The following is a 144,179-nucleotide window of genomic DNA, read 5'->3' as shown; positions in this document are numbered from 1 at the left end:
TCGGTAGCCTCCCCCCCTAAGGTCGTTGCGGTTGGGGGGTCGCTTCCTGAGCCACTCGCGAGTGGTGGAGAATTAATGCTGGGGCTGATGAGAGGGGATCTGCCCAGCGTGTTACCACCACAGCCCGTTACAACTCCCGAAGGGTCGCCCAATGCCTCCTGCACGCTGGCACCTCTGTTGGCCACTGGCCAGCGGCTTGGGGTGTTAATCCCAAGCGAGGTGCCTTTCGGTGGGCAGAGGCTTGGGCGGAGTGATCCTTTCGATGAGGCAGGATGCAGTGGGAACACGGTCCAGCCCAGTCGTCGGGGGAACAAACGGGTGCGAGCTTCTGGGAGTTGCTAGCCCCAGTAGCCACTCGATTTCTTGTCATGTCCTGAAGTGCAAGGGACCGGCAAGGGTCAGTGCGCCCGAAAAATTGTAATGTCGAAATGTCATTTCTACCCCACCTATATACACAAAACTGCATTTGTAGCGCTGTTTCGTTATAACTAAGATATGTCAGAAAAAATAATTTTTTCATCGACAAATTAAGTCAATACTTACATTTGTGACAGCGGCTGGTGATTTGGTCCGCAACTCGGCAAACCCCGAAATGCGCTAGAGGGCATTTTTGTTTTTTTGTGTATTACCAAAGTTGAAGTTGTGAAGAACCTACTTACTATAACAGACAACAGTTTTAGGTTCACGAAATACGTTTAATTAGTCTGCAAACTAAGCTCGATTTTAGCTGATTTCGAGCCGGGCTTGGGGGCGGGCAGATCGATTAGCATGATTTGGTTTCATTGGCTATTGCTTCCGGGTTCTCCGCCCACCACGCCGGCTTTGTTTACATTCAGTTCCAAGTTAACCATGGATGCTACAGCTTTTGCTAAAGAGAAGACGGGGATGGCATCCAGGACATGGAAAGAGTTTTAAGAGCAGCTAAAACTCCAGCAGAGCAGGACTCGTTCATACACGGAGTTTTATTCTTGATGACCTGTGATACAGAGATGACTGTATCAACTTGTTGCTACCAAGCGAACGCGAACGACGTACCAGATTCACACCACCGCCAAGCATTCTGCTTTGCTTTGGGGTAAGCTGATCTTTATACTATCTGTGCTGTTTATATTACATTAACGTTAGTCGTTTAGCAGAAGCTCCTTTCTAAACAAGTGACTAAGTCTAGCTAGCATAACAGGCACTAGCACTAACTAACAAAGGCTAGCTAGCTAACGTTAGCTAACATGCTAGTTAGCTGAGCTAGCCCTTTGTTCCTAAACTAGCCAGCGAGGCAGCTAATATCGAGCTAGGTAGCTATATTATAGAGAGAAACAGAATGAGAGAGCATGAGAGCTATGGTAGTCTGACACCTTTGTTTTTTGTTTTGGTTACAGGATGAGCAAAAAAGTGAGGATTTGCAGCTCTCCCTTCATACCAGCCAGCAAGAAGATCACTATACACTACAGCTTTGATTTTGCACAACAGGTGAGAATACGTTCATCCTATCATGATTTGGCTAGTCTATTTAATCAACACATTCTGGTACTATTTTATCTATATGGAGTGCCAGTACTGTGGGCAATAGTTTAATGTACTTTCTTCCTTCTATTCTATTGCAGTTTTGATGCTGAGAGACCTGGCATGGTTGTGGCCAGAGAACACCGTGATGCACCGGCAGTCGAGTTTCAGCTGCTGCGCAAGCCTGATGTCCTGCCCCCCAGAGAAGGTCTTCTTGTGCAAGCCTGGACTGGACATGGCCAGACAGACGTATCTCTTTGACAAGATCAGAGAGTTCTGTTCTGATGAGGGACGAGACGTCACATGTCCCCCGCCAAACTCCACAGCAGCTCAGAACAAGACTGTCCGCTTGTAGATTCACTGCAGATCATCAGGACGGACAGCAATGCAGGAGAAAGGCCACAGCCTTTCCTGTTTGTATACTGAAGCGTTGCTTGTTCTCTTGCACAGACTTGCCCACACTTGCACAGACTGCATTGTTAGAATATTGAATACTGAGCTGAGTACTGTTGTTATTACCTTGAGTATTGAGCTGGGGACTGTTATTACTTTGTTGTACACTTGATCACAATGAACACTATGCACCTTGTCTATAAAACAGACAACTGACTGTACACTTAGACTGTTGCCTTTTTTTGTACACTTAACTACTTATGCTTGTACTTTATATCATGTATGTGACAATAAAGAACGTTAAATTTGAACTTCATCTTATATTGTTCTTAACTGCATTCACAACACAAGATTAATACTGACTCAAAGAGTGTGGGGTCATCAGTGAGAGAGCACCTCACTTGGCTGCCACTCTCAGGTAATACCCCAAGTTGACAGCCACTCTGACAGATAATGACAGATCCTCCAGTGGGGGAGTGGCTGGGGGTGCGGTTACCAGGCTATTGTTCACGCCCATTACCTGGCAGTCAGAGGTGTGAAAATGTTGGAGAACTTTGGAGGGAGATTTCTCAGCTAAGTTGATTTGGCAGTACTAGCATTCAAATAAGCATATCTTCTTCAAATATGTTCAGATTTCAATGTATGAGACCTCATTTGAAAGCTTACAATCTGCACTTTCATAATCTGTAAAAAACTGAAAAATGAAAATGCCTAGTTGAGGACCAAATTACCAGCGGCGGTCACATTTGAAAACTCCCGCTGCGGTCCCGGTGACCTCTACGTTCGCCATCTTTTTTTATTTCTCTCACTGCCCAGTGACGTATCACGTCTCGACTTCCGGAACAGTATGCTCTGGACTATGCTACATTTTCGGCCATTTTTTCGCCTGCTATATAGTACCTACTATATAGTAGGCGAAATACAGTATGCACAGTTTTGATGCAGCATGCTGCATCTCGCCTACTATATAGCAAGTAGTATGCATTTCGGACACGGCCCAGGATTCATGTTGTCTTGCTTTACGCACAGGAGGACTGTCATTTATATGCCTAGCGAACAGCAAACAGCTGCACATGATCACATATTAATGACAATCTAATTGGTCAATTATTGCCGTTTGATGGAGTGCCTGCATTAGGTGTGTGACATATAGCGCGGAAAGGTTTGGGACAGCGCATAGGTTCAGTTTGGGGAACAAATCCATATCGGACCATTAATGAGCCGGTTAGAGGATCTTGCATTGCGATATATGTTGGTGCTGAATTGGGCTATTAGCCTACATGATTGTGCGTTCATGAACTGTCACTCTTATTCTCTCCATCAAACATTGTAATTCACCGACGCACCACCTGCGTCGCCAGTTCCCCCTGTGTTAAAAAAGGGTGTAGAAAACCGTGTAAATCGGTACGGCTACTTGAGAGATGTCCTACAACAGCGCGTAGAAAGGCGACTAAATTTTCGCCCTTTCGGCTTGGTAGATCGCGCTGTGGGGGGGGGGGGGGAAATGGCGTACGCCTGAAATTGCGGAAAAGACCGTGTAAAAGAAGGCGTACCTCAATGATAAATGAGGCCCCAGACATTGTGTGTGCTTTTTTGTCTGGATAGCCATAGTGTGAAATTGTACTTTTTTAATATAATAAATTGTTCTTAACTGTTAATGGCGTTGTGTCATAACTTTTGTACCATAATTTTGCTTGCTGCATTGACTATGGCATTACTAGGCTCTTTGCACAAGCTCCACTACTTCCTGACACTCTACAGGCATATTTCTTTTATGTAAACATTTAGTTGTGTTTAAAGGGGGTAACATCAGAAACTCATGAACCATAAGTTTCAAATTCGGTAAATGAGAAGCAGTGCAGCGTGTTGGACTGCTTTAGCGACACGGCTAATGCTAATGCTGGTGGCTTTGATAGGGTAACCAACGGCTATTCCGAAGGTCCGTTATTCCGAATATTGATTTCCATACATCGGGATAGCGGCCCTGGGTCCGCTTCTCCGCAAATAAAAAGGGGAAAACTAGACCGCTGACGACCGGTTCAAACTGCCGGTTGCAATGTTAAAGGAGTAGTAAAGGGAAAATGCATGTTTAGCCCTGTTTTAAGGTTTAACATGTTTTTGAAAGATTTTTCAAGATGCCCACCCACATCCATTATATGACCAAAATGGTGGTAGAGCAATTATCACACTTTCTCAAAAGTGCTAGGCTGTGTCCGAAATGCCTGCTACCTGCTACATAGCAGGCGAGAAGAAGCATGCTATATAGTACCTACTACTCCAAGAAAAGATATAGCAGGTGAGAAATGTAGCATGCTACACTCGAGTCAGGTGACGGGAATGCGTGGGTTACGTCGTTACGCTGAGGCGAAAAGGCGTTCAGTTACCCAGACCTCGAACCTGTGGTTAGTTTATATTCTGTCAAATATATCGTCTATTTGACAGAATGGTGATTTGATGGCAGGTACTCGGCCATGACAAACTCCGCTATTAGCCGTGTTCCGGTACCGCAACAGGAGCATTCTGTTCCGGCCGCGCCTCTGCTATGGCTACGGTTTGTGGAGCTCTGTAGCCTGGCTGTACGATCGCGAAGTTGTGAACAGAATAAATATCACATACGAGGAAATGTAACCTACTCCGCTATAATGAAACTGTTAAAACTAAGATGCCTGGATAAAGAAATCATTTTTCGAAAGGACATATTTCACAGAATCGTAATTTGATGGCAGGTACTTAACAATGCTAATGCACTGCTTACTGGCGTCGGCCATGACAGCTGTCCTGAAAATTTCACTGAACAGTGACGTACCATCCGGAATAGCATGCTCTGGACTTTGCTACGTTTTTCGCCGTTTTTTTTCCGACAATATAGCAGGCACATTTTTGAAGTAGCATGCTACCTCTCGCCTGCTATATAGCAAGTAGCAGGCATTTCGGACACGGCCCTAGTTTTATCAACGTTTTGATCTGAACCATTATATATGATCATAAGTAACCTTAAAACAGCGCTAAACATGCATTTTCCCTTAACTACTCCTTTAAATTCAGGGCTTAAAGCACGAAAAAATCATGTTTTTTTAGAGAGCGTGGGGGGGATGATCAATCGCATACCTTAGTATGGATATTCGGACACGGCCGTGGACAAGGCAAACAATAAGCACAACCAGGTTCTGTCCACCACATTTCACACAAGAGGAGCAATATTATAGAAATATGAACTATTGGCGTACCACAGGCAGGAAGGAAAAGCTGGAAAAATACTGCCTATCATTATCCTCCACATGAACACGAGTAGGCTAGATCATTGGGCTATTCTTATGGCGTGTAAAGCAATTGTAGCCTATATCAATATATCTTATTATTTCAGCTGCCACCCCTAGACTGGCAGTGGACACTTAAATAAAGCAAATGTAGGCTATAGTTTTTAAGTTTCAGGTTGGAGTAACCTAGACAATGTGATATAGTTTTTAAGTTTCAGGTTGGAGTAACCTAGACAATGTGATATCTCTATACAAGAGGAACTAAAAGATGCTATTAAGATGGAAAAAGTGGCATTGGTGCCATCACAATTCAATTAAAATGTAGTCTACTTCTCTTTGTTCCTAGGAACAGGAGGCTAGTCTAATAAATCATCATAAAAGACTTTTTTTTAAATGAGTGTTTTTACTTGGTTCTCCGCATCACCCACAGCCTTCACGAAACTGCATTTCATATGATATCGGGGAAAGCCAAAAAGGGTTTGTTGGTTGTAAAAAGTGTTCTTAAGAAGCTCTCACTGTTCGCGCCCTGCAGATTATTTTTTAATTCGCACACTGAAGTTCGATATAGAATCTTAACGTCCATATGCCTTTTTCCAAGTGAATTGATCGGTCAGCGGGCAGTGCTTCATACGTTTTGATCCTTAATCTGGAATATAACCTGCCCCGGTGCAGGTTAGCTCGGCAGCATAAATTACCGTGTCGATATAGCACGGTGAAAAGTGAACCACCTTCGTGTTACGGATAAACCAGCCTTGAACCTGAAGTTATCGCACTAACCCCGTAATCCTGTTTCATAGTACAGGGCCCTGGCATCCATCCTCCTGAGCTAGCTGCTAGCCAACGTCAGAGATTTTATATAGAGAATATTTGCTAATGTCAACTCGGAGCTTCCTCGAGTGTCGCGCGTTGTCTACCCTGACTGAATGAGCGACTACGAAAACATGTTTAACCCTGTAAAGCCTGAACTATGAAATAATTGACAGAAAATTCTGTTTTTTTTTAAATTGAGCTCTTTATTTGGCCTCTTAAAAAAATATTCAATAAAATCTGAAAAAAAATATTTGCATATGTGATATTTTTTGGGTATCACATTTGATACACTCGGGTATAACATGCATTTTGGCGATCACAACAAGTTTTTTTCTTTTACAAAAACAAACATTTTTCTTTTTGTTTGGAATATTTGTCTGCATTTCAACTGGTTTGATTATTTTTTTCCAAACAGCTACTCTTTTACATCCTTTTTTATTTCGCTTTGTGATATGCAACAAAACAGTTTCTGTCCTTGTTCAGGCACAGGTGGACGCTGCATTTCCCACAGTAGACATGTGAGAAGTGATTGCATCTCTGACGGGTTTCTCATGTTGGAACGTGGTCAATGCCATCCTTGCGCACATCTGGAGGCACACTAGATGTTGGCCTTTTCCGAGGTGGTGGGGGTGTTTGGCGTTCTGGAGAGGATGGTGGTCTGACACTTGAGCTGGCTTTTTCCTGCGCTGATGAGAGAAGTGGCAACAGAAGCCTGAAACCGTCGCAGTGGCATGGTTTTCTTCTGGGGCTCCAGCTTCTTCTGGTCTCTTCTGTAGAGGATCCATCCATTGATGACTGCCACTGTGACAGTGTGCCACCAAATGTACATGTACCATCGTCTGGATTTGAAGCTGTACTTGTAGAGGGCAGACAGCATGTCAAGGAGGTTGACACCTCCCATGAAGGTGTTGTATGTTTCAACGTTGGCTGGTCTTGAAACCATTACATATGTTTTGGTTTTGCGATCCCAACGTTTCACTTGTCCTTCTGGTTCGATGCCAACAAAAGAAGACAGTAGGTTCACAGCTTTGTTGTCACACCATCTTACAATGATGATCTTTTCCTGGTTTACTCAGAAATCCATGGTCCCTCTTCCTTTTTTCTTCATATCTTTTTCATCCATCATGTTGCAGTCTCCTCGTACCCTGTTCATTCGGACGGTGCCTAGTTAGTAGATTCCTCTATCCCTGAGACGTTCGACTAATGGAACTGATGTGAAGTAGTTGTCTGGCAAAACCTGCAAATCAAATCAAGTTGTATTTGTATAGCGCATTTCATACACAGAGGCAACACAATGCGCTTTACAGAGAGCAGTGGGTGGTTAGGCAAAGGTACTACCCCTACATAGTCCAGAGGTGTGTGTGTGTGTGAGAGAGAGAGTGAGAGTGAGTATGCGTACCTTGTGGTTTTTTCCTGCTAGAAGAGTTGATGTCTCTTCTTCTGTGTTTATGTGGTCATCACCCTCTTGCAAGTCTTCCTCTTCGCCAGATGAGCTTTCTTCTCCCAGATTTGCTGGGGGAGTCCAGTCTTTATCCTCCTCATCATCATCCTCATCCCCTAACTGCTCCATGTCACTGGAATTTCCATCCATAATCATGCGCAGGGCATCTTGCACAGAGTACCTTTTCGCCATCTAAAATGCAGAGATAAATGGTCAAAGGACTGCACTTATATAGCACTTTTCCACCTTAGCGGTACCCAAAGCGCTTTACAATGGCAATTATTCAAAATATTCAGAATTTTGACTAAATGTGTGATCTAAAGAACACATTTCAATCTTTGAGTTTGATTGAAACATAAACAATACTGTATACACTGTAAGACATATACCAATAAAATCAATATAATGATCATTTACAGCAAAATTATATAATTGTGTAATGTTCTTTGGTTAAATTATAGCAAAACTGGTACGATCCAATTACAGTGGGACTCACGTGACCTACTCAAACTGACTGACTATTGAAGCACGTCCCTTGCAGGGTCGGGGATGCTGTATATATATTTTTTAGATTAGTCTACTTATAAATATTTGTTCAAAATATCACATTTCTAACTTTAATTAGGTTAATCAAATCATCAAAACAGTGTATTATGCACTAAGGTAAGAATAATGCACATTGCAAAAAGAAAAACAATACAATGATGATTGAGAAAAACATGCTAGCACATGTCATTACATACTATATTATACCTGCTGTATCAAATTTGATACACACATTTTCTACACGGTTTACTATAAACGAAAATGCAAAATTTTGAAGTAATTATAAGTTACTTCAACTAATCTAACATTCATTTCAAAATATTACTAAAGATATAAATGCAAAACTTACCAGAACTTCTTCAAAACAGAAAATGTATTTCACTGCTAGCACCAGCTGGAAATTATATGCAATCAGACATCTTGGGTCAAACCATCTGAGGCCCTCTGAATACTTGCAGCACAAATGGTATGCTCCAGGGTGAAGAGGGCATGTATCATATTGTACACAACAGGTTTTTGAACAAAGTATTGATTATGTTGATGACGTAATAGGTCTATCAAATCAGGGTATCAAATATCATACAAGAGGCGCTACAGGGTTAAGGCCCGCCCTACTCTGCCTCTGATTGGCTAGAACTCCTTCGTTATCTTGAGTCATGCGATTATACCATTGGTAGTTGGAACTATCCCTTCGCTTTGCTTTAAAGGATTAACATGGTAATTCAATATAACACTTTCCAGATATCTTTAGGCAACAACAAAACAAATGTGTTGAACTATTTCAGAATTCATCCATAAAAATTATTTTAAAATATTTTTTTATAGGTCTGAATCTGCCACTCAAAAAGTTTACTCACTCAAAACTGGGCGTGATTCATAACAACTGGTTGACAGTTCTCTGAGCAAATGACCAACTGGAATCATTATGATTGACAGGCGTGTGCCCCGTTACCATAGCTACCACCGCTCCGAGCTAAACAACACAAGAGCTAGATCGCGCAACAGCCAGATCAATAGCCATTTTTCTAGCTGCTAACCAGGGGCATTTACAAAGTCCTTAATATTATATTAACCCCCAAACATTATAAAGATACACGCTACCTAACAGGCCGTATCCTCGAATTTGCATTAGGCCTATTTGGGAAAAGTACGATAAAGGTATAACGACGGCACGTCTCCCCCGCGACAGAGGAAAAGCACCCTGCAGCCGGCCACGCAAGCTTGGAGGCTTGGGCTATTAGACTAATATAGGAGAGAGGGTGAGAGGATGTAGCCTACATGTAGCCTACTTATACTACCCGAATTATGTGGGAGACTGCATGCGTTTGGAGAGATAGCGGGCCGTGCACCACGACTCCGTGAGCGCAGCGGTCAAGGGGTATAGCCTACTCCGGAGTCTGGAGACAACAGGTCATGCAGTCAATAGATCTCGTTTTGAATGTTATTGTAATGCCCTCTGGTTATAATAGAATATATCTACTGGAGCTGTTTAATCCCAAAATGCGCAATGCTTCCTGAAGTTGGGTCGGATCGAGGTGCTGGGATGATCAACATTATGTGGAGCAGATGCCACAGTGATGATAAGGTTTACACAACTTTCAGAATGTTTTGCAGAATTACAATTATTTGGAGTTGTAAATTATGAAAGGAACATAATAACTTGACTTAATATCTTTATCTCCACCCACCCTGAAATGTAGTCATAATTTTAGCACAATAGCCTCTATATGCGCATCACAACGCTGCAATAAAGACCTTAGGACAAACGATTCAGTACACAGCAGGTGTGTTTGATCAAGTTAAGATCTCAATGTGAGAATAAATAAATGACAAAAACCCGCACGGGTACTGTAGGACTACGTCTTTATTTCCCGAGGTAATTGTTGCGCATACAACATGACATTAAATTAAGACATAGGCTACTTTCTCATAAAACAGGGCGGTGTTGTAACATATTTATAATATCATTAGGTGACATTGGCTGCAACCTGCCCTCCAGGACCTGCACACCTCCAGAGCCCTGAAGCGCGGGACCTGGACCTCCCGAGTCCCAGTATTGGAAATGTAGTGATCGGCTACAAGAAAAGGGGACAAATTATAAAAGCGATTAGTAATAGCATCGATATTTTGCATATGCAAAACAGCATAAATTACAACAATAGGCTATTTATTTATCTATATGTGACCGCCGCTGGTGATTTGGTCCTCAACTAGGCATTTTCATTTTTCAGTTTTTTACAGATTATGAAAGTGCAGATTGTAAGCTTTCAAATGAGGTCTCATACATTGAAATCTGAACATATTTGAAGAAGATATGCTTATTTGAATGCTAGTACTGCCAAATCAACTTAGCTGAGAAATCGCCCTCCAAAGTTCTCCAACAATTTCACACCTCTGACTGCCAGGTAATGGGCGTGAACAATAGCCTGGTAACCGCACCCCCAGCCACTCCCCCACTGGACGATCTGTCATTATCTGTCAGAGTGGCTGTCAACTTGGGGTATTACCTGAGAGTGGGGTGCTCTCTCACTGATTACCCCACACTCTTTGAGTCAGTATTAATCTTGTGTTGTGAATGCAGTTAAGAACAATATAAGATGAAGTTCAAATTTAACGTTCTTTATTGTCAAATACATGATATACATTACAAGCATAAGTAGTAAAGTGTACAAAAAAAGGCAACAGTCTAAGTGTTAAAGTGTACAGTCAGTTGTATAGACAAGGTGCATAGTGTTCATTGTGATCAAGTGCACAACAAAGTAATAAGGTGCATAGTGTTCAATGTGATCAAGTGCACAACAAAGTAATAACAAGGTGCATAGTGTTCATTGTGATCAAGTGCACAGCAAAGTAATAACAAGGTGCATAGTGTTCATTGTGATCAAGTGTACAACAAAGTAATAACAGTCCCCAGCTCAATACTCAAGGTAATAACAGTACTCGGCTCAGTATTCAATATTCGAACAATGCAGTCTGTGCAAGTGTGCGCAAGTCTGTGCAAGAGAACACGCAATGCTTCAGTATACAAACAGGAAAAGGCTGTGGCCTTTCTCCTGCATTGCTGTCCGTCCTGATGATCTGCAGTGAATCTACAAGCGGACAGTCTTGTTCTGAGCTGCTGTGGAGTTTGGCGGGGGACATGTGATGTCTCGTCCCTCATCAGAACAGAACTCTCTGATCTTGTTAAAGAGATATGTCTGTCTGGCCATGTCCAGTCCGGGTGGGGCTTGCACAGGAAGACCTTCTCTGGGGGGCAGGACATCAGGCTTGCGCAGCAGCTGAAACTCGACTGCTGGTGCATCACGGTGTTCTCTGGCCACAACCATGCCAGGTCTCTCTGCATCAAAACTGCAATAGAATAGAAGGAAGAAAGTACATTAAACTATTGCCCACAGTACTGGCACTCCATATACATAAAATAGTACCAGAAAGTGTTGATTAAATAGACTAGCTAATGCATGATAATTACCTGAAGTGCTGGTAACTCGAAATCTGTGGGAGTGCCCGGAAGTAGGGTTTCAGATGCTCTTGCCAGTTGTAGCATTTGCATGTCCAAGCGCATGGGGGTCTGCACTTGTCCACCATTCTCCTGGTAGTCTTGGGCTATGGCCTGGAGCTTGTTCTTGCTCATGCTGTAACCAAAACAAAAAACAAGGTGTCAGACTAACATACCTCTCATGCTCTCTCATTCTGTTTCTCTCTGTAATAGCTACCTAGCTAGCTAGATATTAGCTGCCTCGCTGGCTAGTTTAGGAACACAGGGCTAGCTCAGCTAACTAGCATGTTAGCTAACGTTAGCTAGCTAGATATTAGCTGCCTCGCTGGCTAGTTTAGGAACACAGGGCTAGCTCAGCTAACTAGCATGTTAGCTAACGTTAGCTAGCTAGATATTAGCTGCCTCGCTGGCTAGTTTAGGAACACAGGGCTAGCTCAGCTAACTAGCATGTTAGCTAACGTTAGCTAGCTAGATATTAGCTGCCTCGCTGGCTAGTTTAGGAACACAGGGCTAGCTCAGCTAACTAGCATGTTAGCTAACGTTAGCTAGCTAGATATTAGCTGCCTCGCTGGCTAGTTTAGGAACACAGGGCTAGCTCAGCTAACTAGCATGTTAGCTAACGTTAGCTAGCTAGATATTAGCTGCCTCGCTGGCTAGTTTAGGAACAAAGGGCTAGCTCAGCTAACTAGCATGTTAGCTAACGTTAGCTAGCTAGCCTTTGTTAGTTAGTGCTAGATTTGTTATGCTAGCTAGACTCAGTCACTTGTTTAGAAATGAGCTACTGCTAAACGACTAACGTAAATGTAAACAGCACAGATAGTATAAAGATAGCTTACTCGAAGCATTGTCCTCTTCTTCACTACCACATTCCGAGTTTGTACCATCGTCAACATCCATGTAGTCCTTTAGGTACGAATCCATAAGTTCTCCATTGTCGAATCGTCGAGCGGCGTTGAGCAGATCTTTGTTCAGAGCTTTCGCAAAAGCTGTAGCATCCATGGTTAAACGTGGAACTGAAATGTAAACAAACAAAGCGTGCTGTTCTTATGGGCAGGGTGGGGGCGGAGAACCCGGAAGCAATAGCCAATGAAAACAAATCATGCTAATCGATCTGCCCGCCCCCAAGCCCGGCTCGAAATCAGCTAAAAACGAGCTTAGTTTGCAGACTAATTAAACGTATTTCGTGAACCTAAAACTGTTGTCTGTTATAGTAAGTAGGTTCTTCACAACTTCAACTTTGGTAATACGCAAAAAAACAAAAAACGAAAAAAAAAGTTTTTTTTAGCTATTTTGCCCTCTAGCGCATTTCGGGGTTTGCCGAGTTGCGGACCAAATCACCAGCCGCTGTCACATATTATCTATTTACAGCACAGTTTGCACCTGGTGCAAGTAGATTTTATGCCAGGGAAGAGTACAGTATGGTGCGCTGTGTTTCTGCCATTGCACAGGACGGCTAACGTTACCAAAAGCAAATGCATTGAGAGCTAACGTTAGCATGCTAGGATAATTAACACAGCAAGCTGACATTCCAAACATTAGGCTAGCTAACATCAACATGCTGGATAAAGACAGATAGCTAGCTGGATCAGACAGCTTTTTAAAAACTGTTGCCAATTACAGCTAACGTTATGGTTCGTTTATCTAACATTAGCTGGGTTGGCTGCTAATCAGACACGATCATGGTAAAAACTTCCCAATTTGTATGACAACCACAAATACAATTAGGCCTATAAAATGTACAAATTATATTAAAATACGAGGCGGTCGACTTCCGGTTATGGCCACGCGCTAGAGTCACGTTTCACACTGCTCCGCTACGATTCTGAATAAATTCTGATATATTTAGCGGACCTGATCTTGTAAAGTGTGGGCAAGCTTCAATTTTGATGAAAGATGACAGATAAGGTGAATACGAGCGCAAAGACCCGTGGAAAAGCGGCACAAACACAATCCAGAATGACTGACTTTGGTGGAGCGGCTTCGAACTCTAAAGCTAGCAAGGAGGCTAATGCTAACGTTAGCGGGGAAGCTTCAAAACCAACGGAAAGTGAAGGCGAGCTAACCGGGGCTAAAGATGAAATACTGACAGCAATCAACAATCTAAAGTCAGAGTTTTCGACATGACTCGATGGGATTTTGACTGCTATCGGAGAAACAAGGAAGGATTTAGCTGAGTGTACCGAAAGAATGACGCATGCGGAGGTACGTCTGTCAACAGTGGAAGATGAGCAGGCCGGGTTGCAAGAAACGGTTCAGAACTTGCAGAGGAAAAATAAAGCTTTGGAGGATAAAGTTGTCGACCTGGAGACGAGATCTCGACTGAATAACCTGAGGTTGGTGAACCTACCCGAGGGTGCGGAGGGCGAAGATCCGTGCTCGTTTTTGGAAAGCTGGCTACCGGAGGTGTTGGACCTGGGAGCTATGCGGAGCCCCATAGTGATGGAGAGAGCGCACCGCGTCGGGCCGAGAGGAGGAACCGAAGCATCACCGAGGACTTTGATAATGAAGTTTCTGAACTATAAACACAAAATGCTTGTGACCAAGGCTGCCAGGATGAAGAAGGAGATCCACTACAAGAACCAGCGAGTGAGATTCTACAACGACCTCGCCACAGAAGTGCACAAACAACGTAAGCAGTACGACTCGGTGCGTCAGCAGCTGCGGAGCCTGGGAATCAGACATGGAATAATACCACCGGCCAGACTGATACTAACACACAGAGAACAAACGCGCACTTTCGACAGTCCAAAGGAAGCGCAGAAGTTTGTGGACAAGATCAAGGAGGAACGTGGATGAGTAACAGGTGACAAAACGGTAGCAACTATTGTATTTTAAGCACCAACTGAACTGAGTCATTTTTTCCTCATTTTTTTCTCCTATAGCCTACTGCCTAATGTTATGTACAGGTCGTTCAGACGACAACTCTGCCGGTACTAAAAGTCGTTAAAGTTATTAATGGGCTGTTACTACTGCTTCGTGCTGCTCTGTCATTGATAGAATGGAGCGATTTTTTTCTTTTCTGTTTCGGACATTTTATTTTGGAATCCTGGAAGGAAAGGCACGGAGCGATTTTCTTTTCTCTACTTCGGACATTTTATCCTGAAGAGCTAGACGGAAATGCAATGTTCATCCATAATTTCAGTGCCGAGGGGGATGCAACATTGAACCATGTTTCAGCAGAGACTAAAGGCAGCGGCTATCAGTATTATGGATGCTGATAATTTGCTAAGCCTGCACTGATACACCGTTTATGTTTGGTGTGCTTATTTCTGCACAAAGTAGCTTGGAGCAGGACAGGATGTTTTTGTTTTTTGTAACTTAAAGGTGGGCCGGGGATTGATCTAGGATCTGTCCACATTGTAGCTGGAAGCCACATAAGCTAAGGGGGGTTTCTCATTTAGTTGAGAGGATGGGGTTATTTTGTTCACACAGTTCAATGTGTGTCAGTGTGTTTAAATGTGTTAATCTTCTCAGACATGTTCTTTATGTTAAGGGGACTCTATGGTACAACATTTTGAATGTCACAAAGGGTAGAACTTAAATGTACCTCCTGGAATTGTAGAGGTTTAAAAAAGACAAAAAAGATCAAGCAGGTTATGAACAAGCTGAAAGATATGGGTTCAAAAATAGTTTTTCTACAGGAGACTCACATGTTAGAAGAGGACAATATAAAGATTAGTAGGAGATGGCAGGGGAGTGTTTACGCAGCTTCATTTACATCACAAGCTAGAGGAGTCATAACTCTTATTCACCAATCGGTGCCCTTTCAAGTCACTAATATAATTAAAGATAGATTTGGTAGGTATTTGATCATTCAGGGATTTCTTATCTCAGTAAACCTAAACTTGGTAAATATTTATGGTCCTAATTTAGATGAACCTAATTTTTTCACTAATTTGTTTCTCACACTTGCAGCCCTCCCAGGAGAACATATAATAGCAGGGGACTGGAACTGTACACTGGACCCAACTAGAGATAGATCGACAGGTATTGATAAAACACAACAGGAGTAGAACTACTATTCACCATTTTATGAAGGAGCTAGACTTATTAGACATTTGGAGACTTTTGAACCCTAAGGATGTAGCTTACTCCTGTCACTCTGGAACTTTTCAGACATACTCACGTATAGATTACTTTTTAATTTCAGCTGGATTGGTTTCAAAAGTAAAGGATTGCGATTATGGCAGTATACTAATATCAGATCATGGACCGTGTTGTCTGGTGTACATAGATAAGAACCTTGTAAAGGATCCTCCTAGATGGTATCTGAATCACAAATGGTTGCAGGATGAACAATTTGTTGATTATGTGGGGAAGGAAATTGACAACTATTTTGATACTAACACAACCCAAACGTCGGCAGGTATTAAATGGGATGCTTTCAAGGCCTATTTACGAGGGCACATAATTAGTTATACTGCATCCAAATCTAGGGACTCACGCCAGAAAAGACAGCAATTAGAATCCAGAATACAAAGCCTCCAAGAACAGGTTTTTAGGAATAGCACGCCAGCAGGAGAAAAGGAATTATTGCTCTTAAGGGCCGAATATGATAAAATATCTGCAGCTAGGGCAGCCTCTGATATACTTAGGCTCAATCAATCATTCTATGATCAAGGAGAAAAACCCGGAAAACTTCTAGCATGGCAGATTAAACAGCTAGAAGCAAGAAGGACCATATCTTCGATTATAGGCAATAACGGCGAAACAATAGTAGACCCCATTGAAATAAACGAGGAATTTAGGAAATATTATGAAAATTTATATGAATCTGAAGTTAAATCTGATCTGCAGACCCAAAACATATTCTTGGACCAACTGAATATCCCAACTATCCCAGATGAATACAAAATGGAGATGGAGGCAGAACTTAAAGGGGAGGAAATAGGCATAGCTATTGACTGCATGAAATCTGGTAAATCGGCAGGTCCAGACGGGCTACCGATAGACTTGTATAGAAAATTTAAAACCAAGTTATTGAAACCATTACTTGAGATGTTCCTGGAAGCGCTTAGTGAAGGTAGTCTACCAAAATCAATGATGGGTGCATTAATCACATTGTTACCAAAGCCAGGACGACCTAGTAATAGGTGTGGTAACATGAGACCTATAAGTCTATTGAATTCTGATCTTAAAATCCTGTGTAAAATGTTAGCACTACGTTTGCAGGGATCACTGCCTAATGTAATACATGGAGATCAGAATGGGTTCATACTGGGTCGACAAGGATTTCATAATGTTAGGAGGGTGCTCAATGTTATTCATGGTTTGAAGGATACCTCCTTCAAACCATGAATAGATGCGGGGATTTGGATGCGGGGCTACATTCCTAAAATGGATCAAATTGCTATATTTAAATCCTACAGCAGAAATACTAACAAACAAAAATATATCAAAGCCGTTTGCGATCAAAAGAGGATGCCGTCAAGGATGCCCTTTATCACCTTTAATGTTTACTTTAGCAATTGAACCATTTGCAATAGCGGTAAGGGCGCATTTGGATATCACTGGGATAACAATTGGACAAGTAGAACATAGGCTTTCGTTATATGCGGACGATGTTATATTGTTCATCTCGCAACTTAGTAAATCTATTCCGGCTTTGATGGAGTTAATCAAAATATATGGTGACGTGTCAGGGTACGCAGTTAATAATACTAAATCTTCTATCTTGATGCTTGATGAGAGGGAAAGGAAAAATCCACTTAGAGAGGCCTCCGAATTTAAAGTGGTAGATCAGTTTACTTACTTGGGAATACAAATTGTGTCCAATTTAGATATGATTGTTGAATCCAACTATGAAACTTTATTGAAAGGAATAACAGAGTCAATTGATAGATGGATGGCATTGCCTATATCCATGATTGGCAGAATTAACATCCTAAAGATGAACACGCTTCCCAAAATATTATATCTATTTCAGAACGTTCCATTGTCCCCGCCTACTGATTTTTTTCAGAAACTCAAAAAGTTATTTACTGCTTTCATATGGCAAAACAATCGTGCTAGAATTCGTTTGTCCCTCCTACATTTACCTTATAGTAAAGGTGGTTTGAAATGTCCAAATATCATGTGGTACCAGGGCTGGACTGGGACAAAAAATCGGCCCTGGCATTTTTGGCCCAGACCGGCCCACAGGGGGGGGGGGGGGGCTGCGCGATTTGTTGACGGGGGGGGGGGGGGGGGGGGAGGTGCTGCGCGATTTGTTGACGGGGGGGGGGGGGGGGAGGGGGTGCTGCGCGATTTGTTGACGGGGGGGGGGGGGGGGGGGGGGGGGGGGGTGCTGCGCGATTTCTTGACACCTGAAACTAACAGAGGGAGGGGTGGGGCCTACATATGATTGGGCCAGCCCAGTGTCACTATAGAGGATGGACCAATGGGCCGCTGTCCCTGCTCTATGGGCCGTTCGTTAGCTCTTTTTTTTTTTTTTTTGATCGGCCCACAAGTAGGTCCGGCCCACCGGGCATTTGCCCGGTACGCCACATGGCCAGTCCGGCCCTGTGTGGTACTATTGGGCAGTGCAGCTTAGGACTATTAAGTTTTATTTTGCAACAAGAGATGTTCCACAGTGGAAAGAAATGGAATCAGAGGGTTTGGGTCTGCCTTTACCATTGTATTTATACTCAGATACAAGGTCAAATTTGATGAGTCAAACTACTAACCCAATTGTTAGAAATATGATCAAGGTGTGGTTTGATGTGAAAAGGTTTACCAAGGAGACCAATTTATTATCACAGTACAGCCCCATATGGAGAAACCAGTGTTTCAAATCAGGAAGAGCAGATGCCGTGTTTAAAGCATGGGCATCAAAAGGAATGGTACCAATTCTAGATTTGTATACACACGATTCAGCCAACATGATGTCATTTGAAGAAATTGGGCGCAAGTATGATATAGATAAAAAATACTTTTACAAATATCTCCAACTAAGAAACTTCATTAGAACAAGTCAAAACAATGTGTTAACTAAGCCCTCCAAATCTAACTTAGAGGTACTGGTTTCTAAAGATAGTTTGAGTAAAGGTGCTGTATCAGAGCTATATCATTTCTTATTGTCATATTCCGCTGAAAATTCTGATGATAAATGGAAATCATGGAAAGCAGACCTGGAAAGGGATATATCAATGGAAGACTGGGAATCGATATGTGGGGAGGTTCACACTCAAACAATTAATACTCGATTAAGACTATTACAATACAAATGGCTGATGAGAACATATATAACTCCAGTTAAATTAAACAAATACAACGATAATATTCCAGATTTATGCACAAAATGTATGGGGGAGAAAGGAACATTATTTCATTGCATGTGGCAATGTAGTAAGGTCAGACTTTTTTGGGAGGGGGTTAGAAAAGCAATGGAAAATATTATTTTAAAGGGCATCCCACTGGACCCTGGTTTTTTCGTTTTAGGGCTGTATCCAGATGGTCACAAGTACACCAGAAGTGAACAGACAATGATAGATATGTGTCTCCTCCATGCTAAAAGATCCATTGCACTGTATTGGAAGAAGACTAACGCACCAAGTGTTACACATTGGCTCAAACAAATGTTGTTAACTCTACCATTAGAAAGTCTAACGTATATAAGGAAAGGGAAATTAAATAAGTTTGAAAATATTTGGGGACAATTTACTGTCTTTGTGAAAAGCGTGGATCTAGCAGATGAAGAAGAAGCTTGAGAACTCTGATGAAACCTCACTGTATGGTTAATCATATATACGTATATATACTGTATATATATATTTTATTCTGGTTTATTTTTTTTGTAAAATAATGGAACACCTTTGATTTTTATTCATACCCTATCTAATGTATGTATTACAGTTGGTCAATTGTCTGAGAAGTTGTCGTTCGTGTTTTTGGTTTGTGTTTGTTTATATTTGATTTGTATGTGTGTTAAATTGTGAGAAAATGTGAATAAATATATTGTTTAAAAAAAAAAAAAACGAGGCGGTCATCATTGAGACTGCAACTATTCAATTGTTCTCGAGATGAGAAAGGGTTCAGAGCTGCCTTACCATGTTGGATAGATGGTGAAACGGCGCAGACAGCAGGTGCGGGAGCCAGACAGGTTTCTGTTGGAGGCGGTGGGGGGGAGTGGAGGCGGGTTTTTCAAACTTTAGGGTGACGTCAACAAAGGGAAAAACGTCACGAATTTGGAGCATTTTCACCCCGAGTCAAATTGGACTGAAAATGTTAAGCTTTCAGTTTCTTCAAAACGGATATATTTAATGTTTTTATTGTGTTTCTTCAATGTCCTCTTGTGCAAATAGCACTTACAAACTCAAAAAAAGTGAAAATGACCATGTTATACCTTTAAAACGACGCAAAAAAAAATCCTGCACCAGAATATTCCTGCGCCGGAATTCCGGCACCGTGCCGGAGAACTTTAAGCCCTGTTTAAGTTCCATCGGAAACCAATTAGCGCAGAGTGGAAGTGGCTTATAACACCCTCGGTAGCGAGTCTGCACAGCTGTGTTTATTGTCCGAAATGGAAAATGCGGCGTACAAATTGAAGTTCCTCACAAATTTTACGACATTTGCATTGTATTTCGCATCGGTAGATTACAGATGTGGGAAGTTAGAAATGTCACTTGCTGCAGCATTTCACCTTCGCGGTATTTGGCAGGGAAATCCCGTTGGAAATCTCGTGGGATTTCAGATGGGTGTTAATATGTTTTAGTGATGCACCACCGCCAGGTGGCGTCTGAGTAGATTTAGCAGGCTGGGCTCAGTGTTTTTCTCCTATAGTCTACGAATGAAGCATCATTAAATTTCACATTCTTTAATTTAAATGATCTGTTGTAAAGCACTTTGAGCTGAATTTATCTGTATGAAAGGTGCTATACAAATAACGTTTAATTGTTATTATTACCTTGTTCTCAAACACATGTTTTCTCCATCTGGATGTAATTTAATTATTACGAACACCTATATCTAGGCCTACAGTAGCCTATCTATCTCGGTAACTGACGTCGGGTCAAGACGTGGTGGCTGTTAGGTCAAATGCGCAAAATAACAGTATTGTAAATATATTTGTTAGTAAAGATGTGGTGAACGTGGGGGTTTTGCGTTTTGTTTCTGGAACGCATTCAACTGGTAGGCTACTCGTAAACCCCGGAAGTTAATTTGAAGACGGGGCACCGGCTAATGTAGCCAAGTCTGAGCGCAGTAGGCTATGTGGCTTCAGAACGATACAAAGAAAAAATAAGCGACTTGTGGATCCATACAAAACTTGACAGTCGCCATGAGTAAAGATCACTCATTGCCAATCATATCCGGACATTAACTATCTTGTGCATAGATAGCGGCAGGTTTGACAGTGAGTGCACAATATCACATGCACAATATACACAATATTTTGTTATTTGAATGATATTGAATATATATATATTCAAGATCATTCAAATAAGAAAATATCGTGTATGTTTTTATTTATTTATACCGGCCGCCAGCCGTTCAATGAATGGCTATAGGGAATGCGCAGTTTCGCGCTGGCTACAGCCTATTATATGCACAGTTTCGCGCTATGTAGGCCATTATAAATAAGCATTATTCATTGGGGGAGCTTGGACTCGCTGGGGACTGGTGGAGAGAAGCAGAGCCTCCCCAGACGCGACATCCTCCAGTTGGCTGAAGAGCTGCGCGCTCTGGCGTCCAAACAGCCACCGGCGGCGCCCCTCGCAGTGTCCACAGAAGAATACCCCCACCAAAATACCTGCATGGTGAAGACAAGCTGCAGCAAGAACAGAACTGTCTACCAATGCATGAAGTGCACCTAGCTGTCTGTGAGAGGCTATCGCAGAGGATATGTGCGAAGTGTATTTGAGCTGCCGCCTCAACCGTGCGTAAGAGCAGGGCGCATCAACTCGTGTATAGCTACAACTAGTAGGCCATAGCCATTAAAACGGCTTATTGTTTTATTCATATATCAACTAGATAATTCGATAATAATGAGTAGCCTAGTAGGCTATAAAAGGAATTCAATAGGGCCTAATAAGCCTTAAGTTGTAGCCTAGGCTACAGTACAATCACAAGACGCATAGGCCTAGCCTACCGTAAAAAGCGTTGCGTTCTCATAGGCCCATATTAACTTAGATAATTATTAATTATGCTCAGGTCATAATGTCCGTTGAAAATAATTCCCTCTAAGCAGAATTTGAATTGTATTAAAATAAGCTAAAATTAAATTTCCACATATTCTGATTCCTTCTAGTCCTATATAAAAAAAAATAAAAAAAATAATGTGTAGCCTAGGCTATAGGCTTCTGCGATGAACAAAACAGCCACAATGTAGCCTGCTTAGCGAGCGAGAGGGCAGTCTACCCTAAAGTGTAGGCTATAGCCTAACCATAATGTAATATATCTATACATGCATTGTGGTATTTCTTTATATAGCCCAGCCTGCCTATCAATTGTTTCTCAATAAACAGTTATGCCATCCTCTGAGTCCGAATAAGCAGGCCAATAGACCGGCAGCTATAAATGCCTTCCCAATCAATGAGACATGGTTGTAAAAATGATGTTTTATTGATGAAAAGGGTAAAGCTGAAAAACATGCTAAGAGCCATTGCATTGATCGATGTAGGCCGTTCAAATAGGCATCAAAAGATGAAGTAGGCCCATTTAAAATGACCAATTACAACTTCAAATCCCTTCTAATCTTGGCCTTTGATAGGGTTTTTCCCCGCCCTACTGCCAATTATATCCGACATTAACTATCTTGTGCATATAGAGCACAAACAATGAAACAAATAGGTTTCCTCCCTGTCTGTCTGTGGCATTCGCTACCAGCAAACACTTAAAATACAGGTCCTCAATTTATTTAGATTAGACTAGCCTATCCAACTGGACCACTCCAATGAATACTACTTTTATTCTTTAGGTTTTAGAGAACAGGCCTACAATGTCCACACATGCATGCGCCATCTGACTAGCTCGCCACTCGCCAGCGAACCTGGACTAGACTATTGTAACCCCCCCCAAAAAAATATTTTATATTCAAATAAACTGGATGAACCGGTTTCCTAGCCCTGGATCGTGGGGAGCCTATGTTAGCGGGTGCTTTGCCATGACCGGCGATTCCACAGGTGTTGGATTGAATTCGCTAGTTTGATTGATAGAGCAAGTATTGTATAGGCCAATGTGTAAGAGATGAATGGTTGTAACCATGAACTCAGCCAGAGGTAGGCCCTAGCTACTGTAGATTATCAGCATTATCACCAGTCTCAATTTATGAAGAGGATCGGCGACATGGGGTGACCCTGCTTGACACCCACGCGCATTTCGATGGGGGCGGAGACTCCACCCGCAACCCTTACTCGCGTTACCGAGTCCATGAAGGAGTGCCTCACGCACTCCACAACATGGCTGTCCAATCCCCTCTGCCTCAAAGCACTCACCAGGTGCTCATGAGAGACGGTGTCGAAGGCTTTCGCAAAGTCGATCAGCACAACAGCTAGCCCAGCACGCCACGCTCTACTCTGTTTGATTAATCCATCAAGGACCATCAGGTTTTCAGAGCAGCCAGGGGAGCATACAAACCCCCGCTGGCGCGCATGTGTCCCACAGGCTTTGGTAAGCCTCACCGTGAGGATGCGCGAGTAGAGACGGAGAAGCATGGATCCGATGGTGAGGGGACGCCAATTCGATACCAGCTTAAGTTCCATCGGATCCGATGACTTCGGCAGCAGTGTCGTCCGAGACTCCTTGATAGCCCTCGGTAGGATACCTGAGACAAACCATGCGTTGAACACGGCCGCGAGACGCCTTCCGCTGGGATCCCATTCGCCAAGCGCCCTGGATCCGATGCCGAGGAAGGGTTGATTCTCTTGAGGTTTTCGCATACCTCGGAGGCTGAGATGAGCGAATAGAACCACCTGTTTTCTGCCGGCGCCTCAACAAGGAACTGACCGAGCCCACAGAACGGCCTCGCAGTGCCCCAACTATCAGAGAAAACCGAAGTAATCTCCGACAGCGGGACCCCACAGGGACCACTCACCTTACCGTCCAGAAGAAGAGTGGCCAGTTTGGGGCGGCAGCCCTCGAACATCCGCTGATGCCGAAGGTAACTACCCCTCTTTGTCATCTGACTCCCAGACCGCATGGATGTGTGCCCGCGCTCCCCGCCAGACGCCGACCTACTTGTAAGTGGCTCCGTCGCACCCAGCTCCCGAAGAAGCTCCAGCGCTGAAGACTCCACCAGGATAGGATCCCTGATGACGCCCCTCAGAGAGAAGGTGGAAAGGCCGAGTCGGAATACCACATCATCCCCCTCCGCGACCGCATCAAGGAGTCTCTGCCTTACTCCTGCAACAGGGGGCGGTGTGCTTCCTGGGCGTGACAACCTCCTGACCAGGTCAGTCCAATCGGTGGTCACACCAGCCAATCCACTGTTCCCAAACTTCCGATCCAGCCGTCTCCTTTTCCTCACCAGCCGACGCATCTCCCCCACTGGCTCAGCCTGACAAAGGTCGGCGAGTTGACTCCGAGAGAGACCAGCTGCCCGTCCCATCTTTTCCCGGCAATAAAGATCTGTGTGGGCATGCCGCTTGTGTTGTGATCTGCGGACCCCAGTACCGAATGATCGGTGTCGAAATTCGCAAGCGAATTTTTCGGGCGCACTGACCCTTGCCGGTCCCTTGCACTTCGGGACATGACAAGAAATCGAGTGGCTACTGGGGCTAGCAATTCCCAGAAGCTCGCACCCGTTTGTTCCCCCGACGACTGGGCTGGACCGTGTTCCCACTGCATCCTGCCTCATCGAAAGGATCACTCCGCCCAAGCCTCTGCCCACCGAAAGGCACCTCGCTTGGGATTAACACCCCAAGCCGCTGGCCAGTGGCCAACAGAGGTGCCAGCGTGCAGGAGGCATTGGGCGACCCTTCGGGAGTTGTAACGGGCTGTGGTGGTAACACGCTGGGCAGATCCCCTCTCATCAGCCCCAGCATTAATTCTCCACCACTCGCGAGTGGCTCAGGAAGCGACCCCCCAACCGCAACGACCTTAGGGGGGGAGGCTACCGAGACAAGATTACCCATGGAGAGCTTGCGTTTCCTGGACAGGCTCAGTCTATTGGGTCTGCTAACCGTCATATCCTGTTTCAGCCAAGCTGTTCCCATGGCAGATATTCCCTGTTCGTAATCAGTGGGACCAGCCGGAACACCATTGATGGGGGCGATTCGTTCCTCCGGGCAACCCCCACCCCCTAGAGTTGCCGGGGCCACGTTAGATGTGATTCCTTCGTTCCCGGTGTGGCGGGCCAGTCCAACACCGGGCGGAGCCTCGCTTACTGCCAGACGACCCCCGCTTATTTCTTGTCCAAAAAACATCTTACGGCTTGCCACCCTGGCATGAAGGTTTATACGCTATGTTCCAGGAATGTAGGAGAGGGCCAGAGGCCCCCTTGCCGAACCCGCGATAGAGAGGAACCATCCGACCGAGCGTCTGCTATAAAAGCTGGCCGGGCAGAAGCCCTCCCAAGGCGGATCACGTCCAATCGGTCCAAAGGCAAGGAACTTCCTAACCCTTTCCTAAGCACCACCGTGACCGAACCACTCTCCCTCGTACTTCTCGTACGGATCTGACTTCTCCATCTTTCCAGTGGACGAACCGGGGGCGACCTGGAGGTTTTGCGGTCCGCCGACAAAGGGGAGGCATTCCCGAATCTGCCCGCGGAAACAGAAACGAAGGACCACCGCCGCTGTCGGAAGGAGCCACGGGGCAGACGCCCACCCTCGAGCGAGACGGTGCGGTGTACGGGGTTACGACGCAGTGCCCGAGCGTAAGGCACCCGCCTCGGGGGTGAGGACGTAGCCCGTGGGCCTCCTCTTCCGTCCCCCCACTGAGTCCAGAGCATGCTATTCCGGATGGTACGTCACTGTTCAGTGAAATTTTCAGGACAGCTGTCATGGCCGACGCCAGTAAGCAGTGCATTAGCATTGTTAAGTACCTGCCATCAAATTACGACTCTGAAATATGTCCTTTCGAAAAATTATTTCTTTATCCAGGCATCTTAGTTTTAACAGTTTCATTATAGCGGAGTAGGTTATATTTGCTCGTATGTGATATTTATTCTGTTCACAACTTCGCGATCGTACAGCCAGGCTACAGAGCTCCACAAACCGTAGCCATAGCAGAGGAGCGGCCGGAACAGAATGCTCCTGTTGCGGTGCCGGAACACGGCTAATAGCGGAGTTTGTCATGGCCGAGTACCTGCCATCAAATCACCATTCTGTCAAATATACGATATATTTGACAGAATATAACCAGAATATAAACTAACCACAGGTTCGAGGTCTGGGTAACTGAACGCCTTTTCGCCTCAGCATAACGACGTAACCCACGCATTCCCGTCACCTGACTCGAGTGTAGCATGCTACATTTCTCGCCTGCTATATCGTTTTCTTGGAGTAGTAGGTACTATATAGCATGCTACTTCTCGCCTGCTATGTAGCAGGTAGCAGGCATTTCGGACACAGCCTAGCACTTTTGAGAAAGTGTGATAATTGCTCTACCACCATTTTGGTCATACAATGGATGTGGGTGGGCATCTTGAAAAAACATGTTAAACCTTAAAACAGGGCTAAACATGCATTTTCCCTTTACTACTCCTTTAATATTGCAACCGGCAGTTTGAAACACATGCTCTGACCGGTCGTCAGCGGTCTAGTTTTCGGAATAGCGGACCCAGGGCCGCTATTCCGATGTATGGAAATCAATATTCGTAATAACGGACCTTCGGAATAGCCGTTGGTTACCCTATCAAAGCCACCAGCATTAGCATTAGCCGTGTCGCTAAAGCAGTCCAACACGCTGCACTGCTTCTCATTAACCGAATTAGAAATTTATGGTTCATGAGTTTCTGATGTTACCCCCTTTAAACACAACTAAATGTTTACATAAATTGCATTTAGCACTCTTGGTAGATTTGGAGAAGAACTGTTTTTCCCTGTCCGCCACTATGCCTACTTCCTCAATTGGCCTATTAGAGAGAGGCAAACAATGTGACATCATCGCCCGTCACCAGCACCTTCGTCATGATTAGGGGACGGATATCAGCTGTGTAGGCTGAGTTATGAAACTAACGTGTTAAATACCGATAGCAGCACCGTTTGTCCATGAGCTTATCAATGTTTCGGTACTGACCCAATGCCGTACCGGTTACATGTCGTTATTCCGAAATGTCTTTATTCCGAAGGTTCGCTATTCCGAAAAAGCTCTAACCCTACTAACACAGTGGGTTGCAGCAACATTGCACATAAGTTGTAGTTTGGTAAGTTGCAACATTCAGGCGATGTTGTGACAACGTCGATCTATGGTCGAAAATAACTTACCCTCCTTAGACTTTATGGCAACGTTGCTGTAACAGTGAAAACGGTGGTGCCTACAACTACAATTAAATAACGTTGCAGTGATGTTGTATTACAGTCCTGTAGGGAGGGAAAGTGAAAACATGCGCCCCTAGCGGATTTATTCCTATCAGAGAGGAGTTTCAATGTAGTAAACTCCATAGACCGGATTTTCTAATAATTGCTACAAAGCCATTTCGGTTAAGTAAACAAAACAAAAACTTGAGTGTGTTTACAGTAATAACCTACTAACCGTGATCATTTCAAACAGTATTTCACCTTCTTTCAAATTTTCGAAATTGCAGAAAAATATTTTCATAAATCGGATTGTGATTGAAAATCAACTATGATAACCAGAATCAATAAAGTTTGTCTCAAAGTATTTGCCGTTTAAGGCATTCTACTAACTTTTCGGTGTCGACCAAGATATACTTTTTCAAAAGACATGTCTATGAGAAATCCCATTCATTCTCTCAGCATTAGGAACGCTACCACTATGGGGCGATGAGATTACTTTCCCTCCATATAGACCTTTTACAGCCATCGGCAGAAGTATGCACGCACATTCTTGAAACAGCAGCAGGGGAAGACGGAAGGATTCAGAACAAGGAACCCTAACCCAGAGCAGTATTTTAGTGCAAATAGATTTTATATGCCATCAAGATGTCTGGCTGTTGCGTCTACGTGTGTACAAATCGGCGCTCTAGTGGATTGAAACTGTATTCGATTCCTAACGTATTCGATTCGGCCCTAACCGGCGAACACTTTGGGGCTAAGGAGTGGCATATAGATCCCGGTATACTCCGTTCGGCTACTGCGCCGCCCCTCTCCCCGAACCATATCGGTACCAAATCGAGTCCCTAACCGGCCAACAGTGATTGAAACCTTATCAACACCTTACATGGATGTTCACGACGCCTTAATGGTTCGGTAATCGAAAACTCGAACCGGGTATGGCAATCGTGTTTTAGTCTAGATTAGGCATGCCGAAGCACCTCAACATACTACCCCATCGACAGCGCTGTGTGAACAAGTCGAGGTTCACAACGCAGGGCAACAACCGACACTAACAGAAAAACCGGCCAATACTCATTGAACCCGTGTTTAAGAAAACCGGCCGCGCCTTAGGATCGGGCCAACTGGGACGGCCTCTCAAGGTGGATCCAGCCGATGCCCTGAGCAGAAGTCTTTCAGGCCTCTGTCGAGAGTCGGCGAACGCCCATCAATACCGGCCAAACGAATGGGAACCTTAGAACGCTTCAACAGGAAACCGGCCTAGACCCAGAGTCAGACGCTTAGCTAACGCCAAGTCGGCTTTCGTGAACACCAGGTCGGGAACGCGCAGCTCCCCGGAAGAGGAGCGTACACGAAACTCCCTGGCGACCTTCCAGCCGGCTCGAGTGGCTTCATCCGCCAAGAGGTCACACACTTTGTTGTGTCTTCTGATCCGACTAGACTGCACAGAAGGACACGTTCCCAGGATGTGTGAACAGGTTTCGCTCGGTCCTTGGCATCGGCGACAGGTACTGATAACCTCCGGCCTACCTCTCGCCAACGCCTCCAGGGTCGGATACACGTTGGCCCTGAGCTGAAGCCCAGCAATATACTGGGCCTCCGAGAACCCCATCTGAGTGGGGCACGAAAGCCAGCAATTACTGAAACTATCATCCTCAAAGACCTCGATGCCCGACCCCTGGGTCGTTAACCCGCACCAGGACCTAAACGATTCCTGCCGCCAGTCACACGGGACTGGACACCTCGGCCGCATTGGCTCAGTGGTTGGATTCGCAGCTTGGGCGTTCCCCCCTACACCTGATATCCCGAGGGAGGGCGCCGTCCCCTTGCGACCACCTGCCTTCGACCATAGACTCTCGAAGTGCGATACGCTCACCGTTGCTAGCGTGGCCACCCGCGTCAGTTCATCTTCCGATGAACCTAGGCGGATGAGCCGACGGATTTGGACTGAAGGGATGAAGCAGGCTAGTTGAGCGATCCTCTGGCCGCCGTCCCGCGGCCTGGAGTACAGAAGCCCGTCACAAGTGCTCAGCGGGAGGTGAAGCCACCCCTTCACTGCACACCTGATCAACCCATCCACCTGCCCGAGGACCGTGACACCCGCCCCGCCGTGATCCAGCTGGAAGACCAACCTCGGGATAGCATACACCTTGAACATCTTGACCTTCTGAGAAGGCTTCAGCGCCGCGCGCCCGATTTTGCAGATCCAATCACGGACCAACGCCATCGGTTCTGTGAAACTTAAGCCTGTCCGCGGGTTCACTATCATCCCGAGATACTTTGCAGATTCCTCGGGGCCGATCAGGTGGAGGGGCTCCCCGCACACCTTCCAAGGCGTGCAGACGTTCTCAACGACTGCCCCATCCACCCTCTGGATTAGGAACCCGTGACACTTCTTGGGTTGCACGCGCATCCCAGTCAACTGGCAGAAGGTTTCAAGAATAGCGATGTTCTTTGACATACCCGTCCACGTGCTGCTAGCCAACACCAGATCATCAGCGAAAGCGAGCGCTGTCACTGAATGGCCCTCGAGAGTGGCGCCCTCACCCCCTCGTTCGAGTGCATGGATCAGGGGATCCAGCGCCAGATTGAAGAGGACCGGAGACATGGGGTCACCCTGTTTGACACCCACGCGCATTTCGATGGGGACGGAGACGCCCCCAGCAACCCTTACTCGCGTTACCGAGTCAACATAGGAGTGCCTCACGCACTCCACAACATGGCTGTCTAATCCCCTCTGCCTCAATACACTCACCAGGTGCTCGTGAGAGACAGTGTCGAAAGCTTTCGCAAAGTCAATCAGCACGACAGCCAGCCCAGCGCGCCTCACTCTACTCCGTTTGATTAATCCCTCAAGGATCAGCAGGTTCTCAGAGCAGCCAGGGGAGCATACAAACCCCCTCTGGCGCGCATGTGTCCCACAGGCTTTGGTAAGCCTCACCGTGAGGATGCGCGAGTAGAGGCGGAGAAGCATGGATCCGATGGTGATTGGACGCCAATTCGATACCATCTTAAGTTCCAGTGTCGTCCGAGACTCCTTGATTGCCCTCGGTAGGATTCCTGTGACAAACCATGCGTTGAACACGGCCGCGAGACGCCTTCCGCTGGGATCCCATTTGCCAAGCGCCCTGGATCCGATACCATCGGGACCCGCAGCAGAGAAAGGGTTTATTCTCTTGAGGTTTTCGCGTACCTCGGAGGCTGAGACGAGCGAACAGAACCACCTGTTTTCAGCCGGCGCCTCAACAAGGAACTGACCGAGTCCACTGAACGGTCTCGCAGTGCCCCAACTATCAGAGAAAACCGAAGTAATCTCCGACAGCGGGACCCCACAGGGACCGCTCACCTTACCGTCCAGAAGAAGAGTGGCCAGTTTGGGGCGGCAGTCCTCGAACATCCGCTGATGCCGAAGGTAACTACCCCTCTTTGTCACCCGACTCCCAGACTGCAAGGCTGTGTGCCCGCGCTCCCCGCCAGACGCCGACCTACTTATAAGTGGTTCCTTCGCACCCAGCTCCCGAAGAAGCTCCAGCGCTGAAGACTCCACCAGGATAGGATCCCTGATGACGCCCCTCAGAGAGAAGGTGGAAAGGCTGAGTCGGAATACCACATCATCCCCCTCCGCGACCGCATCAAGTAGTCTGCCTAACTCCTGCAACAGGGGGCGGTGTGCTTCCTGGGCGTGACAACCTCCTGACCAGGTCAGTCCAATCGGTGGTCACACCAGCCAATCCACTGTTCCCAAACTTCCGATCCAGCCGTCTCCTTTTCCTCACCTGTTCTTTGGTCCCGCCGTGGTGAAGCTGAGCCGCAATCTGCTCAAAAGAGACGGCAGCGGGCACAGCCCCAGCCGACGCATCTCCCCCACTGGCTCGGCCTGACAAAGGTCGGCGAGTTGACTCCAAGAGAGACCAGCTGCCCGTCCCATCTTTTCCCGGTGATAAAGATCTGTGTGGGCATGCCGCTTGTGTTCTCCTATAGTCTATGAATGAAGCATCATTAAATTTCACATTCTTTAATTTAAATGCTTTGTTGTAAAGCACTTTGAGCTGAATTTATCTGTATGAAAAGTGATATACAAATAACATTTAATTGTTATTATTACCTTGTTCTCAAACACGTTTTCTCCATCTGGATGTAATTTAATTATTACAAACACATATATCTAGGCCTACAGTAGCCTATCTATCTCGGTAACTGTCGTCGGGTCAAGACGTGATGGCTGTTAAGTCAAATGCGCAAAATAACAGTATTGTAAATATATTTGTTAGTAAAGATGTGGTGAACGTGAGGGTTTTGCATTTTGTTTCTGGAACGCACTCAACTGGTAGGCTACTTGTGAACCCCGGAAGTACATTTGAAGACGGGGCACCAGTTAATGTAGCCAAGTCTGAGCGCAGTAGGCTATATGGCTTCAGCACGATACAAAGAAAAAATAAGCTTGATCGGAGGTGTGGATCCATACAAAATTGACAGACGCCATGAGTAAAGATCACTCATTGCCAATCATATCCTGACATTAACGATCTTGTGCATACGCGGCAGGTTTGACAGTGAGTGCGTTCACATGCACACTATATGCCGATCATAACCCGATAATTGTAATAATGCGATTATTGAAATGGTCTTGTGAACCCTTTATCTGATTTCCAAAATCGGGGTAAGGTCTTAACACTAGAACCGCCAAAGACGTCCATTGGACGATTGTGGGTTTTCATTTGCACATAACTATATTTTAATAAAACATTGAAGTCCGCCTGTCAATGACTTTCCCTAAAATTGTGTTCTGTTGCACCCCCTATTGTTAAATTATAAAGGGCCTGGTCTAGGCGCTCTCGCATAGGCTATGATTTTGTTATTTCTCGTATCATTCCAAGCATGTGATGACGTAGTGTAGGCTATATGCATTAGAGTGGGGTGTGCACGAAAATACAGGACAGGTTCTTGCATTTTTCGCATATTCTCGCAATATTTACAAGTTCCCACAACTTCCGAAAATCCCCGCATTTTCAACGCATAAAATCACATAAAAACCCTGCATATTCCATTGCATAATCAAGGACTTTTGCCTGCATAATCAAGGATTTTTGCCCGCATAATCAAGGATTTTTGCCCGCGTTTTTCTTCTCGAGCGTTGTACACGCCACTTCCGTGGGCCACCGGGGCCCGCCAAAAATAGGCGGCCGGTCTCTAAAAAGCCGCCCGGGTCCCAGGCTCGTGCCGGCGCCCCCTGTCGGCGGCCCGGACTGACGCCCGGCGGCCCTCCGAACGGACCCCCGTGCGTACGGGTTTTACTGCGCTCCGGGGGCGATCCCGGCCCGTTCCACGAGAGGGCGACCATCCCTGCGGAGCCTGTGAGCGTTGTACGCCCGCGGTTTCGGGCGTTCCTGTGGCGGCAGTACAGAACGTACCGCCGACACGGGCTCAAGTGCAAACTGTGTGCGTTGTACACGCGTGTACAGCCCAGGCACTTTTCACTCAAAAGCGGGGTCCCCGATCACGTGACCTCTCGGGCGGGGCCTTGCCAAATTCGAACCGTACGCCCTCCGGAGGGCGCCGATGAGGCCTGCGGTGCCCAAAAGCGTCTCGGGCCGGTTTTGAGTTTGACCCCCACCGATCGGGCTGACCTCCGGTCAGGGCGGAGGCCCGCCCGTGGCCGAATGGCGTGCGGAGTTTCGGACCAATCAGAGAGCTCGATTTTCAAAGTTGTCCGATCAGTACGAAGTCCGGTGAGCGTGATCGGGGCCTAAGGGCCCTCTGTACGTCGGACCAATCGGAGCATCCCATATGGGCCAATCGGAGAACGGGATATTCAGATCGGTTCCGTTCGGCACGAAATCCGGTGAGCGTGATCGTCACCTCAAGGCCTATGGGCCGTACGGGTTTCGGACCGATCGGACCGCTCAATTTTTTTTAATACGCTACAGTAATATTTGGCTGTACACCGACATGTGGGGGCTGTACGCGGCTGTTTCTCATGATCGGTTGGGAGTAGGAGGCTGATCTCAGAGTTTGTTCAAGGCACCCTTTGGTACTGTAGGACCACCGATTTATAGCCTCCTAGCCCCCACCACTTTGGAGAAATTTGGCTTGTATAGCCGCCATACATTCCTATGGCTGTTGTACACATCATCTTTTTAATTTTTAAAGGTGTTGTCAAAGCACTAGAGGCCTCAAAAAATTTCAGCTAACCCCTCTAGAAAAAAAAAATCACATATCTCCAAATTTACACCCTTCTGTGCAATAATTGATCATTTTGATCGAAAATGAAAACCGCTTAATCTTGGGGGCTGACGCTGAAATATGTTGATCCTTGGACACTCTAGAGCAATCTGAGTTTTGATTCATATCTGTGGGATGTTTGTAGGCCGTACGGGAAAGGCGTACAGTGCCAATAGGTTTATATGGCAGCTGTACATTCCTTTATTTCCAAACTTAACGGAGAGCTAGGAGGCTGATATTCCAGTATGTTAGTGTCAACACTTGGTACTTTAACACCACCGAGCTATAGCCTCCTATCCCCCACCAGTTTGGAGAAACAGGCGTGTATAGCCGCCATAGGTCGGTGTACAACAGCAATAGGTTTACATGATAAAATTCAAATTGCTCGGATTGGCTCGAAACTTTGCACAGTAACAGTACACCATGGAGACATGAACATACTGCCATATCAGCCTCCTAGCCCCCACAACATTGGAGAAAATGGCGTGTACAGCCGCCATAGGTCGGTGTACAACCGCAATAGGTTTACATGATAAAATTAAAATTGCTCAGATTGGCTCGAAATTGCCTTCCCAAAGAGCAGGGCCTTCCTCTTCACGGTCCTGGTCGTCATGACCTTCAGGGCTTTCTGGGTCTTCCTGGCCTGGATCCTCTTCATCGGGGACACCCTCTGAGGCGGGGGAGCAGGACATTCGCCTGGCTCCTGAGCTGCCACCTTTGACGCTGGGATACTTCAGGCTGTGAGCAAAACAACATTTTGTTTTTAGTCTTGACATTAAATACAGACTGACCTTACAGCTGTTCATATATCACCACTTTAAGATATACCTACCGGTTCCTCCTCTTCTCCTTTCTCTTCACCTTCGGAGGACACCAGAGGGGAGGAATCGCCTGACTCCTGGTACGGCACCTGGAGAGGATAGTGTAAAGGACATTCACAAGGTTAGCCTCATTCTTTAGTGATCCTTGACAGTTTGGTGTATTGTCTCTATTTGTGTGTGCTTGATTGTCACAAATGAATGGATTTTTAAGATAAAATTTCAAATAATTAAAAAACAACAACACAACTTTTAACTAACCTTTGACTCATCCCCGCTTGTGCCCTCGTCCTCTGTCTCTTCCTCCCTCCTGCCCTTCTTCGCTGCCTCTGCCCTCCTCTTGCCTCCTCTGCCTCCCCTCTCTTCCTCCTCAGGCGCCTCAAGGGCAGAAGAGATGATTCTCCTCACCTCCATGGCCTTGTCCTCGTCGGGGTTGAGGGCATAAAACTTGTCAGCCATGGAAGTGCTGTGGCACTGCATGTCCGTGACCAGTTTTCTCTCTCCTGGCGTTGCACTGTCCTTTGTCTGAAACACATTTGAAACACATAGCAGACAGAGAGACAAAAAAAGAGACAGAATAGCATCCCAAATCAACTTGTAGGAAAACACACCAGTCTATTCAAGTGCCATGTGTAACAAGATTTGGATTATGAGTGTTGTTCACACTGTTATGTGTATGTGTGTACGTGCATGTGTGCACACTTACATATTTGGCCACCGCCGTCCTGATCATGGTGAAGGATGGGTTGCCTTTGAGGCCGCTGGCGTGCCATGCGTTTCCAAAGAGGAGGTTGTTGTTCTTGCATGCGTGCTTCCCCTTTGTGTACAGCACATAAGCATTTTTGGGGCCCTGGATCGAGGCCTTAAGAGAAGATGAGACAGCCTTTATTATTCCCCAGGTTGGAGAAATTGGGATTATCGTAGCAGCAAAAAGGAGACCCGGCACATAGCGGTAAACTCTGGTACTGAAAAGAGAATTAACAAAGTGAAGTAATAGCAAAGTAATAAACTAGCCTTGATGGTCATCCACTGATCCAGCCATCCGAATTCCTCCTCGGTCATGTAGATGATGGCCTCCCCAAACGTCTTGGCGGTCTTGTGCTCTTTGACCTTTTGATAGCAAGAGAGAAAGATACAAATTGAGACAGAGAAGGAGAGAGAGAGAGAGAGATAGAGAGATTATAAGTGGCTGTGGGGAGCAGGCTGACACTTGACACAGTGTGTCAGGTAGATTAATCACTAATATTCTAATTGTGTGTTGCCAGATGGATTAAATGAGCACTCACGTGGATGAGGTAGCCGCCTGCCTGGCTTTTGCTATTGCTGTGGCGTCGCCTGGCCTCATCGACCTCCTGCTCAGTCATATTCGTGTAGACGCCGGTCCTGTGGCCGTAGGAACAGGCCCAGTACCCGGCCATGTACCCATACAGCACAAATTTGGTGGCCTCGTCTGTCTTCTGTTTTAGCTTGGCTGTGGAGAGAGAATAGAGACAAGAGAGACAGAAGATTGAACATTCGACACAACGATCAATCTTTACTCACTGCGTGTTGCGGTATGATGACGTATGCCCACCTCCCTTGTTCTCTGTAAAGCGCATTGTGTTGCCTCTGTGTATGAAATGTGCTATACAAATAAAACTTTGATTTTTTGATTTGATTGATTGACTGACAGAAAACTCACTCAGAAGCTGGGGGATCCTGATCTTGGCCCGGTTCTTAAACTCCACCAGGTCAGCCTTCGGCGGAAGGTTGTCCTGTTTCGTTCTCACATTTTCCATGCGATGCACGGTCACCGCCTTCATGTTCGACTTCATGTTCATCTCGGCCTCCCGACGCAGCTCTGCAAACTGCACCTTTGTGAGGCGGCAGTGTTTCGGTGGGATCTCGGCCAGGAACGTAATGAAAAGCCGGATGTTGGCCAGGTAGAACTGGGCTGTGGTGATCTTCCCCCCGTGTTCCTTCACAAGGGTGTTTGTGAACCTGCAGAGTTGGTGAAATACAAAGAAAATCAATAGTTTTAGTTTTGTTATATGGCAATGAATAGATTACTTGAACTTAAACCAATTGCCCTGAGCGAGTAATGACAACACTACTCACGTCCGCATCCTCGGAATGTTGTAAAGGAACACCCAGTCCGAAAGTTTTGGCACACCGTGACCCATGTACAACAGGAATGCCTTCACCCTGCTCACTTTCGACTTGGCATTTTCTTCCTGCTTCAAAGACGGGTTGAGCCCTTGATGGTGCTGTTTGAAATTTTCCAGGACTCTCTGCAATGACACATGTATGACACATGTATTAGATTAAAACCTTGGGTGTGTGCGCGTTTTAGAGTGTGTGTGTGTGTGTGTGTGTGTGTGTGTGTGTGAGAGAGAGAGAGAGATCCAATATACAGTATGAAGAGTCAAGACTCCTTACTATTCCACCAGGCAGCTCAATAAGCCTCATCCGGTTCCCTCTGCCACGCCCGGTGCTCCATGGGGAGTAATCTTTGGAGGGGGAACCAGGCAAGGTCACCGAGGTGACCTTCACTTTTCGGCCTCCTGGGTTGAGGAAGGTTGGCCGCTGGGTGGAGCTCGTGGATGGCTGGGAGGAGCTTGTGGATGGCTGGGAGGAGCTCGTGGATGGCTGGGAGGAGCTCGTGGATGGCCAGGTGGAGCTCGTGGCTGGTGCGGGGGAGCTCGTGGCAGGCCGGGTGGAGCTCGTGGCAGGCCGGGTGGAGCTCGTGGATGGCTGGGAGGAGCTCGTGGCAGGCCGGGTGGAGCTCGTGGCAGGCCGGGTGGAGCTCGTGGCAGGCCGGGTGGAGCTCGTGGCAGGCCGGGTGGAGCTCGTGGATGGCTGGAAGGAGCTCGTGGCTGGCTGGGTGGAGCTTGTGGCTGGCGCGGGGGAGCTCGTGGATGGCTGGGGGGAGCTTGTGGATGGCTGGGAGGAGCTCGTGGATGGCTGGGGGGAGCTTGTGGCAGGCCGGGTGGAGCTCGTGGCTGGTGCGGGGGAGCTCGTGGATGGCTGGGTGGAGCTCGTGGATGGCTGGGAGGAGCTCGTGGCTGGCTGGGAGGAGCTCGTGGATGGCTGGGAGGAGCTCGTGGCAGGCCGGGTGGAGCTCGTGGATGGCTGGGAGGAGCTCGTGGATGGCTGGGAGGAGCTCGTGGCTGGCGCGGGGGAGCTCGTGGATGGCTGGGTGGAGCTCGTGGATGGCTGGGTGGAGCTCGTGGATGGCTGGGAGGAGCTCGTGGATGGCTGGGTGGAGCTCGTGGCTGGCGCGGGGGAGCTCGTGGATGGCTGGGAGGACAGCAGCCCGGCATCAAACACCATTTCCTCCTCCTCCTCGTCCTCCTCCTCCACCAATGCAGCAGCCTAGCAAATGAGGTGAGTATTAGATAGATATATAGATAGACAGATAGAGAGAAAGGATACAGAGAAATAATTCTAACCTTTGGCCCTTGCCCAAGAACCGGTCTTGGTGCCACCCGCTGATGGCAGCTCAGCAGGTGGCGCAGCTGGCGGATCTTATGGTCCTTTTGGAGAAGGCGGGACCGAAGACCATTCACCTCCAACTGCGCCCGGCACGGTAGCGGACGCAGCTGGGATCTCGGCAGGGACGCGAGACCTTTGGCTTCTTGGTGGAGGGGCCAGCGGTGATGTCCTCTTCCTCCTGATCGGGTTGCAGAGGCGCCAGCTCATCCTCCTCAACATCCCAATTGGTCATGAGAGGGATGGTTGGGTTGGTGGCCCGCAGAGCAGCCAACCGCCTGATGGCCTCGTCTCTCCTCGCGTGGTCCTCCCACTGAGACCTCTCCTCCATGGTGAAGTCCTTGTGGCCGATGACGAGGTGCCTCTGAAGGTGTTTCTTCCTGTGGCCACACCCTGGGACCGGACACGGGCTGGTGCGGATGCCGATCAGGCCTCGCGCCAGCTGGAGGACAATCATCCTCTCCTCCGTATTTTTAACGTGGTGGACTGTGAGGAGGTGTCCGCTGAGAGCAGACAGCTCCTTATCGCACATTGGGCATGAAGGCATGATTAAAAGAATTCTGAAAGAGAAAACACACACACCAGATTTTAGCATTTAATATTTTATCACAACAGTGCATCTATATCATTGAATACAGCCATAGAAGCATGTCAAGAAAGTTGTTTAATTTTGCTTCAAAGTGAGAGCCATCTGCAGAGGAAAAAAGGCAAACTCCTCTTTTACCTATGTCACTTTGCAACAATAAGAAACAATTTTCCTCACAATATAGCATGACATGCTTGATATCATTCCATTCCTCATCTTGTTGTCTTTCATTTCATATAAGGTACATTACTTTTGCATTAAAACTTAGCCAGCGAGCGTCGAGTGAAAGAGTGAGCGCACATGGTTAAAGTACAGTATGGAGTAGGCCTAATTTGCATTGAGACATGCGGTCTTTCACTCGACGTTTGCGGGCTGGGTTTAATGTAAAAGTGAGGTACCTTATATGAAAAGAAAGACAACAAGATGGATGGGGAATCGAATGATAACAAGCATTTCATGCAATATTGTGAGGAAAGTTGAGAAATATTGTCTTCAATGTGAATCCTGAGAGAAAAACTAGAGAACATTTTTCTCCGCCATTTGTGGCAACACTTTGCAACGATATTTCTCAAGTTTCCTCACAATATAGCATGGAATGCTTTATATCATTTGTTTCCCCATCTTGGTGTCTTTATTTTCATATAAGGTACATGAGTTTTACATTAAAGCAAACGTCGAGTGAAAGAACGCATGTCCAAGCGCATTTCATTAGGGCTACGTGCATTTAAAAGTCATACAAAAACTTTTCTCACAGGATTTTCCTCACAGACTTGGCAGAAATCGATCAATTAGCCTTTTATCTTTATTTTCACATCCAGATACATCACTTTTTTCTATTAAAACTCAATGTTAAACTCACCCGTTAGTTTGTGCGTCTTCTCTCTCCGTAAAAACAACTCTGCACTGAACTTGCTTGTTGGATAATGCTGTATAATTTTTTAAGGTGGACTGTTTAAGGTAGACCAGAGACCCGTTTTAAGGGTTAGATAACCCTAGTTTTGTAATTAGCTAATAACTAATTACATAACAACTAATAAATATAATCTTTTTTCTTTTCATTTGCACTTTCACACACACTAACAATTACATCTATTACACAGAAACCCTCACAAAACCAAAAGGTTAATTGATTATAACTATAAGAATTAGTATTAGTATTATTACTGTTATTATAATAATGATAATTAGAATAATATATTTCTTATATTATTATAATAATCTCCTTCCCATAAGGGACAAGTCCTCTGAATATTGGAAGGATTGGAGGAAGTTGAATTTTAGCCTATCTGCAGCTTAAAGCTGAATTTGTGATTTTGGTGAAAATTTTTAATTGCTTCGATTGCCTCGAAACTCAGCACACTAACAGAGTATCATGGAGGTATGAGAATACTGCCATATCAGCCTCCTAGTCCAAGCAATTTTGGATATATTGACCCATACACAGTTTAAAGGTGAAAATTCAACTTCATCCAATCCTTCAGGTATTTGGAGGGCTTGTACCTTATGGCAAGGGGATGCTTATGTTACATTATGAGCCTCCTACCCCAAGACACTTTGGAGATATTGCCCCATAAAAAGCTTAAAGGTGAAGTTGGTGAAAATTCAACTTCATCCAATCCTTCCGATATCTGGAGGGCTTGTACCTTATGGGTAGGGGATGGTGAGGTTACATTATGAGCCTTCTAGCTCATCACACTTTGGAGAAAATGGCATGTACAGTCGAAACATGTCAGTGTACAACTGCAATAGGTTAACATAGGAGTATCAGGTATCTCAGCACCTGAAGTTTGTAGAGCTTCACAGATGGTTTCATTTGAAAGCTAGCCTAAGAATTAGTGGGGGTAGGTGGTGGTTCTGAGTAGCTACCAACTTCTGTACTGGAGATATAGCCCATCTGGAAAACGGTTATATTTTTGGTTATAACCGTTTTCCAGAAAATGGGCAAAATTAACGGAACGTTGTAGAGCTTCACGGATGGTTTCATTTGAAAGCTAGCCTAGGAATTAGTGGGGGTAGGTGGTAGTTGGGAGAGGCTATGACCTTGCACTTTGGAGATATTGGCCTGGACACTTGCCATGCAAACCTATTGCTGTTGTACACCAACCTTAAGAACACATTGTTGTGCTATAATAAATGGTTAGCTTTTTGCTGTGGTGCTAATTAACACTTCCATCTTGGATAGAAACCATCCAGCCACAGTCCATGTCTTCAGACAACAGAGCTCAGAAGACTGTTAAAGGTACGGGAGAATATCCAGCAGAACTACAGCACGCTGCAAATGTGTTGGGACAGTGAAGCGTCTTTTTATTTTTATCTCTGTACTCTAGACTGCTCTAGTAAGGAGAAATAAGCACTAACATTATCCACACCATACACTGCAATCCGATCATTAGACTTGGGGTAGTCTGACTCACGGGATGTAGGTTTGGGATGTCCTCCTGAGACCCAGTAAAAAAAAAGTGTTTTAATTTAGATTTAATTAAACATTAATCAAGTGTTGGGGTGGTAAAAAAACAAACACATTTAAAATTTAAAACAAGATTTAAAAAAATGTTTCCTTATAGACCCCTAGATACCACACCCCTAGACTAGACCCCTAGATACCACACCCCTAGACTAGTCCCCTAGATACCACACCCCTAGACTAGTCCCCTAGATACCACACCCCTAGACTAGTCCCCTAGATACCACACCCCTAGACTAGACCCCTAGATACCACACCCCTAGACTAGACCCCTAGATACCACACCCCTAGACTAGACCCCTAGATACCACACCCCTAGACTAGTCCCCTAGATACCACACCCCTAGACTAGACCCCTAGATACCACACCCCTAGACTAGACCCCTAGATACCACACCCCTAGACTAGTCCCCTAGATACCACACCCCTAGACTAGACCCCTAGATACCACACCCCTAGACTAGTCCCCTAGATACCACACCCCTAGACTAGACCCCTAGATACCACACCCCTAGACTAGTCCCCTAGATACCACACCCCTAGACTAGACCCCTAGACAGTAGACCCTAGACACTACTAGGGATGGGAATTGATAAGATTTTAGCGATTCCGATTCCATTTTCGATTCTGCTTATCGATCCGATTCCTTATTGATTCTCTTATTGGGCAAAAAAGAGTAAAAAAAGGTTTATACACATTACTTTTCTTTTATATGTACTACTTTGAACATGCCAATTACAGTGCTGTTTTTTAGGTGTATTCACCTTGAACTAAAAATAAAACTGACATAAACAAATCAGTATTTTTTCAGACCGACTACCACCAGCCTGACTCTGAACGTCATCATCTAAATTACATGGATGGAAATGGAGATTATTCATATAGTGAAAGCTGGTTTACACAATTAAACAAATGGCACTAACACAATAGACAGGGACTCTGGAGGAGTTTACCTTCGACTACACTAACGTTAGCTGCGCTGCTGTCGTCACTCGGGAGCGCATCAAAAACGGGGCATTCCTGCAAAGTTATCGCATGCTGTGTGGCCAAATGTTTTTGCATATTAGTAGTATTTCCCCCTTTGATGATATAGGTTTTTGCAAGCATTGCAAGTGGCCGTGTTGTCATCTTGGCACATGAAATGTAACCACACTTTCGAATGTTTATGCCTAGACGACATTTTGCTGGCCTCTTCTAGCACGGTCTAATAAAACAAAACAAGGCAGCGTGCGTGTGACGTCATCGCGCATGCGCAGCAACGACAGGAATCGATAGGGGAATCGTTAAGGATTTTGGCCAAGGATTCCAAGGAATCGATTCACTGGGAACCGGTTCTCAACAAGAACCGGTTTTTGATTCCCATCCCTAGACACTACACTCCTAGACTAGACCCCTAGACCTTAGACACTACACCCCTAGACTAGACACTAGACCCAAGCACACGACACTCCCGTTTCCAAGGGCTAGGGGAAGGGCTAGAAAAGAGAATTGGGATTCGGCCCTAGACTAGACCCCTAGACCCTACACCCCTAGACTAGACACTACACCCCTAGACTAGACACTACACCCCTAGACTAGACACTAGACCCCTAGACACTACACCCCTAGACTAGACACTACACCCCTAGACTAGACACTACACCCCAAGACTAGACCCCTAGACCCCTAGACACTACACCCCTCGACTAGACACTACACCCCTAGACTAGACACTACACCCCTAGACTAGACACTACACCCCTAGACTAGACACTACACCCCTAGACTAGACACTAGACCCCTAGACTAGACCCTAGACCCCTAGACTAGACCCTAGACTAGACACTACACCCCTAGACTAGACACTACACCCCTAGACCCCTAGACACTACACCCCTAGACTAGACACTACACCCCTAGACTAGACACTACACCCCTAGACCCCTAGACACTACACCCCTAGACTAGACACTACACCCCTAGACCCCTAGACACTACACCCCTAGACTAGACACTACACCCCTAGACTAGACACTAGACCCCTAGACACTACACCCCTAGACTAGACACTAGACCCCTAGACTAGACACTACACCCCTAGACTAGACACTAGACCCCTAGACTAGACCCTAGACCCCTAGACTAGACACTACACCCCTAGACTAGACACTACACCCCTAGACTAGACACTTCACCCCTAGACTAGACACTACACCCCTAGACTAGACACTACACCCCTAGACTAGACACTTCACCCCTAGACTAGACACTACACCCCTAGACTAGACACTAGACCCCTAGACCCCTAGACACTACACCCCTAGACCCCTAGACTAGACACTAGACCCCTAGACTAGACACTAGACCCCTAGACTAGACACTACACCCCTAGACTAGACACTACACCCCTAGACTAGACCCTAGACCCCTAAACTAGACACTACACCCCTAGACTAGACCCTACACCCCTAGACTAGACACTACACCCCTAGACTAGACACTACACCCCTAGACTAGACACTATACCCCTAAACTAGACACTACACCCCTAGACTAGACACTACACCCCTAGACTAGACCCTAGACACCACCCCTAGACTAGACACTAGACCCCTAGACTAGACACTACACCCCTAGACTAGACCCTAGACACTAGACCCCTAGACTAGACACTACACCCCTTGACTACAATCTAACCCTAGACACTAGACCACACTTCAACTGGCTTTGCATCTTGGTCATCTTCATCTGGCTCCTCATCTGAGTTCACACCCTCTCCTGTCTCACCCATTGGACTCAGGGAAGTCCCCAAGGCAACACCCCCCACATGTCATGTCATTTTAAAGCTACAGTTGTCCTCTAAGGAACATCAGAACTCAATACCATCCTCAAAATCCTCTGGTCCGGATCTGGAACGAACCACAACTGTCTCTGGACACTGAGCAAATTATACTTTTCACAGTATTATTATTATTTCTTAGATATCGCTGCAGTAAAAGTAAAACTCTGCTTTCTACATTGCATGCAGAAGTTCTAATGGGGAAATTGTGATTTGTATTATAATTGTTTAATTAAAAGATGGGCCTTTGGATTATTGGGGGTAAAATTGTGGAATGTTAGGATTTGTCTTTCCCCCTGGGACATGTATAAGAGGAAGCAAAAACATCATGTGCCCCAAAGTGTACAAAAATGAACTGTCGGGTCTCAGGAGGATAAAATAATTATAATTTGTTTATCTTGTTTTGCAGTGGTGATCTTGGAAGAATCAATAATGCTCTTATTATCCATATCGAGATTATTGTACAAAAAAATCTGATCTGATCCATTTATTCTTTCTCTCTTAGGTCCAAAATGACGAAAATGGCAGGAGGATGAAATAAAGGCGGTAGAGAAACATTTAGACACATTTATTGGGTCATGCACAGTCCCAGGAAAGTTGGCCTGCCTCAACTGCATCAAGGCTGAACCAGAAGCTCTCAGAGACAGGGACTGGTTAGCGGTGAAATTCTACATCAATAACCGCATCACTGCTCAAAAAAGAAGGGGGCTGTAGTTGAGTGTGTTGGGGGAGGGGGGCGAGTGAGTGTGGGGGGAGTGGAGGAGTGAGTGTGGGGAGGGGGAGAGTGAGTGTGGGGAGGGGGGGAGTGAGTGTGGGGAGGGGGAGAGTGAGTGTGGGGAGGGGGAGAGTGAGTGTGGGGGAGGGGAGAGAGTGAGTGTGGGGAGGGGGGAGAGTGAGTGTGGGGGAGGGGAGAGTGAGTGTGGGGAGGGGAGTGAGTGTGGGGGAGGGGAGAGTGAGTGTGGGGAGGGGGGGAGTGAGTGTGGGGAGGGGAGTGAGTGTGGGGGAGGGGAGAGTGAGTGTGGGGAGGGGGAGAGTGAGTGTGGGGAGGGGGAGAGTGAGTGTGGGGGAGGGGAGAGTGAGTGTGGGGAGGGGGAGAGTGAGTGTGGGGGAGGGGAGAGTGAGTGTGGGGAGGGGGAGAGTGAGTGTGGGGAGTGGGGAGTGAGTGTGGGGAGGGGAGTGAGTGTGGGGGAGGGGAGAGTGAGTGTGGGGAGGGGGAGAGTGAGTGTGGGGAGGGGAGAGTGAGTGTGGGGAGGGGAGAGTGAGTGTGGGGGAGGGGAGAGTGAGTGTGGGGGAGGGGAGAGAGTGAGTGTGGGGAGGGGGGAGAGTGAGTGTGGGGGAGGGGAGAGTGAGTGTGGGGGAGGGGAGAGTGAGTGTGGGGGAGGGGAGAGTGAGTGTGGGGAGGGGGAGAGTGAGTGTGGGGAGGGGGGGAGTGAGTGTGGGGAGGGGGAGAGTGAGTGTGGGGAGGGGGAGAGTGAGTGTGGGGAGTGGGGAGTGAGTGTGGGGAGGGGGAGAGTGAGTGTGGGGGAGGGGAGAGTGAGTGTGGGGAGGGGGAGAGTGAGTGTGGGGGAGGGGAGAGTGAGTGTGGGGGAGGGGAGTGAGTGTGGGGGAGTGGGGAGTGGGGAGTGGGGAGAGTGAGTGTGGGGAGGGGGGGAGTGAGTGTGGGGAGGGGGAGAGTGAGTGTGGGGAGTGGGGAGTGAGTGTGGGGGAGGGGGGGAGTGAGTGTGGGGAGGGGAGAGTGAGTGTGGGGGAGGGGAGAGTGAGTGTGGGGGAGGGGGAGAGTGAGTGTGGGGAGGGGAGTGAGTGTGGGGGGAGTTGGGAGAGTGAGTGTGGGGAGGGGGAGAGTGAGTGTGGGGAGGGGGGGAGTGAGTGTGGGGAGGGGGAGAGTGAGTGTGGGGAGGGGGGGAGTGAGTGTGGGGAGGTGGGGAGAGTGAGTGGGGGGGAGGGGGGGAGTGAGTGTGGGGAGGGGGAGAGTGAGTGTGGGGAGGGGGGGAGTGAGTGTGGGGAGGGGGGGAGTGAGTGTGGGGAGGGGGAGAGTGAGTGTGGGGGAGGGGGAGAGTGAGTGTGGAGAGGGGGGCAGTGAGTGTGGGGAGGGGGGGAGTGAGTGTGGGGAGGGGGAGAGTGAGTGTGGGGGAGGGGAGAGTGAGTGTGGGGAGTGGGGAGTGAGTGTGGGGAGGGGGAGAGTGAGTGTGGGGAGGGGAGAGTGAGTGTGGGGAGGGGGAGAGTGAGTGTGGGGAGGGGGAGAGTGAGTGTGGGGAGTGGGGAGTGAGTGTGGGGAGGGGGAGAGTGAGTGTGGGGGAGGGGAGAGTGAGTGTGGGGAGGGGGAGAGTGAGTGTGGGGAGTGGGGAGTGAGTGTGGGGAGGGGAGTGAGTGTGGGGGAGGGGGGGAGTGAGTGTGGGGAGGGGGAGAGTGAGTGTGGGGGAGGGGAGAGTGAGTGTGGGGGAGGGGAGAGAGTGAGTGTGGGGAGGGGGGAGAGTGAGTGTGGGGGAGGGGGAGAGTGAGTGTGGGGAGTGGGGAGTGAGTGTGGGGGAGGGGGGGAGTGAGTGTGGGGAGGGGAGAGTGAGTGTGGGGGAGGGGAGAGTGAGTGTGGGGAGGGGGGAGAGTGAGTGTGGGGGAGTGAGTGTGGGGGGAGTTGGGAGAGTGAGTGTGGGGAGGGGGAGAGTGAGTGTGGGGAGGGGAGAGTGAGTGTGGGGGAGGGGGAGAGTGAGTGTGGGGAGGGGGAGAGTGAGTGTGGGGAGGGGAGAGTGAGTGTGGGGGAGGGGGAGAGTGAGTGTGGGGGAGTGGGGAGTGAGTGTGGGGGAGGGGGGGAGTGAGTGTGGGGGAGTTGGGAGAGTGAGTGTGGGGAGGGGGGGAGTGAGTGTGGGGAGGGGAGAGTGAGTGTGGGGGAGGGGAGAGAGTGAGTGTGGGGAGGGGGGAGAGTGAGTGTGGGGGAGGGGAGAGTGAGTGTGGGGGAGGGGGAGAGTGAGTGTGGGGGAGGGGAGAGTGAGTGTGGGGGAGGGGAGAGAGTGAGTGTGGGGAGGGGGGAGAGTGAGTGTGGGGGAGGGGAGAGTGAGTGTGGGGGAGGGGGAGAGTGAGTGTGGGGAGGGGAGTGAGTGTGGGGGGAGTTGGGAGAGTGAGTGTGGGGGAGGGGAGAGTGAGTGTGGGGGAGGGGAGAGAGTGTGGGGGAGGGGAGAGTGAGTGTGGGGAGGGGGAGAGTGAGTGTGGGGGAGGGGAGAGTGAGTGTGGGGGAGGGGAGAGTGAGTGGGGGGGAGGGGAGAGTGAGTGTGGGGAGGGGGGGAGTGAGTGTGGCGAGGTGGGGAGAGTGAGTGTGGGGAGGTGGGGAGAGTGAGTGTGGGGAGGGGGGGAGTGAGTGTGGGGAGGGGGGGAGTGAGTGTGGGGGAGGGGAGAGAGTGAGTGTGGGGGGAGTGGAGGAGTGAGTGTGGGGAGGGGGAGAGTGAGTGTGGGGGAGGGGGGGAGTGAGTGTGGGGAGAAGGGGGGAGTGAGTGTGGGGAGGGGGGAGAGTGAGTGTGGGGAGGGGGGGAGTGAGTGTGGGGAGAAGGGGGGAGTGAGTGTGGGGAGGGGGGAGTGAGTGTGGGGAGGGGGAGAGTGAGTCTGGGGAGGGGGGAGTGAGTGTGGGGGAGGGGGGGAGTGAGTGTGGGGGAGTGGGGAGTGAGTGTGGGGGAGGGGAGAGTGAGTGTGGGGAGGGGGAGAGTGAGTGTGGGGAGGGGGGAGTGAGTGTGGGGAGGGGGAGAGTGAGTGTGGGGAGGGGAGAGTGAGTGTGGGGGAGTGGGGAGAGTGAGTGTGGGGGAGGGGGGAGTGAGTGTGGGGGAGGGGGGAGTGAGTGAGTGTGGGGGAGGGGGGGAGTGAGTGTGGGGGAGGGGGAGAGTGAGTGTGGGGAGGGGGGGAGTGAGTGTGGGGGAGTGAGTGTGGGGAGGGGGAGAGTGAGTGTGGGGAGGGGGGAGAGTGAGTGTGGGGGAGGGGAGAGAGTGAGTGTGGGGGAGGGGGAGAGTGAGTGTGGGGAGGGGGGGAGTGAGTGTGGGGGAGTGAGTGTGGGGAGGGGGAGAGTGAGTGTGGGGAGGGGGGGAGTGAGTGTGGGGGAGGGGGAGAGTGAGTGTGGGGAGGGGGGGAGTGAGTGTGGGGGAGTGAGTGTGGGGAGGGGGGAGTGAGTGTGGGGAGGGGGGGAGTGAGTGAGTGTGGGGGAGGGGGGGAGTGAGTGGGGAGAGTGAGTGTGGGGGAGGGGGGGAGTGAGTGTGGGGGAGGGGGAGAGTGAGTGTGGGGAGGGGGGGAGTGAGTGTGGGGGAGTGAGTGTGGGGAGGGGGAGAGTGAGTGTGGGGAGGGGGGAGAGTGAGTGTGGGGGAGGGGAGAGAGTGTGGGGAGGGGGGGGAGTGAGTGTGGGGAGGGGGGAGAGTGAGTGTGGGGGAGGGGAGTGAGTGTGGGGGAGGGGAGTGAGTGTGGGGAGGGGGGAGAGTGAGTGTGGGGGAGGGGAGTGAGTGTGGGGGAGGGGAGTGAGTGTGGGGGAGGGGAGTGAGTGTGGGGGGGCAGTGAGTCAGACTTTTAACCGGGTCAGTTCTACAACCGGTCGGCCCAGAAGCAGCCCACGTTGCCAGACTGGCCTGTGAGTCGATTTTCCACTGTTTCATAACAAAGCAGTGGAACAGGGCGAACTAGTGAAGCCAGCTACCCTTATTTGCTTTTTTGCTTATGTTTACATACACTTGTTCATGTTTACATACTTGGTGATTGTTGAAAGAGAGAGAAGGAGGATTTGGAGAGCGTGTTCCAAGTGTTCCCCAAGCAGTCTTTGTCACGATGTCCTCTAAATAAAAAGAAAATGCACCCCCCCCCTCTCTCTCTCTCTCTCTCTCTCTCTCTCAATTCAATTCAATTCAATATGCTTTATTGGCATGAATGTCGGGTGAACAATATTGCCGAAGCGTCAAGAACACAATTCAATAATAACATGAAAAAAAAAACAGATTAAGTATATGGTTAATTACTGTAAGTTAACTAACAACTAACAGCTCTCTTTAAAAATAATATTTCTAGTAAAAAATGTGGCCAAATAAATAAATTAATAATAATAATAATAATAAATAAAAGAGCAAGTTGTGCTACTGTCAGTCCCTAAGGTTGTGGCAACTTGTTAGGTATTTGGCGGCTATAATAGCACAATCCTTCTTCTCTCCTAAAAGGTACTGGACTCTTTTTTGTTCTGTTAGGGATTCAAATTCGGAGCATTTTCGTCTAATTTCAAGTAAGAAACTTTCTCTAATGTCAGAGTATTTTTCACAGTGAAGGAGGAAGTGTAGCTCTGTTTCCATCTCTCCTCTGGAGCATTGCTGGCAGAATCTGTCCTCTTTAGGAGCCAGGTCTGCCTGTGTCGACCCTTTTCAGTGGCAGGTTGTGCTCGCTGAGCCTGTACATAGTCAATGATTTCCTCCGTTTTTGATCTGAAACAGTGGTCAGATAGTCTGCCACTGTGTATTCTCTATTTAGGGCCAAATAGCATTCAAGTTTACTTTGAGTTTTTGTAATATTTATCCAATGGTTAATACAATTTTCTTTTTGTTTGCTTATAATTTAGTTGGGCCAGATAATCTGAGGGATGTCCTGAGGTGTTGAGGGGTCACACTGTGAACATCGTCTCAGGACCATTTGAGGGGTCACTCTGTGAACATCGTCTCAGGACCATTTGAGGGGTCACTCTGTGAACATCGTCTCAGGACCATTTGAGGGGTCACTCTGTGAACATCGTCTCAGGACCATTTGAGGGGTCACTGTGTGAACATCGTCTCAGGACCATTTGAGGGGTCACTCTGTGAACATCGTCTCAGGACCATTTGAGGGGTCACCCTGTGAACATCGTCTCAGGACCATTTGAGGGGTCACTGTGTGAACATCGTCTCAGGACCATTTGAGGGGTCACTCTGTGAACATCGTCTCAGGACCATTTGAGGGTCACTGTGAACATCGTCTCAGGACCATTTGAGGGGTCACTCTGTGAACATCGTCTCAGGACCATTTGAGGGGTCACCCTGTGAACATCGTCTCAGGACCATTTGAGGGGTCACTGTGTGAACATCGTCTCAGGACCATTTGAGGGGTCACCCTGTGAACATCGTCTCAGGACCATTTGAGGGGTCACTGTGTGAACATCGTCTCAGGACCATTTGAGGGGTCACTGTGTGAACATCGTCTCAGGACCATTTGAGGGGTCGCTCTGTGAACATCGTCTCAGGACCATTTGAGGGGTCACTGTGAACAGTGTCAGGACCATTTGAGGGGTCACTGTGAACAGTATCAGGACCATTTGGCTGAGGGCACTTGTCTCGCCTTGGCATTTAAAGGCTTTGTGGTGGGGAGGGGGGAGAGTGAGTGTGGGGGGAGGAAGAGTGGGGGAGAGTGAGTGTGGGGGGGGAGTGAGTGTGGGGGGAGAAAGAGGTGTGGGGGGAGGGTGAAAGAGAAAGAGGGAGAGAGAGAGAGAAAGAGGGTTGAGAAGGATCGTTTCATTCATTTGTTGGAATGTTAGAATGTTATTATAATATTATACTATACTATATATAATAACTTTAATAATCTTCATTTTACATTTGGCACCCAACCTTGTTTTTTAGTTGAGGCTCCTTTTTTTTATTGCATTGCATTATTATTATTGAATATATTTAACAAGTGCATTGTGGTTGGCTGAGGCTCATCAGTGTTCCAGTAGGGTGGGCCACTACCCTACTCTTTTGTAACAATTAATAAATTGGCATGGATTTGAAAAAGGTGTTAATTGTGATGCTCATAAATGGGAAATGTAGTAGGTCCCCATTATGACTGAACATTCAGGTCATTGTGATGCTCATGGGAAATGTAGTTTTAAAAAAGGTCCCCATTATGACTGAACATTCAGGTCTGCATCTTTTAAGAGATTCTGAAGATTTGAAGTGATTTACATAATCAATGAGCGTCATTGGTCATATTGCTCTGAAAATCATGTTCCTAGGCCTTAAGGTAAGGGTTAGGGTTAGTGTTAGGGCAGCCAGTCAAAGTCCCCACATAGTAAAGTTAAGCCAGTATGCGTGTGTGTGTGTGTGTATGTGTGTGTGTGTGTGTGTGTGTGTGCATGTGCATGTGTGAGAGGATGTTCCAAGGTGGCCTAAAGCCTGTGCTAGAGAGTAGAGGGAGGGGGGGAGGAATAGGTTAGGGTCAGGGCTATAGTCCCTTGGTTAGGGTCAGTTCGGGAGACCTAGTGGTTAGGGTCAGGATAGTGGTTTGGGCTGGGATTAGGCGTCAGCCAGGGGGTCCAGCCTAGGTTCAGGCAGGGGGCAAGTGGTTTTAACCCGTTAAGGAATGTTGGAGTGTTACGCCCCCTGGTGGCCCGAGGAAGCAGAGCGCAACATATAACAATGGGTTGGACAGATGAGGGTGCAGTCACACAAAACCCAGGACAACCAAAATAGGAAATGATGAATTTAATAGCAACACAGGGAACAGAGAGGACTAACAGTGGCACCAAACAAAAGCATAATCCGAAATAAAACCCCACCCCCCCCTTTACAGGTGCTGGGCACCTCAAAGTACAGTGGGTGGTGCGCACTCTAAACTGGGGTGTTAGACAGCAGGTAATCCTACGTGTGTGTGAAGATGTAGACCCAGGGTATCTCAACTAGTCATCTGCCCCTGTGTGCACAAAACATACAAAGGTTAAATCACAGACAATAACTAAAAGCTGTTTAACCAATTAACATAACTACAAACAAAAGAGTAACACAAGAGAAACTTCACATTAAACCAATAAATAAACAACCAAACAAATCAAACCAAACCAAGCTCTACCAACCAGAGCCCTGCCACAGCTCAGGCAGGTCAGAGAGAACTGAGGACAAAGAGGACTATTTATAGGAAGGGAGGGACCAGGTTGATTGAAGTCGTTAATTGAAAGCAGGTGAGAACTGATGACATGAACCAGGCGCGCGCCCTGAGAGTTTGGAGATGAGAACAGTAGAGGGAGACAAAACAACCACACAACAAAACCAAACAGGTAGGCCTAACAAAACAGAACAACACACATATGTAACACTCCCCCCCATAAAGAGTTAGCCCATGGCTAACGATAAATCAACCTCCCCTTCACATACACTACAATAGCCCAACTATTCCTACAGACTATCCCCGAGAAAGGGCACCAGCAAATACATTTTCGGCGCCCTTTCTGTGTCGAATAGTCAAATTATAGCTCTGAATAATCAGAGACCAGCGCATTAGTTTATGCAGGTTATGCATCTGATGCCAAAAAACCAAAGGGTTGTGATCGGTGTAAACAACCACAGGTTCCACACTACACCCCACACAGACTTCAAAAAATTGGAGTGCGAGCAGCAAGGCCAATGTTTCCTGCTCAACCGTGGAGTAGCGACTCTGACACCCACTGAACTTCTTTGAGGGGTACCCTACGGGATGGACAAAACCATCTGGGTCCATCTGAGTCAGAACTGCACCAGCACCAGTAGAACTTGCATCCACCTCAAGAGCAAAGGGGGTGCTAAAACTAGGAGCACTCAGTACTGGGGCATTACACAGCAGAGCTTTACAGCTGTCAAAAGCTACTTGGCATTTCTCTGACCACCTGTAAGGCACCAAGGGACTGATTAAATCAGTCAGAGGAGCTGCAACAGTAGAAAAGTTTCTACAGAAACCTCTGTAGTAACCCACCATGCCTAGAAACCGGCACAGCTCACATCGAGTGGTTGGCACAGGGAAGGAGGCCATAGCAGCAACTTTGGCCTCCAGAGGGCGCACTTGACCTCCGCCCACCTGCTTACCGCCCACCTGCTTACCAAGATATGTGACCGTCGCTTTCCCGAACTCGCACTTCGCCAAGTTCAGTGTCAGAGACGCATCAGCCAGACGCTGGAAAACTGTCCTCAGCGAGGATACATGATTTTCCCAATCTGAGGAGTGAACCACCACATCATCCAAATAAGCCTTACAATCAGGCACACCAGAAAAAACTATATTGACCAGTCTTTGGAATGTGGCCGGAGCATTCCTCATACCAAAAGCCATTACTGTATACTGCAGAAACGAGTCAGGGGTCACAAAAGCACTGATATCCTTGTTTTTAGCCGCCTCTGAATCAAGCGCAGCAGCAAAGCACTTGGCTAAATCAGCATCCTCCTTCTGAGCAGCGATAAGATTACTGCGGGTCATGGGCAGCTGTGTTGTCTCAGAAACAAGGCTGTTACACTGAAGCAAACTCGGAACGTTGGTCTCAACAGCAGGCTGAGTAGACATAGGTGGACCTGGGGAAACAGGCTGGTCAGACAACGCAGTCGCGAACATGGTGTCCGACAGATCAACCGCTTCTCCCGATCTACGTGCCTGAGCACGAGTGACCATACGTACAGAGAATACGTCAGGAAAATCCTGAGCTAACACATCGGGCTGCGTAACAGTGGGGCGCTCTAAAACCTCCAACATTGGGATCACCTTTCCACCAGCGATATCATTCCCTAACAGAAATGTCACTCCCTTCACTGGCAAAGACGGACACACGCCCACCATAAACACTCCTTTGACCAAGTCACAGGCTAGATGCACCTGGTGGAGGGGCATAGACACAAACCCCATTTCGATGCCCTGCACCAGAATACTAGAGCCGCTGATCGACTCAGAGAAGGGCAACACATCAGACAATATAAACGACTGCGCTGCTCCGGTGTCTCTCAGTATACGTACAGGGCACCGGTCTGATACCTTACCACTGAGGGACACAAACCCATCTATTACAAATGGTGCGTAACTAGAGTCCAAGGACTCACACACCCCATCTGAAGGTAACGACACGGGGCTAGGCACTATTTGCACTAGACCAACCTCTTTTGGTCGCATACTGGGCTGCGCTAACTTGCGTTTTAGCAAGAAACAGTCAGCTCGGATGTGACCAGTCTGATGACAGTGCCAACACTCCCGTTCCTCGCTAGTGCGGGTAGAAAATGGGCGGGGCGGACTAGTCTGCGCTCTCACTGGAGCAGAGGGGTAAACCCTACCATCATTATGAGAACTGCCAAAGGTTTGCTTATGGGTTAGGACAAACTCGTCAGCGAGCACAGCAGCTTGCGCTAGCGTCGACACTTTCTGTTCATTTAAATATGTAACAAGCCGGTCTGTGAGGCTATTTTTGAATTCTTCTATAAGAATCAACTCAGACAGAGACTTAAAATCGGTTACATAGCTGGCTTTACACCATCGATTAAACTGAGTCTCCTTTTCACGGGCGAACTCAACGAAAGTTTTACCAGGCAACTTTTCGTGCCCTCTAAACTTTTGCCTATATGCCTCAGGCACTAATTCATATGCGCGGAGCACAGCTTTCTTTAGCACCTCATAGTGCAAACTGTCTTCCAGAGACAGAGAGGACAGAATCTCTTGCGCTTTCCCTGTCAACTTGCATTGAAGCAATATAGCCCAGACCTCTTTAGGCCACTGCAGAGAGGTAGCAACTCGCTCGAATGCATTAAAATACGAGTCTACCTCATCCTCACGAAACTGAGGTACAAGGGCTATGTGTTTACTAACATTAAACCCCCCACCGAACGTAGAGGAATCGGCTACCATGGGCTTAGCAGGACTAGAGGAAACAAAACCGGCAGTTGCAGCAGCGGCCGCCAACTCCAACTCCTTCAGTTTCACCTCCATTTCCATTTCCAGTCTACGCATAGCCAACCGGTGACTGTACTCAGCTTCTCTTTCTCTCTCCCGCGCCTCAAGCTGTAACTGAGCCATGCGAAGCCTGTGTCCGGCATCGCTCCCTTCAGGAGTAGAGTGTAGAGGAGTGGGCTGATTCACAGCACTACGAGGTCTAGTCTCCACTTCAGGAGCTCCATCCGACCCAGCGGACCCCTCAGGCGCCTCCACCTCCTTAAACACCTCCTTCTCCTCATCCTCTAGGTCGCATAACCCTGCAGACGGGGGAGCAATGACACCGGCGCCAGTACCCAGCACCTTACAATCAACCAGCAGACACAATACAGCCTCCTTCAACTCAGCCTTAACCAAACTTCGCGAAAATGTAACCTCAAAATGGGCTGCAATAGCATGCAAGTCCTCCTTCCTACAGAGGTCAACCCGCTCCACAGAAGGATCACTGAGAAACTCCTCAAGCTCAAAAGCACTCATGTCAAACGTGTTCACACGACACCCAAACCACAACACTGCTAACCTAACAGCCTACACGACGTGCACACTGCACACCAACATCCACCAACCCGTTGCATTAAAGGATCAAATATCCCGGACGAGCCCCCATTTATGTTACGCCCCCTGGTGGCCCGAGGAAGCAGAGCGCAACATATAACAATGGGTTGGACAGATGAGGGTGCAGTCACACAAAACCCAGGACAACCAAAATAGGAAATGATGAATTTAATAGCAACACAGGGAACAGAGAGGACTAACAGTGGCACCAAACAAAAGCATAATCCGAAATAAAACCCCACCCCCCCCTTTACAGGTGCTGGGCACCTCAAAGTACAGTGGGTGGTGCGCACTCTAAACTGGGGTGTTAGACAGCAGGTAATCCTACGTGTGTGTGAAGATGTAGACCCAGGGTATCTCAACTAGTCATCTGCCCCTGTGTGCACAAAACATACAAAGGTTAAATCACAGACAATAACTAAAAGCTGTTTAACCAATTAACATAACTACAAACAAAAGAGTAACACAAGAGAAACTTCACATTAAACCAATAAACAACCAAACAAATCAAACCAAACCAAGCTCTACCAACCAGAGCCCTGCCACAGCTCAGGCAGGTCAGAGAGAACTGAGGACAAAGAGGACTATTTATAGGAAGGGAGGGACCAGGTTGATTGAAGTCGTTAATTGAAAGCAGGTGAGAACTGATGACATGAACCAGGCGCGCGCCCTGAGAGTTTGGAGATGAGAACAGTAGAGGGAGACAAAACAACCACACAACAAAACCAAACAGGTAGGCCTAACAAAACAGAACAACACACATATGTAACATGGAGGTATGGTCCGGTATGCCCCGACTACTACCACCTAGCACCCCCTGTGTGTGTGACCGGTGGGCGCCCGGCTGTCGGCTCTGGTTTGTCTTCCCTCCCCTCACACCATTGAGCACACTGGACCTGGGTATTCAACCCTCTCACAGCCCAACACTGATCTAGTGCCTGACATAATCCTAGCCTTGTGGTCTACTGATCCACTGGACCCACCTTACTTTAATCCTAATCCAATTCTAGCTCTGAACCTGACCGCAGCCCTGAGAGTGGCACTGACCCTAAGGATTTTGGACTGTAGGCCTAGCCCTCACCTCGCTCTAACCCTGGGACCAACTGGAACCTGGCTCCATACCTAACCCTAGTCCCAATGACTACGGTTGGCTCTGGTTTGTCTTTCCTCCTCTCACACCATTGAGCGCGCTGTGCCTAGGTATCCAATCCTCTCACAGTCCAACCCACGGCTCTGTTGCTTGGTGTTAACTCTCCTGCACGCTGTCAGGCCTTATCCGGGCATCATCCTAACCTTGTGTCTACTGAACCTAGCCCCAGCTCTGACATAAGGATCGTGACCTGTGGACCCAACCCTGGTTTCATCCTACCTTAAAACCTCCCTGTATCCTGACTCTGTATCTAATCCCAGCTCTGACCTTAAGGTCCGTGGGCTGTGGGCCCAACCCTGGTCTCATTCTAACCCTAACCCTAACCCTAACCCTAAGCCGGCAGATAAGGGTTCAGCAGTGGTAATAATGGACAGGGACCAATATATCTTTGAGGCAGAGCGCCAACTGAGTACTATCACAAACTGCCGGGCCCCATTTTTCTAGATACAGCACAACAGATTGCTCTCATACTGGACGACCTTAAATCCCACAATTACATCACCTCCAAACAACACACATATCTGACCGGTTTGCAGGACTACAGGGCGAGGAGGTTCTACCTCCTCCCCAAAATCCATAAAGACCCCTCCTCCTGGACAGTCCCCTTTAAAATCCCTCCGGGCAGACCGATTGTGTCCGACTGTGCCAGCAAAACATATGGCATTTCAGAATACATCGACCATTTCCTCAACCCCCTGTCTGTTCTCCATCCCAGTTATATCAAAGACACATATGACTTCATCAGCAAGGTACAGACTGCCACCCTTGGCCCTCATGACCTTTTGTTTTCAATGGATGTTGACAGCCTATAAACTAACATTGAGACGGTCCCAGGCCTTCAAGCGGTCAAAAACTGCTTGGAGGCCAACCCCTCACCTGGGCGTCCAGATACCCACATCCTCAGACTGCTCGAACTGTCATTGATCAAAAATGACTTTGAATTCAACCGGCAAACCTACCTACAGGTCAAGGGGGTGGCTATGGGAAAGAAGTTTGCCCCTTCGCTAGCAGACATCTACATGGCCGCTTGGGAGGAAACTGTCCTCCCACTCTGCCCCCTCAAACCATCTCACTATTACAGATACCTTGACGACATCTGGGGTGTATGGCCTCACGCAGTGCCTTTGACAGTTTTGTTAAAATCCTCAACTCCCACCATCCCTCGAGTGTACTCCACGACAGCAGTGTAGACTTCCTAGATGTAACCACCTTCAAAGGGGAGTCCTTTCACGCCACACACCATCTTGACACCAAGGTATTTTTCAAGGTCACAGACACACACGCTCTGCTCCATGCGAGTAATTTCCACCCCCCTCACACGTTCAAGGGTCTGGTCAAATCCCAGCTCTTACGCTTCCATCGCATTTGTACCAGGCCCCATGACTTTGAGGAGGCTACTGATGTCCTCTTCAAGGTCTTGAGGCAGAGGGGCTACTCAAGGTCCCTCCTGCGCTCTGTTAGGAGGTCATTTTTGGAGCCCCGCCCCCCCCGTACGGGCAAAACCCTGCCTCTGGTCACAACGTACAGCAAATGCTCGGTCGCTGTCAATGCTCGCCTCAGACTCAACTTCAACCGTTTCAAATCGGACACTGGTATCCTGAGCAACTTCTCCCTGGTCTCAGCCCTTAAGAGAAACTCAAATCTGGGGGATTTGCTAGTACAGCCTCAGGCCCCTTAATCCCAGGGTGACCAGGCAACATCCCAATTTCCTACATCCCACCTCCAAAGCTCATCTGCCGCAACACATCATCCAATCCGTCATAGAATACCCATCCATACCTCCAACTGTGTATATGCCATAAAATGCCTGGCCTGTGGTCTCTATTACGTGGGTGAGACCGGCAACTCTCTCTCAGCCCGTCTGAGCCAACACCTACGTAACATTTACCTTCATCTCCGTTCTGACACTCATCTGGTCAGCCACTTCCTCAACCACGGCCCCTCCTCCCTCGCCATGATGGGGCTTGAACACGACCCAAACTGGACACGACCCCGCAGACAGAGGCGTGAGCGGTTTTGGATCAGCCGCCTAGGCAGTGTTTTCCCAAACGGCCTCAATGAACGTCTGTAAGGTAATGTAATGTACCTACTCCCGCCCCACTCTGTGAATTATCTGTATTCATTGACAACTTAACATTCCCTTTTCATACCCGGATTCAATGTCTCAGGTCTCCATCATTGCAGGACCTGTGTTTCTCCCTGACCTTATTCTTTACTATGGCTCTGACTCTACAGCCTGACCCTCACCCCAATCCTGACCCTATAGTCACAGGGCCTGTGTTTGATCCCGTCCTCGACTTGGCTCCTAGCCCTCACTTTAACCTCCCTGGGGACTCTGAATCCTGTAGCCTGGCCCTTGACCTGGCCCTGACCCTAATGTTACAGTACCTGTGGTTTACCCGGTCCCCGGCCCTGTACTCAGCCCTGACCCTAACCGTTATATCGCCATGGTAACTTAGGCTGGTGAGCTAACCTGCTCGGTGGCAGGTTAAGTTCCAGATTACGGCTCGACGCTATAAAAACGCCGGTAGTCAACCAGTCAATACATGCGGAAAATGGCTTGTCCTTTCTTAGAGGGTCCCGTGGAGCTCGGTGCGCGAATAGTTAGAGGGTCTCTAAGGAAGGCGAGAGTATTTAAGGACCGACAAAACCCATTAGAGTTTTCTGATGACTATTTATATGAAAGATACCGATTTTCGGCAGAAGGGATCATTTATATCTGTCAGCTAATTTTTGTATTAAACATTACAACCATGTAGGCTGTTTATTGGAGAAATTCAAGTAGGCCTATGCCTAGGCTACTTACCGGTTTGGATTATGTTTTTATGTTTGTTCTTCACTTGCTCCCATGAACGTTTTCCATTGCCAGGGTTTGCACTGAAGGTATATATAAGAATAGTCCTAACGTCACATCTATGCAACTCATTCATGTTAAGGCATGCAAACGTCACATCTAGGCCAGCATAGCGTTCATCATGGGGCATGTAGCAAGTTATATGGCTATTGACCAAACAGCTATATTAATTAAATTTAATATTGATAAGCCTATTAACTTACGCATTCAAACAGTCAGCAATTTTTTGCCAGCTTTCCTTCCTCGCTTTAGTTGCAGCAACCATGTTACTCTTGGCCAGAATAATATGTTTGTAGTCTTCATATTTCTGAATGATGAGCATCTGCTCCTCTTGTGTGAAGTAGGCGGCTCTAGATCGCTCCATGTTTGCGATTGGCCATACCGGTAAACACCGCCTCTTTATATGTGCACGCGCTCATAGCTAGATTAGATCAGCTGGGTCGAGTTAACGAGTTGATAACCACCTTCGTGGTACCGTTTATCCGTGATTGCGGTTGTCTCGTTTACTCGAGCGAGCTAGCGAGAAGTTTAACTGGATGTGTTGAACTACGTTCGTAGTACAGGCCTCTGGTCAGAAAAGCAGGAAATCCTGTTTAATCAGGAACAATCACATCCCTGAGAGAGAGAGGGACAGAGAGACACAGAGACCGACAGAAACAGAGGGAGAGAAACAGACAGAGACAGACAGAGAGAAACAGAGGGATGGAGAGAGACTCAGACAGACATGAGAGAGAGACAGATACAGAGAAAGGGAGACAGAAAAAGAGAGAGACATTAAGAAAAACAGACAGAGAAAATAAGAGTTGATGCAATTACCTAGAAGAACGTTAAACAGCTTTAGGCTTTAGGCTGTCGGCCATCTTCACTCCTGTTCCTCTCATGTTCATCAAGGCCATCATGCTGTTTGTGAACATCCTGAAACAGCAGAAACACACCCAATATGAAACACAGAACAGTTGAAAAGCCGTCTTCACTTGCTCAATTGATTTCGCTTTAATACAATGTTTTGCTCAACACTTCATTACGACTGCATAATAAACGGCAGAATTTGTACACACCTATCCATTATGTTGGTCAGACAGTCCCTTAACATCCTCCCCCCGACTCGAAAGGTGGGCAACCTGTGGATAATGTGTAATGTCACCGGATTGTATCCATTTCAGAGACACATACCATAAAACATAAAACAAATGGACCAAACATAGCACAATCCATTCACACTGTACACTAGGCACAGATCACATAAAAATTATTGAACAGTTCCATGGGATGTCCTCAGGCTCTTTTGAGGCTGGCTCCATCAATGGACACGGTGGAGCTGTTTGAGCAAAGTGGAAGAGATCTTTGCTGTGATCATGCCATGCCACTAAACGTTAGTAAAAATACACGTATTCTTTGTCCCACCTCGGTATTAGTGGAACCAAATTACAGCCAGCAGCCAGGCTGTGAGCTTGCGAATGTCAGCTAATGCTAATGCTAACGCTAGCCGACGAGCTAAAAGCTGCTTGCTTGCTTTTGGTTTCAGTAGCTAGCTTGCTAAATGTATGTCTCATGTTGGCTATGAACTTTTCCCCCCCACTATTTAAGTACATACATAAACATTGCATTGCCAGGAGTTCTCATTATTGAGATGTTAACTTAATGAAAGTAATTCAACACTCTCGCGTCGAAGTAGCTAGCTAGTTTGCTAGTACATTTGAACATACATTACATTGCTGACGCTTTTGTCCAAAGCGACTTCAAGTCAGAGTTTTCTCATAATTCATAAATCGCACAAACCTGTTTATAGACGACTTCTTCTCTTGGATGTTCGCTCTTCTGCTGCGATCGTTACTGACCTCGACTCGTCTGCAGTTTAAGTGCAGGAATTATCAATCCACGTGAGCGACGAGAACCTGGCTCTGTGTTAAATTGACGCAAGACAAAAAACACAGAAATAAGTGAATTATTTAAACAGCATTTTAGGCCTGATGATTCCGTCCCAAGCTTTTTGATCCAAATAAGCGGTGATATTCTGGTCCAGATCTGACTAGTCATGATATGACTTGAGTTGTCCCCAATCGGGCTCGTCCGGGTCCGTCCGTGCTTGCTGGGAGGCCTATATAAAAGTCTTTGCGCTAAAATACGGCTCGCTCTGAACTCGTCTGTCTCCCCACGCTTCTGTTTCAAGAATGCGCGCGCATACATAGCTGGGTCTATAATGAACAAATATGACCCACGCTCTATTTTAACAAATGCTGGGTTTTGAAGTGTCGGTGCTACCAATAAATAACTTATTTAGACGCGTTCTGTCCGAGTGAAATTATTTTTCCGAGGTAGTCTTCTTCTGTGGTGGTGGCGGTGCTTTGAAGCTTCAACCCAGCATTTGTTAAAATAGACCCTTTTGCTTAGGTAAGTGTAGTTTCATGTTTATCTGACACTTGTAAATATGAGCTCTCCTAACTAGGCCGACACCGATTTATTTTGACGGCAAAGTGAATGGACCAGCAAAGGACTGTTGTCTGGCATGAGAGAGCGGAATGTGACAACGGGAGTAGGGCTACATTTCAACCAGACATTCCAGTGAAACCAGGTAGTCAAAATAACTTACCTGATATAAAATGGGCACCGCAAACGCAGGCATTTCTGAGGATTTCCTCAGTCCAGTCCGTAGGCTTAATAATGGCGATTTCGTCTGTCTTCCTCTGCTACCGTTTCAAAAATGCGTGCGCATACTTGTGCTGACTAGGCTGTAAAAGGGTCTATAATTAACCGTTACATAACTTCTATATATCTATACACATCCAGTGACAAAATATGTCATGGTACCTTGGTATGTCCACACCAAGGATTGAACTCACAAACTTTGGGGTGATAGGCAGCGCACTATCCACTCGGCCACCGCTGACCTCGGTAATCTGTGGAGTCTTTTTCTTTTGATGTTCTGGGACCACTGCCTCTTGTGGTAGCAACATAGAACTGCAGGTCAACAACTCGCCGGAAGTTGAGGCAGGGATGGAGCGACAAAAAGGGATTCCCTCTTCTTGGTGTGTCGGCTTACAGCCAAGACACAAAAAAGCCCTTCCTTTACTAGTAGTAGTGCATGTCTGTTGACTGGAAATGATCACATGAGCGTTGGCAACACCATGTCTCGTTATGAGTGCGGTTCGCTCGGAGTTTCAGTTAGTCGTTCGTCGTTTCAGTAGATACGCATCTGTCTGACCTTACATGGCTCCTCACTTCACTTTAATGGCACGTTGGAGGACAAAAACAGACGTGCACAACCACAACAACAGCAAATGGCCCCAGGTTCTGAAACAAAGGCATTGTGAACAAACATAAAGACACTGGGAATGGAACTGAGGCGCCAAAGTCGTGACCAAGTTGGCTGGACATGTAGTGGTCCGCAGACAGAGCTAATCGAGAGCCGAGTTCACGGATACGGGCGCAAGGAGGGTTTTATCGCACTGTTCCCATGACAACCCCACGCCGTGCAGTGAGTACAAGGCTGGGAGGACAGAGAGGGTCAGTGTGGTCTATTGTATCAGAAAGGTTCTCCAAAGGTGATACGTTTGTTCTTACACCGTTGAGTGTTCTCTTCGGCACGGACGTCTGGAGCTGTTAAGGTTCTGTTCAGGAGAGAGACGGTGCTCTTCTCAAAGTGGCTGAGGACCATGGTGCAGTCAAACCCCAGCAAGACAGGACGATGTTCTGACCTTTGACCTTGGGCGATGTGGCTGAGAACCATGTCAGAAACAGTGTTTAGAGAGAGAGAGAGAGAGAGAGAGAAGGAGGGAGGGAGGAGAGAGAGAGAGGGAGAGATAGAGGAGCTCCCTGATGATGTCACCCTCCAGCTTACAGCTCTCTCCCTGTGCTGTGATGAAACAAAATGGTCCCCAAGAAGTCCGGCTGCGTTGTGGCTAGGGCTGTATATCATCTTGGATTTCGCGATACGATACGCATCACGATACACAGGTCACGATACAATACGATACGATACGATACGTATTGCGATACACACATCATTTACTGAAAGATTTTAAGTGTTCAAGACTGAAAACTGAATGGCTCAAATGCACTATATAGATAACTCAAACTCAATGACTGGACAGAGAGCTAGCTAATAAATATTTTACATTTGATATCCATGCTTTTTAAACTGTCAACATTGTAGTATTTATGGTTTTTCAAAATTATTTATATGTATGCTTTTTTAACTTAATATTGTAGAATATGCTTTTTAAACTGGATTTAAAAATAAAAAAAATAAAAAAAAGATATATATATTTTTTTTTTAAAAAATTTTACAGCGCCCGGCTGTATCGATACTCCGGGCTGAAAGATCGATACAGTATCGCGAGACTACGTACCACGATGCATCGTTGTATCGATACAATCCTACAGCCCTAGTTGTGGCCGTTTGTGTCCATTTGGTCGGCATGCCATGACGGACTAGGGGTCCTCAAATATGTTGACTCAGGAGCCCTGGCACGTTCCCAGGCAGCCTTCCATTCTGATGATGGTAGGGTGGAGTTTCTATATGGAGGAGGGGGGTCTGTTGTGGTCAGACCCCCCCGCCTACTTAGAATCTCCATTGGTTTCAGCCCCAGGGATTGGCTAGATATTTCTTTGTCGAGTCTCAAGAGTGCGTGTGGACTGATCCTGTTCCGTTTTGCCCGTTAGCCACGACCAAACCAAACCATGGTCCAATGGTCAAAATGGCGCCTTACGGGCGCCTGTGTGTCGGTTTGCCACACTGAGGGTTTTGAAATGACTGGGCCTGTTTGAGTTACTGGATCCGGAATGGCCGACCTCCTCTGGTGGCCTTGTGTCCAGTGGAGGGGGTTAGCAGAGGCTTTGACGTGCAGGATTTTGGAGAAGCCAGGTCTTCAGGTTCTTCAGGGCCTGGGAGGGAGGGAGAGAGAGAGAGAGAGAGTGAGTTAGAGAGAGATACGAGAGAACGGAAAAAAAGAAAAATGAAAGCGCCGGACTCATTCGTCAGAGAAAAGTAAGACTATCCCCCTTTCCGTTAGTGGACCGTGGTGAAGCGCACCACAAAAATGAATACTGGCTGTGCCAGGTGGGAACAGGTGTGTTCTTGCAGTGGAGGATGTCTGAGGCCTGCTCACCTGCAGCTTGTTCACCATCTCCTCCAAGAGCTTCCTGGCCTCCGATCTGCACCATGATGGACTTCAGGTCACACACCTGGAGGAGGAGGCCTCAGGGAGCAGCGACACAGAAAAACAGCCCTCTCTCCTCCTCCTCTCTCTCTTCTTCAACCTCTCTCTCTCTCTCTCTCCCTCCCTCTCTCATCCTCTTTTCTCTCTCCTTCTCCCTCTCTCCATCATTCTCTCCTCCTCCTCTCTCTCTTCTTCACCCTCTCTCTCTCTCTCCCTCCCTCTCTCATCCTCTTTTCTCTCTCCTTCTCCCTCTCTCCATCCTTCTCTCCTCCTCCTCTCTCTCTTCTTCACCCTCTCTCTCTCTCTCCCTCCCTCTCTCATCCTCTTTTCTCTCTCCTTCTCCCTCTCTCCATCCTTCTCTCCTCCTCCTCTCTCTCTCCTCTCTCTCTCTCTCTGCACATGGACAGGGCTTGTTGTATGTACTAACATCTTCAGTAGACAGAGATAGATGGATACAGGAGGTGCTTGGCAGTGCAGTGTGTAGTATGTACAGTATAATGCTTGCGGTAGTATATAGGGGTGTGGTGTAGTATACTTGGGGTAGTATATAGGGGTGTGCTGTAGTATGTACTGTTGTATATAGGGGTGTGGTGTAGTATGTAGTATACTGTACTTGGTGTAGTATATAGGGGTGTGGTGCAGTATGTAGTATACTTGGGTAGTATATAGGGGTGTGGTGTAGTATGTAGTATAATTGGGGTAGTATACAGGGCTGTGGTGTAGTATGTAGTATACTTGGGGTCGTATATAGGGCTGTGGTGTAGTATGTAGTATACTTGCGGTAGTTTATAGTTGTGGTGTAGTATGTAGTATACCTAGGGTAGTTTATAGTTGTTATGTGATATGTAGTATACTTGGAGTAGTATAAAGGGCTGTGGTGTAGTATGTAGTATACTTGGGGTACAATAGAGTGTTGTGGTGTAGTATATAGTAAATGGTAAATGGACTGCACTTATATAGCTCTTTTCCACCTTAGCGGCACTCAAAGCGCTTTACAATGGCCTCTCATTCACCCATTCACACACACATTTATACACCAATGGCGCTAGCTGCCATGCAAGGTGCTAACCTGCTCATTGGGAGCATTTGGGGTTAGGTGTCTTGCTCAAGGACACTTCGACATGTGGACAGTCGGAGCTGGAATTCGAACCACTGACCCTTCGATCATTGAACGACCCGCTCTACCAACTGAGCTACAGCTGCCCTATACTTGGGGTAGTATACAGGGCTGTGGTGTAGTACAGTATGTAGTATACTTGAGGTAGTTTATAGTTGTGGTGTAGTATGTAGTATATTTGTGAACAGAGGGCTGTGGTGTAGTATATAGTATACTTGTCGTGGTATATAGGGGTGTGGTGTAGTATGTAGTATACTTGGGGTAGTATAGAGGGCTGTGGTATAGTATGTAGTATACTTGGGGTAGTACAGGTGTGGTGTAGTGTGCGTACTCACTGTTAAAGTGCAGCAGGGCCTTGGGGGTGACAGGGTGGAGGTGAGCACCAGCATCTCCAGACCCTTCAGGCCTCCCTGCACACCTCTGCTGCCACCTCCTGGTTGATCTCACTCACATGGTCCAGCTCCAGCACCTGCAGACGCATGCAGTTCCTCGCTGGGACACACACACACACACACACACACACACATACATACATACACACACAGATGTCAATCAATACGTCATTCGAGTTTTGCATTCTCTCCCGGTTAGGAATTGTAAAACCGCATACATACATGGAACCATGGTCCCACTCCCCCTTATGGTAAATAGCAAATGGACAGCACTAATATTGCGCTTTGATCCAAGTGCTTTACAATGGCCTCTGATTCACCCATTCACACACACATTCACACACCAATGCAAGGTGCCAGCCTGAGGTTCAGTGTCTTCCCCGAGGACACTACGACATGCGAACAGGAGGAGCCGGGATTCGAACCACAGACCCTACTGTTACTCACCCAACGAGGCCAGCCCCTGTATGCCACACCCGGCCACTCCCAGGGCGCGGAGGTGTGGCCAGCATCGGCCAATGGTCTGCAAGCATCTGTTGCTAAAGCGAGCCGGCTGTTGACTGTAAAAAAGAAAAAACAACAGAGAGGGGAGCTGATTGGACGGTAGCAATCACTTCAGCGGTCATCTGATTGGCTAGTGTCGGAGGGCGTGATGTCTCTCTGCAGCCTCTCAGACAGATCCCATCCAGATGGGGTTTTTAAAAGCGCGTCCTTCAGGGTTCTGATGGCAGAGTTCGTAGTGACAAGATAAAGTGTAGCAGTGGCGGCCACGACCGCTCTCTCACCATGGATGCAGTGGCGCCACCTGGAGGGAGATGATGTCCCTGCAGCCGGCCCCCAGGGCCCAGCTCACCTCCTGACCCACTGGGTCCGTGGCGCTCCTGGGACGATCACGACGAAAACAACGACACTTTCAGAAAACACGGAGGACAGTGGCACCTCAAAAATACATCATCCTCGGACAGTGGTTCTTTTCTGAAGTGCGTATTCAGACGGCGGCGGCGTACCTGTAGGTGACGGCCTGCAGGGCGCGGCAGTAGCAGCTGGCCAGCCAGAGGGAGCGGTCGGTCAGCAGGTTGGGACAGTGGGACATCTTGAGGATGAGCAGGTTGTTGCCGGTGGCCTTCAGCAGAGACTCCAGCCCCTCCTCCAGACACCCACTGGCAGAGAGAGAGATGGGGGGTAGCAGCTGTCTCCTGTTGTCATACAACTGGGTGACAAGGGAAGAGGACAAGGGATGGAGTGGGTGCTGGCATTAACACACACACACACACACACACACACACACACACACACACACACACACACACACACACAGCTGTACAAGCACATGCACACATACAAATGTTGTCTGTCTGAGCATAGCAGACCCATGATGAGTTGATGGAAACCTTTTGTGCAGACCCCTCACCCTCCCTTCCTAGCAGAGGAGTCCTGAGCTGAACCACAGAGCTGAGCTCCATCCATCCATCCATCCATCTTCATCCGCTTAACCGGGGTCGGGTCGCGGAGGCAGCAGCTCCAGCAGGGGGCCCCAGACATCCCTTTCCCTAGCCGCTTCAACCAGCTCTGCCTGGGGAATCTTTAGCCGCTCACAGGCCAGTGTGGAGATGTAGTCCCGCCACCTAGTCCTGGGTCTACCCCGCAGCCTCCTACCAGCCGGACACGCCTGGAACACCTCCCTAGGGGGGCGCCCAGGAGGTATCCTCACTAGATGCCCGAACCACCTCAACTGGCTCCTTTCGACGCAAAGGAGCAGAGGCTCTACTCCGAGTCTCTCCCGGATGACTGAACTTCTCACCCGATCTCTCAGGGAGACCCCAGCCACCCTCTGGAGAAAACTCATTTCGGCCGCTTGTATCCGTGATCTCGTTCTTTCGGTCGGTGACGGTGAGCTGAACTCACTCAGGACTAAATGTACTCATCTACTAGATAAAAACACACCTACAGTAACATCGCATGCATGCACACACACACACACACACACACACACACACACGCAGATACACACACACAGACACACACACACACACATCCTTTTACACACACATCCAGACACATGGTAATCTCCGCTTGTGTCACGAATATATCAAACAGTCTGATGCCTTAATTTACTACTTATTTATTTATTTATTTATTCATAAATGACCATATTAGGTAGATCTATAGGTAACACAAACATGACTCACGCACACACACACATGCACACACACACACACACGGTGGTTGTCTAATCACAGCAGGCACGTGACGAGTTGACGGAAAACCTTGTGGTTTGTTCATGTACGCATCTAGATACAAACACACCTTACATCACAAACAATGGCACGCACACTTACATACATGCATTTCCTCATACACACACACACACACACACACACAGACACACACATCCTTGTACTGTACATAGTGTACACATCCAAACACGTGCTAATCTCTACTTGTCAATAACATATTAAAAAGTCTGATTCCATAATTTATAACAGCTTCAAAACAAGAATGGAACTGTGATCAAAACTATTATCAGTCACACAGAACTCACTCAGTGAACAGGAAACCCACACTGACTTCCTGTTGCTGTGTCTGTTGTTGCTATGCTGGTGGGGAGCTCTGGCCTGGGGATCCATTGTCACTCATCTCCCTCTTACACTGTCACCTATAAACGACAACAGCAAAATTACATCTTCTGTGTGTGCCCAAAGTTCAAGCCTACTTAGAATTTTTTATTCATACAATAGACCCGCAAAAGGCTAGATGACACAGGACAAAGTGCATTGTGAGTATTGTATTCAACACAGCACTATGAAGCACTACAAACCACTGGGTTTGGGGATAGCAGCTACGTGTGTGTCCCAGTTTGGGGAGGCCTAGAGTGAGTTGCTTATAGAGTGGCCTGAAGTGAGTTGCTTGTTTTGTCTGGTGAATATTGGGTGGGTTTGAGGAAGATGTTCAAACATGGTCGTATGGATGGCATATGGCATGGTCGTATCAGTGGTCACCTCACTGCACATTTCCCCTTCTTACTTGTTTTGCTGTTCACCTCAATGTTGAACAAAGCTCTTCGTGTCACACAACAAAAAGCCCCCGAGCTGAAAACGTTCCATCACAGTGAACCAATCGCTGCAGGCGTGTCCTTTAATGGTGTGAGTTCATCCATCATAAAGGAAACGTGCGTGAAAGACCTGCGTCTCTCAGTCAGCATCAGACTTCAAGATGGAGCAGCTGTGGCTCTGCGTCGCTCTGGCTGCTCTCTTGTGTGAGTAAACCCTGAGAAGCTCACCTGAGAATGAGAAACCTCTAGTCTGCGATGCAAAATAGGACTTTTATTGAAATTGTCGCATGTCGTCTGATGTGTCTGTTTATCTCAGGGTTACTGTGATGTACAGGAAGCTAAGACAACATTAGATTATATGGGGGAAATGATTGTTGATTGAACAAATGTTTACTTTATTTAATCGGTCAGGCCGGCATTTTTCTTCATTCAAGCTTAAGATTTAAGTGAGTTTTTATTGTTAGTTGTTTTTGTTGTTTTCATTGCAAGAAAATCTAAAGTTGACACGTTAGTATTATGTTTAGTAAACGACTGTACTTTCAGAATCAGTTTATTGCCATGCAGTTTTGGAACGTACTAGGAATTAGCTTTCGGTCGTGGTGCAGAACATTGAGACAGCATTGCGCAGGGTGCAGGACGAGACAGGACAGGGTGCAGGACGAGACAGGACAGGGTGCAGGACGAGACAGGACAGGGTGCAGGACGAGACAGGACAGGGTGCAGGACGAGACAGGACAGGGTGCAGGACGAGACAGGACAGGGTGCAGGACGAGACAGGACAGGGTGCAGGACGAGACAGGACAGGGTGCAGGACGAGACAGGACAGGGTGCAGGACGAGACAGGACAGGGTGCAGGACGAGACAGGACAGGGTGCAGGACGAGACAGGACAGGGTGCAGGACGAGACAGGACAGGGTGCAGGACGAGACAGGACAGGGTGCAGGACGAGACAGGACAGGGTGCAGGACGAGACAGGACAGGGTGCAGGACGAGACAGGACAGGGTGCAGGACGAGACAGGACAGGGTGCAGGACGAGACAGGACAGGGTGCAGGACGAGACAGGACAGGGTGCAGGACGAGACAGGACAGGGTGCAGGACGAGACAGGACAGGGTGCAGGACGAGACAGGACAGGGTGCAGGACGAGACAGGACAGGGTGCAGGACGAGACAGGACAGGGTGCAGGACGAGACAGGACAGGGTGCAGGACGAGACAGGACAGGGTGCAGGACGAGACAGGACAGGGTGCAGGACGAGACAGGACAGGGTGCAGGACGAGACAGGACAGGGTGCAGGACAAGACAGGACAGCAGGGTGCAGGACGAGACAGGACAGGGTGCAGGACGAGACAGGACAGGGTGCAGGACAAGACAGGACAGGGTGCAGGACGAGACAGGACAGCGCAAAGACAGGACAGCAGGGTGCAGGACGAGACAGGACAGCGCAAAGACAGGACAGAGACAGCATTGCGCAGGGTGCAGGACGAGACAGGACAGCGCAAAGACAGGACAGAGACAGCATTGCGCAGGGTGCAGGACGAGACAGGACAGCGCAAAGACAGGACAGCAAGGACAGAGTACAAAATGCTAGTTAAAAAAAATGATACGCTACGAAAAATAACAATATACAGAAAGTAGTGCAGTCAGTGTATATAGAGTGAGTATATGCATAGTGTAATGTGAGGGTACGTATGTGTATATGTGTATGCAGCGTGATGTGTGTGTGGTGCCTCCTATACACACATACAGGTCTGTGGACAGTGTCTCTCAACGGTGGCGGGGTCTGTTGTGGGGGGCGGGGGGAGTCAGAGGGGGACACAAGCCCTGCTGAAGAGGCTGGTGGCCGTGGGGAAGAAGCTGCCTCTGTGGCGTGCAGACGTGGTCCTGATGGACTGCAGCCTCCTGCCTGAGGGGAGGGGCACCCCGGGGTGGGAGGGGCTGGCCGCAATCTTCCTGGCCCGCTTCAGGGTCCTGGAGTTCAAGTTTTAAATTTAGCCGAGGAGGCTATTGGAGGCCCTGGACTCCACGAATTAAGTAGTTTTAGTTTTAGATGATAAGAGATGGGGCCTAATTTCTAGGGGTGTTTCCAGGGATGTTTTGACTTTTATCTTTTTCATACAGGTGTTTGTATTTCTTGAATTTTATTATTCTCGCAAAAGTTCTCTGAGATGTTCTGTAAACCGTAGTTCTCTGAGATGTTCTGTAAACCGTAGGTTTGTTCCTGACATTGGTGGGCACATCAGAGGCAGCGGGGTTTGAGAATGTGCGCAAAGCGCGGTGCAAATCTTTTTGGGTGCGTTTTTCAATGCACGCCATATAAACAGTGAGACGACATGCGCTCATTCAAAGCTCTCATTTCAAACTCATTGATGAACCATAGTCATATCATCAGCCTAACATTTGTCACAATACTGAATCTCACAACATAAATCGAAGTCATTATTATTCGACCTCACCTGATGTGACCCTGCCTCCTCTGTCTGAGTTATGGTCGCGTTGCTTCGGTCACCCGCACAGTAAAACATGTATGGCTTTGTTGAGTACCATTTGTTGACTCTATTATTGAGATAATATTTTCTTTAAGTGACTTACTATACACCTTGTTGTAATGCAGCCTACTTAATGTGACCGTTTCTTTTTTTGGCTGTCATCATCTTGATTGAGCAGCCTAATTGCAAACCGCACAACACACTAACGTTTACAGTTGCCAGCTGCCATCCGTCCCATTTTAATAATGATAGTCCCGTATCGAAAAATAAAGTGCACTGTCCCTTACTGAATCAATACTAGAAGCAATGTGTCCCGTATTTTCGTGCACAGAACTGTAGTATGGTTACGGTGTCTTCCTCTAGCCTACATGCTCATCAAGTTGACGGAGGCTGAGTTTTGGTGCTGCGCAACCAAACCAGGGGTGAGTTCAGCCCCCCGACAGAACGTGGCAAAACGTCCAAGGAAACAGAAACGGTCCATCTGCAACCCTACTAGGCGCTGACCATGGTTCTGAATCCATTGTATATTCCCAGTCCAAACGAAGAGGCTAAGCCTACAGTAGTCTATGTCCCCATAGACTTCGCTGGGTCGTTTAGATCACCTTAGTTCAGCTTGTTCTGTGAATATATCAAGCTTCCTGTTGGACACGGAGGAAAGCAGCCTCCCAGCCCCTTCCAGCGGCGTTGACATTCAGCATAAGTACGACTCCGACCGCTTCGTTGCATGGCACCCACACAAGTGCTCAGTTCGAGCGAGGTAGCCTACTGGCTAAGACGTCACGTCACCTTTCTAGAGTGAGTCACGTGTTAATAGGCTGTCACAGAGCGCCTCCTCTTCTAAACACAGCAAGCACCTCCCATCTGCTACTCTCTCGCAGAGAGAAAGTGGGGTTATCCCATTCATGATTTTCACTTGCGGCGCGGCTGGCGTTGGGGTGTGGATGGGTGGGTGTCAAAAACACATAACCTGTTTCGATTCCGATGTTGTTGATTCAGAAGTGTGCACTCGACAAACACAGATAATATCCTGAAATTCACATTATACACATTACCATCCCTGTAAATTAGCCACAATTTCACACTCCCATACGGTCCATACTACAGTAAGTTTGTAGCCTACACTACACACACACTTCTTGAACACCAAATGTTTGTTTTCTCAACAAAATAATACTATAGCTATAAGTGCAGTCTAGTTTGCTTATTGAGGGCAGAGGAATTTAAATCAGTGTTTCCCTGTTCATAGAGGAGTATACACTAGCAGAGATCGGCTTGTTTAGTGGGTTACGATACGATAGGATACACTTTTATTGTCCCCGTGGGGAAATTTGTCTTGGGCTCAGTGGTTGACCTGACACCAACACTTCCCTAGTCAGTTTTAGGCAATAAAGTGCATGTTCTTCACCCTCCATCAAACACGTGTATCCTCTGGTCTGATTCTAGAAGATTCCCTGTAGCCAGACTCCTAGACTGGATCCAATTATACTTGTTTGAGAACAAAAAGGACTGATAGAGGCAAAAGAAACCTGGATATCTGTTTGTCTGTCAAAGGACCTCCTTATCTGAAAGCTGAGACTGGGGGCAAACCCACATCACAAGAGAGAGAGAGGGGAGAGAAGGAGAGAAAGAGAGAGATACAGAGTGAGTGAGTGAGTGAGTGAGTGAGTGAGTGATTGAGTGAGTGAGTGAGTGAGTGAGTGAGTGAGTGAGTGAGTGAGTGAGAGTGAGTGAGTGAGTGAGACGGGGTAGAGTCATTTCAAGTCTGTTTATTGTCACATTGCTGTACATGAGTGTAGCAGTGAATTAAATTCTTAGGTGTGTGATCCACCAGTTACAGTATAGTTAAAAAACCAGGCCAGGTCGAGCCTGGCTTATGTGCATGGCTGGCTTGTTTCTGTTCAGGACTGGTAGGACGGAAGCTATTCATGCCACTGAAATAACTGTGAATTGAAATGACATGAAATGATGTCTGATAAATTAAGATAGGTCTTGTTGCCTGGACACATCAGGTCCAAAGCTTCCAATGCTAATCCAGCACAATGGTCCTCATTCCTGAACATTTTCTTAAGTGTCTTCTTAAATGTCTTAAATGTTAGGGGCTGATTACGAATTTCGTAAGACCAACCCTAAGAAAGATCCCCGCCGGATTCATGAACGCGTGGAAATGTGTTCTTAAACCGCCAAAGTGTTCTCAGCTGTGCTCCCCAATTGAGGAATGCCACTGAGAACGCGCGTTCTCGTACACCTTAATTTGCATACAGAAACGCCCCGCCAGCTCCTTATAACAGGGTGCACACAGAATCCCCAGACAGCGAAAAAGTTGAGGAAGTGATTCAATTAAAATCATGTCCAAACGTAAAGCCAACCCAGGGTTGTCTGAGGTGGACCAGCGCATCGAGGCCATCATGGGCACCACAGCAGTTGGGGGTGTGCCAGCTGCTGATGATATTGACACAGACGCATACCATCTCCTGTTCTCAGCAGCCGCGCACTCAGCACCTGTCGCATCCCCCGTCATTTGCGCCGGATACTGAAACAGATGGTAAGCATGTCTCCCATAATGGCTATCCAATTAAAACCAGGTGCCATTGCAGTGCGGCAAACATTGCATGATCCCAACCCCCCACAAATTAATCACCCATTCATTTATTCACAGATGAAACTGATTTTGAGGCAGAACCAGCCCAGCCCTCCACCAGCGCTGCCCCACCAGCCCAGCCCCACCAGCACTGCCCCACCACCCCAGCCCCACCAGCGCTGCCCCACCAGCCCAGCCCCACCAGCCCAGCCCCACCAGCGCTGCCCCACCACCCCAGCCCCACCAGCGCTGCCCCACCACCCCAGCCCCACCAGCCCAGCCCCACCAGCCCAGCCCTCCACCAGCCCAGCCCCACCAGCCCAGCCCTCCACCAGCCCAGCCCCACCAGCCCAGCCCCACCAGCCCAGCCCTCCACCAGCCCAGCCCTCCACCAGCCCAGCCCCACCAGCCCAGCCCTCCACCAGCCCAGCCCTCCACCAGCCCAGCCCCACCAGCCCAGCCCTCCACCAGCCCAGCCCCACCAGCCCAGCCCCACCAGCCCAGCCCCACCAGCCCAGCCCCACCAGCCCAGCCCCACCAGCCCAGCCCTCCACCAGCCCAGCCCCACCAGCCCAGCCCCACCAGCCCAGCCCCACCAGCCCAGCCCTCCACCAGCCCAGCCCTCCACCAGCCCAGCCCCACCAGCCCAGCCCTCCACCAGCCCAGCCCCACCAGCCCAGCCCCACCAGCCCAGCCCTCCACCAGCCCAGCCCTCCACCAGCCCAGCCCCACCAGCCCAGCCCCACCAGCCCAGCCCTCCACCAGCCCAGCCCCACCAGCCCAGCCCCACCAGCCCAGCCCTCCACCAGCCCAGCCCCACCAGCCCAGCCCCACCAGCCCAGCCCTCCACCAGCCCAGCCCTCCACCAGCCCAGCCCCACCAGCCCAGCCCTCCACCAGCCCAGCCCTCCACCAGCCCAGCCCCACCAGCCCAGCCCTCCACCAGCCCAGCCCTCCACCAGCCCAGCCCCACCAGCCCAGCCCTCCACCAGCCCACACTGAAAAAAAAAATCTGTTGATTCAACATAAATGAATCATGGACATCGGTTGCATGAAATAAAATCATGTTTTGCTATCATTAATCTTTCATAATCTTAGACAAACATGATTTTAATTGTGTCATGAACATGAAAACTTTGGGATTAAATTAAATCGGTGCATTGGGACGGCTTAAAAACTCTCAGGCTTTAAAACCTTTCAGGGTTAGTACAGTAGTACAATTACAAAAACCTATTTGTGCAAAAAGAGCGACAATGAACTGGTGAGGTTGGAGCTGCTGGCACAGTGTGGCAAAAGAATGAAAACACTAACATCCACGATTTGCCCATATCCTCTCTCACCTTAACCCTTTGTCTGAACGTTCGGGGAGGAGTACGTAACCATTGAAAAAAATAAAAAAATAATAATAGAAGAGGTTAATGACCTTACGCCTCACTCAAAGTTTCAGTTTCAAGGCTTGTGCTTCTTTGACAGTGCACTGCCATCCAGCTCCATTAGGATTTTCTGTACAACCTCAAATGCAGTCTGGAGAAAAACATTGTCAAGTTATATTACTTGAAATATGAACATTGGTCTGGAAAAATGTTGTGCATGAATACGTTGAAAAGAGATTGATGAGAACTGAACCCAGCCATTTGAATCTGGTGAACGTGAACGAGAACTAGATCATTTTGGGGGGCTGTGAACGTGTAGGTCATATTTAGGAAGATGGGAAATCAAACTAAATCAATGAGAATTAAAAGTAGGCTAGCCTAACTCGACTACAAAACAATGCTAGATTCAGATTATTCGCCTTGAGGCTCGTTCATTTATAGGCTACAATCAGTGTTTCACATGATTAAGGCTGTTGCGCGAGCATCAAGAGCAAGTGAGAGAAGTGTCAAGTAATGTTTGGATTAGGTTTAGGTTCATTAATTTGGGGTTAGGGCTGGTAATCATGTGGGGTTAACATGCTCTGCTTCGATGGGAACAAGCCTCTACCCATTGTGTTGCTATAAATTACACTGCATTAGCACATCTTATGCATAAAAGGAAATTACACTGTCTATGATTCTATAATAGACTGTAGCAATAGATCACGGCGCGCATATACAATAACTATTTTGGGGACTGTTAACTTAGTTCAAAATTGTGAACTATGAACTATGAACTTGAACAGTTTAGTTGGACTTACATCATACTCCCTCACCAGGTGATCTGGCTTCTCGTTGAGGTACACAGAGACCCTTGAGGATGGACTCCCTTCCAAAGTCGATGTCATCATTCTGAAAAGAGTTACCGGTATTTCATTTATCACAACAACCGACAAGGGGATGTTGGATCACTGCAATGCTCAAAGGAAAATGACATGAGATAACTGTCATTTTTGTCACTTTGGCGGCCCCTTGTGGTCATAAAATTACTTGACAATCACTTGACAACAAACACAAACGCTTGAGCAGACTGGACTGGAAATCAGGTACCTAATATCAGTCTTCTTTCTTTTATGTGCATGTAGATAAATTACACTGAACAACATTTTCAGTTTATTAGTAAACAGCGCAAAATGTGTCACTTCCGTGAGTGTACTAGCCAGTACACCGACATTCTAAAATAGAAAATTCACAGGGACGTGTGGTCTCATGTCACAAAAATGGGGGTAATTTGGGGGTCTTGCTAAGGCCAATCCATACACTAATAACAAAAAGAAGTGAATATTTATCTATAACAATGCTAACACGTGCAGCTTTAAATTTGACTTTCAATGAACTTTTTTGGAAGCCCGGGGAAGATTGAGGGCAGACAACTCACATTCATTGTAATGTGCTGACACTTAGGGAACGACAGAAAGCTGATTGCTAATGGGGGAAGTGCCCCTTTAGTGCAGCTAAAAAAAAGGTCTTCCGAAAGCCAGCATCCCAGGCCACCTAAACAGAAGAACTGAAATTATGTCAAGAGGGGGGTCCAGGCAGAGCAGATTGTAAGCTTCACAAGATAGTCTAGAGGCAGGGTTGGAGAGGACGACAAAAGTCCTCTGTGCCCTGTGGTTACTGCATAATTGTGCACCATCACTGTTGTACAAAAACTGTACATCATTTGCAGGTAATATACCACATTACATTTTGTTTTAATCACCATCATGTAACACCTATTAGAGTACAAAGAATTGGGGTACACTATTCTATCAAATACTTTTCTGGAATAAATGTACATACCTTGTCCATGGCTTCCTGGATGGCCATCAGTTTTAAGCCGATCACACCTCCTCTCTTTTCAAAGAGCTGCAAAAGACTGTAGGTGTGCATGTCAAGCTGGGACATGAACCTCGATTGGAGAGACATTGTTGTGAGGCGCTTAAACTCAGCATTTATCTGAAAGAAAACAGAGCACACCCGCCAAATGTCAACTTCATACAGGGCACGGGTCCCAAGAGTGATACACCTAACCCAATGTTGTTCTAGAGTTGAGTATCCCTGTACAGTTGGATGTTTTAAACTTCTGAAAGAAGCTGTGTAAAAGGAAACTCTCATACCTCACTCGCGTCGAAGAACGCTGGCCATCTTGCCATGAATGTCTCCACCATGGGTGTCTCAGAAATCACTTCTTGTCTTCTATAAGCAAATCTTCTGTCCATTTTCCTCTTCACCACCTCCCTGTTGTTCCTTCTCTTTACGTCTGAGACAAGTTCTTCTCTGATCTTTTCTAAGCTTGTTTCGGATTCTCCGATGGGAAATGGGGGGCAGCAGTTTACTTCAGACCGCCGTGGTTTCTTAACGGCTGCAGCTGGAGTTGACATTCCTTGTGGCTTGTTCTTCAGACAGTTTACAGTCACTTCAGTGCATCCGAGTTCTCAGCTGAGTGCGGTATCCAGAAGGTTTATTAGCCAAACTAACCTTCCAGCCGGCGCATCCAGTGAGGGAACCTTTCTCCTTCAGGCAAGGATGTTTTGAGATGAGGGCGTTCGCAACCATGTCAAATTCCTGGCCTTTGCAGTAGACTTTATACTTGATAATTTCTTGCACTAAGCCATCAAGAATGTTGGTCTTTAGTTTTAACATCGGGAATAAGCGAAGTGCCATTTTCTTTGTAAGCAGCATTCCCCTTCTCAAGTTTGATCTCTGAATGAACTGGGGTACATTGAAAGTGTCAGGCCAAGGTGATCTTGAGCTTGATTCTGACCCAGATGAGGAGCGACTATCTGATCTTGAGCTTGACCCAGGAGATGACAGAATATCTGTGTCAAAAGACAAGGCACTACCAGGTGAACCTGGAGGGAGAACTGAAAAACCAAAGGCCTGAGATGAGGTAGAAGGTGGAGGGAGAACCAACGAACTGAAAGAGTCCTCAGGTGAACTCTCAATCTGGATGACTTTAACAGTCCCTCTATCCACAAGGTCATCCACTGAGGTCAGGTTCATGAACTGATTTGTAAACAGTGGATCCATGAACTGAAGACGGAAGTTAAAGTTAAGGTCACACGGCCTCTTCACCTCTTGAACAACTTCCTTAAGAGTGCCAGGGAAACCATCATCAAATGTCACCCTTCTGCAGTCGTTGTCCTTCACGCAGACTCTCAGCACCTTTGAGGCAGACATCCTTAATCTGTGAAAGAAACAAAAAGATCAGAGCTAATAGTTGGTGCACATGTAATGTTGAGTACCTCTGCCGCCAGGTGGCAAAGGTGGTTGTCTTGTCCTGCAGAAGTGGAAGGTAATGTTTTCACCCGGTGTGTGTGACTGTGTCTATAAGTGGTGGTTAAAGGGGCAACATGTATATTTAATCATATTATCATGTTATATGGCTAACTGTGTGTGTGCGTGCATATGTGAGTATTTTTTTGAATAGTTTATAGCACTAGCCTGGGCACGTTATATAATTTATCTTAGATCTGTTGATGACATCAACACAGGACCCTCCACTTAAGGTGGATAGCACTTTTTTGCTCCACCATCTGGGAGAGATAGGATACATAATGGTCACTAAGAACTTCAGAGTTCCTGTGCATATGGGAAAATCTGACAGAAGTACATAGCACCTCTTCAGCCCTCCATCAGTCTGGCCACTAGGGCTAGAGACTGAAGCCAGAGAACAGCAGCTGGCAACGATAACGTGTCAACTCGTCAGACCAGTGAATCATTGAAACATCTGTTAGCGTCAGAGTATCGTAAGTATCGTTTGCCTGACTGGACTCTGCACTGGATGGATTGCTCAGAGATGGCAGAACCTGTGTCAGATTCTCCAAAGGAACACTGAAGCTCTGAGTGACCACAGAGTAGCCCATTACCGATGGTGGAGCAGAACAGGGCTGTCCTAAGACACATTTAGCCAATCAGGTCAGAAAAGCAGAAAATACTGTTTAATCAGGAAAAATCACATCCCTGAATTATACCTTTAAGTGCAGCTATTTGATACAACTCAAGAAAGAGGGGAATAAATTGTGAAGCCAGATGCACACCCAAGCATGCACAAAATAGAATTAGAATTTATCCAACCTTTATTAACCAAAATGTATTAACCAACCTTTTATGATAATGTGTCTCTATAAGGTTACCATGCGGCTTGTTCCGACCCTGTATTCACTCAGTGGATAACAATCCAACAGTTCATCAAGTGCCAGAAGTTTGATTTCTTTTTAGGGTGATGGGTTTAGTGCAAAGGCTCTGTAGTGTTCACTGTACCAGCCACACAACACTTTAACAACCAGGAACAACCTGCCATTTATGATACACATCTGAAAGATTTCTGCGAAATCTGGTAGTCCAGATGTTGACCCGTGAGCAACTACCATACCGTTACTGTACCCTATTCCCTGACTTGATGCCTTCTTGGCGAAATGCACTTCAGATGTGTCTGGGTAGTTCTCCCTAATAACCTGAGCTATTTCGCCTGTCACAACATCTATTGGGACTGTGGAAACACTGGAGACCTCCAAGTCAGATTTACCATGAGACGGAGAGTTTAGATAGAAAGCAACCATTAACTGATGCTTTGTAGCCAAAGACAGAGGTATGTTCTTAAAACAGCTGGTATGTTTAACTTTCTTCTTGAAAAAGCTATGTTTGGCCTCAAAGCGCATGGTCCATTGTCCGACCAGAGGACCAAAAGCACGAATCATGTGAGGGTAGAGCTCTATGTAGTGGTGCTTTGGGAGAAGTTTTACACCAGGAAACTGCTCTGCATACCTTTGCCTGTGTTCTGTTATCTTACTCTCAAGGTAGGAGATGGACTCATCTGTATGTATGGGTGCAACAACAAGTTCAACGATTTCTTTTAAATCCATGAGCACAAGCCATGCTGGCTCACCTTCTGGTATAAGATGTCCTACCACAAAGGGCAGCAACCTCAACAAGGCCCAGTTTTCGTGAGCGTTGCCGCCTATGGTTTTCCGAGTCTGAGTCACAATACTTGCTGGTACCACATGCGGCTGGTTTGTCAGATCTGTGCCTTTATAGGGAAAAGACAAAATGTCTTTGTTAAGGTTCGCTAATGTGAAGAAGCCCTTTGATATAAATACTCTAAGGCAGGAAGCAAGCTCTGCTGGTACGATTCCTTCGAGAAGATCATGAGCAAGATCAGGGGGATAGCCACCAACAACATGAAAATAAGAGAGATGTTTGGTTAAACTACACTCTCCTTTAACCCCAAAGCAATTTTTGTGTGTCTCCTGTGCTGACTTTACATGACATTCATGAAGCTCTTTTGTCCGCAGGTCGAAAACACCAGACGCAACAGGATGGTCTTGGATATCACAACTCTTTCCTGTGCAATACCGGCAGTAGTAATCACCATTAAAGCATTCAATAAATCCAGCAAGGCTCTGAGCCCCCAGATTGTCCGCAGCCACAGTGTGCACTGTGCCTTTAAGAGATCTGCCTAATAGTGGGATGTATACACCCTTGTCCTCAAGAGTTTTAATGTCCTTTAAAAGAGGCTCAAATACTTTTTCATAACCATACTCTTTTCTATCGCCACCCTTCACTAGCAGCGCCAGGTAAATAGATGACAAAGACGAGTGGGACCCAGGTGGTAGGTTACCAAGTATCCAATAAACAGCACAAAGATCGTGTTTCTTCCTAGATGTGCCTAGAGGGTTACATGTCTCAAAATCATCCACATAAAGGCATAGTGATATTCTTAACTCATCATTGTTTAAAAAGCTGTTCTCTTGAAAAAGAAGACCGTCTTGAGGGGCCTTATATTCATACAACGGATCAGGTTGAACCTGCTGGTGTCCCCTATGATTTTGTATTACCTTGTCAAGTATATCTTCCCTGCTTAAAATCTGCTGCAAAGACTTCAATATTGGCACATACTGAAATGTGCGTTTCTCTTTTACATCCAACACGTATGTAACTGGTTCCACAACTTGATATGTTTCTTTATAATATTTTCTACGCTGATATGAAGTACTCAATATGCCACCCTTTTCTATAGCGTTATGCACAGGGGATGCATGGGTAGTTGGTGAGCTAACTACTAGCAGGTGGTGTAGCTCTTGAAAAAACTCTTCTCCTGCTGTCCCTGGCACATGGACCAAATGCTCCAACTTGAATAAAGCAGCAGCAAGTTGTTGCTCAATGGAACTAGTGAAATCCCTGGAACTCTCTGCGCCTATGCCAGAAACCTCATCACCATTATCCTCCGCATCCTCACCATCAGAGAATGGTGCATCTGTTGGAGGTGCTAATCTAGTGCTTGTCACTATACCTGGTTTGAAGTCAGTGAGGCTGTGTGGTGTGTGTTTACGGCATTTATGACTTTTAAAAGTTCCATAAATATTGCTTTTTAAATTGCAACCTAAGAACATACAAGAGACATTTTCATTTTTCTTAAGATGTGTGTTAATATGAGTAAAGTAGTCTCTTTCTGTTGCTAGATTCTTACATGCACATATGTCACAAGAGAATATAGCAAGCTCTGTAGGTCTCTGAGACACTTGTGTGGAATGCACTCTACTCTGGTGAACAATCAGAGCATTCCATGTTCTAAAGGAGCATGGGCAGTCAAATATGTACATGGGTACCGGGTGGTATGTCCAAAGTAAGAATGTTTTAGTTTGTAATGACTTAAGAGGTCAGACCTACTTTTTTTTCACAATATGTTTATTAACATTTTTCCTTTTATAACATTACACCAACAAAACATTGACATACACACACACAGCTTGCATCAATATTCAATAAAATAGAAAAAAAAAATAATAATAATAATAATAATAAAAATAATAAAAAAGGGACTCTCCCTCGCACATAACTTCCTCAAACAAATCCTATATTACCAGCCTTTATGATGTTCATGTATGGTTCCCAAAGTTGAACAAAGTCTTTCCGTTTGCCTTTAGCAATGTAAGTTAGTCTTTCCAGTCCAATACAATCCGAGAGCTCCTTCATCCACATTCCTAATGATGGAGCGTCCATACTCTTCCAACATAGTGCAATAGCCCTCCTGGCCTGAAGGAGACCAAAGTCCAGAAGTGTAGTCTGTTTCGATGGTTGTATGAAGTCCTCCGGATATATTCCAAGGACACAGAGTTTGACATTCAAAGGGACTTTGGTATCAAACATCTCAGATAAACATCTTATAACATCCTTCCAGAAACATTGGATCTTCGGACACTCCCATAGACAGTGAAATAGAGTACCTTTCTCGTCTAAACACTTAGCACAGACGTCTGTAATATTAGCAGACATATGATGGAGCTTGACAGGAGTTATGTACGTTCTCATCAACCATTTATATTGAAGTAATTTAAACCTAGTATTTATTGAATGTTTTTGCGCTTTTAAACAAGCCTCATTCCAATCTGTCTCGTCAATGTCTTCTTGTATATCAATTTTCCAAGCATTTAATTTATCTAGTGTAGATTCCTTGCTATATGCAACCAATATGCTGTAATATCTAGATACGTGGCCCCTCTCTTCCAAATTACCAATTGTTATTCCCTCAAGTTTTGATAAAGGCGGTATACACGTTATCTGTTTATATTTTGATGACATATAGCTCTTTAACTGTAGATATTTAAAGAAATGTTTCCTAGGAATTTCATATCTTTGACATAATTGATCAAAAGAAAGCAACACTCCTTCCGCATAAAGATCCATCATTTTCTGTACACCTTTTATATTCCATGACCTAAATCCTCCATCTTTTCTACCAGGCCCAAATCGCTCATTACCCCATATAGGAGTAAATTGAGACAAGACAGGCATGTCACCTACATGTTTGTGTGCAGCGTGCCAAACTGAAATTGTATTTTTAAGAAAGGGATTTTTCGTACGTTTCTTCAGTGTCTTAATATCTGAAGAGTATAGATATAGATTTAATGGCAGATCTGGAATGGACTCTTGTTCAATGTTTACCCAGGCAGGAGGCGCTGTCGAGCAGAAATAATATGATGCTGAGGTCAGTTGGGCAGCCATATAGTACCATTTAAGATTGGGAAGTTGAAGGCCCCCCCTCTCATAAAGCAAATATAATAGCTGAAGGCGGACTCTAGCTTTCCTGCCATTCCAGATGAATTGTCCAATTTGTTTGTTCATTTTGTCGTAAAACATGTCTGGCAGTGGCAGCGGGAGTGTTTGAAAATAATATAAAAATTTGGGTAGAATAGTCATTTTTATTATATTTATTCGTCCGATCATAGATATAGGCAAAGTAGACCAGCGATCCAGTGCTTCAGTCACTCCCTCCACCAGGGGGTTGTAATTCGCCGGGACTATTTCCCTCAGATCGGGGGTGATTTTAACACCTAAGTACCTAAAACCTTCAGTGGTTGTCATGAATGGAGTAGTTACCATGGGATTGTATCTTTCTTCCCTATTAAGAAACATCAATACCGATTTTGAGTTATTAATTTTATATCCAGAGAAACCCCCAAAGTTTTCAATTAATCTCACCAAATTAGGAATACTATCTTTTAAATTTGTCAGAAAAAATATGATGTCGTCCGCATATAAAGAAATGCGATGATCAATCCTCCCAATTGTAATTCCTGACAACCCTGTATGTGCCCTCACAGCCATTGCTAAAGGTTCAATTGCTAACGTGAATAACAGTGGAGACAAAGGGCAGCCCTGTCGGGTGGATCGCTGCAAACTAAAGGGTCTGGAGATGGTACTATTAGTTAGGATCTCAGCAGTTGGATTGGTATATAGTAGTTGAATCCATCTGAGAAAAGTCTCACCTAATCCAAATCTGGGTAGTACTTCAAAAAGGTAGGGCCATTCTATCCTATCAAATGCTTGGCATGCATCCACTGATAGCATTGCGGTATCTTTTGCATTATGCCTCTCATGAAGAATATTCAAGACTCTCCTAATATTGTGATAGCCTTGTCTCTTTTGTACAAAACCTTGTTGATCATCTATAATCAACTGAGGAAGACATTTATCCAATCTCCTAGAAAGTGCTTTACAAAGTATTTTTGTGTCACATCCCATTAAACTAATTGGCCTGTAAGACGAGCATTCCATTGGGGGTTTGTTTGGTTTCAATATTAGGGTTATTATAGCTAATCTTAGTGAATCTGGGAGGGTTCCTTCAATAAACGATTCTTCATACATGTCGAGTAATGGCCTTACAAGCTGCCTTTTAAATGTTTTATAAAATTCTATCGGTATCCCATCCGGTCCGGGTGCTTTACCGCTATTAATATCGCCTATAGCTTCACAAATGTCTGATATTGTTAATGAACTATCCAGTGCTAATTTATCATCCTCCGATATGGTCCGAAATTGCAACTGGTCAAGAAATATATTCTGAGCTTCTCTATTTTCTGTATATTCAGATTCGTATATCAATTTATAAAAATCTCTAAAATTATTATTTATCTCTAATGGATCCCTAGTCAATTTGCCAGACACAGAATTCACACTAGTGATTGCTCTCTCAGCTTGCATTTTCTTTATCCTCCAGGCCAGTAGTTTACCAGCTTTCTCTAATATGTTTGTTTAGTCCACATTAGACTTTTAGCTACTTTGTCAGTTGTTAATTTATCATAACTAGCTCTCATAACAGATAGACTATGTAATTGTTCAGGGTCATTGTTATTATAAATTTCGATCTCAGCTTTCTTAATCTGGTTTTCTAACGTTCGTAATTCTTGGGTGTGCCGTTTAGTTTTAGAACTTGTGTAACTGATAATTTCACCTCTTATATAGGCTTTAAATGCTTCCCATCTGATGCTCGCCGTTGTTTCGTCTGTATTTAGTTCAAAATACTTATCAATGCAACTTTCCACAAAATTAACAAAGGCTGGATCCTGTAACAAATAAACTTGTAACCTCCATCTTGAGCAAATCTCAAACCTACCTAAATGGATCTCCATAGATATTGTTGCATGATCACTAATAACAATACTATTGTACCAGCATTTTTTGACATTAGACAGTAGTTCCTCAGAAATTAAAAAATAATCAATGCGTGAATGAGTCTTATATGAGCCTGAGTAACAAGAGTATTCTCTTTTGTTAGGATTCAGTGTTCTCCACACTTCAACTAATCCTAAATCATTCATATAGGTAGTCAGAGTTTTTCTAGTGTGTACATGAGCTGTGTCAATTTGGGTGGATCTATCCATCCCTGGATCAAGGGCACAATTAAAATCCCCTCCGATAATATGAAGTCCCTCCAAGGCCGACAGTTAGAAATAGTCTTTGGAAAAATAATGGGTTGTCCTCATTAGGGCCATACACATTTATAAGATTGAGTTTTTGTGACAGAATATTGCCTTGAACAATAATATACCTTCCAAATGGGTCTTGGGTCGTTTTTGTGACCTGAAATGGTATTGATTTATGTACAAGGACCACCACACCCCTTGCATGAGCAGTATAGCAAGCATGAAACACCTGGCCAGGCCATCTCCTCCTCAAAAACTGTACGTCTGAAGCAATCAAATGGGATTCCTGTAGAAAGACTATCTTAGATTTGAGATATTTGATCCTATCTAATACCTGTTTCAGTTTGGCCAGTTTTCTCATTCCCCGGACATTCCAACTTGTAATTTCAATATCTAAACTATTTTTCTGTTTTGTTCTCTCCATAAATGATTATCCCATGCTATTGTAAAGTTGTGAAATTATAAAAAACAAGTGAAATAAAATAGATGCAAGTGAACACAAACACAAACCCCCCCTACCACCCCCCACCCACACACACAAACACAATGCTTTGAACAGTCCTGTTCTCAGCCCCAGCATTTCCCCAATTGAAATGCCTATACCCTAACCCTTTAAGTAAAACTTTGAGGGACGCTGATCCACAGTAGGAGGAGCAACTAGTCAGCGTAACTGGACCCTGAGTCAACAAAACAATCCGTGCCCACAAACCATACACTTTCAACTTGGTATTGTAATTTTCCCCTTTTGAAATATAAGACAGTACGAGTTGACCATGTTAAACAATATCTGGTCTAATAAACATCGACTGCTAAATATGTAAACAAAATCAACCTAATTATGAAGTCTGTTCTCTACACTTTCAACTTGGTATAGTAATTTTTCCTTTGTGAAATATAAGACAGTACGATTTGACCATGTTAAACAATATCTGGTCTAATAAACATCGACGATAAATGTGTAAACAAAACCAACCCAACTATAATAGGTCTGTTCTCTAAACAAATAACTTAAGTAATGCTTTTATAGAACCTTTCAGCTTCCTGCGGCGTTGAGAAAAGATGGATCTTGCCGCTGTGCAACACTCTAAGCTTGCAGGGGTTGTGTTGGAACCCACGGAAGGCTTTGATGTCGACAAACAGCTTCGTAACTGGATTAAATCCCCTCCGGATTCGAACGGTCTCCGCCGAGAGATCCTGCGCGAATGTTATCTTAAATTCGTTGTGTGTGATCTCTCGCCGTCTTGATTCACGATAGACAAACTCCTTCTCCTGGAACTTCAAGAAGCGAATGAGGACTGCTCTGTGTTGGTTGGGCTTCCCCGGCGCTAGCGTACGGTGAACCCGCTCCAATGTGAACGACTTGTCAGGGTGACCCAGCCATCGTGGAAGCATTTCGTTGACAAAGTCGAAGAGCGGCTTTTGGCCCTCGGCCCCCTCTCGCAGACCAAAGAGTCGAATGTTCTTTCTTCTGCCCCTGTTCTCCAGGTCCTCCGTCTTAGATTCAAGGTAAGCGATCCGCTTGTTGGCCGCGTCTAGTGAAGCTTCCGTTTTTCCAACCGTGTTTTCCGCCTCATTTATGCGTCCCTCTGCTTCTTCAATACGGGCTGCATTGGAGGAGACATCTCGTTGTACATCTGTCACTTTGCCTTCCAACGCAGCCATTGAGTTAGCCATGCCAGTTAGACGGGCGTCGATATTATCTAACTTTGTTCCGAAGTCTGCTCGGAGCGATTTCAACTCGCTCAAAACGTCAGCTATATTAGCCATGGTGCTAGCTTCTGCATTAGCGCCATCGCTAGTCTCAGTGTCGCTCGATGTGCTCGTCTTTGTTTTAGTACCAGCCTTGCGCCCTTTTGCGGTGAAAATATCACACTGCTTGGTTGCAGAAGTGTTTGGCATGTCTACACCAATGTTCTATCTACAAACTTTGCAGTCTATAGTAGGGATTTTAATTAAAATAGTGTACGGTAGTTTGGAGCTTCTCAGCTAAGCTGCCATCTTGATCTTGGTCACGTGACCCCCCCGGTCAGACCTACTTGAGACAGAGGTGGAACACGTCTTACACTGCCACATTCACACTGCCGTTAACTGCAAAGGGGGCAGAAAAAACGTGTTGGAACATACACTGAATGTATACTACATTACATTACACATTCATTACATCACACTACATAAACTGCAATTTGAATGCATGTTTTAGATGAAAGGTGCTATATAAATAAAATAAAAAATTAATTTGATACATAAAATAGAACAATAATTTAAAAAAAATAAAAATAGAACATTTTAAAGATACTCACCACTACTACAGAGCCTTAGGCACCCCCTCCAATCACAAGCTTGAACAAATTTGGATCTGTGAAGATATACAATTAATCACATGAATACTTTAAGGGACAATAAGCGGCCATTAACTTTTGGCAGAATTTACAATTTCTCATTACTTAAAATCACACTAGTTATTATATAGCACTTTTATCCAAAGCACTTTACAATGGCCTCTCATTCATCCATTCACACACACACACACACCAATGGCGGCAGCTGCCATGCAAGGACTTTCACTCGCGAACGTCTTTTGCAAACTATTTTAAACTTTTTTCAGTTGACTTTTGTTTTCGCACCAAACGTTTGCAACCATAAGCGAACGGTCTTATATGGTTGGCTAGTTTGATGAATTGGACACTCGACTGAGGGAAATGTAAAGTTCATTCCTCTCCATGCTGCTCCAGGTCTCCCTCAGGCTGAGCACACGGCTAGTATAGTGGACGACACACGCTGCGCAGCATCTGACTGGACTGACTAGATTGTTCCCTACCCGATCTAGATTTTTTCCCCAAGATCGGGGCTGATATCCGATATAAATATTGGATCGGCGCATCCCTAGATAGCACATATAATTAATGGTTTAAGCTAGATAACCGTTATCCTAAGTCTAGCATTACTTTACCATATCGTTAGCTACTGAGTAGCATGGCCTCCTCTGGCTAACATTAGTAGTTAGCTAACTAGCAGCAGGAATAGCTAACTAACTTTACACACTGGCTATTCTAGTAACTGGCTAACGTTAGCCTAGAATTACATTACCCAGAACAACTGACGATGCAGCTTACTGTGACAATGTTTTCACATTAAAACAGATATCACATACACATGCTACTTACAATATTGCGCTCCTTCTCCTTGCTTGCTGTCCGTGGGTGAAGCGTGGTGGTGTCAGCGAGGTGGTGTGAAATGGCGCGCAGCATGTGCCGTTGTGCACCTGCTAGGTAAGCTGGGCCCAGTGTGTCGTTGTGCACCTGCTAGGTAAGCTGGGCCCAGTGGGCCGTTGTGCACCTGCTAGGTAAGCTGGGCCCAGTGGGTCGTTGTGCACCTGCTAGGTAAGCTGGGCCCAGTGGGTCGTTGTGCACCTGCTAGGTAAGCTGGGCCCAGTGGGTCGTTGTGCACCTGCTAGGTAAGCTGGGCCCAGTGTGTCGTTGTGCACCTGCTAGGTAAGCTGGGCCCAGTGGGTCGTTGTGCACCTGCTAGGTAAGCTGGGCCCAGTGGGTCGTTGTGCACCTGCTAGGTAAGCTGGGCCCAGTGGGCCGTTGTGCACCTGCTAGGTAAGCTGGGCCCAGTGGGCAGTGCGCGCGCCCATGTGACATTGGGGGAGGGGTAAACTATCTAAATTAATATTATGTTCTATCATCATGATCATTATTTGTAGATTACACATCTCCTGAGATTATAATAATCAAGATACATTTAAACATGTTTAAAGGAGAACCTTAAACAAATCATGTACTGTAGTATACTTTAAATTATTATTTGTAGATTGAACAGACTGCCAGTTCCCTTATTTTCAGCCCAGCCCCACCAGCCCAGCCCTCCACCAGCCCAGCCCCACCAGCCCAGCCCCACCAGCGCTGCCCCACCAGCCCAGCCCCACCAGCGCTGCCCCACCAGCCCAGCCCCACCAGCGCTGCCCCACCAGCCTAGCCCCACCAGCGCTGCCCCACCAGCCCAGCCCTCCACCAGCCCAGCCCTCCACCAGCCCAGCCCTCCACCAGCCCAGCCCCACCAGCGCTGCCCCACCAGCCCAGCCCTCCACCAGCCCAGCCGTCCACCAGCCCAGCCCTCCACCAGCGCTGCCACGCGTGCACCCAGGGCCCGTGGCCACATAATCACACAGGAGGTGCTGGACAGCCAGCTGAGGATCGCCAACAGCCAGGAGAGGATCGCAGCGGCGCTGGAAGCGCTTGCGGGCACGATGGCGAAAATTAACGAAACCCTCACCGAAATAAATAGAAAGATACCTTGAAACCTTTGTTTGAGTATTACTGAAGTGATGTGTTTCGTTCTTGAGATAAATTGTTAACTGTATCAAAGCATACTGACAGTCCAATTGCGGTTGAAAGGCTTTATTTGACCTACAAGCGTGCAATTAATTGTTGTCGGACTTGGACAGCGTGTCTGTTGTCTGGGCCCAGGACTGGATCAGGACGCACATCCTGCTGGTGAGGTGGCTGGAGGGGTAGTGGTACACCACGTTTCATGGCAATGTTGTGCAGGACGCAGCAGGCCATGATTATCCTACAAACCTGAAACGATGAAAAATGGCCATAATTAATAACATGCAACTGATTGTATTAGGCTGATTGAGGTGGGCGCTCTAATGTTCTAGCACGAATGGAACAATTGCTCAGCTGTTCTCTTCATACACACCTTCTCCGGTTTGTACAGCAGCTTGCCACCTGCTGCGTCCAAACACATCCAGCGTCTTTTCAGCAGTCCGATGGTGCGCTCGACGGTGGAGCGAGTGCGTGCGTGGCACTCATTGTAGGCCGACTCCTGCTCAGTCTGAGGGTTGGTGAGTGGTGTCATCAACCAGGGGGCCAGCGCATATCCACCATCTCCTAATAAGATTAGAGGAATACAATCCTATACTGTTGCTGGAACTATCAATTACGCACGGATACTTACCAATTAGCCATGCGTCTCCAGCGTCGCCTTGTTCGAGGTGCACACCCACAGAGCTGTTTTGCAATATGTAGGAGTCATGCGCACCTCCTGGGAAGCGGGACACCACGTTGAGCAAGTGGTTCTGGGCGTCGCAGATGACTTGCACATTGATGGAGTGGTATTGCTTACGGTTGAGGTATGGGAATGGATCTGGAGAGGGTGCCTTGATGCGCACGTGTGTGCAGTCAATTGCGCCGATGGTGTTGGGCAGACCAGCAATGGCATGGAATCCTCTCTTGACTGGGAACTGTTGTTGTGCGGTATATGGGAATTTGATGTATTGTGTGGCCAGTTGTAGGATTCCATCCAGGACTCGCGGGAGGGCGCGGCTGATGGATGTCTGCGATATGCCCACCCTGTCTCCTAGCTCCCTCTGGAATGTCCCAGTGGCTAAGAAGCCCAAGGTGGACAGTACCTGGACGTGTGGTGGTATAGGGTTTGAGCATCTGGTCCGGGTCCTCAGTGCTGGCTCCAGGGTGTTACAGAGCTCCATAAGGACAGGTCTTGGTAGCCTGAAGCGTCCCACCAGGTATTCATCGCTCTCTGCGAATAGGTCGGCATGGTCGAGGTACTGGCGCTCCCTCCTCAGCACGCGATCAGCGATATCTTCCAGCAGCAGTAGATATGCCATATTGTGTGTGTAGGCCTAGGGTGCAGACTTGGGCCTTTAAATAGCGCGATCGATCACTGATTATTCGATGGCATGTTTCCCAATTGACATATTTGATGTTCCAGTTCACGTGCAAATTCGACGTTTTATTCATCACATGCAACATACCAGTAAATGAGCAGTGAGATGTTTCTCCGCTGGCTCTTACAACGTGCACACTAAGCAAGGTAAAATAAAAAAGACAATACAAAATAACAATAGAAAACAAGATGGTATATGGACTTTTAATACAAAATGCAAAATATATAGCCTACATGAAAAGGATGGGATGTGCTGAATTCTACAGTTTAGTTAAATGTATGAGTAGGCTACTTGTGGATCTTTATAGGCCTATATTATTATATATTATGTAGGCCTATGTGATATATTTTAGTTATGGATATTCACATGTTTATTTACAGAATCTAAATGTGTCCATTCTGACGACTATGGAATATAAGGTGCTGTTGTGCGGAGTCTGAGTATAGCGACTGAGTTTAGTGCTTATTTATTCATTCACTGTCATTTGCAGTGTTTGTGTAGTGCTTTTATTTATTTTAGGACACTGCGATGCCTTGTAGAATCATGACTATAAATGTGAAACGTAATTGGATTATTATACAAATATTCTCGTATTAATTATTATTCTTTTTTCAAGCCTAGGATGTCTGTAGAATTGATGTGAACGCAATCACCTCGGATTTTTCATAAATTCAGCCCTTGCGAACGGGCGCACTCCAGTCTGGCCTACCTATGACTGCATTTACGCGTTCTTAAATCCCGTTCTTAGATAAGAACAAATCCGAGATAAGAAACCATTCAAGAATGCCAGAATTGTCCCGGGAACTTCGTAAGTGGAGTTAAGAAGAAATTTCTTCTTAACTTCTTCTTAACTGCGTTCAGGAATGAGGTCCAATGAGAGCGGGAAAGCCAGTTGGCTCATGAGCTCACAATAACTAGCAGCAGCTTCCATAACATTAATGGTAGCGGTCAGTGGCTAAAGCAGTTACACTGATGATTCCTGTAACGTTAGCTATTTTGCTGCAATTGGTTCAATTTCTGTTTCTGGACAAAGGTAAGGGATAAATCCAGACAACAGAAGGCTAGCGGACCTACAGCGGGTCCCTGATGGATGCTCCACCACCATTCCACCGGTAGTTAATTGTCTATATTCTAGGCCCATTGGCCGTGGGGTCCGGGCGTGGTGGCGAGACTCCGCCCCCTTGCGTCAGAACGGTTCGGGTGTACTGCAGTTACTTCCGGGCAATCTCCATACACCCACTGGTGAAAACCGTGTGTCTCTAGCCCGCTCAGGGGCAGAGTTGTGGAGTTCATGGCATGGATAGTGGCGTGGTGGCGAGACTCAACCCACTTGGGTCAGACCTGATTGAGCGCAGTACAGTGACCTCTGGGCAATCTCCTTGCACCCACTGGCGAAGACCGTGGGTCTCTAGCCCACTCAGGGGCTGAGTTGTGGGATCCGTGGGGTGGATAGTGGCGTGATGGCGAGACTCCGCCCCCTCGTGGCGTGGATAGTGGTGTGATGGCGAGACTCCGCCCCCTTTCTCCTGGTCTTGCTGATGCTCATCTCTTCCCTGTTCGTCTCGCCTCCTCAGGTCTCCAGGATGAAGTCATGTCTCAGCCTCCAGGTTGGTAGAATGTGAATCTGCAGCCATAACATCCAACAGACTGTTAAAAGCACTACTGCCAGTTTATAATAATAAAAGCATGTGAAGTGTGTGTGTGTGTGTTTGTGTGTGTGTGTGTTTCTGGCATGAAGAGGTTAGTGTTTGTTTCTGGACAGGGCCTGACTGTCTCCTGTCTTTCTCCAGAGCCTGATGATGTGAGGTTGGTGGGAGGAGGCAGCCGCTGTGCTGGTAGAGTGGAGCTGAACCACCAGGGAGAGTGGAGACATCTGGGCAGCAGTGCGTCTGGCTGGACCCTGAGTGATGCAGCTGTAGTTTGTAGACAGCTGGGCTGTGGCTCTGCTGTTTCAACAAGATGGGATAGTGGAGATGAACCCCGTCTTGTATGGCTGTTTAGATCTCGGTGTGCTGGGTCTGAGTCTGCACTGAGGGAGTGTGGAACAGTGGATGGGGGTTTTAGTTCTACTGTTGTCCTGGAGGTGAACTGCTCAGGTAATACACACATCATGTCATTATATTCAGCTGATGATCTTGACAGTCACACATTTCCTAGTCTGCACCTGTCACTTAACGACTACTCGGTGACACTGTTACAGTATTAAAGACTTCTGTATATCAGGTATCTATTATTTTAAACATTATTGGATATCTTCATGGTTCTTAATTTGCTGAAATATTTTGTTATTAATAACTATAATGTTCATACTGACCATCTGTCTCTCTTCCTTCAGAGTCTGTGAGGCTTGTGAATGGAGCTGGTCTGTGCTCTGGCAGAGTGGAGGTGAGGTCTGATCAGTCGTGGGCCTCAGTGTGTGAAGTTGACTTTGACCGGCAGGATGCAGAGGTGGTCTGTCGGGAGCTTGGCTGTGGGGCTCCTTCAGTCCTCCAGGGGGCGCTCTATGGAGAAGAGAAGGGTTCAATCTGGGCTAAAGAGTTCCGGTGTGAAGGCAACGAGTCCCGTCTCCTGGACTGTGACACCACAGGCTCAGCTAGAAACACCTGCTCACCTGGCAATGCTGTTGGACTCACCTGCTCAGGTACTGTGAGAATCATTTTGTCTGTCAACCTGATTCTCACCTGGAGTGACGTAATGAGAAAGAGTAATGAGAAAGAGTATGGCTGTGTTTTGTTAGGATACATAGAGTCAGAGGGCCTGACTGTTTTCTGTCTTTCTCCAGAGCTTGATGATGTGAGGTTGGTGGGAGGAGGCAGCCGCTGTGCTGGTAGAGTGGAGGTGAACCACCAGGGAGAGTGGAGACGTCCGTACAGCAGTGTGTCTGGCTGGACCCTGGGTGTTGCAGCTGTAGTTTGTAGACAGCTGGGCTGTGGCCCTGCTCTTTCAACAAGAAGGGATAGTGGAGATGAACGCTGTCCTGTATGGCTGTTTAGATCTCGCTGTGCTGGGTCTGAGTCTGCACTGAGGGAGTGTGGAAGAGTGGATTTGGGGTCTAGTTCTACTGATGTCCTGGAGGTGATCTGCTCAGGTAATACACACATCACGTAATTATTCCACTAATGATCTTGACAGTCACACATTTCCTAATCTGCACCTGTCACAGTAGCTGTGAGAGCTTTACAATAGACTACATAGTTACACTTTTAAAATATTACAGGCTTCTCTATCTCAGGTAACTGTTGTATTTTAGATTTCTGCTGCATGGTGATGTTATCTGTTGAAAGGATTCACATTGTATGAAACGGCTACATTCTTTATATTATTGTATTCTTTGACGTTATTAGACGGATACACACTTGTCATTTCGCTGATAGAGCTTATATGAACGGCGTACTGCATGGTTGTTAAAATCTAAATGTGCTGGTTCTGAGGGAGGGTAGACCAGGGTGTAAAGAGACTAGTACTAATGGGGTCCTGACAGTGATATGCTCAGATATATTAATAATATTATGATCATGTGATGCTATTGTATCCTGGTGTCTCAGTCACTAAAGTACCCCATGCTGCCCTGTGAGGGAGGAGAACAGCAGATCTCATCTTCACGGTTCTTAATTTGCTGAAATATTTTGTTATTAATAACTATAATGTTCATACTGACCATCTGTCTCTCTTCCTTCAGAGTCTGTGAGGCTTGTGAATGGAGCTGGTCTGTGCTCTGGCAGAGTGGAGGTGAGGTCTGATCAGTCGTGGGCCTCAGTGTGTGAAGCTGACTTTGACCGGCAGGATGCAGAGGTGGTCTGTCGGGAGCTTGGCTGTGGGGCTCCTTCAGTCCTCCAGGGGGCGCTCTATGGAGAAGAGAAAGGTTCAATCTGGGCTAAAGAGTTCCGGTGTGAAGGCAAGGAGTCCCGTCTCCTGGACTGTGACACCACAGGCTCAGCTAGAAACACCTGCTCACCTGGCAATGCTGTTGGACTCACCTGCTCAGGTACTGTAAGAATCAGTTTGTCTCTCAACCTGATTCTCACCTAGAGTGACATAATGAGAAAGAGTATGGCTGTGTTTTGTTAGGATACATAGAGTCAGAGGGCCTGACTGTCTCCTGTCTTTCTCCAGAGCCTGATGATGTGAGGTTGGTGGGAGGAGGCAGCCGCTGTGCTGGTAGAGTGGAGGTGAACCACCAGGGAGAGTGGAGACGTCTGGATAGCAGTGGGTCTGGCTGGACCCTGGGTGTTGCAGCTGTAGTGTGTAGACAGCTGGGCTGTGGCCCTGCTCTTTCAACAAGATGGGATAGTGGAGATGAACCCCGTCCTGTATGGCTGTTTAGATCTAGCTGTGCTGGGTCTGAGTCTGCACTGAGGGAGTGTGGAACAGTGGATGGGGGTTTTAGTTCTACTGTTGTCCTGGAGGTGAACTGCTCAGGTAATACACACATCATGTCATTATATTCAGCTGATGATCTTGACAATCACACATTTCCTAGTCTGCACCTGTCACTTAACGACTACTCGGTGACACTGTTACAGTATTAAAGACTTCTGTATATCAGGTATCTATTATTTTAAACATTATTGGATATCTTCATGGTTCTTAATTTGCTGAAATATTTTATTATTAATAACTATAATGTTCATACTGACCATCTGTCTCTCTTCCTTCAGAGTCTGTGAGGCTTGTGAATGGAGCTGGTCTGTGCTCTGGCAGAGTGGAGGTGAGGTCTGATCAGTCGTGGGCCTCAGTGTGTGAAGTTGACTTTGACCGGCAGGATGCAGAGGTGGTCTGTCGGGAGCTTGGCTGTGGGGCTCCTTCAGTCCTCCAGGGGGCGCTCTATGGAGAAGAGAAGGGTTCAATCTGGGCTAAAGAGTTCCGGTGTGAAGGCAAGGAGTCCCGTCTCCTGGACTGTGACACCACAGGCTCAGCTAGAAACACCTGCTCACCTGGCAATGCTGTTGGACTCACCTGCTCAGGTATTGTCTGTCAACCTGATTCTCACCTGGAGTGACGTAATGAGGAGGAGTATGGCTTAGTTTCAGTGTTTCCTGTGGAACTGATCTCTTGGTGTGGTGGTGTGAGAAAAAAAGTCTGATTTCAAAACGGAAAAAGCGGGGGATCTGAGACCACCCTTCTCCCTCCCTTGTTCCTCTCTCCTGTCCCCTTCCTTCTCCTCTCAACAACCTCTCTCTCCTCTTCTCTCTCACCTGTGCCTCCACTCTGTGCCTGTGCCACAGTCCTGTCCTCTCCTACCACAATTCCTGCCTCTGCCTTAAAAAAAAAAAAATAACTGAAGAGTAGGTCTATAAAGATGGCCTAACTTATCTCGTAAGGCTGGTAAAGTCATAGAGCTTAAAATGTAATTAATTACATGTAACTGGACGGGATAAAACAGTAAACCCACACAAGCACTTATTAAATCATATGGTTTATAGACATATTTTAAACTAATGTATTGTAGGTTACCATTATAACAACAGCTGTAGATAAATAAATAAAAAATTAAGCTAGTCTTTAAACATGCCTAAATAATTTGTTGCTTTTTCTGTTATTTTGATTGTCACATTTTAGGTGGCTGGAGGAACATTAACGCAAGCTAGTGTTAGTTCAGCCAGCCAAAAAGACGGTCGCACAATCCATCAGGCAGCGCTGCACCTGACTCGCACGAAAGTTGCAAAACCTGGGCTGCGTTCAAATTCAGATAACAGAGGCGAACGTTCGCCGCAAACATGTTTTCTCCAAACGGTCACATTTGAATGGCTTTCAATGAACGTTCCAAATAGTTCGCATAAACGCAACAATCCCCATGGGAGCACATCTCCAGTAAGCCTGGGTCCATTCTGATCCTCGTTCTGTTACTGGCGAACTACCTCTCCAGACTGTTAGCTTCTGTTAGAAAACGTTTGCGGCGAACACAAAGCTAACGGGAAAAAGTTCGCTAAAGTTCGCTATGTTCCCTGAATTTGAACGCACCCTCGCGCTTGTGGTGTATGTCTCCTTGACAATGCTCGCTTGAAGGGCTGACTGACGGACAGACAGCAGCGCGTAGCTCAAATGGAGCAGCTCCGCTTCGGCTCAAACTGTATTTTCAGATAACGTTTCTTAACGCTAGCAACACAAGGCAAATGTATCATATTTCTTTTTTTACTTGTCCTATCAGACACCTGCATGAAGCATTCCTCTTGCCCGAACAGAGTTTACTGGTCCCTGCAGCGGGCAAAACTGTTAGCCTACAGCCCTACTAACACACGCAGGTTGCGCAAACGTTCTACATACGGCCGCTATAGGTGACGATTCATCTGCGCCACGTGCGGAAATTACGCGGCCATTTACGGAAACGCGAGATCTGCCGATTAGTAGCCGCTACGTTAGAACGACACGTCATTCAGAAGTTGCGGCCGCGTGCAAAGAACGCACGTGATCACGTGGGCAGGAACTTCCGTTATAAACTCACTTGGCTGACACTAGATTTACAGGTATTTATATGACTTGGTCTGCACGTCTTTTTCGCACAGTGCAAATATGGTTGCGGCCGCGTGCAAAAAACGTGGGCAGGAACTTCCGTAATAAACTCACTTTGCTGACACTAGATTTACAGGTATTTATATGACTTGGTCTGCACGTCTTTTTCGCACGGTGCAAATATGGTCACTTACTTACTAAACCCTGACCACTGGCTATATTTAGCATTTGCAGTACCACTGGCTATATTTAGCATTTACCAGTACAAAAACGAATTAATGCTATATGGGGATATAGCAGCAAGCATTATGCTACAAACCAATATAAGACTGAACACCATTAACAGTTTAGAACATTTTATTACACAAAGTACATTACAAATTAAAAGTATACATATTTACAAGGATGAGGTTTACGGTCTGTCACATAACGCATAGCCAGAAAAGCAAAAAAAAGTATGTACAAGCTCTGGCTAGCAACCCATTATCTGACAATTGCAAAAGTTCTAAAAACAAAAATGAAACAAAGTGCGCATTCTGTGGCAGGCAGACCGGGAACAGACCGTTGTATCCCACAAAAAAAAGGTTACAATTTACAAAAACTATTTACAAAAATCCATCCATCCATCCTGGCAGGCTAGAAAGGCAGGTTTAGGGAGACGGGCTGGGGGTCACCCACATCTGAATCGAGGGTCTGGGCAGAAGAGGTCATCCTCATCTGAATACTCCACTGTGGTCAGGGCTGGAGCTGCGGTCAGGGGCTGGGCTGGAGCTGCGGTCAGGGGCTGGGCTGGGGAGGTCAGCTGGGCTGGAGCAGATGCCTAAGGACATAATGAAATGGCTGTAAAAGCAAGTCGCATACGTTCATTGGAAGCGTGCCATGTCACTGGATACGAGAAAATTAACTGCCTGACATCACATACCTTTTTGCATCGAGCAGGGGCAAGTTTCAGCATCTCCTGCAGCTGGGCAGACACCTCCGTCACAGTGGTGCTTGGCTTACAGGCCATAACTGCACCTTTTAACCAAAAAGGGAATGGTTTCAATGCACATTGCATGAAGCAAAGACAATGTATTATTTTGCGAAAATATGAACAATCCCTTACGTAATATGACATTGTAGAGGGTCATATTCTTCAGAGGCTTCTTCCCCCTCTTCCACAGCACCCGCCAGACTACATCTGGCAGATCTTTGCCGCCAATGGAACTCAGATATCGTGTCTGCAAAACATAAAGACAATCATTTACTTTTACATTTCCTTAACACTTCCCTGCAAAAATAAGGAACAAAGTTCTGCCCTGAAGTTACTCACCATCTTCCTTTGATGATCCTTGTCCTTCAGCTGCTCCTCCAAGACCAGCAGCTCCTCCTCCGTTTTAGCAGGGTGCAGGTCAGTCCAGTACTGCTCCCCGATAGCTGTCTGCAGACTCGCCGGACTGTCTCTGCTCCAGCCTCATCATTGTCTGTGCCATCTCCCTCAGACTCTGCATGACGCTGGAGAACTGCTGACACATCATCCTCTGGAAGTCTGGATATTAAACACAGATGTGGCTATAAGTAATTGTACGGTCCCATAATGGATATTCAACTCAAAGTATGTCCCTACATACAGCATGAAGTAGTTCACAAAATTCAGCATACCAGCATCTGCAGAGCTTGATGGCAACACTGCTGGAGCTGTTGGTCTCACAGGCGATGGCATCAGAGAACTACCTGAAAACCAGAGGATAAAGGGATGAGCAGGAAACTACAGATGTGGGAACATAAGAATGTAACTTGCTGCAGCATTTCACGTCGCGGTATTTGGCAGGGAAATCCCGTTGGAAATCTCGTGGGATTTCAGACGGGTGTTATTTCGTTTTAGTGATGCACTACCGCCAGGTGGCGTCTTTGAGTAGATTTAGCAGGCTGGGCTCTGTTTTTCTCCTATAGTCTACGAATGAAGCATCATTAAATTTCACATTCTTTAATTTAAATGCTCTGTTGTAAAGCACTTTGAGCTGAAGGTATCTGTATGAAAGGGGCTATACAAATAACGTTTAATTGTTATTATTACCTTGTTCTCAAACACATGTTTTATCCACCTCGATGTAATTTAATTATTACGAACACCTATAATATATCTAGGCCTACAGTAGCCTATCTATCTCGGCAACTGACGTCGGGTCAAGACGTGGTGGCTGTTTGGTCAAATGCGCAAAATAACAGTATTGTAAATATATTTGTTAGTAAAGATGTGGTGAACGTGAGGGTTTTGCGTTTTGTTTCTGGAACGCATTCAACTGTTAGGCTACTCGTAAACCCCGGAAGTAAATTTGAAGACAGGGCATAATGTAGCCAAGTCTGAGCGCAGTAGGCTATATGGCTTCAGCACGATACAAAGAAAAAATAAGCTTGATCGACTTGTGGATCCATACAAAATTGAAATAGTCGCCATGAGTAAAGATCACTCATTGCCAATCATATCCGGACATTAACTATCTTGTGCATAGCGGCAGGTTTGACAGTGAGACATCAACCGATAATTGTAATAATGCGATTATTGAAATGGTCTTGTGAACGCCTTTATCTGATTTCCAAAATCGGGGTAAGGTCCATAGGACGATTGTGGGTTTTCATTTGCACATAACTATATTTTAATAAAACATTGAAGTCCGCCTGTCAATGACTTTCCCTAAAATTGTGTTCTGTTGCACCCCCTATTGTTAAATTATAAATGAAAAAAACATACACAATATGTTGTTATTTGAATGATCTTGAATATATATATTCAAGATCATTCAAATAACAAAATATCGTGTATGTTTTTATTTATTTATAGCCTACCGGCCGCCAGCTGTTCAATGAACGGCTATAGGGAATGCGCAGTTTCGCGCTGGCTACAGCCTATTATATGAACAGTTTTGCGCTATGTAGGCTATTATAAATAGGCCTAAGTATTATTCATTGGGAATAGCTTGGACTCGCTGGGGACTGGTGGAGAGACGCAGAGCCTCCCCAGACGCGACATCTCCAGTTGGCTGTGTATTTGAGCTGCCGCCTCAACCGTGCGTAAGAGCAGAGCGCATCATATAGCTACAACTAGTAGCCCATAGCCATTAAAACGGCTTATTGTTTTATTCATATATCAACTAGATAATTCGATAATAATGAGTAGCCTATAAAATGAATTCAATAGGGCAAGCCTTAAGTTGTAGCCTAGGCTACAGTACAATCACAAGACGTATAGGCCTAGCCTATCGTAAAAAGCGTTGCGTTCTCATAGGCCTATATTAACTTAGATAATTATTAATTATGCTCAGGTCATAATGTCCGTTGAAAATAATTCCCTCTAAGCAGAATTTGAATTGTATTAAAATAGGAAATGATTCCTTCTAGGTCTATATAAAAAAAAACATTTTTCTAATGTGTAGCCTATAGGCGATGAACAAAACAGCCACAATGTAGCCTGCTTAGCGAGCGGGCAGTCTACCATAAAGTGTATAACCATAATGTAATATATCTAGACTACATGCATTGTGGTATTTCTTTATATAGCCAATTGTTTCTCAATAAACAGTTATGTCATCCTCTGAGTCCGAATGTAGGCTAATAGACCGGCAGCTCTAAATGCCTTCCCAATCAATGAGACATGGTTGTAAAAATGATGTTTTATTGATGAAAAGGGTAAAACTGAAGAGTCATTGCATTGATCGATGCAGTCCGCTACCAGCAAACACTGAAAATACAGGTCCTCCAGCGAACCTGGACTAGACTATTGTAACCCCCCACCCCCCCAAATTCTTTTATATTCAAATAAACTGGAGGAACCGGTTTCCTAGCCCTGGATCGTGGGAGGGGGGTAGCCTGCGTTAGCGGGTGCTTTGCCATGACCGGCCATTGAATTTATGTGTTGCCATTCATTTAAACCACCATCTCATCTAGACTACTTCTGTTGCTGCATTTTTACATTTATGCTTTCATGATTTTAGAGCGCAATAAACATTTTTGCAGGATTCCAAAAAGTCCATCCATTCATCCAACTTTGTTCTGAGCGCAGCGCAGGCTGGTAGCCTACTGTCAAGGCTCACGACTGATGCACTCCCTTAACACGTCTCTTCCCAGGCCATCAAGATAATTTCAATATGAAAGACCTTGGGATTCCAGGAGTCAAGGCCGTTTCAGACGGGGAGCGACATTCCGCCTGCGTTCTGCTCGGAGCGGGGGAGGCACGCGTCCTGCGCGCAGCGGGGCAAGCTGACTACAATTCAGCTCTTGTCGCGGGCGGGCGTGTGCAGCATAGTTCCATATGAGAACACTCCTCGGTCCAATTCCGTATAGTAGATCAGCCTGTGTAGCCTACTTTCAACGAATGTATTATTAGACATAATATCATAATAATATATAAAGCCTTCAACGACCTCCTGCTGCCTGCCTGATGGTCTCAGGGCTAAAGAGACCGCGCGATCATTCCTCTAGCTGCTTTGCTGCTAATGCGAGTTCGTCTCCGTTCCTGCCCGAGAAACAGAAGTTGAACTTATAGCATCAAAATAGCTACAGGAATCAACGTTGTAAAGTTATCTATCTGCTTTTTAGCCACCGACAGCTACCGTTAATATTATGGAAGCTGCTGTCGTGAGCTAACGTGCTATCACGGTCTCATCGTGCAGCTTCACAGCCTGCTATTAGCAGACAGCATTAAGTTGACAAAATCACACTTGCACATCATTAGAATTCCAACCATTTATATGGGATTTATCATTCAACTAAACATGGAACCTGAATAGCCTAGGCTACTACCTGATATTTCAACCTGCTGCCATCAGTGATCGGCGCGTCTGCTTGTTTGAGTCATGAATATCTTACGCAGTTACATTCCATGTGTCCCAAAACTGTTAAATCATTCCCCATGTAGTTCACTATGAGTCGCACTCAATACATCCATGGTAATAGGGAGGGAGTGAGTGAACCATTTCAAACACATCTCTGGTCATCTCCGTTAGCCATCTTACTCGTCCTGATGCCATGTTCCATATGAGAACACTCAGCCTAATGTATTAAACTTCTACTTGTCCCGACAGTTAACAGATATAGACCCGGCGACAGTTACAGAGATAGAAACTATAAATAGATAGGCTTTGTTCGTAATAATTAAATTACAACCAGACAGACAACAAGGAGTTTGAGAACGGTAGGCTAATCTAATGTGCGAGCCAGCAATGGGTCAATGAGTGGTATTACTGCGCCCCTATGGGCAGGCGAGCGGTGGTGCGGAATGACGTAAAGCGCCTGTTAGAATACCGCGGGTCAAGTTACATTCTTATGTTCCCACATCTGTATGGTGATGGCGGCGTAGTGATTCTGGCATAAGGGGAAGAATCAACTCGACATGAGACATGTCAGACCCTGACCTGGTCTGGCCGGGGTGCTAATCGCTGATGCATGCTGCTCGTGCCTGGACGTCTGAAGGGCTGAAGGGCCTGGGCTCACAGCGCCTTGGCTCAAAGGACCCGGGCGATGAACATCTACTGCCGAGTAGTGAGATGTGAGATGAGCGAATTAGTGAACTGAGTACATGAGTCTTCAGAAAGTCCTGAGTTAACTGTAAGTGTGCAAATAGGCATAGACATTTCACCAACACAAACATGCATGGATACCTGCATTGATAACTGGCAGAGCAGGCCTTCCGGCTCTGGCACCTGGCATAGCTGGTCTGGTCTGAGTTCTGCCGACCGGCTGCCTGGGCACTGGAACATATAGTAGAGGTAAATTAGCTCAGATTAGTCAACTCAAGTAGTACTCTTTTGGGACTGTTGAATGCACTTTATTATATTACCTTCGTCACTGGAGTCATAGCGCGTGTTGCGCTGTCTCTTCCTTGTGTCTTGGGAGTTAATCCATTGATGACTGCTGCTCAAACACCTTCGCCAAGGCACTGGCTACTTCATAATGCTCTGTGTGTTCCTCAGCAGAGACAGAGGTTGTCATGGCTCCTCTTGATGTGCTTGTGGAGGTAGATCTGGGAGGTATAGGAGAATGGGCACTCAGAGCAGGAGAACACCCAAGTCTTGCACAACTCTAACATCACAGCTAGGAGAGCAAATGAGAGAGACCATTAAAAAGGATTATCTCACCTGTAGTACAAGTTCAAATATAGAGTGATTATACGTCATTGTAAATGAGAGCTTACTCTCAATTGATTCACAAGGTTAAATAAAGATTGAATGAATATGTAGCTAGGGGGGGTTACAACCACACAACTGTGGAGAGAGAATGAGACACTTGGTTCCCTCCTCTACTGGTGTTCATGGCCATGGCCACACACCTGGAATACTCCAACCCTGATTTAAAGGCATAAATGTGGGGAACACATTCTTGAGACCGTTCCTAAAACTGGAGGGGAAAAAAACGGGAAAATGATCTTCCCTCTCCTCATCACTCACTTCTGCATGGGGCTGAGCTCTACCCTGTCAGCAGTGGCAATACATGGGATAGCGGCTCAGCACACAGGAGAACTGCACAGAGAGGAAGGAGGAGAGAGAAAACCAACAACAAAAAAGGCAAGAAGGGTTAATAACTGAGCGAATCTTGCAAGTTTGCACTACAGGGAAGCAATTGCTCAATTTCCCTGATATTGTGGCGTCACTGGCGTCAGTGATGCGTCTTATGAATCTCACATGTCTACCGCTAACATTAACTCAATATCAATATTCCCATTTGTTTATCCCTTCTATGGAAACGTATGTGAATTTGTACTTACGTGTGCCTGCCTATATTGATGATCAGGTGTTTCTCCACCTAAGGGCTGGCCAGACAGAACCATCAGAGACCATTGGGCTGAGCTGAGGAGAGAGCGACATGTTAGAGTGTATGTGTGCATATGTATATGGTGCTCTTCTGTTAATACTCATGAGGGCATTCAACTGAACAAGACTCACAGAGCCTGTGGTGCTGTCCCAGGACTGCCCCTGGCCACGCCTGTCCCCGTCTAAGCGCCTCTTCCTGTCCCGCTCACCTGCTTCTTGCTCAGTATAAACAAGAACTGGGAGGTTGGCAACTGAGAGCATGGGAGGGGAGAGAGGGAGAGAAAGAGAGAGTGGGTGGGTGACCCTCTTGTTGGCTGACATGCACACTCCACAGGACCACGTGATTTCTGACACGTTTAGAGGAACAGGGCAACATGTCTACCACCCTTCACACTCAGTAATTAAATAGATTTTGCAAGACACTATATTAGTAGTCCACATCATGAGTACCTATTATGCAAAATTTGGATTTGTATGTGAGTGAAAACGTAGTACACAATGCTTTACCCGTTTGACAGCATGAGCAACCATTTCAACAGTTAAGAGTAACATGAAATCACATACCAAAACCACCAAGATGGCTGCTGTAACCAAAAAAGCCAAGATGGCTGCTATAACAAATCCTGCTAGCTAGCCTAGCTCCGTTGTTGGGGCTTCTAGTATTCTGTTAACGTCAACTTCGGAAAAGTGAATGCCTAAAAACAAACACATACTAACGCTGTCGTGGGTTTATGCGAAATCAATGAGTAAGCTAATTATCGCATTTTATTCCAAGCGATGAAACAGTACGAACGTGCAGGAGCTCGCGCGAGCCTGCTAGACTCGAGAAGACTCCACCATTGCCCAACAATGGCCCACGACAACACTTCATAAAAGTTATAGTGTACACAACTGAAATATTCTCACGTTGCCAAGCCAACACTATAATTTAAGCTACAATTACACAAAAGCGAAAGTTATAACAATAATTGCGACAGAGTAATTTTACGTAGGCTACTTAGCTAGCCATGATGTACAGAAAAAGGCTAATCACGTTAGCTGGCTAGCTAGTTAGCTAACATTGGAAAGAGAGCATCTGCATATAGATAATCATTACAAAAGGGTAGCTTGCACATAACGTTGGTGTTTTATCTGGGACGATACCAAAATACATAGCTAGCTATGTATACATTGAAATTGAGATACTTACAGGATCTGTGTTGTCGCGGGGACAAAGACTGTGTTGGTCTTTCTCAATCGTTTCTGTTTCGAACGGAAGTACAACCCGTCGTCGTTTTCTTCTTCTTCGCTGGGTTTAGTGGCGGATCGCAAACAACTTTAATGTGCATACAGCCACCTACTGTACCAGAGTGTGTAACTTGTTTGTCTAGTTCTTCAATTGTGTCACCTAAGAAAGTAGCCCAATGCCTTGCATTCTTTGTTTTACGTTCACTGCTCAGCGTTCATTGCTCACATTTAGGTTGCAAAATTAGGACTTTATTCATAGGCATATTTTTTATCATTATTTTTATTAGGCCTAGACTGCAAATCTTTAGTGTTAATATTAACTGTAAATGAGAAATTACACACAAAACAGACATGCAGGATTTCTCCTCATTATTACAATTCTGTAACTGTATGACTTACAAAATTTATTTTAAAACCTAAGTAATTTACAAATGTTCTGACCCACTGTGACACATTTCCAATAAAGTCAGATTGGGACTGTGATGTAACCACATTGTCACGTTATTTAATTACATCGTAGTTACGGATTTAAGCAGCAGTGGCGGCTACGTTCCCTTACAGCAGGGGTGTCAAACTCTGGCCCGCGGGCCAAATTTGGCCCGCAGTGTAATTATATTTGGCCCGCGAGGCAATACCAAATGACTACTAGAGCTGGCCCGCCAGTATTATACAGCGCATTCACCGCTAATACTACAAATATTACAATGCTCTGCTGTTGTTTTGGCGCGTCAATCAAGACAGGACCCAGAAACGCCCTCTCTTATGTGACAGTAGTCATAGCAATCTCATACTACAACTGTAACCGTGTTACCCCTTCTTAAAAATGGCGAACATGTTATGAGGACAGTAACACAAGTTATTAACTTTATAAGAGCCAAAGGTCTGAATCACCGCCAGTCTTTTCTGGAGGAGTGTGGTTCGGAATTCGCAGACGTGCCGTATCACACAGAGGTGAGATGGTTAAGCCGAGGAAAAGTACTGAACAGATTTTTCGAGCTGCGTGAGGAAATATGTCAGTTTCTGGAAAGCAAAGGGAAGGACACAGCAGAGCTCCGGGAACAAAGGTTTTTTATGTAAGCTGGCCTTTCTGTGTGACATCTCGAGCCATCTCGATGCGCTGAACCTGCAGCTTCAGGGGCGGGGACGCATCATCACAGACATGTACGCTGCAGTGAGGGCTTTTAAAACTAAACTGTGCCTGTGGGAGAACCAGATGCTGCAAGGTAACCTTGGCCATTTCCCCTGCTGCCAAACCATAAAAACGCAGATCTCTACCGCCGTGTTCCCATGCGCACAGTTTGCTAAAAAACTTTCTAAAAAGTTTAGCCGGCGATTTGCCGACTTTGATGTCCAGAAATGTAGGTTTGAACTGCTCAGTAATCCCTTCGCAGTTGATATGGAAAACGCACCAACCAACCTCCAAATGGAGCTGATTGAACTCCAGTGTAATGACACGCTGAAGTCAAAGTATGATGCTGTGGGCGCCGCACAGTTCCCACAGTTCATCCCTGACACAATGCCCCAGCTCCGCACCCAAGCTGCTCAGATGCTCTCCATGTTCGGCAGCACTTATCTATGTGAGCAACTTTTCTCCTCGATGAAGATGACCAAAACATCTCACAGGAGACGTCTGACTTGATGAACACCTTCACTCGATACTGAGGATTACCTCAGCTCAGAGCCTGAGTCCAGACATTGATGAACTAGCATCCAAGAAGAGATGCCAGGTATCTTGCTTGGGCACATCAGATTAGATCAGTGTGTAGCAAACTGAGCAATAATTAACGTTTTCTTTATGCACTTTTTCTTGCTACTCTAAGGCATGGGCTTGAATGGTTGATTCATTTATTATTGTTATTTTATTTTTAAATTTAATAGCCTGTGAAAAAAGTTTATTTTGATATTTAAATCAGAAGGCTGCAAATAGAAAAGAGGCATACGATTTTTATTTACATTTTATTTTATAATTGAATGCCATTGATGTGTTTTTTATTTGAAATTCGATTTTGCATGTCTGCACTATTAAGTTATATATTGTATGGTAACAAGCGTTGCTTGTTCCATATTCAATGTTAAAGCAAAACTTGTTTGGGTCCATATTAAAATTTTCATTTGTTTAATGTTGGCCCGCGACTTTGTTCAAGTTTTAAATTTTGGCCCACTGTGTATTTGAGTTTGACACCCCTGCCTTACAGTGTCCTTGAGGACGGTTATTTTGTTTATTTTGCGACTGAAAAGGCAAGTGTCAGCTAGGTCCGCTGCTGGTACCGTCGCAAAGTTACCACAATACCACCAATGTGTCCCGTCAGTTTTACGTACTGTGTTAGTAGGGAGGTAGCTTGCCTTGTTCCTGAATCCCCCTGATGTGAATCATGGCTAGCCGGCAATAACCTAGCCTACCTGACTGGTCTCATCATTCTCCTCTCTCTTCCTCTTCAATAACCTAGCCTACCTGACTGATCATTCTCCTCTCTCTTCCTCTTCAAAAATTGTCGTATGCCAATCTGGAAAATTGTATTGATATATTAGGTTATACAGGATCCGCTAGTTGTCATCAGGGAATTATAAAACCAAAGGCTTTACCAACGTGCTTGAGATGGGCAGGAGCTGTCGGCACGTCTAACTGTAGCTATAACGGCACTTAGATTACTAACATAAATGTATTTTAGACAGTAGGCTAGGCATTTTGAGGAGTAGGCCAGCACCAGTGTTTCGCCCAATTCAAACACTGGTTAACACTATGGTAATATATATTTGAGTGTCAATAGCCTACCTATCTTTAGTTATAACCTCATGCCGCTCACTGAAGAAAAAATCCCTTCACGCGCCAAATCTTTCGATCACCTCAGAAAGGAGCAGCATGGAGCGGCACAGAGTGCGCAGCCTATAGGCTCTTATGGTTCGTTCGTTTATAACTGGGAGGTGGCAAATTGCGACTTGCTACTAGGAATGATTAAATAAAACACTGCATGAACTCGCACTTCCTCGTCGCAAATTCGGTTTCTCAGCCCCCAGTTGCTCGAATGCACTAGATATAACTAGGTAACTGTGATATAATGGTATATAGATATAACTAGGTAACTGTGATATAATGGTATATAGATATAACTAGGTAACTGTGATATAATGGTATATAGCTCGAATGCACACAGGTCGGAGGTAGGTATTTTGCCACTTGCGACTTGCCACCTCCGACCACAAACGAATGCACCATTTGTCTTATTGAAAATAAATAGTCCTAATGTGGGCGCGACAGTGGTTTTGAAAGCGCATTTAGGCAGAAATATTTAAAAAGTTTAAGATTTTTAATTTAAGACGTATAGCCTAATTTGTATTATTGTTTTTTGTATCAAATGTTTGGTGTGGCGGCAAGGATCTTGCCGTGGCGGTGCGCCACGGCAAAACCTTACCAGCGGAAACGCTGCTGTGTTTTGTTAGGATACATAGAGTCAGAGGGCCTGACTGTTTTCTGTCTTTCTCCAGAGCCTGATGATGTGAGGTTGGTGGGAGGAGGCAGCCGCTGTGCTGGTAGAGTGGAGCTGAACCACCAGGGAGAGTGGAGACGTCTGGACAGCAGTGTGTCTGACTGGACCCTGGGTGTTGCAGCTGTAGTATGTAGACAGCTGGGCTGTGGCTCTGCTCTTTCAACAAGAAGGGATAGTGGTGATGAACGCGGTCCTGTATGGCGGTTTATATCTCACTGTGCTGGGTCTGAGTCTGCACTGAGGGAGTGTGGAAGAGTGGATAGGGAGGGTAGTTCTACTGATGTCCTGGAGGTGATCTGCTCAGGTAATACACACATCATTTCATTATTCCACTAATGATCACGACAGTCACACATTTCCTAATCTGCACCTGTCACAGTAGCTGTGAGAGCTTGACAATAGACTACTCATTTACACTTTTACAATATTACAGGCTTCTCTATCTCAGTTATCTGTTGTATTTTAGATTTCTGCTGCATGCTGATGTTATCTGTTGAAGGGATTCACATTGTATGAAACGGCTACATTCTTTATATTATTGTATTCTTTGACATTATTAGACAGATACACAGTTGTCAACTTACTGATAGAGCTCATATGAACGGCGTACTGCATGGTTGTTAAAATCTAAATGTGCTGGCTCTGAGGGAGGGTAGACCAGGGTTTAAAGGAGAATGCTCTTTTTTGACAACCTGGACCTTATTTACGGCATATTCAATCAATCAATCAATCAAAGCTTTATTTGTATAGCGCATTTCATACCCAGAGGCAACACAATGCGCTTTAATAATATATTTATTTATAATATTATAATGAACTAAACTGTTAGTAATAATCTGTTGGTGCCATAAGTACACAGCTGGACTCTGATCAGCTGGTGAATACGGAAAACACAGTTAACATATTTGCCACACAGACACACACACACACACACACACGGTCAAGAGTTAGCTTTGTATCTGCAATTAGCATTGTACAATGGTATGCTAGCTAGCTAAAGGTATAGTAAGCTGGCTAAGCTAGCTAAAATTATTATTATTATTTCAACACAAAACATTTCAATTTCAATACTCAATTTAAGAATATATAAAAATGAATGAATCAAATTTAGACATTTGTGTTACCTGTCTGTTCTGTCATTAGACTGGTAGCTTCTTCTTTCTTTTTCTTTTTTTTCTGCCACATACCATTATGACAATCCTCTGGATGTGGCAGTTTAAAAATGGCAGTTCAAATTTAAAAAACAAGGAGGCACACTCCTGGATGGAATGTAATGCCTGAATGGAATGTGGTGCTATATTGACTTCAGAGGGTGATATGGATTGCATATCCCAAATTAACACTAAACAATGAATATACCTTTTTCAGGAAGGGCTAGCTTATGGTAGGCTAAATGAAAAGGATATTGACTTCCAAAACCTTTTGATTTTGTTCAAATAAAAAAGTTTTGTGTTATTTCACCATGAAAAATAATTTACTGTATATGCTTTCCGCCTATTCATCACTGTGTTTAAAGGTCGACAGTACATAATTAAAACAAAATATCAACATAAATTCAGGTAATCCATGTGCACAAGGTACCTGACTACTCTTACACAAAACTTAAAGTGGATCAGAGCTTCCTTTGGAAAACTAGACTGTGCAATGTAACCCTTGCACCCATCAGAAAGATCTTTATTGGCTCTGTGGGGTGCATCACTTCATCAGTTGATTTCACTAATATCCCACAAAAATAAAGTTCCACAACAGTGCATTTCTTGAATGGGAAACCCTGAAGATAAAAAAAACATTGTTGTGTTGTTCTAACTTGGGTAGGGGTACAGTACCTCAAAATCTGAGGGCCCCTCCTGCTAGACTAACAATTTCCGCCTACACTAAAGTCATGTTCGCAGGACTATATTCTAGTATTTCTTTGGGAAAATTACATTTTAACTCTTTGGTGTTGTTGGACAGTTACTTGGGTCAAACCACAGCAAAGTGAGCATTATGAAATTATGGGCTTTTTTGTCACCTCACTCCTATCCAGACAAGGCCTAATTTGACTCTTTTTCAGATATTAGGGTAGGTCTAAAGAATAGCCCAAAAAACTTATTTCCCACAAAACTAAAGTTCCACAACCATCCATCTCATTAATGGGACACATAGGGGATATGAAAAAGCGTGGTTGTGTTTTGTTCTAACTCGGGTAGGGGTACCTCAAAATCTGAGGGCCCCTCCTGCTAGACTATAAGACGTTTGACTCACCGAGATAATTTTGGTGTAATTCGGAGGCCTGTAGAATTTAAAATCCAGTGCGAGCCAAGTATATCCATGTAATGGCGGCGGACGGGGCACTGAGAATGCAGCTTCTAAAAAATCTATTTTCTGCCGCGAAACGGTTGTTTTCATCAATCTGTCTTTATAAATCGCTAGTTGTGCTTGCATAGAGCGGGGGCTTGTGGTTTTTCACATGCCTCTAATATGATCTTTAGAAACTTTAGAAGAACGAAATAGCTTCCCCACTTGCTCCAGCACGCATGCGCACAGCGCGCAAACTGGCTATTCTCCGTCTGTAGGCTACACTTGCGGCTCACATTCTCTATGCTTCGATCGGCGTCCATCATATTCTAAGTCATCTTCTATATCCTCAAAATCTGAGAAATATTCAGGCATATTGCACACAATATTCCAGGCACCAACAAGCCGATCGTAGAGTAGAGAATGTGAGCCGCGAGTGTAGCCTACAGACGTAACGGAGAATAGCCGGTGCGCGCTGTGCGCATGCGTGCTGGAGCAAGTGGGGACTTGGCTCGCGCTGGATTTTAAATTTCTTCTACAGGCCTCCGAATTACACCAAAGTTATCTCGGTGAGTCAAACGTCTTATAATATGCCGTAAATAAGGTCCAGGTTGTCAAAAACGAGCATTGTCCTTTAAAGAGACTAGTACTAATGGGGTCCTGACAGTGATCTGCTCAGATATATTAATAATATTATGATCACGTGATGCTATTGTATCCTGGTGTCTCAGTCACTAAAGTACCCCATGCTGCCCTTTGAGGAAGGAGAACAGCAGATATCATCATCACAGCTGAATCAGAGAGGTTGTTTTCTCTCCCCTCTTCTCTGTCTTTGCAGATCTCCTATTCCAGCCTATTATCTCCCTGTCTTCCTCCATGGGAGGGGTCTCTGAGGGCCAGCAGCAGGGGCTGGTGTACAAGGACCACAGCTTCGACATCACCTGCTCCACCCAGCCACAGTACCCAGGAGGCTCCTTCCACCTCACCTTCACCGGCTCCAACACAACCCTGAGACACACCCTCCCAGCTGTCAATCACTCTGCCAACTTCCTCTTTCCTGCTGCAGACTACGCCCACCAAGGAAACTACAGTTGTGTTTATGAGGTCTACATTTTCTCTCATAACTTCACTTCTGAGAGTGAGCTCCTCTCTGTCACTGTTGCAGGTAAGTGAGGATTTTAAAAACGCAATCTGTACCTTTTACACTTAATCAACAGGGTTGCCATGACACTCTTTTGTAAACTGTTCGGGGTTGGTCTTGAACAAATCTAACTGTCACTATGGAGGACCAAACTTGTCAAAATTAAAAATAAATACATAAATAAATAAATGACTCAACAAATGACCAATAAATACATGAATGAATAAATATGCACAAAAATAAATAAATGAATGAATAAATGCATGCAGTAATGTGTAAATAAATACATTAAATTTGATATAAATGTATAAAATTATATATTTATTTATTGTTTGATTCATTATTTCTTGTATTTATTTCCATATTCATTTATTTATTCATTTATTTATTTATGTATTTATTTCCACATTCTTTTCCACATTTATTTCCACATTTATTTATTCTTTGTTTGCTCGCTCCTTATATGCTAATTAGGGTGCTGTCCATCATGGTGATCCCTTACTCCCATTGGTTAATCAGTATCAGAGTGCATAGTTCGACTGTGTATGCCTGCCGTGGATCGGTTGCATAGCAACTACAACGCAACTTGAAGCTGCCGAAGAGTTTGCCAATCTTCCGAACTGATGGTAACGTTAAGGTGAGGTTATACATTATAACGCTATGAAATCAATTATTTAAAATAGCCTGCATTTTCATCAGAAAACAATTTAACAGGTGTCTGACCGTTTTAGCTAGCACTACCTAGCTACGTTTGTTAACGTTAGCTTACGCTAGCCAGCTAGTAGCGTTAGCTAGCTAGCTAACATTAGCTAGCTAGCTAGATACGTTTTTAGGTAATTTATATAACTAGCTTGCCATTTTGGCTTTACTGGTTAATATTAGACTACAGTAGCTTGCTAGTTAATGAGCATGGCCAAAATAGCTAGCCTGAACTACAGACATTCGGTCATGATACATTTGATCCCATTGTATCGCATTGCATCAGTGTCCTCTGTGTTTGTGCATGTGAATTACATTTATGTATTGAGGTAAAACTCGTAACCATATCATCAACAACCCCAGTCCTGCTGACACTCATATATTAACATGCACACACATGTACAATCTAAGGTGTCTCCTTGTACTGCAGCCTGGACAGTCTCTTTCTTAGAATGCCGTCTCATTGATGATAAACACACTAAATGTCTACAGGCTCCTGCCTCCTCTAGATCACACATAAACAGACAGTACACATGCACAGAGGATGTCCAACATGCACCCTGACTCTCTCACTCTCTTCCTTTCCAGAATCCCCATAACAAGTGTATGACAGACACCCAGATATGCCGGGCCAAGTTCTGCAACAGGGAGTGCTATGCCTTCGTAGTGTACTCCTTGAATGTATAACAGTATAGCACTGTCACAGGTTATAGAGTAATAGGTTTACCGTATGTGTGCTGTACTTGTATTGGATGTTTTTGACATGAATATAGGTCCTTCAGCATCCATTTTGAATGTGTAATACAAATATTATCCTAAGTGTCTCCATGTTTTAATGCAACTATGAGACAATAAACAATACATATTTATTGCTGATCACTGTCCTATCCTTTGTCCTTTTTTGCTATAATGGGGATATATTCATGGAATGTTCCCAAAACATGACCAACCTTCTACATGAAGGTAACCAAACATTTACTGCTAGACCAAAAAATAATTCCCTAAGATCTGGGGATGATATTTTGGCTGCTCGGTACCTCAAAACAACGTCTGCTACAAAGGCAGTATTGGTTAGACATGTAGAGAGGTGACTCCTTATAGAGACCGAGTTTTACAGTCACAAAGATTTTTGGTCATCCAGTAGCCTAATATCCAGTAACCTAATATTCAGTTCTCTCCCTGCTTTGCTGGTGTCATACACCTTACACAGACAGGTTATTGTGAATTTACCCTGGCCAGGGCCCCGTACTACAAAGCTCGTTCAACATATCCAGGATGACTTTTCGCTAGCTTGCTTGAGTAAACCGGACAACTGCAATCACGGATAAACGGTACTACAACGGTGGCTATCAACTCGTTAAGTCGACCCAGCTGGTCCAATCTAGCTATGAGCGCGTTCACGGTAAAAGGGGAGGTATTTGCTCGAAATGACCAATCGCATACCTTAGTATATGGGTATTCGGACATGGCCATGGACAAGGCAAACAATACGCATAACCAAGTTCCGTCATTGGGCTATGCCTATTCTTGTGGCATGTAAAGCAATTGTAGCCTATATCAATATATCTTACAGCTGCAAACCCTAGACTGGCAGTAGACGCTTAAATAAAGCAAAGCAAATAGGCTATAGTTTTTAATAGTTTCAGGTTGGAGTAGACAATGTGAAGTCTCAAGAGGAACTAGAGATAAAACAGGCTATTAAAATGTAAAAAGTGAAGCTCGAGGTGGAGAAGTAGGCTCTAAGCCTACGGGGAAAAAGTAGCCTATTTCATCGTCATATCGTATAACGTCATTGATTGTCAGGCATTGGTGCTATCACAATTCAATTAAAATGTAGCCTACTTACTTTGTTCCTAGGAACGGGAGGCTATGAGAGGCGCTCATATTTACAAGTGTCAGATAAACATGAAACTTCACTTACCTAAGCAAAAGGGTCTATTTTTAACAAATGCTGGGTTTTGGCGCTACCATTAAATAACTGATTTAGACACGTTCTGTCCGAGTGAAATTATTTTTCCGAGGTAGTCTTCTTCTGTGGTGGTGGCGGTGCTTTGAAGCTTCAAAGTGTATTAACACTTTGTATTCTGTGTATTAACGGACCGAAATGTGTGACCATCGGATTTTGTGACCGGTGATCACAGATGTCGGAGTATTAACATGCGGAAATCAGTGACCACCGGATCTGGTCACTGATGGTCACAGAATTCCGCATAACACCTGGTTGAATCAGGGTGACGCGAAACCTTTGGTTGAAAATACGTCGGTTGCTCTGGGAAGAGGGGCCAGCAGCTGAGGCTGCCCAGCCCCTAATGACACAGTGGAAGTGTGAAGTGCTAACAGTAACTATAGTAACAGTACTCCTATATGCTAACATGGATATCTTAATAGCAACACTATACAGATGTGGGAACATAAGAATGTAACTTGACCCGCGGCATTCTAACAGGCGCTTTACGGCATTCCGCACCACCGCTCGCCTGCCCATAGGGGCGCAGTAATACCACTCATTGACCTTGTTGTAGCTCATCTCGCACATTAGATGAGCCTACCGTTCTCAAACTCCTTGTTCTCTGTCTGGTTGTAATTTAATTATTACGAACAAAGCCTATCTATTTATAGTTTCTATCTCTGTAACTGTCTGTTAACTGTCGGGACAAGTAGAAGTTTAATACATTAGGCTGACTGAGTGTTCTCATATGGAACATGGCATCAGGACGAGTAAGATGGCTAACGGAGATGACCAGAGATGTGTTTGAAATGGTTCACTCACTCCCTATTCCCTATTACCAAGGATGTATTGAGTGTGACTCATAGTGAACTACATGGGGAATGATTTAACAGTTTTGGGACACATGGAATGTAACTGCGTAAAATATTCAGACTCAAACAAGCAGACACGCCGATCACTGATGGCAGCAGGTTGAAATATCAGGTAGTATTCAGGTTCCATGTTTAGTTGAATGATAAATCCCATAAAAATGGTTGGAATTCTAATGATGTGCAAGTGTGATTTTGTCAACTTTAGTGCTGTCTGCTAATAGCAGCCTGTGAAGCTGCACGATAAGACCGTGATAGCAAGTTAGCTCACGACAGCAGCTTCCATAATATTAACGGTAGCTGTCGGTGGCTAAAAAACAGATAGCTAACTTTACAACGATGATTCCTGTAGCTATTTTGATTTTGATGCTATTAGTTCAACTTCTGTTTCTCGGGCAGGAATGGAGACGAACTCGCATTAGCAGCAAAGCAGCTAGAGGAATGATCTTAACATTAACTAACTGCTTTAGCTACTGCTAGCTACCGTCTTCTTCACTTCTCCTTCGGTAAAACATGACACCGTTGTGTTGTGGTATTGTGGAGGGCTTAGGCAGAAGCCGGAAGAGAAACCACTTTTGCCCCATATAAGTAAAATAATGGCCTCATAAGCATTTTTCGATTGTAAAATTGTGTTCACTTGTTTTAGTTTGCAAACATATGCAATTTTCTTAGCATTCCCAGCTTTGTATGTAGTTTTAATGTGAAAGATACATCTTGAATGCAGTCAAGACAAATTGAATTGCCTCTTAACTTTTGTCAAACCCCCTGGTTCCAGTCAATTGGATTATAGGCTATAGGCTACTTTCGTTTACAATGATGTTATCTCATGAACACAAATAGCTTAACCTATAGGCCTACATAAAAACAATAGCCTAAAACCATGTTTATTTACAATGTATTTTCTTTCATTGATAGCATGCTAATAGTTAGGGTGAGGAACGCGCGGTCTCTTTAGCCCTGAGACCAGCAGGCAGGCAGCTCAGGAGGTCGTTGAAGGCTATATGTGACCGTCGCTGGTAATTTGGTCCTCAACTAGGCATTTTCATTTTTCAGTGTATTACAGATTATGAAAGTGCACATTGTAAGCTTTCAAATGAGGTCTCATACATTGAAATCTGAACATAATTGAAGAAGATATGCTTATTTGAATGCTAGTACTGCCAAATCAACTTAGCTGAGAAATCTCCCTCCAAAGTTCTCCAACATTTTCACACCTCTGACTGCCAGGTAATGGGCGTGAACAATAGCCTGGTAACCGCACCCCCAGCCACTCCCCCACTGGACGATCTGTCATTATCTGTCAGAGTGGCTGTCAACTTGGGGTATTAACTGAGAGTGGCAGCCGAGTCGGGTGCTCTCTCACTGATGACCCCACACTCTTTGAGTCAGTATTAATCTTGTGTTGTGAATGCAGTTAAGAACAATATAAGATGAAGTTCAAATTTAATGTTCTTTATTGTCACATACATGATATAAAGTACAAGCATAAGTAGTTAAGTGTACAAAAAAAGGCAACAGTCTAAGTGTTAAAGTGTACAGTCAGTTGTCTGTTTTATAGACAAGGTGCATAGTGTTCATTGTGATCAAGTGTACAACAAAGTAATAACAGTCCCCAGCTCAATACTCAAGGTAATAACAACAGTACTCAGCTCAGTATTCAATATTCTAACAATGCAGTCTGTGCAAGTGTGGGCAAGTCTGTGCAAGAGAACAAGCAACGCTTCAGTATACAAACAGGAAAACAGGAAAGGCTGTGGCCTTTCTCCTGCAGTGCTGTCCGTCCTGATGATCTGCAGTGAATCTACAAGCGGACAGTCTTGTTCTGAGCTGCTGTGGAGTTTGGCGGGGGACATGTGACGTCTCGTCCCTCATCAGAACAGAACTCTCTGATCTTGTCAAAGAGATACGTCTGTCTGGCCATGTCCAGTCCGGGTGGGGCTTGCACAAGAAGACCTTCTCTGGGGGGCAGGACATCAGGCTTGCGCAGCAGCTGAAACTCGACTGCTGGTGCATCACGGTGTTCTCTGGCCACAACCATGCCAGGTCTCTCAGCATCAAAACTGCAATAGAATAGAAGGAAGAAAGTACATTAAACTATTGCCCACAGTACTGGCACTCCATATAGATAAAATAGTACCAGAATGTGTTGATTAAATAGACTAGCTGGCTAGTTTAGGAACAAAGGGCTAGCTCAGCTAACTAGCATGTTAGCTAACGTTAGCTAGCTAGCCTTTGTTAGTTAGTGCTAGTGCCTTTTGCTAGCTAGACTTAGTCACTTGTTTAGAAAGGAGCTTCTGCTAAACGACTAACGTTAATGTAATGTAAACAGCACAGATAGTATAAAGATCAGCTTACCCCAAAGCAAAGCAGAATGCTTGGCGGTGGTGTGAATCTGGTACCTCGTTCGACGCAACTCTGCGCTTGGTAGCAACTTGGTAGCAACTTGCTTTGCTGAAACAGTCATCTCTGTATCACAGGTCATCAAGAATAAAACTCTGTGTACGAACGAGTCCCGCTCTGCTGGAGTTTTAGCTGCTCTTAAAACTCTTTCCATGTCCTGGATGCCATCCCCGTCTTCTCTTTAGCAAAAGCTGTAGCATCCATGGTTGAACTTGGGACAGAATAAACAATAAACAAAGACGGCGTGCTGTTCTTATGGGCAGGGTGGGGGGCGGAGAACCCGGAAGCAATAGCCAATGAAACCAAATCATGCTAATCGATCTGCCCGCCCCCAAACCCGGCTCGAAATCAGCTAAAAACGAGCTTAGTTTGCAGACTAATTAAACGTATTTCGTGAACCTAAAACTGTTGTCTGTTATAGTAAGTGGGTTCTTCACAACTTCAACTTTGGTAATACAAAATAAAACAAAAAACGGAAAAAAACGTTTTTTTTATGTATTTTGCCCTCTAGCGCATTTCGGGGTTGGCCGAGTTGCGGACCAAATCACCAGCCGCTGTCACATATATATTATTATGATATTATGTCTAATAATACATTCGTTGAAAGTACACAGGCTGATCTACTATACGGAATTGGACCGAGGAGTGTTCTCATATGGAACTAGGCTGCACACGCCCGCCCGCGACAAGAGCTGAATTGTAGTCAGCTTTCCCCGCTGCGCGCAGGACGCGTGCGTCCCCCGCTGATCCGAGCGAGAACGCAGGCGGAATGTCGCTCCCCGTCTGAAACGGCCTTGACTCCTGGAATCCCAAGGTCTTTCATATTGAAATTCTCTTGATGGTCTGGGAAGTTGGGAGACGTGTTAAGGGAGTGCATCAGTCGTGAGCCTTGACAGTAGGCTACCAGCCTGCGCTGCGCTCAGCACAAAGTTGGATGAATGGATGGACTTATTGGAATCCTGGAAAATGTTTATTGCGCTCTAAAATCATGAAAGCATGAATGTAAAAATGCAGCAACAGAAGTAGTCTAGATGAGATGGTGGTTTAAATGAATGGCAACACATAAATTGAGACATAAATTGAGACTGGTGATAATGCTGATAATCTACAGTAGGGCCTACCTCTGGCTGAGTTCATGGTTACAGCCATTCATCTCTTACACATGGGCCTATACAATACTTGCACAATCTACTTTGGAGGTTAAATCCATCCATCTATCAATCAAACAAGCGAATTCAATGGCCGGTCATGGCAAAGCACCCGCTAACGCAGGCTACCCCCCTCCCCACGATCCAGGGCTAGGAAACCGGTTCATCCAGTTTATTTGAATATAAAAGAATTTGGGGGGGGGTTACAATAGTCTAGTCCAGGTTCGCTGGCGAGTGACGAGCTAGTCAGATGGCGCATGCATGTGTGGACATTGTAGGCCGATTCTGTAAAACCTAAAGAATAAAAGTAGGCTGACAGGGAGGAAATCTATTCGTTTCATTGTTTGTGCTCTGTATGCACAAGATAGTTAATGTTCGGATATAAATGGCAGTATAGCGGGAAAAAACCCTATCAAAGGCCAAGATTAGAAGGGATTTGAAGATGTAATTGGTCATTTTAAATGGGCCTACTTTATCTTTTGATGCCTATTAGAACGGACTGCATCGATCAATGCAATGACTCTCCATGTTTTTCAGTTTTACCCTTTTCATCAATAAAACATCATTTTTACAACCATGTCTCATTGATTGGGAAGGCATTTAGAGCTGCCGGTCTATTAGCCTACTCGGACTCAGAGGATGACATAACTGTTTATTGAGAAACAATTGCAGGCTGGGCTATATAAAGAAATACCACAATGCATGTAGTCTAGATATATTACATTATGGTTAGGCTATAGCCTACACTACTTTTGGTAGACTGCTCGCTAAGCAGGCTACATTGTGGCTGTTTTGTTCATCGCAGAAGCCTATAGCCTAGGCTACACATTAAAAAAATGTTTGTTTTTTTATATAGACCTAGAAGGAATCAGAATATGTGGAAATTTAATTTTAGCCTATTTTAATACAATTCAAATTCTGCTTAGAGGGAATTATTTTCAACGGACATTATGGCCTGAGCATAATTAATAATTATCTAAGTTAATATAGGCCTATGAGAACGCAACGCTTTTTACGATAGGCTAGGCCTATGCGTCTTGTGATTGTACTGTAGCCTAGGCTACAACTTAAGGCTTATTTGTCCCTATTGAATTCATTTAAGCCTACTAGGCTACTCATTATTATCGAATTATCTAGTTGATATATGAATAAAACAATAAGCCGTTTTAATGGCTATGGGCTACTAGTTGTAGCTATACACGAGTTGATGCGCTCTGCTCTTACGCACGGTTGAGGCGGCAGCTCAAATACACTTCACACATATCCTCTGCTATAGCCTCTCACAGCTGGCGGCCGGTATAAATAACTAAAAACATACACGATATTTTCTTATTTGAATGATCTTGAATATATATATATTCAAGATCACTCAAATAACAAAATATTGTGTATATTGTGCATGTGAACGCACACTGTCAAACCTGCCGCTATCTATGCACAAGATAGTTAATGCCCGGATATGATTGGCAATGAGTGATCTTTACTCATGGCGACTATGTCAATTTTATATGGATCCACAAGTCGATCAAGCTTATTTTTTCTTTGTATCGTGCTGAAGCCATATAGCCTACTGCGCTCAGACTTGGCTACATTAGCTGGTGCCCCGTCTTCAAATTTACTTCCGGGGTTTACGAGTAGCCTACCAGTTGAATGCGTTCCATAAACAAAACGCAAAACCCCCACGTTCACCATATCTTTACTAACAAATATATTTACAATACTGTTATTTTGCGCATTTGACCAAACAGCCACCACGTCTTGACCCGACGTCAGTTACCGAGATAGATAGGCTACTGTAGGCCTAGATATAGGTGTTAGTAATAATTAAATTACATCCAGATGGAGAAAACATGTGTTTGAGAACAAGATAATAATAACAATTAAAAGTTATTTGTATAGCACCTTTCATACAGATAAATTCAGCTCAAAGTGCTTTACAACAGAGCATTTAAATTAAAGAATGTGAAACTTAATGATGCTTCATTCGTAGACTATAGGAGAAAAACACTGAGCCCAGCCTACTAAATCTACTCAAAGACGCCACCTGGCGGTGGTGCATCACTAAAACGAAATAACACCCGTCTGAAATCCCACGAGATTTCCAACGGGATTTCCCTGCCAAATACCGCGAGGTAAAATGCTGCAGCATGTGACATTTCTAACTTCCCACATCTGTAGCTTACAATTAGAATCAATATCAGTTTTTATTATTAAAATCAGTTTTTATTTATTTTTATATTCCTCCTCCTCCGCCTCCTCCTCCGAGCCAGGAGAGAGGAGGGAGAGGGAAGAGGACATCTTGTCAAAATAAAGCAACTGCCAAAAGTTAAAAAGTCTTTATTGAGATATGCCGCTATAGGCATAGGGCGTAGGTAGGCTCCCCAGAACTCCTGCCCTTGTCTTTTTAAAATAATATTCTCTATTCTCTATTCAATAATCTAATTCTGTCAAAATGTTCCAATATACATTTAGGTTGCAAAATTAGGACTTTATTCGTAGGCATATTTTTTTATCATTATTTTTATTAGGCCTACACTGCAAATCTTTAGTGTTAATATTAACTGTAAATTAGAAATTACACACAAAACAAACATGCAGGATTGCTCCTCATTATTAAAATTCTGTAACTGTATGAATGTATTTTAAAACCTAAGTAATTTACAAATGTTCTGACCACTGTGACAAATGTACATTTCCAATAAAGTACATTAGTAATAAAGTAATGTAACAGCATTGTCACGTCATTTAATTACATCGTAGTTACGGATTTCAGCCACAGTGACGGCTACGTTGCCGTACAGTCTCCCTGAGGTCGGTTATTTTGGTTATTTTGCGACTGTATAGGCAAGTGTCAGCTAGGTGTCAGCTAGGTCCGCTGTTGGTACCGTCGCAAATTTACCAAACTACGACCAATGTGTCCCGTCGGCTTTACGTACTGTGCTAGTAGGGTAGTCTAATAAATCAACATTAAAGACTTGACAATTGGATAAAAAATGGTTCTCAGCATCACCACAGCCTACACGAAACTGCAGGTAGACTAATAAAACGCAAGCCAGTGCATAGCTTACAGTCTACGACTGTTAATGCACAAGGCAAAATATGGCTCAAGCACAAGCAGCTGTCATTCTGCAATTTTTCATGATATCGGGGAAAGCCAAAGAGGGTTTTGTCGGTTTGTAAAAAGTCTTCTTAAGAACCTCTCGCTGTTCGCGCACAGCAGATTATTGTTTAATTCGCACACTGAAGTTCTATATAGAATCTTAACGTCCATATGCCTTTTTCCAAGTGAATTGATCGGTCAGCGGGCAGTGCTTCATACGTTTTGATCCATAATCTGGAATTTTACCTGCACCGGAGCAGGTTAGCTCGGCAGCATAAAGGTTACCACGGCGATATATAAAATAGCATAAATAGCATATAGCAAATAGCATATAGCAAAAAAAGTTAACCACCTTCGTAGTACGGATAAACCAGGCTTGAACCTGAAGTTATCACGCTAACCCCGTAATCCTGTTTCATAGTACAGGGCCTTGGTTAGGCAAGGATCTTAACTCTGGTCGGGTAGGACTGACTTAATCTACCATGCCTGGGCTTGGCTACTAATGCCTGGATATGAAAACCACGCCCCCCTAATTAGCATATAAGGAGCGAGCAAACAAAGAATAAATAAATGTGGAAAAGAATGTGGAAATAAATACATAAATAAATAAATGAATCAATAAATGAATATTGAAATAAATGCAAGAAATAATGAATCAAAAAATAAATAAATATATACTTTTATACATGTATATCAAATGTAATGTATTTATTTACACATTACTACATTCATTTATTCATTCATTTATTTATTTTTGTGCATATTTATTCATTCATTTATTTATTGGTCATTTGTTGAGTCATTTATTTATTTATGTATTTATTTTTAAATTTTGACAGGTTTGGTCCTCCATATGTCACTGAGTCATTTGATACCTGTGGTGATCTGGCAGTAGGTGACCACATAGTTCTCATGTGTATGTCAGTATTAGGTGGCTGCCTCTCTCCACAGTTCACAAATTAGCAGCACTTTTGACTGGACATGGATGCAAGTTACATATTGTCCGTTATATATACATATATTTCAGTTAACAGCTTAATCTTATTTGATGATTATCAGTCTCCTCATCTTCTGTGTTTGTGTTCCAGCCTCTCCTCTGATAGCTTTCGTCATCAGAGTGGTGGTGGTGTTGCTGACCATGGTGATATCCAACACGGCCACGTATCTGTACTATAAGGTACATCGTTTTTTTCCTCAGTCAGTCAGGGTGATGATAGCTGTGGCACAGAGGTTAACTACCAAGTTTACCTACGTGTCTGCTTGCTAATAAAGTTGCTCTAGTTTTGTTAATGGTCTTTGGTCTGTTCGTGTAGGCCTGTGATAATTAACTTGCTGCTCATTTCTGTCTCTGCTCTGTTCCTGACTCTTGGCCAGCAGAGACTCGGGGCCAGGAGAGGAGGGAGCAGCCCAGAGGGTGGAGCAGGAAGAAGCCGCTCCTAGAGGCTGATCTTAGGTCAGTCATGTGGTGTCCCTGACAATGGTGACTGACAGCATTGGGGGAAGGTGGTCTGATCCTGGATATTTTGACAAGTTCAACCCAGAGTAAATTTTTATCAATAACTTTTTTCTTCTTTTTTTCTTTTAGCTTTTTAGATTGAATTAATTGCCTTTTTTATACTGTACTTACAAGATCATCGATGGACTTTGTTTTACTGATGTACAGTATTTTATACTTGTTGACAGTGTATAAAAATAATTTTCGTATGAAACAGTTGTTGAATGTTTGTATGAATACACTTTTTTTTTAATAATACTGTTGAATGCTGTTGCAACCTGATTTTTTTTTATTCAAGGACAGTCAACCATAGTTGGGATTATCTCTGAAGGCCCAGATATAACTTGAGATGTTGAGAAATTGATCAATCTTTTTGTAAGAGATTTAGCTATTTAGATTAAACTGATTTCTATTGCTTGTAACTTTTGTTTCATAATGTATTCTTTATTCCTCTATTGTTTATTGTTCTTTTAATGCAAATGTTTGATATTTTATGAGATATTGTTGACAAGAGTTTGTTTTGTTTGACATCTGTAGTGAATGATTGAACACATTTTTAGAAAAAACATAAACATTGTATTTTTATTTGAATGTAAAGTGCATCGTGATTGCTCATATTTTGTGTAATATTTTCTAGAAATAAAGTTCTATTCTCCTGCCAAGCTTTGGAGTACAGGCTGGTGATACAGTGTGTTCTTTTTACATCAAGTCCATTTTCACTTGAACCAAACCAAAGCCAAGCACACCTGATGACTACACCTGTTGTCCTGACTGATTCAGCACATGTCCTGGTTAGCAGGTGATCAGTGGAAGCAGCTGTGCTTTTGAGGTTTTCTGTGACTACATGGTAGTTTACATTCAGATCTCATTCAGGCGATGAACATACATGTAGAGGTGGAATGATGTTATAAAATAATAAACCCACAGTGACGTGTGAGCCCACAGATGGCTACAGTAACAGGGTAAGAGCACTTCTCTGTACTGGGAACACACATGGCTTCAAATATTGGTTTGTCAGTCAATATTGTGTGACATTGTAACTGTATAACCCTGGAAAGCAGTTTAAATGTGATGAGTGAGCTTCCTGTCACAGAGCTGTACTAGTAGCTCTCTAGTTAGTACATGTTCCTAATCTGACACATCCCACACTACATACTGTAGGCTTGAACCCTCTCATCATATTCAAACACTACTCCAGATCAACATACCAGTAGATACAGTATAATGATAAACACTTAACAGGGCCAAGTTGTTACATACTAATCTAGCTAGTTATGATTGTGATATAAATGGAGCTTGTCAAAGGGCTTTTCAAACATCATTCCAGACTATCAACAGAGGCATATTTATTAAAAGGTATCTGAGATTAAACAGTATTTGAGCCCTGTTTGACTGAGCACCAGACCGCTATGCCTTCTGCCAAACAGACACCAAATCTGATTGTCAGTACAGCATGAGACTCTTTATGGCAGTCTGAGGTTGTTTCTGTGCGGGACTGGTAGGACGGTAATGTTTGATAAATAAAGATGGGTCTTGTCACCTGGACACATCAGTTCCAATGATTCCAATGCTAATCCAGCACAATAAGAGCGGGAACTCACAAGAGTGAAAAAGGTGACAAGGTCCAAAACCTTAGTTATGGTAGGGGGTCTGGGGGCATCCTCCCCCGGAATCATTTTTTAGTGATTTTAATATGCAAATTACGCTTTTTGGAGCGTTTTGAAACTAGAATTTCTGTGTGTGAGTAGATACATGGCTCTTGCGAGGCGCATACTATATCATCCCAATTACAACCCCAAATACAATTATGTAATAGGCTAAATATGTTTTAGCCTAAAAAAAAAGAAAAAAGGCATGCGTTGTGGATGTGACAAAAAAAAGAGTCATTCTCTGGACACTATACATTTAAAAAAAAAAAACTGAAATTCTATGTCTGATGCAGAAATGTTGATATCCACATGATGAAGGAGTCTTGACTGAACATAAAAATAGCAAGGTTTAAAATATGTAATATTTTATTTAGAATTGTATGAGGAAAAAATAGCGTTATGGATGTGACATTATGTCGTTATGGATGTGACGCATCTGAAATACACACAGAATGTTATACGTGACAGGGAAATCAGACATACTGGTGTTGACAAAAGGACACAAAAACATTTAGGCCTACAGAGCGATGTGTCTCGAGATCTCAGTCCACGCTAGACCGTAGAGACCAGTCCTTATGGCCCGGGCGCCATCATCACCAATATAGTCCAGGAAGGGGTCCCAAATACGGAAGAACTCAAAAGGTTTGTCCTTGAGCCAGAAGCTTATAGCCTCTAAGGGGATGAGTTCCATAACGCTCCGAGTCCATTGGGCAACTGTGGGGGCTGCATCTGAGATCCACTGAAGGAGCACACATCTCCTTGCACTGATCAAAAGCACCTTAAGCAGCTTCAACGAAGAGGGGTTAAGGTTCAGTGCCCCAGATTGTATACCAAGAATGCAAAAGATAGGGTGAATGGTTAAACTTCTCTTAAATACAGTATTAATTTCCCTACATATTTTGACCCAGAAGTCAGTGATAACAGGGCAATCAAAAATGCAATGAAAATATGTACCTTGGGCAGTCTTACATTTAACACAGTATTTTGAAAGTAAAGGGTTGAACCTGTTACGTTTCACTGGAGTAATTTGAAGTATATGTACAATCCTAAATTGCTGTTCCCTAGCTTTGTTAGTAAATAAGCAACCCGAAGAACTCAACCAAACCCCATCCCAATCATCATCCAGGATAGATTCCCCAAAATCCACTTCCCAGAGAGACCTAACACTAGCTGTAAATTCATTGTCTGGATATGATAGGGCACAGTAGAACCTGGTAATAAGTTTCTTAGAGTCAGGATTCTGAGTAACCTTCTCCACTGCCGAAAGAGAAAACCCATTGGGACACAACTTAATAGTGGAGGTGATGAAACTGCGCATTTGCAGGTACCTGAAAAAATTATTCAGAGAGAGATTGTATTTCTCCCTGAGCTGCTCAAAAGACATAATATTACCATTCAACATCAAGTCGCCTACAGTCCTTACCCCCCTTTCATACCATAGAGAGAAGGCATGGTCCGACAAACCAGGGGAAAAATCTGGGTTTAAGTAAAGAGGAGTGAGAAGAGAGATTTGGCCCTCCTGGTTCTCTAGCTTCCTAGTCAGTCTCCAAACTTTCAGGGTGTTCTGTAGGATAATATTACCCTTTACCTTATTACAAACCCACTTCCTAGAGGCATATAAAATGTTACGAAGAGGGATAGGGGCCACTGGCTCAGCTTCTAGGGCAAGCCAGGTAGATTTAGGGTCCTCTCTAAACCAATGCCACAGATAACTACAAAGGCAAGCGATTTGGTAGCGTTTAATGTCTGGCACAGCCATACCACCTTGCTCGAGAGGACGTTGCAGTACAGTAAGCTTCAACCTAGCCCGTTTATTTCTCCAAAGGAAAGAGGACAGAGAGCTATTTATAGATGTAATTGACTTTCTCGTTAAAATAAATGGAACCAATTGAAAGGGGTACAAGAGCCGCGGAAGTATATTCATCTTAAAAAGATTCACTCTTCCCAGAGGAGACAGTGGTAGAGCCGTCCAGCGAGCCAGGTCTTCTTTAATCGTACGAATTAGGAGCATAAAATTGGCTTTGTACAGACAGGCCATTGAGGGAAGGGGTAATATGTATACCTAGGTAGACATAACCCGATGGGGACCAACGGAAAGGGGCAGAGCAAGTTGGGGACCAGGAAACATTAGGGGTCAGTGGCATTGCCTCAGACTTAGAGTAGTTAATCTTGTAACCTGAGAATTGGCCAAAGGATCTAATTATATCGACTACTCTTGCGATTGGAGGTCGCAGGATTACTAAGATAAACTAAGATGTCGTCCGCGTATAGCGAAATCTTGTGCTGTACGGGACCCACCTCTATGCCCATCACCAATGGGTCATTCCTAATGGCCTCTGCCAAGGGCTCTATGGCGAGAGCGAACAGGAGGGGTGAGATGGGACAGCCCTGTCTGGTCCCTCGCCCTACCGTGAACGCAGGAGACTTCATGCCATTCGTAATGACTGAAGCACGTGGGGCGGCGTATAGGATAGATATCCATTTAATAAAGTTATCACCGAGGTTAAATTTGGAAAGGACACCCAGCAGGTAAGGCCACTCCACTCTATCAAAGGCCTTCTCTGCATCGAGGGAGATCACCAGAGATTTGGACTTCAATTTTATACCATATTGTATGAGGTTCAGAAGCCTCCTAACATTATTACATGAATTGCGACCCAGTATAAAACCGGTCTGATCTACTGAGATGAGGTCTGGGAGAATACCCTCAAGCCTTTTAGCCAATATTTTGGCAAGTAATTTCCGGTCCACATCCAGCAAAGCAATTGGCCTGTAGGAGGCGCAGTCTTCTGCCGGCTTGCCCTTTTTCAGAATCAGTGAGATGTTTGCATCCATCATAGTGCCAGGCAGAGTCCCAGATTCAAAGGAATGGGACAGCATATTGACCAGCGGGTCAATCAGCGGGTCCTGGAACACCTTAAAAAATTCAGGAGTTAGACCGTCTGGCCCAGGGGCCTTGTTATTCTGTAGGTCATTAATAGCATCTATGACTTCCTTACGGGTGACTGGTCCGTTCAACAACTCTTTCTGTGCATCCGAGGCTTGGGGAAGATTAATAGATGAAAGAAAGTTGTACATCAAAGCCTCAGAGTGACTGTCCGACTCTGAAGTGTACAACTGCTTATAAAATTCCAGAAATGAATTACTAATATGCATATTGTTATGAAATATATTACCAGCCCGGTCTTTTATGATGGGGATAGCCTGGGGGGCAGTTCTTGCCTTAACCAGGTTGGCCAGATATTTACTTGGCTTATTCCCAAATTCATACATCCTGTGCTTAGCAAACAGAATGGATTTCTGGGCCTCAGTAGATAGGAGAGTGTCCAGGGCTGCTGTAGTAGCATCAATTTTAAGTCTCAGAACCTCTGAGGGGTTGAGGTTAAACTCCCCTTGAAGCCTACCCACTTGTTCTTCCAGTGCCTGTTGCTCAGCCCTTTGCTTTTTCTTTAGATTAGCTGAAAACGATATAGTAAAGCCCCGAATTACCGCCTTAGCTGTCTCCCAGAGTAGACTAGGCGTCCCATCTGGGGTGCTATTCTCAATGATAAAATGCTTGAACTGATCTGTAAGATACAGTCTAAAATGTGGGTTCTTAAGAAGATGATTAGCAAACCTCCATTGTCCTTTGAGTCGTTGGGCCTTGCTGGACGAGACCAAAAATATAGGTGAGTGGTCACTAATAATAATATTACCAATTGAGCAGGAGAGCACCTTCTGGAGGGCGCATTCAGGCGTGAAAAAATAATCGATCCTAGAGGATGAGTTGTGGACCCTTGAATAAAATGTATACTGCTTATCGGTGGGGTGGAGTTACCTCCATGTGTCAATAAAATGTATATCCTTGCAACATCCAAGAAGTGACTGGCTATACCCCAGATTAGATTGTGCTGTTTTGTGAGATTTATCCAGCCGTGAATTAAGACAACAGTTGAAATCACCAGCTATCACTGAGGAGTCCACAATCCAATCCGAGAACAAGGAAAACACTTCAGTATAAAAATCAGTGGATCGAATGGGAGGGGCATATACATTTAAATAGGAAACAGCGTCCCCAAACAGCGTCCCCTTAATCATAACATATCTGCCTGATTTGTCTGCTCTAACTTCCACTCCCGTCAATGGCAATGACTTATGCACCAGAATGGCCACACCTCTGCTTCGAGTAGTAAAAGAGGAGTAGTAGACCTGGCCCACCCATCCTCTTTTTAACTTTAAGTGCTCGTTGTCATCCAAATGTGTTTCTTGGATCAGTGCTATTTGTACCTTCTCCTTTTTCAAGTAGTTAAGAATTTTCTTTCGTTTTATAGGGCCATGAATCCCGTGGACATTCCAAGTGCATAGTTTGATTGTTGCATTATCAACCATATTTCCAAATGGTATCGGTGATAACTCTATCCGATCCCCCAGTCACTATGTAAATATTCAATATAATAAACCTCCTGACAAAAACATGAATGACACAGACAGACAATGTGGGGGACAAAAACAAAACCAACCCTTCCCCAGCTCTCCAAACGCCTCCCTGAACCTGGCGTCTAACGCTCTCTAAACTGTGCATCCTAAACTTGCACTAAACCAGTACTCCATAACTAACAATATTCACAAACGTCTGATTGATAAATAAAACAAAACCGAGTGACACTCAAACTCACCCCAATCAAGTCCCGTGAGATAGTGATGGTCTAAAAGGAATAAAATATGATCTAACACCGGGGCTTGTGTCTAGTAGTCTGGGTTAGTCAAATGTGTCAGGCTATCATTCAAAAGAAACCAAGTGCTGAAAAGTTACGTGTCAGCACCCTCTGCTGCCTGTCCTGACCGGAGCGTCTGGGCAATGGTCTCCGCGTAGAATTTCTCCACCTCCTCCGGTGTGTCAAAGCTGTGCCTCTTGTTACCAAACGACACCTGTAGCCGAGCAGGGAATAGCAGACCGTATCTGACGTTGGCGGCCCGGATCTTCAGCTTGATGTTGTTGAATGAGGCTCTCTGCTTGCCGACTTCAGAAGTGAAATCCGGCAAGATGTGCACCCTTTGTCCACGGAAGGTAAGCGGGCCCTTTTCCCTCGATAGCTGCAGGATGCGCTGCACCACTCTATAGTGGTGAACCCTCACGATCATGGGTCTCGGGGGGGCTTTCGGACCGCTCGAGCGAGAGGCAATGCGATGTGCCCTGTCCAGCATCTCGGGTCCGCTGGGTACATCTATACCCAACGTCTCAGCGAAAAACTCGGTCATGAAGCTCGTGACTTGAGGCCCCTCCATGTTTTCTGGGATACCAAGCACGCAATGATTCTGGCGTCTGCTCCTCGATTCCAGGTCTTCCGTTTTAGCCATTAGCCTCTTATTACTCCTCTCCAGTGCATCACATTTGGCTTCGAGTGCAGTAATTCTATCATTGCAATGTTGCAGTGATGTTTCAACCTCCGTAAGATGTGACCCAAAAGAGTCCAAAGTAGCCTGCAGACTGTCCATTGAGCCGCGTGATTCACTACGAAAAGTTTCAATGAGTTTGACCACCGTTGAAAGAGACGGCTCTTCCTCCTCATCGTCGCCATGTTGAGGCTGCGGAGAATTAGCTTTCTCGTTAGCATGTCGAGTTCACGAGGCTCGACTACGGTCCTGGCGCGAATTGCCTCGACCCGTCATCTCTGTAGTAGTCTGTATTCAACAATACAGGAACACAAATCAGACAGAATAGAGGGCTAAAACGACGTTTGTCTCTATAAAGATTAATATATATGTCGGAGCTGGCGAAGACGCGTCTACTCTCTTCCCATGCTGCCACGCGCCTCCTGAATGTCAGTTTTGACATTAAGAAAACCATCTGAAATGGCTCTGAACATTTTCAAGATGGCCGCCAAAATAGTCATTGATTTCAATGGCAATCTTTTGTTGTCTTCAAATTACTCAGCTCAGTGCGAGTTTTTGCCAATCATTACATTAATGAGTACCTTGTCCCAGTGTACTTATAACACATTTTAAAAAATTAAACATTTTTCTAAGTTAAAGAAATGCATTTTATTTAAACACTATTTGCATCATCCATTCAAACTGACATGAAAAACAGCTCATTATTCTTGCTTTTTTCTTTTTAGATAAAATGTCTTAAAAAGTCTTTGAAATGGTACCGGCCCCCATTATCAAGAAATGGATTAAGGCGCTGGATAACTTGTCCTCTTGCTATCCATGACTTGTCCTCCTTGACTGGCAGGATATATACAAAGCCCAGTGTATCGTTCCATCTTAGAAACTGGACTTCCAGTCCCTCTGAATCTAAATTTGTAACAAGTCCAACAAAGTCCCTGATGGACTTCTTGCTCTTATATGTGATGAGCAGGCAGTCACCTGTCTTGATATCAGAAAGCTTCCATGGTTGGGCTTGGGGCTCATGCTCATCATCTGGATCTGAAGAACCAGAGCTCTGGGCCAGTGTATGGACAGCTGTTTCTGTTGATCTGGAGTATGCTCTGTATTCCACTTGACCCCATGACACTGGAGCAACGTAGTGCACATTTAGTGTGCCTGGGAGAGGTGCTACCAGCTCCCAGTGCTTCTCAATGTCATGTTCTCTGCAGAACTTTGAGATATCTTCCTCAGTGATGTGAAGCACTTCCACATTTGGGCAGATGTTCTTTGCTGTCTCAGCAAATGCCTTTGCATCTACTACCTTCTCCACTTGTCGGCTAAGCACTGCTGTACTGACAGCCCTCTTCACCGTGCCCCCCACTCCATCCACTGCACCTTTGCCATGACTGGTGGCAAAAAAATTCCAGCTGACACTCACTCCTGGGACTATTGTAATGGATTTTACTGATCTAGTCAAAAAGGATTTACCAAGATTCGCTCAAAAGGTTAAGTCTGGTTTATTGAGAAAACAATACGAGCGCAAGGACTTCCTGGACAACACAACAAGAGTGGTTCATCCAAAGAAGTGAATTCAAAGCTTGTCATGCACAGTCTTATATTCAAGCAAAACACAGGTATGGCGCTTTGAGGATGTGATTGGCTAACTCATTGCACGTCATATGAAATGGCAGGCGTGACCGAGTATACAGACGTGACCATAGGCGATTTTACCCTCTGAGAGTAGGGGGGGCAACATTTTGACGTGAGAAAAAAAAACAGTTCTGCCGTCCCGTCCCGTCCCGTCCCATCTATTTACAAAGAATGCCAGTTGTGAACAGTATGCTTATAAGAAATCCGCATGACAATTAAATATTATTATTAAATATGCACAAAGCATTCTCCCAATGAGTTGCAGGGGATGTGAGAGTTGTGGGATTGGGGTGGAGTAGGGAAGTGAGCCAAAAGTCAATGGGGGCTGTACGTTTTCTTGCATTGAAACTGCCTGGGCTGTACACAAAGTGCTACCATTGTACACGTACTCACTAAAATGTGTACAGCCCCAATACAGGCCCAATGGGGGCTGTACACCAGAGTGTACAGGCCCGATTACACCACCCGGGGGCGACTCCGAGCCACCGCCCACCGCACTATGGGGGCCTATGGGCCCTGTACACGGCGTACAACGCCCATGCAACCCGGCTGGAGGCCGTACGCGGTGTACAACCCAGGCAGGTTCCTTGGACGAGTGTACAGCCCAGGCACTTTTCAGTGCAAACTGTGAGCGTTGTACACGCGTGTACAGCCCAGGCACTTTTCATTCAAAAACGGCGTCTTTGACCGCGCGACCTCTCGGGACGCCGTTTTTGGGCGTGGCCTCGCCAAATCCGAACCGTGCGCCCTCCGGAGGGCGCCGATGAGCCCCCTGGTGGCCAAAAGTGTCTCGGGCCGGTTTTGAGTTTGACCCCCACCGATCGGGCTGACGTCCGGTCGGGGCAGAGGCCCGACCGTGGCCTAACGGTGTGCGGAGTTTCGGACCAATCAGAGAGCTCCATTTTCAAAGTTGTCCGATCGGCACGCCGTTCGGTGAGCGTGATCAGGCCCTCGGGGCCTATGGGCCCTCTATACGTCGGACCAATCGGAGCGTCCCATATGGGCCAATCAGAGAACGGGATATTCAGAGCGGTCCGTTCGGCACGAAATCCGGCGTGCGTGATCGGCACCTCGAGGACAAAGGGCCGTACGGGTTTCGGACCGATCGGACCGCTCGATTTCTTTTAATACGCTACAGTACACAGGCGTGTACAGGCGCCACAGGTTCGTGTACAACAGCAATAGGTTTACATGTTAAAATTAAAATTGCTCGGATTGGCTCGAAACCTATGCACAGTAACAGTACACCATGGACACATGAACATACTGCAATATCAGCCTCCTAGCCCCTGTCAATTTGGAGATGATGTGTACAGCCGCCATAGGAATGTATGGCGGCTGTACACGCCAAATTTCTCCAAAGCGGTGGGGGCTAGGAGGCTATAAAGCGGGGGTCCTCAAGTACCAAAGAGTGGGATGAACATACTCTGAGATCAGCCTCCTACCCCCAGCCACTTTGGAGATATTGACCTGAGACAGGCGTGTACAGCCGCCATAGGTCGGTGTACAACCGCAATAGGTTTACATGTTAAAATTAAAATTGCTCGGATTGGCTCGAAACCTATGCACAGTAACAGTACACCATGGAGACATGAACATACTGCCATATCAGCCTCCTAGACCAAGAATCTTTGGAGATATTGACCATTAGGGTAGGATTAGGGTCACACTCACGCGCTTGTTTCTCCAAAGTGGTTTGGCCTAGAAGGATGCCACTTGGTGGTCTTAGACTACCCTTTGGTGGCATGAACATACTACAGTATCAGCCTCCTAGCCCCCACCACTTTGGAGAAATGTGGCGTGTACAACCGCCACAGGAATGAATGGGGGAAATCACCATTGAAACTGTTGCCGTTGTACACATGACCTTTTGAAACAAAGGTCACAGCTCCCTGAGGACCTTTACATGCACAGTACAGACAGAGTACTCGGGTCAGTTACTCAGCATGCACTGCCATTGCAGAATGTGCAGAGCTTTCGTCTCTGCTACCTTCGGTCGGGTTACGGGAAGTGACTTAGGGAGAATGTGTACAGCCGCCGAATTCCTATGGCGCCTGTACACGCACATTGTTTTACTGTACAGAGGGGGTTCCGAAAGCACTAGAGGCCTCAAAATCGGGTCAGTGGGTCATGAGTGAGTGTCCTTCGAGACTGTGCAGAGAAATTTCAGCTAACCCCTCTAGAAAAAAAAAATCCTTAATTATCTCCAAATTTGACCCAGGACACTGTCAGGCTCTAAGAGTACAACACCCTTCTGTGCAAGAATTGATCATTTTGATCAAAAATTAAAACCGCTTAATCTTGGGGGCTGACGCTGAAATATGTTGATCCTTGGACACTCTAGAGCAATCTAAGTTTTGATTCATATCTGTGGGATGTTTGTAGGCCGTACGGGAAAGGCGTACAGTGCCAATAGGTTTATATGGCGGCTGTACATTCCTTTATTTCCACACTTAACGGAGAGCTAGGAGGCTGATATTCCAGTATGTTAGTGTCAACACTTGGTACTTTAACACTACTGAGCGATAGCCTCCTATCCCGCACCAGTTTGGAGAAACAGGCGTGTACAGCCGCCATAGGTCGGTGTACAACCGCCATAGGTTTACATGTTAAAATTAAAATTGCTCGGATTGGCTCGAAACCTATGCACAGTAACAGTACACCATGGAGACATGAACATACTGCCATATCAGCCTCCTAGACCAAGAATCTTTGGAGATATTGACCCGTGTACACTGACATGTGGGGGCTGTACGCGGCCGTTTCTCACGATCAGTTGGGAGTAGGAGGCTGATCTCAGAGTATGTTCATGCCACCCTTTGGTACTTGAGGACCCCCGCTTTATAGCCTCCTAGCCCCCACCACTTTAGAGAAATGTGGCGTGTACCGCCGCCATAGGTTGCCAATAGGTTTATATGGCGGCTGTACACGCCAAAGTTCTCCAAAGCTGTGGGGGCTAGGAGGCTATAAAGCGGGGGTCCTCAAGTACCAAAGTGTGGCATGAACATACTCTGAGATCAGCCTCCTACCCCCAGCCACTTTGGAGATATTGACCTGAGACAGGCGTGTACAGCCGCCTTAGGAATGTATGGCGGCTGTACACGCCCAATTTCTCCAAAGTGGTGGGGGCTAGGAGGCTATAAAGCGGGGGTCCTCAAGTACCAAAGTGTGGCATGAACATACTCTGAGATCAGCCTCCTACCCCCAGCCACTTTGGAGATATTGACCTGAGACAGGCGTGTACAGCCGCCATAGGTCGGTGTACAACCGCAATAGGTTTGCATGGTGAGTGTACGGGTCAATATCTCCAAAGTGACAGGGGCTAAGAGGCTGATATGGCAGTATGTTCATACCTCCATGGTACTCTTTTAGTGTGCTGTGTTTCGAGGCAATCCGAGCAATTTGAATTTTTGACCAAAATCTCAAAATTGACTTCCAGCAGCCGAGAGGGTAAAATTCAACTTTCTCCAATCCTTACGGTATTCGGAGGGCTTGTCCCTTATGGTAAGAGGATGCTGAGGTTACATTATGAGCTTCCTACCCCCAGCCACTTTGGAGATATTGGCCTGGACACTTGCCATGCAAACCTATTGCCGTTGTACACTGACCTGTGGCGGATGTACGCGGCTGTTTCTCATGATTGGTTGGGAGTAGGAGGCTGATCTCAGAGTATGTTCATCCCACCCTTTGGTACTTGAGGACCCCCGCTTTATAGCCTACTAGCCCCCACCACTTTTGAGAAATGTGGCGTGTACCGCCGCCATAGGTTGCCAATAGGTTTATATGGCGGCTGTACACGCCAAATTTCTTCAAAGCTGTGGGGGCTAGGAGGCTATAAAGCGGGGGTCCTCAAGTACCAAAGTGTGGCATGAACATACTCTGAGATCAGCCTCCTACCCCCAGCCACTTTGGAGATATTGACCTGAGACAGGCGTGTACAGCCGCCATAGGTCGGTGTACAACCGCAATAGGTTTGCATGGTGAGTGTACGGGTCAATATCTCCAAAGTGACAGGGGCTAGGAGGCTGATATGGCAGTATGTTCATACCTCCATGGTACTCTTTTAGTGTGCTGTGTTTCGAGGCAATCCGAGCAATTAGAATTTTTGACCAAAATCTCAAAATTGACTTCCAGCAGCCGAGAGGGTAAAATTCAACTTTCTCCAATCCTTACGGTATTCGGAGGGCTTGTCCCTTATGGTAAGAGGATGCTGAGGTTACATTATGAGCTTCCTACCCCCAGCCACTTTGGAGATATTGGCCTGGACACTTGCCATGCAAACCTATTGCCGTTGTACACTGACCTGTGGCGGCTGTACGCGGCTGTTTCTCATGATTGGTTGGGAGTAGGAGGCTGATCTCAGAGTATGTTCATCCCACCCTTTGGTACTTGAGGACCCCCGCTTTATAGCCTCCTAGCCCCCACCACTTTGGAGAAATGTGGCGTGTACCTCCGCCATAGGTTTGTGTACAACAGCAATGGCGGCTGTACACGCCACATTTCTCCAAAACGGTGGGGGCTAGGAGGCTGTAAAGCGGGGATCCTCAAGTACCAAAGTGTGGCATGAACATACTCTGAGATCAGCCTCCTACCCCCAGCCACTTTGGAGATATTGACCTGGACACTCACCATGCAAACCTATTGCGGTTGTACACCGACCTATGGCGGCTGTACACGCCTGTCTCAGGTCAATATCTCCAAAGTGGCTAGGGGTAGGAGGCTGATCTCAGAGTATGTTCATCCCACCCTTTGGTACTTGAGGACCCCCGCTTTACAGCCTCCTAGCCCTCACCACTTTGGAGAAATGTGGCGTGTACCGCCGTTATAGGTTTGTGTACAACAGCAATGGCGGCTGTACACGCCACATTTCTCCAAAACGGTGGGGGCTAGGAGGCTGTAAAGCGGGGGTCCTCAAGTACCAAAGTGTAGCATGAACATACAGGCTATCTTTCAAATGAAACCATCCGTGAAGCTCTACGACGTTCCGTTAATTTTGCCCATTTTCTGGCAAACGGTTATAACCAAAGTTATAACCGTTTGCCAGATAGGCTATATCTCCAGTGTAGAAGTTGGTAGCTACTCAGAACCACCACCTACCCCCACTAATTCCTAGGCTAGCTTTCAAATGAAACCATCCGTGAAGCTCTACGACGTTCCGTTAATTTTGCCCATTTTCTGGCAAACGGTTATAACCAAAGTTATAACCGTTTGCCAGATAGGCTATATCTCCAGTGTAGAAGTTGGTAGCTACTCAGAACCACCACCTCCCCCCACTAATTCCTAGGCTAGCTTTCAAATGAAACCATCCGTGAAGCTCTACGACGTTTCATTAATTTTATCATGTAAACCTATTGCGGTTGTACACCGACCTGTGGCGGCTGTACACGGCTGTTTCTCCAAAATGGATGGGGCTAGAAGGCTCATAATGTAACCTCACCATCCCCTGGCCATAAGGTACAAGCCCTCCAGATATCGGAAGGATTGGATGAAGTTGAATTTTTGCCAACTTCACCTTTAAGTTTAATTTTTGCCAACTTCACCTTTAAGCTTCAGATAGGCTAAAATTCAACTTCCTCCAATCCTTCCAATATTCAGAGGACTTGTCCCTTATGGGAAGGGGATTATTATAAGAATATAATAATTATATTATTCTAATTATCATAATTATAATAACAGTAATAATACTAATACTAATTATTATAGTTATAATCAATTAACCTTTTGGTTTTGTGAGGGTTTCTGTGTAATAGATGTAATTGTTAGTGTGTGTGAAAGTGCAAATAAAAAGAAAAAAGATTATATTAATTAGTTGTTATATAACTAGTTATTAGCTGATTACAAAACAAGGGTTATCTAACCCTTAAAACGGGGTTACCTAACCCTTAAAACAGGGTTCTGGTCCACCTTAAACAGTCCACCTTAAAAAAGTACATTACCTTACACAACACGCAAGTTCAGTGGAGAGTAGAAGAGAGAAGAAAGAAGACAGACAAACTAACGGGTGAGTTTAACATTGATTTTTAATCGAAAAAAGTGATGTATCTGGATGTGAAAATAAAGATAAAAGGCTAATGAATCGATTTCTGCCAAGTCTGTGAGGAATATCCTGTGAGAAAAGTTTTTGTATGACTTTTAAATGCCCGTAGCCCTAATGAAATGCGCTTGGAAATGCGTTCTTTCACTCGACGTTTGCTTTAATGTAAAACTCATGTACCTTATATGAAAATAAAGAAAAAGGGATGGCGAAATGAATGATATAAAGCATTCCATGCTATATTGTGAGGAAACTTGAGAAATATCGTTGCAAAGTGTTGCCACAAATGGCGGAGAAAAATGTTCTCTAGTTTTTCTCTCAGGATATGGCATTCACATTGAAAACAATATTTCTCAACTTTCCTCACAATATTGCATGAAATGCTTGATATCATTCGATTCCCCATCCATCTTGTTGTCTTTCTTTTCATATAAGGTACCTCACTTTTACATTAAACCCAGCCCGCAAACAAGACCGCATGTCTCAATGCAAATTAGGCCTACTCCATACTGTACTTTAACCATGTGCGCTCACTCTTTCACTCGACGCTTGCTGGCTGAGTTTTAATGCAAAAGTAATGTACCTTATATGAAAAGAAAGAAAAAGAGATGGCGAAATGAATGATATAAAGCATTCCATGCTATATTGTGAGGAAAATTGTTTCTTATTGTTGCAAAGTGACATTTTTCTTCTCTGCAGATGGCTCTCACTTTGAAGCAAAATTAAACAACTTTCTTGACATGCTTCTATGGCTGTATTCAATGATATAGATGCACTGTTGTGATAAAATATTAAATGCTAAAATCTGGTGTGTGTTTTCTCTTTCAGAATTATTATTATTATTATCATGCCTTCATGTCCTATGTGCGACAAGGAGCTGTCCGCTCTCAGCGGACACCTCCTCACAGTCCACCACATCAAAAATAATGAGGAGAGGATGATTGTCCTCCAGCTGGCGCGAGGGATCATCGGCATCCGCACCAGCCCGTGTCCGGTCCCGGGGTGTGGCCACAGGAAGTCACATCTTCAGAGGCACCTCCTAATCGGCCACAAGGACCTTACGATGGAGGAGAGGGCTCTCTGGGAGGACCACGCCAGGAGAGACGAGGCCATCAGGCGGTTGGCTGCTCTGCGGGCCACCAACCCAACCGTCCCTCTAATGACCGGTTGGGACGTGGAGGAGGATGAGCTGGCACCTCTGCAAGCGGATGAGGAGGAAGAGGACATCACCGCTGGCCCCTCCGCGAAGAAGCCAAAGGTGTCGGGTCCCTGCGAAAACCCCAGCTGCAGGCGCAGTCGGAGGTGAACGCTCTGCGGTCCCGCCTTCTGCAAAAGGACCACAAGATCCGCCAGCTGCGCCACCTGCTGAGCTGCCATCAGCGGGTGGCAATAAGACCGGCTCTTGTGCAAGGGCCAAAGGTAAGAATTATTTCTCTGTATCCTTTCTCTCTATCTGTCTATCTATATATCTATCTAATACTCACCTCATTTGCTAGGCTGCTGCATTGGTGGAGGACGAGTGGGAGGAGAAGGAGGAGGAGGAGGAGAAGGAGAAGGAGGAGGAGGAGAAGGAGGAGAAGGAGTAGGAGGAGAAGGAGGAGAAGGAGAAGGAGGAGGAGGAGGAGAAGGAGTAGGAGGAGGAGTGTGAATATGTTCTATTTATATCTTTTAAGTTAATTTCTATTTATATTTTTGTTAATGTTTCTATTTATTATATTTTGTTAATCATTTTAGTGTTCATTTGTAGTTGTAGTAGTTAGTAGTTAGGTAGTAGTAGTTAGATAGTATAGTGTGTGTTATAATTAGGTGGGCTAGCTTGTAAAAGCTAGCCCAACTTGTGATATTCCCACTATTTCTTTATTATTATTAGGTGGGCTAGCTTGTAAAAGCTAGCCCAACTTGTGATATTCCCACTATTTCTTTATTAGGTGGGCTAGCTTGTAAAAGCTAGCCCAACTTGTGATATTCCCACTATTTCTTTATTAGGTGGGCTAGCTTGCAGAAGCTAGCCCAACTTGTGATATTCCCACTATTTCTTTATTAGGTGGGCTAGCTTGTAAAAGCTAGCCCAACTTGTGATATTCCCACTATTTAGGTGGGCTAGCTTGTAAAAGCTAGCCCAACTTGTGATATTCCCACTATTTCTTTATTAGGTGGGCTAGCTTGTAAAAGCTAGCCCAACTTGTGATATTCCCACTATTTCTTTATTATTATTAGGTGGGCTAGCTTGCAGAAGCTAGCCCAACTTGTGATATTCCCACTATTTCTTTCTTTCTTTATTAGGTGGGCTAGCTTGTAAAAGCTAGCCCAACTTGTGATATTCCCACTATTTCTTTCTTTATTATTATTCTCCCCGTTTTTTGTCTCCTTTATAACTTCTTCATACTTTGTGCTAGAAACTTCATTCAAACTTTAAAATGTTCACGATGTTTAGCTCTTTAACGGATGTATTCAGATTTTTGATATTTTTTATAGTTTTTTAGTAATTTAACTTTTAATAGTCATTTTTGTGCCATTGAAACTGCTGGTGGAATGTTCAGTATCATTATGCTTTTAGAGTGGTGGCAGCTGTTGCTTTGAAAATATTTACACATTTTGTAAACTGCTGGCACTCCTACAGTTTTGAAAGCTCACACACATATTATACATCAAAACTTTCACACAACTGTGCTGATTCGTACAATGTAAGTCTCTAAGCCGTGTGACTTATAGTTTTCGCTCTATGACGATTCGTTCGGCAACTGCGCTCTTCATTGAAACGTATTGGCCCACACTCTGACTTTTGAGCTGCTCATTTTGCATTTTTACACGTTTTCTAACTCGTCGCCATGCCTACAGTTTTTAAGCTACACGGACAGTTATACATACAAATGTTCAGCAAGTCCTCAGGATTCCTACGATGTCAATAGCTAAGCTGTAGCCTTTATACTTTTTGAGAGAGAGCTGTCTGAATCCGGCATGCCTTTCCATTGAAGTGAATGAGAGGATGCTCAGTGTCAGTTGAGATTTGAATTTGGGGACACGCGCAGGCTCTCTGTACAGGCACCCTTTTATGACTACTGTGGTAGCATTCATATTCATTCCTTCCTTCCTTCCTTCCATCCTTCCTTCCTTCCTTCCTTCCATCCTTCCTTTCTTCCATCCATCCTTCCTTCTTTCCTTCCTTCCTTCCTTCCTTCCTTCCTTCCTTCCTTCCTTCCTTCCATCCTTCCTTTCTTCCATCCATCCTTCCTTCCTTATTTCCTTCCTTCCTTCCTTCTTTCCTTCCTTCTTTCCTTCCTACCTTCCTTCCTTCCTTCCTTCCTTCCTTCCTTCCTTCCTTCCCTTCCTTCCTTCCTTCCTTCCTTCCTTCCTTCCTTCCTTCCTTCCTTATATTCAAAGAAATATTTAGAATGACACTCTTTTTCAGGCTGCAAACTCATATTAATATCTTTTCTCCTCTTTCAGCTATTGAACTCAATAAAACTATGAGTTATGATGAGTGGTCTAATCTATTTTTGAGTGTAGTACTAGCAGTACTTATAACAAACACCTATTGCTTTTCACTGCTACTTCTTCTAACCTCGACTTCCATACAACACCTCTACAGCTACTGCTCCGCCCCGGAGTGGGCTATAGACACATGGTCTCCAATGAGGGGTGCATGGGGATGGCCTGGCAATCACTGACCTGCCTCCCACAACCTCTGACCTGAGGGGGCGGAGTCTCGCCACCACGCCACTATCCACGCCACCGTCCCCACATCTCAGCCCCTGAGTTGGCTAAAGACGCAGTTTTCACGGTTGGGTGCATGTGGGTGGTCCGGGGAGCAGTACACTGTCCTAGACCGGCTCTGACCCGAGGTGGCGGAGTCTCGTCACAACGCCATTATCCACTCCACTGTCCCCACATCTCAGCCCCTGAGTGAGCTACAGACACACGGTCTTCACTGTGGGTGCATGGAGATTGCCCGGATGTCAGTGCACTGCTTCCGACCTGCTCTGACTGGAGGGGGCGGAGTCTCGTCATCACGCCACTATCCACGCCACGGACCTCACAACACAGCCTCTGAGGTGGCTAGAGACACACAGTCTTCACTGGTGAAGGCAGGTGGGTAGCCCGGCATGGCCTACACTGTCCACGACCGGCTCTGACCCAAGGGGGTGGAGTCTCACCCCCACGCCACTATCCACGCCACGGCCCCACAACTCAGCCCCTGAGTGGGCTAGAGACACATGGTCTTCACCGGTGCGGGTGGATAGGTGGCCCGGAGAGGGGTACACTGTCCTCGACCAGCTCTGACCTGAGGGGGCGGAGTCTCACCACCACGCCACTATCTACGCCACGGGCCCCACAACTCAACCCCCGAGTGGGTTAGAGACACAGTCTTCATTGGTGGATGCATGGAAATTGCCCAGAGGTCACTGTACTGTCCCCAACTAGCTGTGACCCAAGGGGGCGGGGCCTAACCAGCACGCCACTATCCACGCCACGGGCCCCACAACTCAGCCCCTGAGTGGGCAAGAGACACACGATCTTCACCGGATGAGTCAGGTAGGTGGCCCGGAGAGGGGTACACTGTCCCTGACTGGCTCTGACCTGAGGGGGCGGAGTCTCACCCCCACGCCACTATCCACGCCACGGCCCCACAACTCAGCCCCTGAGTGGGCTAGAGACACATGGTCTTCACCGGTGCGGGCGGGTAGGTGGCCCGGAGAGGGGTACACTGTCCTCGACCAGCTCTGACCTGGGGGGGCGGAGTCTCACCACCACGCCACTATCTACGCCACGGGCCCCACAACTCAGCCCCTGATTGGGCTAGAGACACATGGTCTTCACCGGTGCGGGCGGGTAGGTGGTCCGGAGAGGGGTACACTGTCCTCGACCAGCTCTGACCTGAGGGGGCGGAGTCTCACCACCATGCCACTGTCCACACCACAGACCCCACAACTCAGCCCCTGATTGGGCTAGAGACGCACGGTCTTCGCCGGTGGGTGCATGGAGATTGCCTGATCCGTAGTAGTTCTAGCAGTAGCTGTTACATACAGCTGCAGCAGCTAGCCCACCTCACATTTTCTCCAGGAAATGTACTTTCTAGTTATTAGGTGGGCTAGCTTGTAAAAGCTAGCCCAACTTGTGATATTCCCACTATTTCTTTCTTTCTTTATTATTAGGTGGGCTAGCTTGCAGAAGCTAGCCCAACTTGTGATATTCCCACTATTTCTTTATTATTATTCTTCTTCTTCTTCTTCTTCTCCCCGTTTTTTGTCTCCTTTATAACTTCTTCATACTTTGTGCTAGAAACTTCATTCAAATTTTAAAATGTTCACGATATTTAGCTCTTTAACGGATGTATTCAGATTTTTGATATTTTTTATAGTTTTTTAGTAATTTAACTTTTAATAGTCATTTTTGTGCCATTGAAACTGCTGGTGGAATGTTCAGTATCATTATGTTTTTAGAGTGGTGGCAGCTGTTGCTTTGAAAATATTTACACATTTTGTAAACTGCTGGCACTCCTACAGTTTTGAAAGCTCACACACATATTATACATCAAAACTTTCACACAACTGTGCTGATTCGTACAATGTAAGTATCTAAGCTGTGTGACTTATAATTTTCGCTGTATGATGATTTGTTCGGCAACTGCGCTCCCCATTTAAACGTATGGTGCTGCACTCTAGCTTTTGAGCTGCTAATTTTGCATTTTTACTCTTTTTCTAACTTGTTGCTATGCCTACAGTTTTAACAGCTCATACACATATTATATATCGAAACGTTCCCATAACTGTGCTGATTCGTACAATGTAAGTTTCTAAGCCGTGTGACTTATAGTTTTCACTGTATGACGATTTGTTCGGCAACTGCGCTCCCAATTGAGACATATGGTGCCGCACTAACTTTTGAGCTGCTAATTTTGCATGTTAACCCTTTTTCTAACTTGTCGCCATGCCTACAGTATTCTGGTCCCTGTGGCTAAATTGCATGGTTTGGGCGCCAC

The sequence above is a fragment of the Borostomias antarcticus genome, assembly GCF_949987555.1.
Source record: "Borostomias antarcticus genome assembly, chromosome: 22".
Taxonomy (NCBI): Eukaryota; Metazoa; Chordata; class Actinopteri; order Stomiiformes; family Stomiidae; genus Borostomias; species Borostomias antarcticus.
This window is presented reverse-complemented; position numbering follows the sequence as displayed.